The sequence below is a fragment of the Ornithorhynchus anatinus genome, chromosome 3 (genome assembly GCF_004115215.2).
Source record: "Ornithorhynchus anatinus isolate Pmale09 chromosome 3, mOrnAna1.pri.v4, whole genome shotgun sequence".
Classification (NCBI taxonomy): domain Eukaryota; kingdom Metazoa; phylum Chordata; class Mammalia; order Monotremata; family Ornithorhynchidae; genus Ornithorhynchus; species Ornithorhynchus anatinus.
This window is the reverse complement of record NC_041730.1, coordinates 91,194,814-91,338,992: the sequence shown is the minus strand read 5'-3', so window position 1 is coordinate 91,338,992 and position 144,179 is coordinate 91,194,814. Positions and strand designations below refer to the sequence as shown.

The following is a 144,179-nucleotide window of genomic DNA, read 5'->3' as shown; positions in this document are numbered from 1 at the left end:
TAATGCCACCGCGATCGTTGGCGCGGTGATATGTTTTTTAACGGAATTTGCTCCATTACTCATTTCCAGCATGTCCACCAGTCCCAACCTTCCACTGAGACTGTAGGCTGATGTTTCCATTACTTTCCCCACCACTCGGTACAGAACTTGCCACCGAATGAGCACTCCACTTATGAAACCATTAATTACAATTTTGTGTGACATTTGTTTAGCCCTCACTATGTGTCGAACACTGTTCTGAGCGTCTGGGGTCTTGTGTTTCGCTATAGCGTCATCTCCAACCCAGAGCGACTCCGTGGAGACACCTCTTCCAGAGCACCCCGCCTCTATCTGCGACCGTACCGGTAGTGTATCCAAAGAGTTCTCTTGGTAAAAACACAGAAGGGGTTTGCCATTGACTTCTCCTGGGCAGTAAACATGAGTCTCCGCCCTCGACTCTCTCCCGCGCCGCTGTTGCCCAGCACAGGTGAGTTGGGACTTGTAGCAATCGCCAGCCACCGTCCAAGCTAGGAATGGAACGGGCAGGCCTCTGTTTGACTCTTCCTCCTGTAGCCGAGACTGGCGGAGGACTGGAAGGTCTCCAGGTGCCATCCTGAGAGGGTCAGCACTGGGGTAGGTACATGTTAATTAGGTTGGACGTGGTCCCAGTCCCACATGGGACTCACAGTCTAAAATAGGAGGGAGAACATATATTTAATCCCCCCCATTTTACAGGTGAGGGAACTGAGGTGTGGAGATGTGAAGCGAATGGCCCAACGTCACACCGTAAGCAAGTGGGAAAGCTGGAATTGGAATCCAGGTTCTCCGACTCCCAGGCCCGTGTCCTTTCCGTGCCGCACTAATATATCATTACTGGCATTTACTAAGCACCTACCAAAGACAGAGTTAATGCACTAAGTAGTCGGGAAAGTATAACGGGAGTAGGACAAGGATAACTTTCCCCCAAGAGCCTACTCGAGTCTAAATAGGTCCGTTACACGGAAGCTCCCTGTGAACAAGGACCATGCCTATCAACTTGGAAGCGGTGTGGGTTGGAGGATAGACCGTAAGCCTCTGAGTCAGAAGGACCTGACGGGCTCCTCCGCTTCAATCGATCCATTAATCAATGCTCTTACCGTGTACAGGGCACTGCACTAAGCACTTTGGAGGGTGCAACACAGCAGGTATATAAAATAAATACAACAGACATATCCCCTGCCCGCGGTAGGGTTACAGTCTAGCGAGGGAGGAAGAAATCAATTTAAATAAATGAATTGCGGATACGCACGTAAGTGCTGTGGGGGCTGGAGGAGGGGTAGTAAATAACGGGAGTAAATCAGGCTGACACAAGAGGGTGAGGGAAAAGAGAGAATGAGGGTTTAGTCGGGAAAGGCCTCTTGGAGGAGATGTGTTTTCAGTAAGGCTTTGAAAGCGGGGAGAGTAATTGTCTGTTGGATATGAAAAGGGAAGGTATTCCAGGCCAAAGGCAGGATGTGGATGAAAGGTCAGCAGTGGAAAAGCCGAAATCTTGTCTGCTGCGTAACCTTGGGTAAGTCACTTCACTTCTCTGTGCCTCAGTTTACCTCATCTGTAAAATGGGGATGAAGACACGGAGGTCCATATGACAGTGACTATGTCAAATCTGATTAGCTTGTATCTACCCCAGTGCTTAGTATAGTGCCTAGTACATAGTAAGTGCTTAACAAATGCCGTCAAGAAAAAATAATACAACTCTGTTTTACCGTACTCTCCCAAGTGCTTAGAACAATGCATTGCACTTCTGCCCCTTGTCAGCTGTGTGACCGTGGGCAAGTCGCTTCACTTCTCTGTGCCTCAGTTCCCTCATCTGTAAAATGGGCATGAAGACCGGGAGCCTCACGTGGGACAACCCCGTTCCCCTGTATCTATCCCAGCGCTTAGAACAGCGCTCTGTACGTAGTAGGCACTTAACAAATACCGACATTATTATTATTATTTAGTGCTCAGTGAATATTTTCGATTGATAGATTACTTGTCCAACTCCAAGGACATTTTGGGGGGCTCAGGTGAGGTCAGTAATAACTCTGCATGCCAGTAGGATTTCTGAGGCCCTAAATCAATTAATCAATCGTATTTATTGTGTGCTTACTATGTTCAGAGCACTATACTAGGCGTCTGGGAGCATTTTCACTCATCGATTCATTCAACTGTATTTACTGAACACTTGGGAGCGAAGGATACAACAATTCAAGAGAATTAGCAGACAGGTTCCCTGCCCATAAAAAGCTTACAGTCTAGAGGAGGAGGCAGACATTCATGAGAATAACTGATAAATACATAATTTAAAGATATACACATGAGTGCTGTGGATTTGGAGTTGGGGCGACTATCAAGCGTTCAAAGATCGCAGATTGAAGCGCATGGACAACGGGGAAGGGAGAGAAGTCGGGGAAAGGAGGGCTTAATTGGAGAAGCCCTCTTGGAGGAGATGGGACCTTGGTAATGTTTTGAAGGCGGAGAGAGTGGTGTTCTGGCGTATATGGAAGGGGAAGGAGTTCCAGGCTAGGGGGAGGATGTAGGAAAGGCATCGGTGGCGAGATAGATGAGATAGGGCACAGTGGGTAAGCAAGCTGGGGCTGGAGGAGCACAGTGTGCAGGCTGAGCTGTAGTAGGAGATCAGTGAGGTGAGGCAGGATGGGGTGAGCTGATTGACTCCAGTGGTAAGGAGTTGGTTGGATCGTTTTATCTGTTTGATGCGGAAGTGGCTGGGCAGTCACTGGAGGTTCTTGAGGAGTGGGGAGACAAGAACTGAACGTTTTTGTTGATCGAGAACCGATTTGTGCAACAGAGTGAACTAGGGATTGGAATAAGAAGAGACGGGAAACCGGGAAGTCGGCAAAGAGACAGATTCGGGTAGTCAAGGCAGGATAGGATAAATGCTGGGATCGACACAGTGGCAGTTTGGATGGAGAGGAAAAGCCGGAACTTGGCAAGGTTGTGAAGGCGGAATTGACAGGATTTTGTGACAGACAATATGGGGGTGGAATGAAGGAGATGATTTGAGGACAGTGCAAAGGTTAAGGGCTTGTTACAGGTGTTCATTCATTCGGTCGTATTTATTGAGCGCTTACTGTGTGCAGAGCACCGATGAGAAATACAGAGGGAGATCAGGGTTTAGGTGAGAAGATAAGGGATTCCATTTCGGATGTACTTAGTAGATATTAAATGCAAGTAGCTACGAATTGAAGGCAGGAGGAAATGTGAGATGCCATGTACAGTAGCCCATCTTTGCAGTGTTTACAGAATGCGTTACTAATAAAGTCTGGAGACTAGATAATGCGCTTCTTTATCAAAAACGGAGGTGTGCGTTTCTAGCTCTCGACCCCAAATAACACAGGCTAATCCCACATGCGATTTCATGCTCAGAAAGGACAGACACGCACACCGACTGCTCCTAGACCCAGAGGAACATGAGCTTGGCCATCTTCTAAAACGGTTTCACTCTAATAATAATAATAGTAATTACGGTACTGTTAAGCCCTTACTACGTGCCAAGTACTGCTCTAAGCGCTGGGTTAGATACTAATTAATCAGATTGGACATGGCCCCTGTCCCATATGGGACACATAGTCTCAATTCCTATTTTACAGATGATGCAACTGAGGCACAGAGAAGTGAAGTGACTTGCCAAAAGACACAGACCAGTCAACTGGAACCCGGGTCCTTCTGACTTTCGGGCCCATGCTCTATCCACTAGACCAAACTGCTTCTCTTCTCCAGCCATGGCACCGGTCCCAGGCCCTTTATTTGTTGATTTTCTGTATGTTTGTCTGTTTTCTGAATTACTGAGCAAATCCATTTCCTTCCGGGAACATTTCCACAAGCCGTTAAGGGGAGGCGGGCCGAGCCGGCCGAGCTGCTTAAATCGGAGTAGACAACAGAAACACCCGACAGAAACATGCTGAGAAGCAGCATGGCCTAGTGGGTGGAGCACAGGCCCGGGAGTCCGAAGGACCTGCGATTCTAATCCGGGCTCCGCACTTGTCGGCTGTATGACCCCGTGTAAGTCTCTTCACTTCTCTGTGCCTGAATTGTTTCATCTGCAAAATGGGGATTAAGACTCTGATCCCTATGTGGGGCAAGGACTCTGTCCAATCTGCGCTTACTATGTGCAGTGCTCTGCACTAAGCGCTTGGAATGTACAAATCCGTAACAGATAGAGACGGGCTCACGGCCGAATCGGGGGAGACGGACAGACAAGAACTTCAGCACTTTGTAGAGTGCCTGGCACATAGTAAGCACTTGACAAATACCATTAAAGAAAATGCTCAGGGCAGCATGGGTGACACAGCAGTAGCTCAAGGCACGACAGCTGGGGAGACAGCGGGCACCCTCTGACAGTGGATGAGATATTTTCTACAGCTCCTCTGGTTCACGTTCTCATGGTTTTCCAAGACTAGGCCACTGCAGCCAAACTCATCGGCACTGAGCCAGACCAAAATAGAGTCCAGAGCCATTTTATTATAAATTAATACCAACCCCAAAGTGTTAAAACGTTTGACCTTGTTGCACATTTTACCACTGGACAAGTTGAGTTTTAATCTTGATTAGTAACATTTTCCTTCTTCCGCTCCCTTCCCCGGCCTGGAATTCCCATCCGACTCGACCCCTCCGCCGTACGGTCTTGGGATTAGCTTCCACCCTAGGGAAGCAGCGTGGCTCCGTGGAAAGAGCCCGGGCTTGGGAGGCGGAGGTCATGGGTTCGTATCCCGGCTCTGGCACTTGTCAGCCGTGTGACTGTGGGCCAGTCACGTCACTTCTCTGGGCCTCAGTTACCTCATCTGGAAAATGGGGATTAACCGCGAGCCTCCCGTGGGACGACCCGATGACCCTGTCTCTCCCCCAGCGCTTAGAACAGTGCTCTGCACATAGTAAGCGCTTAACGAACACCAACATTATTATATTAATATTGCCGGGGAGAGACACGAGGATTGCTGGATAAAGTGGAGATCTCCAAGCAGCGGGGACTAGAGTGGGTGATCTAGACAGCTGTAAATCTGGGGTCCAACATCTGGATCGCTGGGGCTTTCGGGACAGCTAAGCTCTTTCAATCACTGCTGGTTAGAATGAATGGGAGAGGAAGATTTGCAGACAGCCCTTTTTCAAACTTCTATACCTACATATCTGAAATTCGGCTCCTCCAGCCACAGCCAATCTACAGATATTTTGATTTTTCTGCCTTTATAATGCCTTTGTGTTTCATTTAATCTCTTACAGGTCCGTCCCCGGGGAAGCAGCATGGGCTACCGGAAAAAAGCACAGGCCTGGGAGTCAGAGGACCTGGGTTCTAATCCTGGCTCCACCATTTATCTGCTGCTTGACAATGGGTAAGTCGCTTAACTTCTCAATGCCTCAGTCGCCTCATCTGTAAAATGGGGATTAAATTCTTCTCCCTTCGGTTTAAGACGTAGGCACCATGTGGGACAGGAACTGCGGGCAACCTGATTAGCTTGTATCTCCCGCAGTGTTTTACAGTTCAGTGTCTGGGAAATAGTAAGCGCTGAACAAGTATCATGAAAAAAACAAAAAAACCACCGGAAGTTTCTAATTCCCACTTGTGTATTGTTTCCCAGCATATTCAGATCCTTCAGATCCTTTTGCTCTGCTGTTTCCCCTTTATCCTCTTTATTTAAATGTGTATTTCCCTTCCTAAGATTACAAAGTCCTAGAAATCAGGGCTCACATTCTCTATTGAATTGTACTTTCCCAAGTGTTTAGTCAAGTGCTGAGCCCACAGCGAGTACTCAAGAAATACCATTGCTCGATTGAATAAAGTTAGTACGGTGCTCAGAATACAGAAAGCACTTAATGAATATTATTATTATTATTCCTACTGATATTATTAATTTTCTATTATCATTTATTAATATGTTCCTCACAAGTTCAGATCCAATGAGAGGAGTATTAAATTGCTTTGACATCTTAGTTTAGTCAGAAAAAGCTACTTCTGAGAAAAATAAAATGTCAGTCACACTTAGATGGGTTTACTCTATGAAACAAGAGAAATCATCCAGAAAACACGTTTGCCATACGTTTGAAAAGGCAAAGGTTGATTTTCAGAGAATTTTTGTTCCATTGGATAGTTAATTTCAAATATCAACTTCCAAAGAGAAATCCACTGCGATAGGAATTCCCCGACACGTTTCCGTATCTCCGTCACAGAGATGCACGTGATTCAAAGTGTCTCAAATATTTCAAATAATTTTGGATGCCGAACGTTTCCGAAAACAAAACAATCTGAAATGTTTTCTTCCACCCTGTGAAAGTATGAATGACCCCTCGCCCATAACTCTCTCCTCGTGAGAACAGACAAGCGTGTTCAAGAATGTGTTTTCCTTTGGTACATTCCCCTAAGAATAGGGAAGAAATGATTTTTCCACATTGCCAAAGATAATTAAAAACCAACTTTCAAAGAAGCACTTGTGTTAGCCTAGTGAGGAACAGTGCGGCCTAATGAAAGAGCATAGGCCTGGGCTCTAATCCTATCTATAATAATAATAATAATAATAATGTTGGTATTTGTTAAGCGCTTACTACGTGCAGAGCACTGTTCTAAGCGCTGGGGGAGATACAGGGTCATCGGGTCGTCCCACGTGAGGCTCACGGTTAACCCCCATTTTCCAGATGAGGTCACTGAGGCGCAGAGAAGTGAAGTGACTCGCCCACAGTCACACAGCTGACAAGTGGCAGAGCGGGGTTTGGAACCGATGACCTCTGCCTCCCAAGCCCGGGCCTCTTTCCACTGAGCCACGCTGCTTCTCCAATCTATCTCGGCCACCCGTCCGCTGGACGCATCATTTATGTTCTCTAGGCCTCAGTTTTCTCATCTGTAAAATGGGGATTAGATCCTACTTCCTCCTACTTAGACTGGGAGCCCAGTGTGGGACAGGGACTGTGCCCAACCCGATTATCTTGTATCTACCTCGGTGCTTGGCGCATAATGAGTGCTTAGCAAGTACTACTAACATGATTATTATTATTTCCTCAGAACTTACTGTTTGTGAAGCACTACACTCTCCTCTCAGGGTCACACCTGGAGAGTTTCCGGGTCCTCTACCCGTCTCAACTACAGGAGGGAGAGTCACGCAGGGGCCTACCCATTCCATTCCTAGCTGGGGCAGTGGCTAGCGAGTGAAAGGCCACCTGCGACCAGTCAAAACTCACCCGTGCTGGGCAGCAGTGACGCGGGAGAGAGTCGAGGCAGGAGACTCAGGTTGCTGCATGGAGAAAGGCAATGGAAAACCGCTTCTGTATTGCTACCAAGAAAACTCTCTGGATACACCACCAGAACAGCGTGGCTCAGCGGAAAGAGCACGGGCTTCGGAGTCAGAGGCCTTGGGTTCGAATCCCGGCCCGGCCACTAGTCAGCTGTGTGACTTTGGGCAAGTCACTTCGCTTCTCTGGGCCTCAGTGACCTCATCTGGAAAATGGGGATGAAGCCTGTGAGCCCCACGTGGGACAACCCGATCCCCCTGTATCTCCCCCAGCGCCTAGAACAGTGCTCGGCACATAGTGAGCGCTGAACGAATACCAACATCATTATTATTATCAGAACGAGTGCCGATGGAGGTTGGGCATTCCGGGAGAGATGTGTCCTTGGTGTCGTTATGGGTCGGACGTAGCGTGAGACAAGACAAGACGCACTGTATTAGCTGCTTAGATGAGCACAGTACAGTCGGTAGACGTGATCCTTGTCCTCGAGGAGCTTCCGATCTAAAGAACGGTATCCAATGGGACGAGATGCAAGTTTGGGCACGAGAGGTGGAGTGGTCTCGTGGAAACGCCTGAACCTCCGAATCTTTCCCAGCTATGTTTTGACCTCCTGCGGAGCCTCAAGCAAGACACTTCTCCTGGCTCGGCTTCCTCACCTGTGCAATGGGTTCTGCCTCTCCCCTCTTCACAAGAATGTTGGGAAGATGAAAATGAGAAAAGAGACACATAAACCCCCGCCGCCCGTCTGCTGTGTGATCTCGGGCAAGTCACTTCCCGTCGCTGTATCTCGGTCACCTCAACCGTAAACTGGGGAGGAAGCCTGGGAGCCCCATGTGGAACATGGACTCTGTCCAACCTAATATCAACCCCTGTGCTTAGTACAGTGTCTGGCACCTAGTAAAGAAAGTTCTCAAATACCATAAAAAAGTACTTTAGGAAAATCAAAGCTCTGTTCAAATTCAAGGTACGTAAATGAGAAGGAAACGGAAATTTTACTCGGTGATGTCTCCGGTTTGGGGCTTGGAGGGAAGGCTCTTTCGTAGGAAAACATCCACAGATGGAGGCTTACCTGAGGACATAGCATCAGAGCTCGGAACCCCCTCTGCTCAGCTCAGATGGAAATTCTTTTTTTCCACAGCCCTTGCCGCTAGCCTGGCTGTAACTGGTTTTGTTCCAGATTTGGATATTGAATTCTGTGCCCGCAGCCCTGGCTGGTGTGGGCGTGGCTGCACCTCCTGGTAGGGGGACGAGGGCGGGGAGGAAGATTCTTTGACATCATGGCCAAAGTGGAGGAGGAAACAGCGGCCCAAGGACGAGAGCTTCGGTGCCCTGTGTACGTTTCAGTGGGAATCCTGGCTAGTGTTGGTTCACTGTTTCCGTTCTCTTTGTTTTTGTACGGTATTGTTAAGTGCTTACTGTGTGCCGGGCACTGTACTAAGCACTGCAGTAGACACAACCTCTCTCTACCTCTCTCTGCCTCTTTCTTTTTCTCTATCTGTGCGTCTCTGCCACTGTTCCTCTCTCTGGTTTCCTCAAGCCTCTCTCTCTGCCTTTCCCTTCCTCCGTCGCTCTCTTCCTTTCTCACCATCCTCCACCCCACCCTCAATCACCGTATCTCTTTCGGTCCCTCTGTGTCACCGACTCACTTTCTCTAATGTGTCTTAATGTCTTTCTTTAGGCTGTGCTTTCTCTGGCACTATCACAGCCTTACTGTTTCTGGGTGTCTCTCTCTCTTTCTCTGCTCCTTTCTCTTCTTTGTTTTTGTCTTTTTCTTCTCTTTCCTCCTACTTGTAATTTATTTAAGTTTCTATTTCCCCTGGTAGGCTGTAAGACCCTTAAAGACGGGAATCGTGTCTATTAGCACAGTAGTGCTTAATACAGTGCCCTGTACGGGGTAAGTGGTCTATAAATACCTTTGCTCGATTAACGGATTTGGACGTCCCACCTAACTTCAACCCACTTGGGATTTTATTCCCACACCGTGACCAGCGTCGTCAGATTCGCCCCAGTTAAACAGATTGGAGTCAAATGTCATTTGATTTATTCGAAAGTAGTTATCGAGCAGCTGTTGTAGGTTGCATATTGTACTGGGCACCTACCATGTCCAGACCACCGAACTTACTCTTAACACGTGTAGAACGTTGTATTCGGTTCCTGCTGTGTGCAGTGCTCAGTACTGGGTGTCTACTGTGTGGAGCAGGCACTTGAGAACGTAAAACAGTTTTAGAAGACATTGCACCTGGCCTCGAAATTGTTACAAACAAATCGGGTATATGGAACTCGACAGACATTTCAGCAGAGGTGTACTGTCATTACGTGTCTTTCCCCCATAAAACTGTCCATTTTGCCCCGACGGTAAGATCCTATCCATGCACGTTGGGATGACTGAAAATCTGGAACTGGATAGCTATTCTATCCCATATTCGGTCTCCCCAACTAGACTGTGAGCTCACTGTGGTCAGGACACGTGTCTTGTGTTGTTCTCTCCCAAGGACTTAGTTCAGTGATCTGCACACAGCAAGCACTGGATAAATACTATTAATGATTGCTTGCAAATGAAGACAAATCCTTGTTGGTTTATTGAATTTGCCCCACAGCAGGTCTGACTCTGGACTCTGGACTTTGGACTCTGCTTTCTTAAGGCCTGATTTCGTAATAATAATAATAATAATAATAATAGAGCAATGGGCCTGAGAGTCAGAAGGACCAGAGTTCTAATCCTGACTCTGCCGCTTGTCTGCTGTGTGACCTTGGGCAAGTCCCTTCATTTCTCCGTGCCTCAGTTACCTCATCTGTAAAATGGGAATCAAGGCCTTGAGCCCCTTGTGGGACAGGGATTGTGTCCAACCCAATTACTTTGTATCTACTCCAGTGCTCAGAACAGTGTTTGACACAAAGCAAACACTTAATATCACCTCTGGAATAATAACAACAATAATAGTATTTGTTAGGTGCTTACTATGTGCCAGGTACTGTTCTAAGCGGTGGGGTAGATACAAACTAATCAGGTTGGACACAGTCCCTATCCCACACGGGGATCACAGTCTCAATCCCTATTTTACAGATGAGGTAACTGAGGCCCAGAGAAGTGAAGTGAGTTGCCCACACTTACACAGCAGACAAGTGGTCTAGCTGGGATTAGAACCCATGACCTCCTGACTCCCAGCCTCATGCTTTATCCACTACGCCAAGCCGCTTCCCTGTGATCCGTACGAAGCTTCTGCTCTAGGGCAACATCGTCTCTCCTGGTTTCTGCTTGCAGGTTTTTCTCACCAATCTACTGCTGTCATATTTTTCGAGCCTGGGCTCCTCGGTGTCTTCATATTATCTTTTAATTTCCTCTCTCGGTTTGCATGCGCTCCCTTTAGCTCAGAATATAACCACCGCTCAAGCAGCTGTTTGAAAATCTGTCCTGCTGAGGAACCACTTTGGGTCTTTTTGTGTGTAAGGAAACACCATCTAACTGTGGCTTCACTGATAGTGTCCTCTCCTGGTTCTTTCTCTCTCTCTGGCTGCTCCTTCTTGGTTTCTTTCCTTCTCGGTCCCTCCTGTGTCTCCACCCTTTACCCACTGGGATCTGTCTGGGCTCCGTTCTGGGTCTCCCTTCTATTCTCCATCTACACCCACTGCTTGGAGAACGAATTTGCTCCCACAGCTTCAGAGACCAACTATAAGCTGATGGCTCCCAAATCTATATCGCCAGCCCCCACCCGTCTCCTCTGCAATTTCACATTTCCTCCCGCCTTCAGGACCTCCTCTCTACCTGGATTCCGCCAACATCTCAAACTTAACGTATCCTAAACAGAACTGCTCGTCTTTCTAATCCAATCTTCTTTCCATCACTGTTTCCATCAATGCCCCATCATCCCTGTCCCAAAAGCTTGACTCCTCTCTTGCTTTTAACCTATACATTCGGATAGTGACCAGATCCTGTTGGATCTATCTTCGCCCCATCTCTAGAATCCGCACTTTTTGTACATCCAAACTGCTCTCTGGATGGTCCAAGCACCTGTCCTATCCTGTTCTCCAGTATTTCCACAGCCCTCTCTCTGACCTCCCCGCCTCTATTCCCTGCCCAGTCTGGTGCATGATTTACTCTGCTGCCTGGATCATTTTTCTAAAATATACTTCTGCACATGTCTCTCCACTTCTCACAAGATTTCACTGATTGCCCATCCATATCTGCGTCGAGAAACGACCCCTCACCATTCATTCCATCGATCAGTCGTATCTTTTGAGCATCTCTGCCTGCAGAGCACTGAACTAAGAGTTTGGGAGCGTACAATACAACAGAGTTGATAGACCTATTCCCTGCCCTAGACTGAATTCCCATTCTAAAGGGGAGGCAGATGTTAATATTAATCGGATTCAAAGCACTCGGTGAACTCTCTCCCGCGACAACCCAGCCGACACACTTCCTCCTTCTACCACCATCCACCTTACCGTGCCTTGATCCCGCACCTTTCACCATCACCACCCACCCTCTCCTCACACCCTCCCTCCTACCTGGTCCTTCCCCCTTCACATCGGACAGATCACCACTCTTGCCACTGGCAAAGCCCTACTAACGTTATACCTCCTCCAGGAAGCCTTCCCTGACTCATCCCTCATCTTGCTACTCGCTTTTCCTTCCTTACCACATCATCTGGGCACCTCTGCACTTTGATACTTACCCTACTCCCATATCACGTAAGCACATATCCTTATATTTTGTCACTCCCCCTAGATGTCATTTATTTTAACGTCCGTCTCCCCAGCTAGACTGTAAACCCCTGGTAAACGGCCGGGATCACCGTTTCACATTATAGATTTAGGAATTTCACATGAGCGATGTGAGAACGCCGTGTTTACCGAGGTGATACATTTAATGCTTTCACCTTCTCTTCTTTTCCAAATATCCGGAAAATCTTTGGGAGCCTAGCTGGAATGAAAGATGCACATGGAGAGGAGGTTATAATCACATTAAAAACCGATGCTGCTGGTTAAACGATAATGTTGTTTTCTCCTCTCCTTAACGATTATGGAAAAGCCAGAGCAGCTTCTGGCATTGCTAAATGGAGAGTAATGAACAGCTTTTGAGACACTGGCCTTAATTGCCTTCCTGGCATTTCTGCCTCATACTACAGACGTTGTCATAATCCTAAAAGAGTTCTTCTATCATGGTTTTTTTTTTAACCATAGGACCTAGTTCGTCATATGACAGCTGGATCTGACTACAAGAACACGATCTATATGAGAGAAGGCTTCAGAGTTCACACAGAGTGAGGTGAGGGTAATGAGAAAGCCTGACCTATCCCGGAGTCAGAGGACCTAGGTTCAAATCCCGGTTCCCCCGTTTGCCTGCTGCGTGGCTTGGGGCAAATCACTTGACTTCTCTGGGTCTCAGGTGCCTCATCTTTAAAATAAGGATTCAATAACTCTTTTCCTTCCTACTTAGATTGTGAGCCTCATGGACCGTGTCTGACGTATCACTGTATATCTTCCCCAGTTCTTAGAACACCACTTGACACCAAGTAGACACTTAACGAATAATACAATTATTATTGTAATAATTGCTTGTAGCCACCCCAGCGCTTAGTAGTCTTAGAACACCACTTGACACCTAGTAGACACTTAAAAAATAATACAATTATTATTGTGATAATTGCTTGTAGCCACCCCAGCGCTTAGTAGTCTTAGAACACCACTTGACACCTAGTAGACACAACAGATAACACAATTATTATTGTAATGATTGCTTGTAGCCACCCCAGCGCTTAGTAGTCTTAGAACACCGCTTGACACCTAGTAGACACTTAACGAATAATACAATTTTTATTGTGATAATTGCTTGTTGCCACCCCAGCGCTTAGTAGTCTTAGAACACCACTTGACACCTAGTAGACACTTAGCGAATAATACAATCATTATTGTAATAATTGTTGGAAGCCACCCCAGTGCTTAGTAGAGTGTCTGGAACATATAGGTGCTTAACAAAACATGTAATTATTATTACTATCAACACTGGGAGTCAGGGATTCCAGCCACTGGAATTATGGGGCTTATGGGGCTAGGGTGAGAACCAAAAAGATACATTGCTTCAAGTCACATAGCTTAAGGAATTGGGGGAAAGGAAATTTTCTGGTTGGGAGACTGTCTGGCCCCTGGTCATAACAGGATCCAATGATGGAGCTGGAAAATTGTAACAAGGAGAATCGTTCCAGCAGTGTTTTTTATTGAGTGTTTACTATTTTCGGAGCACTGGAATAAGCGCTTGGGAGTGTACAATTCAACAGAATTGGCAGACATTTTCCCTGCCCATAACACACTTACAGTCAATCCAACCATGGCAATTACTGAGTGCTTACTCATTCATTCATTCAATAGTATTCATTGAGCGCTTACTATGTGCAGAGCACTGTACTAAGCACTTGGAATGTACAAATCGGCAACAGATAGAGAGACGGTCCCTGCCCTCTGACGGGCTCACGGTCTAATCGGGGGAGACGGGCAGACGAGAACGATGGCGATAAATAGAGTCGAGGGGAAGAACTCTGTGCACCGAGCACCATTTCCGCTTCCATCCCTAAAAAGACACAATTTTTGTATTCAATACTCTTCTAAGAGCTTGCCTGAGTTCCTATAGCTAGATCAGTGAAGCAATAGAATTCGTAGACCACGTCAACCATATTGCATTGATTTCAGCGGGCCACGCTGAGATATACTCGCTGCCGAATCTTAAACTTCAACAACCAAGGATCGGTTCTCCATCGTATTCCTCCCTCTCCATATAGCCCTGAAATGCAGGGTCGGGACCACATTATTTGGATTTGAAAGTTAAACTGGAAGCTTGTTGTGGGCAGGGAACGTATCTGCTAATTCTGTTGTACTGTGTTCTCCCAAGAACTTCATAGAGTGTTCTACACATAGTAAGTGTTCAGTAAATAGCATTGATTGACTGAGAGGAGTCCACTCTAAATGGGCAATCGAGTTTTGCCCATTGGAGAAATCTTGAAGCTTTGAAGAGTTCCTCACAATCTAACCTTTACTTATTTCATGTTGGTATTGGTTAAGCGCTTACTTACTGTGTGCCAAGCACCGTTCTAAGCGCTGGGGAAGATACAAGGCAATCAGGTTGTCCCACGCAGGGCTCACAGTCTTTATCCCCATTTTACAGATGAGGGAACTGTGGCACAGAGAAGTGAAGTGCCTCGCCCAAGGTCACACAGCTGATAGGTGGCGGAGCCGGGATTAGAACCCATGACCTCTGACTCCCGAGCCCGGGCTCTTGCCACTGAGCCACGCTGCTTCTTCAAACCACTTTCGTCTGTATCACCCGTACTTGCTCTCAAGAGGCACTCAACACAGTTCTTGGCGCAAAGAGGTTTAAGGAGTATGGACAGAAGGTGTCCATTCATTCATTCAATCGTATTATTGAGCACTTACCGTGTGCAGAGCACTGTACTAAGCACTTGGAATGTACAATTTGGCAACAGATAGAGACCATCCCGGCCCAACAACACTCTCACAGTGGAGAAGCAGCATGACTTAAAGGAAAGAACATGGGCTTGGGAGTCAGGGGTTGGGGGTTCTAATCCCAGCTCTGCCACTCATTCATTCAATAGTATTTACTGAGCGTTTAATAATAATAATAATAATAATGTTGGTATTTGTTAAGCGCTTACTATGTGCAGAGCACTATTCTAAGCGCTGGGGGAGATACAGGGGAATCAGGTTGTCCCTCGTGAGGCTCACAGTCTTCATCCCCATTTGACAGATGAGGGAACTGAGGCACAGAGAAGTGAAGTACTATGTGCAGAGCACTGAACTAAGTGCTTGGAATGTACAATTCAGCAACAGATAGAGACAATCCCTGCCCAATGAGGGGCTCACCTGCTGTGTGACCCTGGGCAAGTCGCTTCACTTCTCTGTGCCTCAGTTACCTCATCTGTAAAATGGGCATTAAACCCGTAAACCCCACGTGGGACAGTCTGATTACCGTGTATCTACCCCAGTGCTTAGAACAGTCCGTGGCGCATAGTAAGCGCTCAACAAATGCTTTAATTATTGTTATTACCGTGCTTGGCACACTGTAGGCTCTATACAAGGGAAGCCTTTAGTAAACACTATTGATTGATCAATTATTAGACACTCAATAAATGTTGTTGAGGATGATGATTTTGTTTTCAATAGCATTTGTTAAATATTTACTACGTTCCAGACATTGTACTATGCGCTGGGATAGATAAAAGAATATCAGGTTGGACACAGTCCCTGTCCCATATGGGACTCACAGTCTTAATTCCCACTTTACGGATCAGGTAATAATAAGGATGGTGTTGGTTAAGCGCTTACTATGTGCCAAGCACTGTTCCGAACACCAAATCGGGGCACAGAGAAGTTAAGCGTCTTGCCCAAGGTCACAGAGCAGAAGTCAAGTGGTGGATTTAAGACTGGAGCACAGATCGATGCTCTTTCCACTAGGACTCGCTGCTTCAATGCTGGTAACGACTGTCTGCTGATTGTTACAGTGGTGATGATGATGAGCTATTGGGTGGGGTGAAGAAAGAAATAAATACGTTGCGGAAGGGGACAAAACAGGCAGTGTCCTAGAGCAAACAAAGAATTGAGAGAAATAAAAATTTTGTCATAACTTTCAGTTTCCATCTGGTCTTTCCTTTGGGGGGGATGAGATGACTTTTATCTCCAGAGCCGTTATCTAAGGGATAAAATGCGCAAGAGAGCCACAAACCCTCCAAATCCCCTAGTTGAACCACTGGCGTAACCTCGAAAAAGTGCCACAGCCCAGATGCTAGACGCGTTCAAAGACATTCTTGGATAATTATATCTAAGATAAGATAACTATCACTGCTTATTTAAAATTGATTTGAGCTGGAGGAGAAATCAGATTTGTGCAAAGAAAATCTCCTCGACGGTCTGGGTAGGGCTGGGCTATCTTGTCATCCGAGCAGAATTCCCACGCAATTTGTTCAGAAATCCCTCTAGCTCTCACTGAAGCTTGTATTGCCCTCAGATCCTAAGCAGAAGGGAAGAAACATTTTGATTCCCAAGACGCATTTGATCGAAAATTTGGGGCATTCTTCCGTAGGAGACGCTAGGCCGAAACAGCAGGGGGGTTTTAATGCTATTTGTTAAGCGCTTACTTTGTGCCAGGCCCTGTTCTAAGAGCTGAGGTAGATGCAACTCGATCAGGTCAGACACGGTTCCTGTCCCTCATGGGACTCATAGTCTCAATCCCCATTTTACAGATGAGGTAACTGAGGCACAGAGTAGTGAAGTGACTCGCCCCAGGTCGCGCAGCAGACAAGTGACAGAGCCGGGATTAGAACCCATGTCCATGGAGCAGCAGCGTGGCTCAGTGGAAAGAGCACGGGCTTTGGAGTCAGGGCTCATGAGTTCGAATCCCGGCTCGGCCACTTGTCGGCTGTGGGACTGTGGGCGAGTCACTTCACTTCTCTGTGCCTCAGTTCCCTCATCTGTAAAATGGGGATGAAGACTGTGAGCCCCACGTGGGACGACCTGATTCCCCCGTGTCTACCCCAGCGCTTAGAACAGTGCTCGGCACATAGTGAGCGCTTAACAAATACCAACATTATTATTATTATTATGTCCATCTGACTCCCCGGCCCGGGCTCTTTCGCCTACACCATGCTCCTTCTCAAAATTATTGAACGGCATGACGGAAGCTAAGGACCCTGCGTATCAAACCTCTCAGCATTTGTGTCCATCCATTTTGATTTTTAAATTGTAAACTCGTTTAAACCCTTTTAAACCACATTTTCGGCTATTTATTTTTAAACCTCATTGTACGATGAAAACAAACAAAATATATTTCTCTTAGTATCTTCCTCCCTCCGTAGATTGGAAAATCAGCACGGCCTGGTGGCTAGAGCTTGGGCCTGGTAGTCAGCAGGACCTGGTTTCTAATTCCAGACCTGGCACCTGTCTGCCGTGTGACCTTGGGCAAGTCGCTTAGCTTTTCTGAACCTCAGTTACCTTATCCGTAAAATGGGGATAAAATACCTATTCTCCCTCCTAACTTAAGCCGTGAGCCGCACGTGGGATCCGGACTGCGTCCCACCTGATTAGCTTGTATCCACCCCAGCGCTTAGTACACGGCGGGGCACGTCTCGTCCAGTCTCACCCTCTCGAGTCGTCTCCGCCCCATAGCCACCCCGCAGATGCATCTCTCCCGGTTTGCCCTAACTCCGTCGGCCATCGCTCTGGTAGCGGATCCGTGGGGTTTTCTTGGTAAAAGCCAAGCCGGGCACGGACCGGGGAGGCCAATGCTCGACTCTCCCTCCCGTAGCCGAGACTGGTGGACGACTGGAAACTCTCCGGGTGTGACCCTGAGAGGAAACCCGGCACGCAGTTAGTGTTTAACAAGTATCGCGTTAAAAAAAAAAAAAAAAAACCACCCCAAGTTCCTTGTGAGTAGGAATCGGATCCAACAACTCTATTATGCTTTCCTAGGTCTGCACAAGGTTGGATAAATAGCACCGATGGACTAATTTACTTATTCTCTCTTTCTAGGTCTAGTTCGAGGGCTCCCCTGCCAGACCGCGAACCCCTAGCGTTCGAGGTGAAAGAGCCAGAGCCCGGGCTTTGGAAGTCAGAGGTCATGGGATCGAATCCCCGCTCCGCCACTCGTCGGCTGTGTGACTGTGGGCGAGTCACTTCACTTCTCTGGGCCTCAGTCACCTCATCGGTAAAATGGGGATGAAGACTGGGAGCCCCACGTGGGACAACCTGATTCCCCCGTGTTCCCCCCCCCCAGCGCTTAGAACAGTGCTCGGCACATAGTAAGCGCTTAACGGATACCAACGTTATTAACATTATTAGTGTATCCGGCCCTGCCTATTGTCTGCAGGGTGACCTTGGATAAATCACTTCCCTTGTCTGTAAAATAAGGATCGAGACTGTCAGCCCCACGTGCCAGGCACTTTCATTCATTCAATAGCGTTTATTGAGCGCTTCCTACTACGTGCAGAGCACTGTACTGAGCGCCTGGAATGTACAATTCGGCAACAGACAGAGATATAAAAGAGAGACTGTTGGAAAGTCTTGAAACATTGTCCAACCTGATCCCCTTGAATCTAACCCCGGCGCTTAGAACAGTGCTTGGCACAGAGTACCAGTGCTTAGAACAGTACTTGGCACAGAGTAAACACTTAACAATTATAATTATTATTATAATCATCACTTAACAAATGCTATAATTTTTGTGCAGAAAATGCCGGGGAGAAGAAACTAGGTGGATTCAGCCACACACTGAATGTGGGACTCACTTTTTCGCACTTAGGAAAGAGCCCGGGCTTTGGAGTCAGAGGTCGTGGGTTCGGATCCTGGCTCTGCCACTTGGCTGGGTGACTGTGGGCAAGTCACTTCGCTTCTCTGGGCCTCAGTTCCCTCGTCTGTCAAATGGGGATTAAGACCGTGAGCCCCACGTGGGACAACCTGATTCCCCTGTGTCTACCCCAGCGCTTAGAGCGGTGCTCTGCACATAGTAAGCGCTTAATAAATACCAACATTATTATTATTAATCTTGCGCTTTTACCGTCTGCAAAAGTCTGGCAAACCAGCTCCCTGGGTTGCTGGAGGAAGGACTGTTGAGGCCATAGTCTAAAAGTCTCATTTCCTAGCATTGGCCCTCTAGATGTTAGCTCACTGCAGGTAGGCAACACATCCACCCAGGCTCTTTCACCGTACTCTCCCCAGCGCTTCGTGCACAGGAAGCCCTCGGAAACGGGGGATGCCGCAGTGGGGCTTAATGAGATGTGCCCTGAGCGTGGACATGTCGTCCCGATATTTGCTTTCTGAAAAAGCACCTGCCGTGAGGTGAAGGAACAGCCCTCCCGCCGGACCAGAACATCTCCACTCTTCCATTCCGAGTCACCAACGCCGCTCTGACGGTCGGGACTATCATTTAACAACCCAGTGTTTTGTCTCAGAGAAAATTGCATATCCCAAATAACCCACGGCTGTTCGGACGGCCAAACTGATTGAGGAGACAACGATGATAATAATAAATGGTGGTATCTGTTAAGCGTTTACTATGTGCAAAGCACTGTTCTAAGCGCTGGGGGGTACAAGGCGATCAGGTCGTCCCACGTGGGGCTCGCCGTTTTAATCCCCGTTTGACAGATGAGGTCGCTGAGGCCCAGAGAAGTGAAGCGACTTGCCCACAGCCGCACAGCTGACGGGTGGCAGAGCCGGGATTCGAACCCATGACCGCCGACTCCCCGGCCCGTGCTCTTTCCACTGGGCTACGCTGCTTCTCGACATCTGTCTGCTCAAGCCGGCGTGGTGAGTCGGCTCACTACTACTATTTGCAAAAGCTGACTGTTCACTAAGCTTCGAAACTAGGCAAAAATTAAGTAAAACAGAAAGCCTTATATTTCTTTGCTGAGAGAGTGTTGACCGAACGAAATGAACGCCAGGTTTATTGTGAGTAGACACTTAAAGAAATAATTGCCTTTGTTCTTTTTTGAAAACGCTTCTTGCATTTTTCGGAATGGGGATTAATGATCGATTTTCTTAGAAGCCTGAAATCAGTTCTACTAACGATTTTTGTTTTTATGGTATTTGTGAGGCACTTATTACGTGCCAGGCACTCTTCTAAGCACTGGGGTAGGTTCGAGTTAATCGGGTTGGACAGAGTCCAGATCCCGTATGGGGCTCGTAGTCTTAATCCTCATTTTGCAGATGAGGTCACCGAGGCACAGAGAGGTGAAGTGACTTACCCAAGGTCAACAGTAGACAAGTGGTGGAGCCAGGACAGGAACCCAGCTCATTTTGACTCCCGGGCCCACGTTCTAATAATAATAATAATGTTGGTATCTGTTAAGCGCTTACTGTGTGCCGAGCACGGTTCTAAGCGCTGGGGCAGATACAGGGTAATCGGGTTGTCCCACGTGAGGCTCACAGATAACCCCCATTTTCCAGATGAGGTAACTGAGGCCCAGAGAAGTGAAGCGACTCGCCCACAGTCACGCAGCTGACAAAGTGGCAGAGCCGGGCGTCGAACCCGTGACCTCTGATTCCGAAGCCCACGCTCTTTTCACTGAGCCACACGTTCTATCCACATAGGCCACGCTGCTTCCCTACGTCCACAACTGTGGGCTTTTATATATTTTGAATTTTTTCAAAGTGCTTAACTAATCGCCGTATGCGTATTTCTAAGTCTGCATCTGTGCTCTTCCAGGTTATTAGCACCCACAGAGAACAATGAGAATATTTCACAGGATTTGATAGTCAAAGTTAGAGAATTAATTTCACTATCCCAGCTCTGCCACTTGTCCGTTGTGTGACTTTGGGCTTTACCTGTGCTTCAGTTACTTCATCTGGAAAATGGGTATTGAGACAACGAGCCCCACGTGGGTCAGGGCCTCTGTGTCCAACCAGACTTGCTTGTATTCACGCCAGCGCTTAGTAAAGTCCCGGGCACATAGGAAGCGCGTAACAAATACCGTAATTGTCATTATGATTCCCCGTGCTTCAGTAGTGGAGCTGTCATTTGCAGCTATTGCAGAGAAGCAGGGTGGCTGAGTGGAAAAGAGCAGGGCTTGGGAGTCAGAGGTCATGGGTTCTAATCCTGGTCCTCTGCCACTTGTCGGCTGTGTGACTTTGAGCAGGACACTTAACTTCTCTGTGCCACGGTGACCTCATCTGTAAAATGGCTAGAGAAACAGCCATCCCGACATGAGGACGGATCCCTCTGGGTTCTCACACCCGACCGCCACGAAGCTCGGGGGTTTCCCGGTCCGGCAGTCACCCAGAATAACTGCCTCACGAAGACCCTGCCTGTGGCCTTTAGAATAAGGTTCTGCGGGACGTGCGGCGCGCCCGGTCACGTATTCATGCATTCGATCGTATTTATTGAGGGCTTACTGTGTTCGGAGCACTGTACTAGGCGCCTGGAAAGTACACCGGAAGAATAAACAGTGACAATCGCCGCCCGCGACGAACTCGCAGTCCGGAGGGGTGCTCCGGCTCGGCCTCCACAACCCCGGGGTCAGGGGCTTCCTTCGTAGCTCCGTTGCGGCCCCTCTCGGGGAACAGCACATAGGCGACCGTAGCCGCGTCCCTGAAGGCAGCTGCAAACCCGACTGGTGACCCCTCTCTCCATCCTCCGGCTGCCTGGCCGTGGCATCCGGGACGTGCTTTTTTTTTTTTTTTTTTAATGGAATTTAAGTGCTCGCGATTCATACAGTCCTCCGATCGTATCCGTTAAGCGCTTATTGCGCAGCGCGGCTCGGTGGAAAGAGCCAGGGCTTGGGAGTCCGAGGTCATGGGTTCGAATGCCGGCTCGGCCACTTGTCAGCTGCGTGACTGTGGGGCGAGTCGCTTCACTTCCCCGTGCCTCAGTTACCTCATCTGTAAAATGGGGATTACGACTGGGAGCCTCACATAGGAAAACCTGATGACCCCGTATCTCCCCCAGCGCTTGGAACAGTGCTCCGCACCTCGTAAGCGCTTGACAACTACCAACATCATTATGATTGTGTGCGGAACGCCGTACTAACCGCTTGGGAAAGTACAACAATAAGCGATGACATTCCCTGCCCAAAACAAGCTCACGGTCTAGGGTGGGAGTGCCAGGAACTCTACTAAGCTGTCGGGGGAGATACGAGACTGTTTTTATGAGATGTTCTTCCCCTCGATCCTATCTATCGCCAATGTCCACGTCCGTCCGTCTCCCCCCGATTAGACCGTGAGCCCGTCAGACGGCAGGGACTGTCTCCGTTACCGGTTGGTCCATTCCAAGCGCTTAGTACAGTGCTCTGCACACAGTGAGCGCTCAATAAATACTATTGAAGGAATGAATCAGGTTGGACCCAATCTCTGTCCCACATGGGGCTCGCACTCTTAATCCCCATTTGACAGTTGAGGGAACTGAGGCGCAGAGAAGTGAAGTGACTTGCCGAGATCACACAGCATGCGTTCCTTCATTCATTCATTCAGTCGTACTTATTGGGCGCTAACTGTATGCAAAGCACTGTACTAAGCGCTTGGGAGAGTACAATAGGACGACGAACAGACATCTTCCCCGCCCACGCTTCTCCAAGTGATGGGCATTCACGTGGTGAAGCCCAGTACCGCTGGCAAGGCGGATGAGCCCTTCCACAGGGAAGCTGTGCTTCTCTGGGTGCAGGGCCACTAGCTACCGAAGAGGCCAATCTGAGAGTCGGGGGACCTGGGTTCTAATCCCGACTCTGTCACTTGCTTAATAAGCGTGGAATTTGCTAGGTGCTCATTACGTGCCGGACACCGTTCCAAGCAACGGGGTAGAGACGAGGTAATCGGATTGGACACAGACTCGGTCCCACGTGGTCCTCACAGTCTGCATCCCCATTTTACAGAGGAGGGAACCGGGGCACAGAGAGGTGAAATGATTTGCCCACCGTCTTAAGGCGGACAAGTGGCAGGGCCGGGATTAGAACCCACAGCCTTCTGACGTCCAGGCCCTTACTCTATCCGTTGCTGCTTCTCTGTTTGTTGGGTGGGCTTGGAAAAGTCACTTAACTTATTCTTCCTTCAGTTTCTTCATCTATAAAAGGGGACTAAAATGCCAGTTCTCCCCTCCTTCAGACCCTCTGGGGACTGTAAGCCTCCTGTGGGGTAAAAACCGTGCCTGAGCTGACCGACTCGCATTTACCCCAGTGTACATTGCAGAGCTTGGCGCGTGATAAGGATTCATCGATCACGACAATCATTATTATGAAGGATGAGGACTAAGCAAGTCTAGACTCCTTGTTCCCCGGCTCGCACGATATGCCTAGTGATTTTTGAAGGTACGAGCTTTAAAACTACGGAGAGAGCCCGGGCTTGGGAGTCAGAGGTCATGGGTTCGAATCCCGGCTCCGCCACCTGTCAGCTGTGTGACCTTGGGCCAGTCACTTCACTTCTCTGGGCCTCAGTTACCTCATCTGTAAAATGGGGATGAAGACTGGGAGCCCTAAGCGGGACCACCCGATTACCTTGTATCTATCCCAGCGCTTAGAACAGTGCTCGGCACATAGTAAGCGCTTAACAAATACCAACGTTATTATCGTTATTAAAACTAGCCAATGGAAAAAAAAAAATTTAAGGGAATTAGTTACCCCCAGAATGTTGACGCGCGGGCAGAAAGTTTCAGCAGGATAAAGAAGGATTTGGATTAATTCTTGGGCATAAAGGTTACAAGAGGGAGATTTAAGAAGGTGGGGGGAGAGTCAGAGGCGTTCAGGGGCCCATCCCTAACATTCACCTGCCCGAAAAGGAGGTGACCATCGCACCGGGAGGTGACCATCACACTGTTTCATCGGGTGCCGCGACTGAGTGGGTCATTTGTCTGCCGTGACTTTCTTTCTGACAGGCAGCAGTAAACGACGTGACCTCGGAGCAGCTTGAAACCCTCTGGACCGTAACCCCGCTATGGGCAGGGGAAGCAGCGTGGCTCGGTGGAAAGAGCCTGGGCTTCGGAGTCAGGGGTCATGGGTTCGAATCCCGGCTCCCTTCCCCGGCCTGGAATTCCCATCCGACTCGAATCCTCCACTGTACGGTCTTGGTGTTAGCTTCCACCCTAGGGAGGCAGCGTGGCTCGGTGGAAAGAGCCCGGGCTTCGGAGTCAGAGGTCATGGGTTCGAATCCCGGCCCTGCCACTCGTCAGCTGTGTGACTGTGGGCGAGTCACTTCACTTCTCTGGGCCTCAGTTCCCTCATCTGGAAAATGGGGATTAACTGTGAGCCTCACGTGGGACAACCTGATCGCCCCGTATCCCCCCCAGCGCTTAGAACAGTGCTCTGCACATAATGAGCGCTTAACAAATACCAACAGTATTATTAGTGTCCATCATTCATTCATTCAATCGTATTTACTGAGCGCTTACTGTGTGTAAAGCACTGAAGTAAGTGCTTGGGAGAGTACAGTTGTAACAACCATCTCAACTCGGTTTTGTTCTCTCCCAAGCGCTTAGTACACTTCTCTGCACACAGTAAGCGCTCAGTAAATACCAGTGACGACGGCAGCGACCTCTCAATTGAGCAGAGTTAATCCGCTGTGACTTTTTTGTGTGTGGGGTACCCTTCTCTGGCCGTTAAAGTTGCTACTCATCCGGTTGTCCATGGTCCAGGAAAGGCATAGAAGCGAGGGAAGGAGGTCTGCCAATCAATCAGTGGTATTTATTGAGCACCTGCCGTGCGCAGACACTGTACTAAAAGCTTGGAAGAGCACACAATAATAGAACTGGTAGACAAGATCCCTTTATAATCGAGTTACAGTCGAGTGACCCCTAATTCAGCCGTAATCTCTGATCTGTTTCAGAATGGTAAGACCGGGGGAGAAACTTCCTCTACAGAATTTTAAAAGCTCTTCTTTTATCAGCGTGGCTGACTTGCATACGTAATAAAGCCGGAAGATGCCTCTGTCCCTTATCTTTCGTTGTGGATCATTTTGACAAGCAGCATGGCTTTTTTTTTTTTTTTTAATATAGTGCTTCTTAAGCACCTACTATGTGCCAGGCACTGTTCTAAGGTCATGAGGTTAGACACAGACCACGTCCCACGGTGACTTTAACAATCTTAATCCCCATTTTACGGCTGAGGTAAATAGGATAGAGAGAAGTGAAATGCCTTGTCCAGGGTCACACAGCAGACATGGGGCGGAGCTGGAATTAGAACCCAGATCCTTCTGACTCCCAGGCCCTCCTTCTAACCATTAGGCTATACTGCTTCTTCTTCTTGAAAATAACGAGAATAATAATAAAATAATGATGGTATTTAAGTGCTCACTACGTGCCAAGTACTGTACTAAGACTCAGGCGAACCGGGCCCTTGGCCCAGCTCTTGCCACTGGCTCTCTGTGAGACTCTGGGGCAAATCAATCAATCGGTGGTAATTATCGAACGCTTACCCCGTGCAGAGCGCTGTACTACGCCCTTGGGAGAGTGCAATGCAAGAGAATTAGCAGACACGTTCTCTGCGCATAACGAGCTTGAAATCTTCCCGTGCCTAAGTCTCCTCGTCTATAAACTGGGCCTAAAATATCTGCTGTTCCTATGTTTAGTGGGACAGGACTGGATCTGACCTACTTTCTCTCTGCCTCAGTGCCTGGCACGGTGTTTGACGCAGAGTGAACACGGCTTACTAGAAAGAGGACAGGTCTGGGATTAAGAGGACCTGGGTTCTAACTCCGGCTCTGCCGAAAGCTTGCTGTGTGGTTTTCGGGTGTATCACAGTGTCTCTGTGCCTCAGTTTCCTCCTCTGAAAAATGGAGATTAAATACCCGGTCACCCTCCTACTTAGACCGTGAATCCCATGTGGGACACGGACTGTATCCAACCCGATTACTTATATCTACCCCAGTGCTTAAAACGGAGCTTGGCACATAACGAGATCTTAATAAATTCCATTACTGTCATTTGTTATTATCGTCATTATCACTGTTACCAGTCAATCAATAATCAATCATATTTATTGAGTGCTTACCATGTGCAGACAGCTGTACTAAGCACTTGGGAGCGTTCAAGATAACGGAGTGGGTAGACACATTCCTTGCCCACAATGACCGTAAAGTATAGAGGGGGAGATGATAGACATTAATAATAATAATAATGATGATGGTATTTGTTAAGCGCTGACTATGTTCCAAGCACATTCTAAGCACTGGGGTAGATACAAGATAATCAGATTGTCCCAGTCTGACACAGTCGCCACTTTACAGCTGAGGTAACCGAGGCAGAGGGAAGTTAAGTGGCTCGCCCAAGGTCACACAGCTGACAAGTGGCGGAGCCGAGATTAGAACCCATGTCCTCTGACTCCCAAGCTGGTGCTCTTTCCACTAAGCCACACTCTTCTCTAATAAATAAAGTACAGATATTTACACAAGCACATGTGCACATAACTAATACATTTAATTATCATTAGAAGGCTTGTTGGTGGGTTTGTGAGGAGAGAACCGCTCTGGAAAGCTGGACCCCTGGATTCTAGTCCCAGTTCTGTTTCCAGCTGGCTCACATGGGTCTTTTGCAATATGCTGCACCCCTGCCTGCCTCTTGGTGAGTAATAACAATAATGATAATAACAATGGAAGTTCTTTATTGTATTAAGTGCTTACTTTGTGCAAGGCACTATACTAAGCGCTGGAGTAGATATAACAATGTTGGTATTAAGCAAATGAGGTTGGTCACATCGCTGTCCCAGGCGGGGCCCACGGTCTCAATCTCCATTTTACAGATTAGGTAAGTGAGGCACCGATAAATGAAGTGACTTGCCCAAGGTCACAGAGCAGGCAAGTGGTGGAGCCAGGATTAGAACTCTAACTAATAAGCTCTCATTCATTCATTCAATAGTATTTATTGGGCGCTTACTATAGAGAAGCAGCGTGGCTCAGTGGAAAGAGCCCGGGCTTGGGAGTCACAGGTCATGGGTTCGAATCCCGGCTCTGCCCCTTGTCTGCCGTGTGACTGTGGGCAAGTCACTTCACTTCTCTGTGCCTCAGTTACCTCATCGGTAAAATGGGAATTAACTGTGAGCCTCATGTGGGACAACCTGATTACCCTGTATCTACCTCAGCGCCAGGAACAGTGCTCTGCACATAGTAAGCGCCTAACAAATACCAATATCATTACTATTCTTATGTGCAGAGCACTGTAGTAAACACTTGGAATGTATAATTCGGCTACAGATAGAGACAATCCCTGCCCAACGACGGGCTCACAGTCTAAACGGGGGAGACGGACGGCAGAGCAAAACAGAACAAAACAAAACCACATCATCAAGATAAATGGAATCAAGGAGATATACACCTCATTAACAAAATCAATTGGGTGATAAATAGTATATACCAATGAGCACAGTGCTGAGGGGAGGGGAAGGGGGAAGAGCAGAGGGTGGGAGAGGGGGCTCTGTCTGGGAAGGCCTCCTGGAGGAGGTGAGCTCTCAGTAGGACTTTGAAGAGGGGAAGAGAGTTAGTTTGGCGGCCGTGAGGAGGGAGGGCGTTCCGGGTCAGTAGTAGGATGTGGGCCTGGGGTCGGCGGCGGGATAGGCGTGAACGGGGGATCGTGAGTAGGTGAGCGGCGGAGGAGCGGAGCGTGCGGGGTGGGCGGTGGAAAGAGAGAAGGGAGGTGAGGTAGGAGGGGGAAAGGTGACGGAGAGCTTTGAAGCCAAGAGTGAGGAGTTTCTGTTTAATGCGAAGGTTGATAGGCAACCACTGGAGGTTTTTGAGGAGGGGCGTGACATGCCCCGAGTGTTTCTGCAGGAAGATCATCCAGACAGCAGAATGAAGGATAGACTGGAGTGGGGAGAGACAGGAGGAAGGGAAATCAGAGAGGAGGCAGACACAGTAATCCAGTCGGGATATTTTGAGAGCTTGTACCAGCAAGGTAGCAGTTTGGATGGAGAGGAGAGGGCGGATCTTAACGATATCGTGAAGGGGAGAGCGGCCGGTGTGGGTGAGGGATTGGATGTGTAGGGTCAGTGTGTGATTTAATGAATGAATACATTAGTGGAGGAGTGAACTCTATCGCACTGCACTGTACCCTAGTGAAAACCTGCCTAGCAAGGAATGAACAGGGTGAACGGCACTGAAAGAAACAAAAGCCATCTCACCGACTCCTCTGCACACACTCTGGATCTTGAAGTCTCAGGACTGGGGTTCATCCGCTAAACAGAGGACTCCATCCATCATTACTGCCCCTATGTTTGATCTGCGTTGAAGTCCTTTACCTGCCTGGTCTTATTTCAGAATGCATTGACTGACAGTTGGTAAGATGCTGTATCAGTTTTCAGGGAAGGGCAACATCCCGAGTTCCTCCGAGAATAGTCAGGGAGAGAACGGGAAGCTGAATGGATAATTGACCTAATCTAATAGTGCTGTTTATGTGGTTCTTCAATCATATCTGGTTGTCCTTCACGTTCAGAGATAAGGCTAAGGTCTGATCCATGCTCAGTGTGGCTGAAGCGATTGATGTGAAAATGATAGGTGGGTGTGCGTACATAAGAGTAGATCTTACTTGCTCCAGGCCCGGCCTTTCGGTAATCTCATCTCCCCAAAATCTTTGCCCGAGGAGACCATTTCTCTTCCGAAGATTGCCCGCCATGCTCCACTGCCTGCTGTAGGGTCTTTGACAATCGCCGCTAATTTGTGCTATTTGAGATGGTGTTTCTTGGAACGTATGAAGAGATTATTTAGGTTGTCTTTGGTTATGATGGGTCTGAAGTCCTATGTGGAACTTTTACAGGCCCTGAGAATATGTGATCATCACCCACCCCAGCAAAATCAAAGAGGGATTTCCCCATCGCTGGTACAAGAGGAAGAAACTGTCCCACTCCCCTTCGAGATACAAAGGTCTCTAACAGGACGACTCAGATCCCATCGAATAATTACTGCTTTATAAAACTGAATATCCTTCACTGGCCTTTCAGATCTTTTTGGCTTCTGCCCCGGCTCCACCCTCTAATTTTCATTAACACCGCTATCTCTAAATTTTCTCCTAAATAATTCCAATATTTAGAAGACCCAGCGGGCTTTCATTTCATTCTGTTTCCAAACCCAAAGACAGGGATGCAGTGTTGTGTTCTTCTAAGACTGGAATGTAATTCAAAATGGTGCTTCTCAGGCTTCTCAATTAGTATGTGCTGATTTCGGTTTCTAATTCCCTGACTTTCCTTCTAATTGTCGACGTCATTAAGGATAAAAATTTTCTATTCCCAAAGCTGAACTACCATTTAAACTCCAAAGCACTCCCTGAGGAAGGCAAGCTTGTTACACGGCTTCTTTGGAATCGGTAGATGACAGCTGAGACCGTGATGGGTGGAAAACACATACGGTTGAATAAAAATCGTATTTTTCGGATTGGGTTTTTTTTTTTTTTCCTTTTGAAGAGTTGGAAGTTCTCTTTGACTTTTGCCTGGCAACCTCCGGTTTAGAAAGTGAAGTGAAATGTCTAATCACCCTGAGATAGTTAATTCAATTATTTATTCTGTGCAGAGCTCTGCACGAAGTACTTGAGACAGTACACTACAGACAGTAGAGGTTAAATTAAATTCTACAGTGAGGTGAAATTGAGAGCTATAATGAATAGTGATAAATCCTTCTCCGACTAAGCCCTTAATTTCCCCATCTACCCTCCCGTCTGCATTCATTAGGAACTTGGCTCTGTACCTCTTAAGCAGTTGGATACTTATGTAAATATCCTTATCTTACCATTTCTATTTTACTATCTGTCTCCTCTTAGGGTCCTTTTGGTCAGGGAATGTGTCCACCAACTCTCCTGTGTTGTACCCTTCCAAGAATTCATTCATTCAGTCGTATTTATCGAGCACTTACTGCGTGCAGAGCACTGTATTAAGCACTTGGAAAGTCCATTTCAGCAACAAATAGAGACAATCCCTGCCCACAACCGACTCACAGTTTAGAAGGGGGGAGACAGGCATCAGAAGAAGTACATAGGCATCAATTGCATCAATACAAATGAGTAGAATTATAGCTACATATCATTAGTATAAATACAAAGAATTATAAATACGTACATATATACACAAGTGCTGTCTGAGGGGAAGGGGTAGAGCGAAGGGAGCGAGTCGGGGCGAGGAGGAGCAGAGTAAAAGGGGTATCACTGACTGACATTGATTGATTAATAAATCTCATTACTTTTACGCAAAGAAAGCAATCTCCACGGTCATCACTCTTAGTTAGACTCGCAAGGAGATGGGGAAGAATTGGGGGAGAGGGAGTAATAGCAAAACAAATAGTCTAGAGGTTCATTTAGCGATTAGTCTTAGAATATCTGAAGCTGTGAAATTATAAAAAACAACAACAAACAATTGCCTCATTAAAGTCAATCAAGACCATCGTGGTCTTTTTCAAGCTGGGAGCAGAATTGCTCAGAGGAAAGAACACAGGCCTGAGAGTCAAAGGACCTAGTTTGTAATCCCAGCTCTGCCACTCAGCTGCTGTGTTGAGAAAGTCGCTTAACTTCTCTGTGCCTCAGTTTTCTTGTCTTTAAAATGGGGCTTACATCCTGCTCCCTCTGACTTACATTGAGCTCCATGTAGGGCAGAAACTCTGACCAACCTGATAAAAACCTAGGGCAGTGCCTGGCAGATAGTAAGCGCTTCATATATTTACAAAAAAGCAAAGTACTCAGAAATGAGGAATCCGGTTTGCTATTTTTGCTTCAATATTAGCTTTATGCAACAAGTTAGAACATTTAAATTGAACTGTGGCATTTTGAGCTTGATCACCAGTCCTCAGGAAGGGAAGCACTCTTGGATCTCTGACCGCCTATTTACAGTTTATAAAAGCCCATTCCATTGTACCTAGGCTGTAAGCTCACTGAGGGCAGGGAACATGTCTACCAACTGTTTAATTGTATTCTCCCACCACTGAACTAAGTACAGTACAAAGTAAGTGGTCAATAAATACCATCGATTCATTAATCACAGCAGTTGCTTTTTAATCAAGAATAGTGAATCGAGCTGATGTTATACAGTTGGAGAAATGAATCAAATAATGAAATAGTCAAATGAAATAACTCACAGGTTCCATGGCTCAAAATGAATCCTGTGTTTCTCATCAAACCAGGAGCCCCGTCTTTCCCAAAATCTCTGTGGTGCTTCGTACATGTAGGTTTTCAATCAGTTTTCGCCCCAAAGAAAATCAGCAAGGGAGCAGCCAGAATGCTGCCGAGAGAGAATCTGTATACACTTCGCCACGCAGCCACAGATGCTTTGTAAAACAATTAGCAAAGGCAACATGATAACTTTGAATTCGGATGGACCCAGACCTCTTTATTGTGAGAGTATGCCTGGATAAGGGAGAAAACCATGATGGGTAGAAAAAGAATAGCACACATTTCCATTCGTAAGAAGAGGACAGAATGAAGGAAAGGGTGGTGTAGGGAGGGAGTTACGGTAGAACCTGACTGTAAATATTTGGTCTCTGTTGGATGGGGAACTGTAACTTAAGGACTAAAAGAGTAGGTTATCCTGGTTTCCCTCTTCTATCTAGGAAATATGCTCCTTTAGGCTATATTTCCTAGGATTCCCAAGGACATTGGAACCCTCTGGGACAAGATGGAAGAATGGGAAGAGTTCAGTAAGTGAAGCGGAGATTTTAAAAGCAAGAGAAGAGACTTCCTCTCTCCCTCTTCCTTTCCCTTTCTCTCCCTCCCTTTTCCTCTCCCTATCCCTTTCCTCCCTACCCTTCTTCCCTCTTTTTCTTTCTGCACCGCATGCTTTCTGTTCCTTCTAGGCAACTAGCTGCAAGTGCAAGCCCCGACACAGAGGCTCAGGCACAAGAAAGCTAGAGTGAATAGGGAAGTTTGGGCAATTACTGGACTTCCAATGAAACTAAAATTTGCGTCAGGGCTGGCTCAAGGCATCTGGGGGTCCTAGCATAAGGAAGGGCCGTGGAAGACAGGTGAATGATGAAAACTAGATGTTGAAAAGAAGTGCATCAAGTTGAACAGTGCCCGGAGCAGCAATCTAGTTTGCCTATAGAGAAGAGTGGATACTGGTTTGTGGAATTGTTGAAACCTGGGCACATTATGAAATGGAAGAATTCAGATTTAGCATCCCTCTCCCTCTGTAATAAATCCAAATTCTTGTGTCTGATCATTTCTTCTGTTGGTCCGTGACTCTCTGAAACAACCATAAAACTTCCACAGTTTACTGATGCATGTGTCCAGAAAAGGATAATGAAAGCAGTGCGGCTTAATGGATAGAACAAGGGCCCGAGAGTCAAAAGGACTCTAGTCCTACTAGTCCTGGCCCTGTCACTTGTCTGCTGTGTGACCTTTGTCAATCCACTTCACTTCTCTGTGCCTCAGTTGCCTCATCTGTAAAATGGGGATTAAGAGCGTGAGTCCCATGTGAGACGGGGACTATGTCCAACTTAATTAGCCTTTATTTAGCCCCGCACGTAGAACGGTGGCAGGCACATAATAAGTGCTTAACAAACTGTCGTTCTCTTACGCTGTCCTGTCACGTCCGACCCTCAGCGACGCCACGGACACTTCTCTCCCAAAACGTCCCACCTCCAACTGCGATCTCTCTGGTAGTGGATCCACAGAGTTTTCCTGCCCAGCCCAGGGGAGTTTTGTAGCAGATCGCCTTCCACTCGTTAGCCACTACCCAAGCTAGGAATGGAATGGATATTGGTCTCTGCTTGACCCTCCCTCCTGTAGACGAGACTGGTAGGCTACTGGAAACTCTTCAGGTGCGACTCTGCGCGTGGCTCAGTGGAAAGAGCCCGGGCTTGGAGTCAGAGGTCGTCGGTTCTAATCTTGGCTCCGCCGCTTGTCAGCTGTGTGACTCTGGGCAAGTCACTTGACTTCTCTGTGCCTCAGTTACCTCATCCGTAAAATGGGGATTAAGACTGTGAGCCCCATGTGGGACAACCCGATCACCTGGTATCCTGCCACAGCACTAAGGACAGTGCTTTGCACATAGTAAGTGCTTAACAAATGCCATAATGATTATTATTAATATTAAATACCATAAGAAAAAATATTTGCCCGATCAGCGTTTGGCTCGGCTGGGCCCAAGATCGAACTGAGCAGAACCAGTCCTCAGAAGCACCCTGCAATTCCCTAGCGCCTAACATCCTCTCAATAAAACACGTCTGTGGATTTAGCAGACTGGAAGGTCAGGACGGAGGCACGTGTTTCTCACAAACAGTACTGGATCGATGCAGAGGAGGGAGAAGAGTGCGGAAGGGAAATAATATCCCAGTTCTCCTAGCCCAGGGGAAACAACGTTCCAGTTATCCTATTCCAGGGCTATATAGAGACTGGAGAAATAGCAATCCAGTTACTTCAACCCAGTGCTATAGATGAGCTGAGGAAACCATGTCCCATCATAGTCATCAACATCAACAGTAATTACTGAGCACTTACTATGCACGAAACACTGAATTAAGTGCGTGGGAGAGTACGATACAACGTAATTGGTAGACACATTCCCTGCCCATAACAAGCTTCCATTCTAGAGGACTAGTGTCCCAATTATCCCAACCCAGGGTTCTATCAAGGCCAGGGACATTGAATTCTACTGATGCCAGCACTGGGTTACGTATGATCCAGGAGACCAGTATCCATTCACTGTGGGCAGGTAATTTGTCTATTATATTGCTATATCGTACTCTCCCAAAAATTAGTACAATTCTCAGCACACAGTAAGCACTAAATAAATATGATTCACACTAGCTTAGGATGCAATATCTCAGTGATTCTCATCCAGGGTCATATAAAAGCCGGGGACACAGTAGCGTGGGACACACTAGCATGGCCTAATGAGTAGAGCACGGGCCCGGGAGTCAGAAGGTCATCGGTTCTAATCCCGGTTTTGCCACTCGTCTGCAGTGCGACCTCGGGCAAGCCACTTCACTTCTCTGGGCCTCAGTTCCCTCATCTGTAAAATGGGGATTAAGACTGTGAACCCCATGTGGGACAACCTGATTACCTTGTATCTACCCCAGCGCCCAGAACAATGCCTGGCACATACTAAGTGCTTCACAAACCCCGTTATTATTATTATCGTTATTATCCCGGCTACCTCAAACCCGGGTTATATATGGAGTCTGAGGCAGATTCACTGTTCTCTGGGGCAGACTGTGAATTGAAATGAAATGTCACTAGGCTTTCAAAAAGGGGACTTAGGACGGAAGCGTTCGTGAGCTATAAACCTAGATTGCGTAAGTAACCTCCCTACAGCATCGTTTCTGAAAAAGCGGTGTTAAAAGAATGCATGACTTAAGGGGTGGCATGTTAAGAGCGGATTCTGGCTCTAAAGGTAGGAATAGCCTCTGTGCGTATGATGTCAAAGTTTCCAAGTCCGCGTTCACAGGCACCACTTTAGAGCGCCTAAATTCTGCTAAAGGCCAGACCACTTAAAGCCCCTTCCAACACTGTGGGCCATCGCGGGTTCTTATTATGAACTGGAACACTGGATACAATTTCAGCTTTCTTTACGGGGAGAAACAGTAGCGACGGGGTTTCCTGAGCGTAAGGCGCCGTCCAAGCAGTTAGGTAATTGTAAATATAGTCTTTTATAGCTGAAGAAGCCCCTTCAGATGGTCCGTTTCCCCTATGAGCCCATGGGATGCCTGAAATGGCAGTGCAGAGCCACAGATAATATAAGCAGCGAGGCAGCATGGTCTAGTGGCAGAAACAGGCCTGGGAACCGGAGGACATGGGTTCTAATACTGGCCCCTCCATTTGCCTGCTGTGTGACCTCGGGAGAGTCCCTTAACTTCCTTGGGCCTCAGTTTCCTCAGCGATTGAATGAGGATTCGATATCTGTTCTCCCTCCTACTTAGACTGTGGGATCAGAGATTGTGTCTGACTCGATCAGCCCGTATCTGCACAGTGCTCGACATCTAGTACGCGCTTAAAAACACCACCATAGTTATTATTACAAGGACTTTAAGAAGGGATACATATTCTAGAAATCAGGGATAAATAAAGCAAATTCAGCATCCTTTACAACTAATGGCAGCAAGCATCCTTTACAACTAATGGCAGCAATCCCATTATACCTCATTCAAAGTGCAATCTGCGAGACTATTAAAAACTGCTTTCACCAAAGAGTCATTAAGAGTATTTAGGACGTCCTGCTCGGATTTCTTTTATTCCACATGCGTCTTTTGAAAGCATGGCTCATGTATTTACTCACACTCATGGAATGCATGAAAAGAAACATTTCTGAATAAGCAAACTTCAAAAGAAAGGAAACATCCCAAAATGTTTTCTCTTCACACGCCAAAGAACAAATACAAGTCAAAAACAATCAACTGGAACACTTATAAAACTGGGCATTATTCAAGGATCTTTTCCTTTTACACTTTATCTCCTTAAACACGTGAAATTAGAAAATGCAGCCATAGCTCTTAAGGACTTCCCAGGTCTTTAGGAATTCCAGAATTCTTACTTTAGGCCCCGAAGCCTTTGCTTAAAAGCCAAGGGGAAAGGGAATGAATTGATCCTTTGCTTTATCACCCAAAACTAAATTAGTGCATTTAAGTCTGCAATTTGCTGATCAATCAATAAATCAATCATAACCACTGAGCGGCTGCTCTCAGCAGGGCACTCTATTAAGTGTTTGGGAGAATGCAATAGAGTTTGTAGACCTGCTCCTCCCCCTCTCCCTTCGCATCCCCTCAGCACTGTACTCGTCCGCTCAATTGTATATATTTTCATTACCTTATTTATTTTGTTAATGAGATGTACATTGCCTTGATTCTATTTATCTGCTATTGTTTTAATGAGATGCTCATCCCCTCGATTCTATTTATCGCCATTGTTTTTGTCTGTCCGTCTCCCCCGATCAGACCGTAAGCCCGTCAAAGGGCAGGGACCGTCTCTATCTGCTACCGACTTGTCCATTCCAAGCACTTAGTACAGTGCTCTGCACATAGTAAGCGCTCAATAAATACTATTGAATGAATGAATGACTGAAAGAATGAATATAGAACGTAGACGGGGTAAAGAGACACTAAAATAAAGTACAGCACTCATTCTTGAGGTCACTTTGTGACAAACACTCTACTGAGTGCCGGGAAAAGATGCAAGCGCATTGGATCACCTACAGACACTGGTTCACAGGGCACACCCCTAGTCTGAAGGGAAGGACAAAAAAAGACAAACTGGGAGGGAGTGGTTTAGTGGCTAGAGCATGGACCTGGTAATCAGAAGGACCTGGGTTCTAATCTCAGCTCTGCCATTTGTCTGCTGCGTGACCTTGGGCAAGTTAATTCACTTTTCTGGGCTTCAGTTCCCTCATCCGTATAATAGGGATTAAGAGTGTGAGCCCCATGTGGGACAGGGGCTGTGTCCAACTTGATTAACTTGTATCTACCCTAGTGCTTAGAACAGTGTTTGCCACATAGTAAGCAAGTATCGTAATTATTGTTATTATTATTATTACCAGTCAATCAACCGATATCATTTCTTGAGTGCTTAGTCCAGTATATGGTAATGGAATTAAATAAACAAGATCCCAGCCTTTAAGGAGCTTACAGTCTAGAGGTAAATAAAGAAAATCTTGTCAGGGTAAATAAAGAAAATAAACAAAAATTCAAAGGAACAATACCTAGCAAAGCAGTACCTGGCAGGGCCATCGTTGGTGGGAATGGTCAAAAACTTCTCAATGTCCTGTAACAGTTGTTAGAAGTCATTTCACTTCCTTGTTCCCAGAAAGAGGATTGCCCCACCAGCTATAGAGGGCAAGGAGGGAGGAGGTAAGTACCTTTTTTTATGGAAGTGGTTAAGCGCTTACTATGTGCCCAGCACTGTTCTAAGCACTGTAGTAGATGTAAGCTAATGTGGTTGGACACAGTCCATGTCCCACATGGGGCTCACAGTCTGAATCCCCATTTTAGAGATGAGGTAACTGAGGCACTGAGAATTGAAGTGACTTTCCCGAGGTCACTCAGCAGACAAGGTAGGGAGACGGGATTAGAACCCAGGTCCTTCTGACTACCATGTCCGGGGTCTACCCACTAGACCGAGCTGCTTCGGGCCCAGAAACCAGCCCAGGGATGTTGCAGGCTGGAGACTGTCTAGACTCAGCGGCTGAAGCCCCAATTAAATAAAACCTTTCGTGGCTCAGTGGAAAGAGCCCAGGCTTGGGAGTCAGAGGTCATGGGTTCGAATCTCAGCTCTGCCACTTCTCAGCTGTGTGACTGTGGGCAAGTCACTTGACTTCTCTGTGCCTCAGTTTCCTCATCTGTAAAATGGGGATTAACTGTGAGCCTCAGGTGGGACAACCTGATCGCCCCGTATCTCCCCCAGCGCTTAGGACAGTGCTCTGCACATAGTAAGCGCTTAACAAATACCAACATTATTATCAAGGCTCAAACCTTACAACAGAAAAAGCCATATCTTATGAATCCCTTCTTCCCTCTATGACTGCCATCTTTGACCACTTATCGATCAATCAATCCTATTCATTGAGCGCTCACTGGGTGCAGAGCACTGTACTAAGTGCTTGGGAAAGTTCAATAGCAGACCCATCCCCTGCCCTCGCGAGTTTATTTCTCACAGGGGGAGACAGACGTTAATATCAATAAATAAATCACAGATACGGGTATAAATTCTGTGGGGCTGGGCAGGGGGGTGAATAAATAGAGCAAGTCAGGGTGACACAGAAGGGAGTGGAGGAAAAGGAAGAGAGGGCTTAGTCAGGGAAGGCCTCTTGGAGGAGAGGTGCTTTCAATAAGGCTTTGAAGTAGGGGAGAGTCATTGTTTGTCAGGGAAGAAGAGGGAGGATTTCCAGGCCAGAGACAGGATGTGGGCGAGAGGCCGGCAGTGAGATTCATTAGACTGAGGCACAGTGGGTAGATTGGCATTAGAGGAGTGAAGTGTGTGGGCTGAGTTGCAGTAGGAGAGTAGAGAGGTGAGGTAGGAGGGGGCAAAGTGATTGAGGGCTTTAAAGATGATGGTAAGGGGTTTCCTTTTGATGTCCGGGTAGATGGGCAACCCACTGGAGGTTCTCGAGGAGGGGCGTGACATGTCCTGAACATTTCTGTGGAAAAATGATCCAGGCAGCAGAGGGAAGTATGGACTGTAGTGGGGAAAGACAGAAGGCAGGCAGGTCAGACGCAGAAAGCTAGGCGGGTTAGGTTAAGTGCTTGGATTAACGTAGTAGGAGTTTGGATCAATAACAATCATGGCATTTGTTAAGTGCTTACCGCGTTCCAGGCACTCTACTAAGTGCTGGGTGGATACGAGCAAATCGGGTTGGATACAGTCCCTGTCCCGAGTGGCGCTCGCAGTCTAAGTCCCCGTTTTACGGATGAGGTAACTGAGGCCCAAAGAAGTAAAGTGACTTGCCCCAGGTCACACAGCAGATAAATGGTGGAACCGGGATTAGAATACATAACCTTCTGATGCCCAGGACCGTGGTCTACCTGCTGCGCCATGCTGCTTCTGATGAAATGGAAAGGGTGGATTCTGGCAATGTTGTGAAGGCTGAACCCACAGGATTTGATGATGGATTGAATCTGTGGGTTGAATGAGAGAGAGGAGGTCAGGATAATGCCAACGTTACGGGCTTATAATAATAATAATAATGTTGGTATTTGTTAAGCGCTTACTATGTGCCGAGCACTGTTCTAAGCGCTGGGGTAGACACAGGGGAATCAGGATGGCCCACGTGGGGCTCACAGTCTTAATCCCCATTTTACAGACGAGGGAACTGAGGCCCAGAGAAGTTAAGGGACTTGCCCACAGTCACACAGCTGACAGGTGGCAGAGCTGGAATTCGAACTCATGACCTCTGACTCCAAAGCCCGGGCTCTTTCCACTGAGCCACGCTGCTTCTCTAATAAGACTTATAAGACAGAAAGGATGGTGCTGCCGTCTTCAGTGATGGGAAAGTCAGGGAAAGGACAGGGTTTGGGTGGGAAGATGAGAAGTTGTCTTTTTGAGGTTACGTTTCAGGTGATGGCAGGACATCCGAGGAGAGATGTCTTGAAGGCCGGAAGCAAATCCGAGACCGCAGAGAGGGAGAAAGATCAGGGCTGGAGATGGAGATTTAGAAATCATTCTCCTAGAGGAGGTAGTTGCAAATGGCTCTGTCCTAAAAAAGAAACCTTCCCTCGATCCCACAGCTCCCCCCAGTTATCACCCTATCTGCCCCCCACCATTTTCCCGCAAACTCCTTGTGCGAGTTTTCTACATCCTCTGCCTCAGTTTCCTCTCTGTACTGGAATTCTTCTATCCCACCACCAGCCCCCTGTTCACATCCTCCCTTTGCTATAGGCCCCCTCTCACTTTAGCTCCACCAATCCACCACTTTCCCCATCAAGACCACCCTAAAATCCCATCTTTTCCAAAGACCTTCCCTGACTAAAGCCTCAGTTACTCATCCATTCTCGACTCGCCACTGATTATTCGATCACTCACATTCACCGAGCGCTTACTGTGTGCAGAGCACTGTACTCAGCACTTGGAAGACTACAGTACATCCCAGTTGATAGGCATGTTCCTTGCCCACGACAAGCTTACGGTCTAGAGGTGGAGACGGATCTTAATATAAAAAAATAAATTGCAGATATACACAGGTGCTGTGGGGCTGAGGGAGGGGGTGAGAAAAGGGTTCAAATCCAAGTAGAAGGGTGACACAGAAGGGAGTGGGAGAAGGTGAAATTAGAGGTTCATCAGGAAAGGTCTCATGACTACACTTGGCTGTGTCCCTCTTAAACACACTGATACTCACCCTAGCCACACAGCACTTGCGTAAATAATCATATATTCTACTATTCTCGCCTCAGGCTCACACCTGGACGGTTTCCAGTCCTCTACCAGTCTCAGCTATGGGAGGGAGATTCAAACAGAGGCTTATCAATTCCCTTCCTAGCTTGGCCAATAGCTAGCAAGTGGAGGGCCATCTGCCACAAGTCAAAACTCACCCCTGCCGGGCAGCAGCAGCAGGGGAGAGAATCGAGGGCGAAGACTCAGGTTCACTGAGCGGAAGGAGGCAATGATAAACCACCTCCGTATTTTTACCAAGAAAACTCTGTGGATCCACTACCAGAACGATTGCAGATGCAAGTGGGGCGTTCTGGGAGAGACAGATGAGTCCATGACGTCGCTGTGGGTCAGAGACGACGTGACGGCGTAAGACAAGACTCTATACTATTTCTCAGTGTAAGTAGAGAGTATAAATCTACTATTAACTAGAGTATTCATTCATTCATTCAATAGTATTTATTGAGCGCTTACTATGTGCAGAGCACTGTACTAAGCGCTTGGAATGTACAAATGGGTAACAGATAGAGACAGTCCCTGCCCTTTGACGGGCTCACGGTCTAATCGGGGGAGACGGACAGACGAGAACAAGGGCAATAAATAAAATCAAGAACATCCTTGTATTCTAATATTACCCTAATCTGTAATTTATTTTAATGTATGTCTCCCCCTATAGACTCTAAACTCCCTGTGAGCCGGGATTACATCTACCAACTCTTTGATACCTGTATTTTCCCAAGTCCTTAATACAAGTGCTCTTCTCACAATAAATCCTTAGTAAATACCACCGGTCGACTGATAGATTTGTACTTTAGGGAGCACTGTCCTCCTGGTGAAGTGAGTCTTCACTTAACACTATTTACTATTTGATCTCTGGGTGCTTCAAAAAGAGGAACAGCGATCAAATTAGTGACAATTAAGGACAGAATGATCAATCACTCAGTGGTATTTATTTTGTGTCCTTCACAGTCTGCAGTGCCAGGAGCAATTCTATCATGCTGCCTCCTTGCATGTTTACTAAAGCCAAGCCAATGGTGTTTAAATGCAAGGAGAGAAAACAATAACAAAAAACAAACAAGTCAACAAAAGGAGTCTGGATACTAGTAAGCCAGGGCAAAGAAGAAGAGGAAATTAGGCAAAGTTAAAACCCACATGGGCAAAGAGATTCACAGATGCTGAACTTGACGACGGGATTTTCTCAGAATGGGGAGTGGGGAGTTTGACCAACAATCATTTCTATTTTTGCTATTTTTAAATGGTATTTATTAAACACTTACTAAGTTTCAGGCACCGTTCTAAGTACTGGGGTAAATGCAAGATCCTCCGGTAGGACACTGTGTCTACCCCACATAGGGCTCACAGGATTAATTCCCATTTTACAAGTGAGGTAACTGAGGCACAAAAAAGTTAAGTTACTTGTCTAAGTCACTTAGCTGACAAATGGCAGAGGTGGGAATAAATCTAGGTCCTCTGACTTCCAGGCCCATGATCTTTCTACTAGGACATGCTGCTTTCCGCCCTGTGTCCGGCTGAGGTTGTCTCTTGATGCACAGTTCCACTGTCCACCTGCTGGGTCTAGGGCCATTTTAGTTTCTACTTGAGAGAGAGGAAATGAACGGGAGAATCTTCCTTCATATGGTAAGATTTTAGAAGGGTATTAAGGTTGGGTAGAGCAGTAGCCTGAGACTCCCTGAAAGAAGGGAGGATGTATCAAAGTAGTCAAAGGTGGGCAAGGCACAGTGAGAAGGTTAGTGTTGAAGGAGTGAAGAATATATATTGCCCTGAAGTGGTTGACAAGAATGGATAAGAACGAGGGCTCAGATGATAATAATGATTATGGTATTTAAGCGCTTACTCAGTGCCAAGCAGTGTTCTAAGTGCCGGGGTAGATACAAGGTTAATCAGGTTGTCCTACGTGGGACTCACAGTCTTAATCCCCATTTTACAGGTAGGATAACAGGCACAGAGAAGTGAAATGGCTTGCCCAAGGTCACACAGCAGACAACTGACAGAACAGCGATTGGAACCCATGTCCTCTGACTCCCAAGCCCCAGGTTTTTCCACTAAGCCACGCTGCTTCTCTAAAATGGAGATGGAGAAATGAGATGGAGAGCTTGGAAGGTGATGGTTTTTTGATGGAGGAAAAAGGAGAGCATCATGAAATGGAGATTTTTTTGTTTCCATTTTCTCCATTTCAAGATGGGGACGTGTTTTCAAAGCGAGTACTGGAGCTTCCGTTTATTTACCAGGGAAGTGAGGAGACTAGTTGTTGGGGAAACCGTAATAACAAAGATGAAATAGAAACAGCAGCATGATGGGCCTGAGGCCCCACGCCACTTAAATGTGAATCAAATGTGTCAAGCATTTTTCAAAACCTTTGCCAGTGGCCCAGGCTCCCTTGCCCACTGCCCCCTTTCCTGTTTGCATAACCACTTTCCACATCTGGACCTCTAATTTAATGTAGAAAATAGGGGAAGGAAAAATCTTGGGAATAGCGTAGAGCATTTAATCTAGAGAAGAAAGGACCGAGGCAGTGAGAGTTCAGAAATAGACAGGGTTCTACTTTACATCAGAATTACCATGCTTCTAGGGCGGAAAATACAAGGTACACTTTCTCAGAACTTCGGTGGCGTCCAGAGACTGCTAAATTAACTCAGCCTCTCTGATTGAAATGTCAACACCATCTGGGGAGAGCATATTTAACCTGATCTCCAGATTTCATACTTCCCAGCCGCTAACAAGAACACTCACTAGCAAAGATCGCATTCACGCGGTTCTCATCATACTGGATAATCCACGGACCTGGGATTCTAAAACCAGCTCCGCCACTTGTCTGCTGTGTGACCTTGGGCAAGTCACTTCACTTCTCGGGGCCTCAGTTACCTCCTCTGTAAAATGGCGATGGAGACCGCGAGACTCATGTGTGGACAGGGACCGTGTCCAACCTGATAAAGTTGTATCTACCCCTGGCACATAGTAAGTGCTCGGCAAATACCCCAGTTATCATTATCATTATTGAGTTTCACTGGGGTTGGTCACTCCGAAACGGAACGGCTTCTGGTCCATTTCATTTCCCTTGCTGTGGCTCCTGGATGGAGTAGCAGTAATTTGGAACGGCCCTGAAGCCAGTTGGCACCAAATCCAACCCTCTTCTATCATCTCTGGCCAGGATATTGTGAAAACTCAAGAGAAGTGGGTGGCCTCCACATGCTATCAGCATCTGGAATTATTTCCGCCTTCAAATTCATCAGATTAGTAATTTCCACCTCCCCTGGTCTTGTCATTCCAACATTTGGGCTTAACACGCATATGCATGCGCAAATTTTAGATGCTCCTCTTATCTATCCTTTTTCCATTAATTACGACATTTATTAGGAGAAGCAGTGTGGCCTGGTGGATAGAGCATGGACCTGGGAGTCAGGAGGACCTGGGTTCTAAGCCCAACTCTACCGCTCGGCTGCTGGGTGACCTTGGGGAAGTCACTGCACTTTGCCTCAGTTACCTCACCTATAAAATGGGGATTAAGAGTGTGAGCCCCATGTGGGACAGGGACTATGTTTAACCTGATCAGCTTGTATCTATCCCAGGACTTAGAACGGTACCTGGTGCATTTTAAGCATTTAACAAATACCATAATAGTAATAAATAATATAATAATAATAAAAATAGCACTTACTATCTTTTCTCTCTACATTGTAAACTCAGGGGGGCCATGGAGCATGCCTATAAAATCTGCTGTATTCTCCCACGCACTTAATGCAGTTGCTCTGGACTGTAAACTCACTCTGGGCCGGGAATGTGTCTGTTATACTGTTGCGTTGTACTCTCCCAAGTGCTTGGTACAGTGTCCTGCACAAGTAAGTTCTCAATAAATACTACTGATTGCTCTGAACACGGTAAGTTTTCAATAAATACCACTGATTGATTTTTCCCTCCTGCTCCCACTCTATGTATACAATTCATATCTTTTTGCCCCCCTGTTAGATTGCAAACTCTTCGAAGGCAGGCACCATACCTTTTTCTTTTACTGTCTCCTCAAATCCCACTTCCGGCCTGTTGCTGGAAAACCTAAATGATGTCTGTTGGGGCTGTGCCACTGTCTCCTGTGTGATTTTGAGCAGGTCACTTCACTTCTCTGGGCCTCAGTTACCTCATCTGTAAAATGGAGATTAGGACTGTGAGCCCCAGGTGGGACGGGGACCGTGTTCAAGCTGATGATGTACCTCAGGGCTCAGAACAGTGCCCGTCACATAATAAGCGCTTAACAAATACCATAAAAAAACCAACCCAATACATAAGGCGCATTTTGGACTAGACCGGCTCATAAGGAAATCCCAAACTGGATGGTTAACGTGGGCATTAAAGACCACTGAGGCTACCTGGGCAGCTCTCTTGGCCAGTGCTCACCGGTTGAAGACATGACAGCCCAGTAGCCGCACTCTGGTGCAATCACTCGGGCAGTAATTAGATTTTGGAGCTAAAATTCTACATGCGCTTGGCAATGTGGTGCATCCCTGGCTCATCTTGGCTCATACTATCAAGTCGTCTCCAACCCACAGGGACTCCATGGACACATCTCTCCCAGAATGCCCCACCTCCATCTGCAATCCTTTCGATAGTGTATCCATATAGTTTTCTCGGTAAAGAATGCGGAAATGGTTTGCCCTTGCCTTCTTCCGTGCAATGTCTCCATCCTAGACTCTCCTCCAGGCCGCTGCTGCACAGCACAGTGAGTTTTGACTAGTAGCAGATGGCCTTCCACCCGCTAGCCACTGGCCAAGTGAGGAATGGAATGAGTAGGCCTCTGCTCGACTCTCCCTCCTGTAACTGAGACTGGTAGAGTACTGGAAACCCTCCAGGTGCCATCCTGAGAGGACACCCCCGACTACCTACTTACTTATTTACTCCTTGACCCAGAAGGAACACGACTAGAAAGATGACGACGGTATTCATTGACCATCAGAAGTGGTCAAACACTGTTCTAAGCACTGGGGTAGGCACAGATTAATCAGGTGGGACAAAGTCCATGTCTCAAGCGGGGTTCACAGTCTTAATCCCCATTTTACAGATGAGGGAACCCAAGGCACAGGGAAGTCAAGTGACTTACTCTAGGTCATACAGCAAACAAGTACCAGAGCGAGGACTAGAACCCGCATCCTTCTGACTCCAAAACCAGTGCTCTATCAACTAGGCCATGCTGCTTCTCACGTGGAAGTCAGTCAGTTGTATTTATTGAGAGCTTACAGTGTGCAGAGCACTGTACTAAGAACTTGGGAGAGCACCATGTAACTCATTCTTTGCCTACAATGAGTTTACAGTCTAGAGCGGAGGGACAGTCTAGAGGGACTCAAAGGGATGAGAGAGTGCAATCAAAACTGCATTAACCACTATCACTTTAATCGGCATCATTACTGGTATTTATTAAGCATTTTCTGTGTGCAGAGCATTGTACTAAGCACCTGGGAGAGTACAATACAACAGAATTGGTGGACACATTCCCTGCCCATATCGACCTTACTGTCTAGAAGGACTTAAGAAGAAAGTAGAGAAAATTGTTAAAAGGCAGGACATTTCACTCTGAAGACCAGTCATTTTATAATCAAATCTGACCTACAGTTTTGGTATTTTGGAAACAGTGGTGTGACCACTATAGTTTGGGGTTAGGTTTTACGGTTGTCTTGACATTCTTTCACTGTTATTTTGTTGTCACTAGAGTGGAGAAGTCCAAGAAGAAAGTGCAAGGATGGTGTGTACCTTCAGGTACTTAGTTGCAGACCTAGAAGCTATATTTAGGGGAATGAAAATTTTCACCATTATATCCCAACAAGACTTCCGACCCTTTTCTAAGGCTCTTTGTTAGAACACAAAAGAAAACCGGGGAACTTTGTAGCACTTCAGTACATTTACCCAAATCTCACTCCTTACATTTACCAAAATCTCACTCCTTTAGTGGAGATAAATCGTGCTCTATCCACTAGGCCACGCTGCTTCTCATGTGGAAATCAAGTCAGTCAGTCAATTGTACTTATTGAGTGCTTACGGGTTTCTTTTTTACAGAGAATCTGGCATCAAAATCGGCTTAGGTTTAGGTTTAGGAAGTTTGCTTAATGCTTCAAACTGTTGCCCGGGGATTGGGGATTTGGTAACAATAAAAACGAAATAAGAATTCAAATACCTTGAGTCATGGGCAGGTCTCATGAATGTTAAGACTTTTGAGAAATTAGGGAAATCCAATTTATATTGTTTCGATTCTTGGTGTGTGTTGGGGGGGGGGAGGGGTAGGTGGCACTGACAGCCCAATAAGCCTCCTTTATTAGTTTCACTGTAACTTTACATGTTACAGTCATCTGTTTGTTCAATCCTCAGCAGCGTGGCTCAGTGGAAAGAGCACGGACTTGGGAGTCAGAGTTGTGGGTTCTAACCCCGCCTCCGCGGCTTGTCAACGTTGCGGCTTTGAGCGAGACACTTAACTTCTCTGTGCCTCAGTTGCCTCATGTGTAAAATGGGGATTAAGACTGTGAGCCCCATGTGGGACAACCTAATCACCTTGTATATAACCCAACGCTTAGAACAGTGCTTGGCACATAGCGTGCGCTTAACAAATACCGGCATTATTACTATTAGTTCTAGAATGGAGAGAGCCAAGTATTTACGCATTAGCTCGTTCTTCCTGAATTGATAAGGAACCAGGAAATTGAGCAGAAGCCAAATTCCTAAATTCCTCAACATATGCCCTTGGGTGGCTTCCAGTGGGACACCTCTAAGAATTTTGTTTTTCTATAGAAACAAAAATTGTATGAGGTAAGAATGACCCTAAACATGGATTCCTTCCGTTTCCCTTCCTTAGAAATACAAAATGACCAGCAGTTAAAGCAGGGAATGGACATACTCAACTCACAGTAAGAATATGAAACATAATGATGGGTCTGGGGAATATTATAATGTATTTATTGTGAAACACTTCATGTAAGAGTAATGATTGTATTGCTGTTGAGTAATAGTGCACTAAGCGATCACACAAGTAATATACTGCAACGTGTTGAAACCATATTCGGGGCCACGGATGATGAAAAGATGATTATAAAGAGTGATGTATTCTTGGAAAGTGTCCTCATTTGATAGTTTGTAGAAACTGGAAAAAAGAGAAAATGTTTATTTGGTTGAAATCATTTGTAAAATGCCTATCCCTCTGAACTACACTGGGAAAAAATAGGGACTCTTTAGTTCTTTTCAGTGTTTGTATAAATACATCAGGAACTGGGCAGAACAAAAAATTTGAAACAGTTGCTACTCTGGGGCCTGAAAATCCAATTAGGGTTTTGCAATCTAATTCAAGTCCTTACAGATACTCGTTTGAAAAGTTAATGAGTCAGGAGCCACTCAAACCCAACTTTTCATTCCCCGAACCTGGGGTGGTCAACGACTTTTTTTTTTTTTAATGGTATTCGTTAAGTGCTTACTATGTGGCAGAGAGTGTACTAAGAGCTGGAGTGGATACAACCTAATCAGATTGGACACAGTCCCTGTCCCACACGGGCTCACAGTCAATCTCCGTTTGACAGATGAGGTAACTGTAGCACAAAAGTTAAATGACATGCCCAAAGTCACACAGCAGACAAATGGCAAAGCTGGAATTAGAACCCAGATCCTTTCGACTCCCAGGCCCAGGCTCTAACCAGTAGGCCGTGCTGAACGTTCTTCGCGCAGTTTCTAGGTCTGGGTATCAATCAGTGGTATTTATTGACAGCTAACTGTATGAATTGCACTGAACTAGGGAGTTGGGAAAGTAGATATTTGGCTTGGGAGCTAAAAACAGGAACAAAATGGCATTCATTCATTCATTCAATAGCATTTATTGAGCGCTTACTATGTAATAATAATAAGAATGTTGGTATTTGTTAAGCGCTTACTATGTGCAGAGCACCGTTCTAAGCGCTGGGGTTGACACAGGGGAATCAGGTTGTCCCACGTGGGGCTCACAGTCTTAATCCCCATTTTACAGATGAGGTCACTGAGGCACGGAGAAGTGAAGTGACTCGCCCACAGTCACGCAGCTGACAAGTGGCAGAGCTGGGATTCGAACCCATGACCTCTGACTCCAAAGCCCGTGCTCTTTCCACTGAGCCACGCTATGTACAGAGCACTGTACCAAGTGCTTGGAATGTACAAATCAGTAACCGATAGAGACAGTCCTGCCCTTTGACGGACTTTCAGTCTAATCGGGGGAGACGGGCAGACGAGAACGATAGCAATAAATAGAATCAAGAAAGCAGTAAATAGAATCAAGTAGCAATAAATAGAATCAGGACCGGGGCCTCCCGCGTGGCAGACAAGAATTCTACCACTGAACCATTCTCACAGTTTGCTTTTGGTAAGTTAATTTTATAACCGATTTAACTTACTGAAATCAGTCAATAAATAGTATTTATTATGTATGTATTAGACTGTAAGCCCGTCAGAGGGCAGGGACTGTCTCTATCTGTTACCGATTTGTACAGTCCTGGCGCCTAATACAGTGCTCTGCACACAGTAAGCGCTCAATAAATACTATTGAATGAATGAACGTACTGTGTGCAGAACACCGAACTAAGCACTCAGGAGTGTAGAGTGGGATTGGTAGACACGGTGCCTACCCTCAAAGAGCTTACAGTCTGGTGCGTGAGCAAAACATTTATTACAGATAGGAAAATATACCTCTCCAGGCCCATCCTCTTTCCTTCTCTGCAATTTCCCACTTCCTCTTTGGCTCTGGGATGTCACTTCTTGCAAACCCTGACAATACCTCAACCTTAAACAAGCCCAAAACAGAAGTCCTCATTTTCCCACCCCATTCTTATCCTTCCCCAGACTTTTACATCACAGGAGACACCACCAGCATCCTCTAGACCCTAAGCGCACTGTGGACAGGGAATGTGTCCGTTTACTGTTATGCTGTATTCTCCCAAGCCTTTCGAGCAACGCTTTGCAAACAAAAAGGGCCTAACGCATGCAACTGAATGAATGGATCACCTCTGTTACACATGAGAAACAGCATAGCGTAGTGGAAAAAGCACGGGCTTGGGAGTCAGAGAACCTGGGTTCTAAAACCCAACTCCTCCATTTGCCTGTTGTGTGACCTTGGACAAGTCATTTAGCCTCCCTGTGCCTCAGCTCCCTCAGCAGCATGCCGTGGTGGCTAAATCACCAGCAGCGGAGTCAGAGGTTCATGGGTTCTAATCCCGGCTCTGCTGCTCTTCTGCTGTGTGACCTTGGGCAAATCACTTCACTTCTCGTGGCCTCAGTTACCTCATCTGTAAAACGGAGATTGAGACTGTGAGCCCCATGCGGGACAGGGACTGTGCCCGACCAATTTGCTCGTATCCACCCCAGCATTTAGTAGAGTGCCTAGACCATAATAAGTGCTTAACAGATACCATAATTAGTCCAGTGCTTAGAACATTGCTTGGCACATAGTAAACGCTTAACAAATGCTGTAATGATTATTATCTATAAAATGGGGATTCAACACCTCTTCTCCCTTCTAGGTTGTGACCTCCAGATGGGTCAGGGCCTGTGTGTCCTCAGTGCTTATCTTGTAGGGTTCAATAAGGGCTTGGCAAACAGAAAGTGCTTAAAAAACGCCACTGTCAATATTACTATTATTCAACCCTTATATTCAACCTGTCACCAAATACTGTCAGTTCTACCTTCACAACCTCTGAGAATCCTCTCCTTCCAAACTACCACCATGCTGGTCCAAACACTTCCATCTTTACTGCATCACTGGCCTCCCTCCTGTATCTCCTTTCTCCAGGCCACATCTCACCCAGCTGCCCGGATTATTTTTCCGCAGTCCACGATTCCTCACTCCTCAAAAGCCATTCACCTCCTCGTCAAAAAGAAGCTCCTTTCCATTATGCATAAGTAGTGGAAATAGTATTTATTAAGACTTACTCTATGCAGAGCACGGTATTAAGCCCTCAAAGAGAATACACAGGTGGGAATTCGATGTGGTCCTTGTCCTTCATGGGGCTCGATTTTTTTTTTTTAAATGGTATTTGTTAAGTGCTTACTTCACCAGATACTGTACTGGAGATTGAAGCTAATCAGATTGGACCCAGTCCGTGTCCCACCCAGAGTTCCCAGTCTTAATCCCCAGTTGAAGGTACTGAGACAGAGATAAATTAAGTGATTTGCCCAAGGTCACACAGTAGACAAGAGGCAGAGCTGGGATTAGAACTCAGATCCTTTGATTCCCATGCTCATGGTCCTTCCATTAGTCTACGTTGCCTAATTTAGGCACTCAGTCAGCAATACCGGCCTTCACACTTCACTCCTCTAACACCGATCTCTTTATTGTACCTTCATCTCGTGGCTCAGCGGAAAGAGCACGGACTTTGGAGTCGGAGGGCATGGGTTCGAATTCCGGCTCTGCCACTTGTCAGCTGTGTGACCGTGGGCAAGTCACTTCACTTCTCTGGGCCTCAGTGACCTCATCTGTAAAATGGGGATTAAGACTGTGAGCCCCACGTGGGACAACCTGATTCCCCTGTGTCTACCCCAGCGCTTAGAACAGTGCTCTGCACATAGTAAGCGCTTAACAAATACCAACATTATTATTATTATTATTATTATAATCTCCTCTCCTCTCACCCCCTACCCTTCGCCAAGGTGGATCCAATTTTCACTAGGAAACAGAAAAGAAGTCAAGGAACTTGAATCTTAATCCTTCAAGCACTTGATATTCACCCACCTTCATCTGCACAGAACTTATACACATATCTTTAAATTATCTATTATAGATTATTTATTTATATTAGTGTCCGTCTACTGTAGACAGCAAGCTCATTGTGGGCAGGGAACATGTCTGCCAACTCTGTTGCTTCTACTCTCCCAAAGGCTTGGTACAGTGCTCTACATATAGTAAGCACTCAATAAATATCACTGATTGATTGATTGATTGATTGATTGAAGGAAGTTGTCTATGGCATCTTCCCTGACCTAGTGTTTATACATTCTAAATCAAGGAATCCTACGCACTTACACACAAACACACAATGGTCCTTGAAGTTTGAAGATAATACTACTGACCGTGATTACTCGTCACTTGAGAAGCTTAGTGGATAGAGAAAGGGCCCGTGACTCAGACGGTCTTGGGTTCTAATCCTGTCCACCACTGGAGGGCTGTGTGGCCTTGGGCCTTCATTTCTCTGTGCCTCAGTGACCTCATCTGCAAAATGGGGATTAGGGCTGTGAGCCCCATGAGGGACAGGGACTGTGACCATCCCAATTTACTTGTAAGCACCCCAGCGCTTAGTACAGTGCCTAGAACACTTAGTTAGTGCTTAACAATTACCATAAATGGGTGAGAGGACAGTGGCGTCCGCTGCTAGTGAGGGCTTAGTGACACTCTGTTCTACCACCAGAGCCTTCTCCGGCTCTCCCTACCAGCTGGTTCCCTTCCTATGCCACTGTACTCAAGGAAACCAAAACAGAGAGTGTGGAAGGCTCAGCGTAACCCATTACCACGACTGCACAATGCAATTAAAGCCTATATTCTGCCGGTAGTAGGAGATACCTTTCTCTTTTAAATCATGCATTACCGATTGACCTAGTGGAGGGAGAACAGAACGGAGAATCGGGAGAGCCGGGCACTTACAAACGAATCAGGTTGGATGAAGTCCTTGTCCCCTGTGGGACTCACAGTCTTAATCCCCTTTTTACAGATGAGGTAAACGAGGCACAGGGAAGTTAAGGGACTTACCCAAGGACACCGGGACGATATATGGCAGAGTGGTGATTTGAACCCAGGTCCTCTGACTCCCAGGCCCATGCTCCTTCCACTAGGCCATGCTGCTTCTCTATTACTGATGGTGTCTCACTGCCACCAGTAACAACTTCAAGCAGGACAACTTGACTATTACTGACAGTGATGTTTTCTCACCGTGCACAGGTGAGGCTAATAAAATCATCAACTCTCCCGCTCACAGGGTGAGAATGTAGATTCCCCTTCCTGCTGTTATAGCTGTTTTCCTCCTCTTGGTGTCTCAGATTTCCCCCAATCAATTCTGGTGGTTATACACCAGGCAAACTAACGTTTCGTGATTTCTGCCTCCCGCTGTTCCCTATTTTAGCCCCTTATTAGAGGTCGTGCTTCGTTGTGCCGGGATGGTGTTTCTTGTGCACTAGGGAAGCAGCGTGGCTCAGTGGAAAGAGCCTGGGCTTCGGAGTCAGAGGTCATGGGTTCGACTCCCGGCTCCGCCACTTGTCAGCTGTGTGACTGTGGGCGAGTCACTTCACTTCTCTGGGCTTCAGTTACCTCATCTGTAAAATGGGGATTAACTGTGAGCCTCACGTGGGATGACCTGATTACCCTGTATCTCCCCCAGCGCTTAGAACAGTGCTCTGCACATAGTAAGCGCTTAACAAATACCAATATTACTACTATTATTATTGTGCCCATCATTTGGCACAAGAATACCCCGTGCATATGAAACGTTACAGTGGTGTTCTTTGCCCTACCTGTACCATTAATGAGCAAAAAGAGAATTCAAAACTGCTCCACGCTGATCCAAGAACTCATCGTATCCCGCCTCGACTACTGCATCAGCTTCTCTGTGGACTTCCTGCCTTTCTCTCCCCACTCCAATCCTTACTTTGCTCTGCTGCCTGGATCATTTTAATGAAAGACTGTCTGAGCCTTATCTACCCATTCTTCAAAAATCTCCAGTGGTGGCCAATCCATCTCTGCAACCAACAGAAACTCCTCATTGTCTGTTTTAAGGCTCTCAATAAGCTCTCCCCTCCTATCCTCCTCTCTCAGGGTCGCATCTGGAGAGTTTCCAGTAGTCTTTCAGTCTCGAATATGGGAGGGAGAGTCAAGCAGAGGCCTATCCATTCCATTCCTAGCTTGGCCGGTGGCTAGCGAGTGGAAGACAATCTGCTACGAGGCAAAACTCCCCTGTGCTGGGCAGCAGCGGAAGGGGAGAGAGTCGTGGGTGGAGACTCAAGTTTTCTGTGCGGAAAGAGGCAATGGTAAACCGCTTCCATAATTTTACCGAGAAAACTCTCTGGATCCACTACCAGAATGATTGCAGATGGAGGTGGGGCTTTCTGGGAGAGATGTATCCGTGACGTTGCTATGGGTCAGAGACAACTCGACAGCATAAGACTCCTACCCTACCTCCCAGATTTCCTACTGACCCCTAATCCAAATACTCCACTCCTCTAATGCCGCCCTACTCACTGTATCTCAAAACTCACCTATCCCACCTCCAAACCCTTGCCCACATCCTTTCTGTGGCCTGGACCTCTCTGCCCGTTCATAGCCAACAGTCCACCGCCCTTCCCACTTACAAAATCCTCCTAAAATCACAGGTCCATGAGGCATTCCTTCAATCAGCCTTCATTTCCCCTAAGGAGAAGCAGCGAGGCTTAGTGGAAAGAACGCAGGCTTGGAGTCAGAGGTCGTGAGTTCTAATCCCAGCTCTGTCACTTAGCTGTGTGACTTTGGGCAAGTCACTTCTCTGTGCCTCAGTTACCTCATCTGTAAAATGAGGATTAAGACCGTGAGCCCCACGTGGGACAACATGATTACCTTCTATCTATCCCAGTGATAAGAACAGTGCTTGGCATATAGTAAGCGCTTCACAAATACCATAATCATTATTATTATCACTATCCACATATTTTTGTAAAATGCTTCTATTTATCTATTTCCCTATCCGTAATTGATTTTGATGTCTACAGTACCATAGTCTATAAACTCCTTGTGGTCAGAGGTGGCACATGCTCTAGGCACCTATGGTGGGCAGAGCCTTGTTCTTAAACTATGTGTAGAACACTCTACTGGGCAGCTGGAGCATGTGGAATATTTTGCTAACACACTGTGTGCAGAACACTATGCAGAGAATCAGCATGGTTTGGTGGATAGAGCACAGGACTGGAAGTCAGAAGGCCCTGGGTCCTAATTCCAGCTCTGCCACATGTCTGACGTGTGACCTCGGGCAGGTTGTTCAACTTATCTGAGACTCAGTTACCTCATCTTTAAAATGGGGATTAAGAGTGTGAGCCCCATGTTGGACAGGGTCTATGATTCCCCCAACCTGATTCCCCAGTGCTTAAAACAGTGCTTGGCACATAGCAAGCACTGAAGAAGTACCATAATAATCACTATTATACTGGGTAACTGGGATATAGTAGACCCCCCCACACACACACCAAGATTCGGCAGCGTTTTAAAACTTGAAAATACCGTGACAAACCGTGGAGGACGTTTTTCCCTAGATTTACCTGTTATAAATGAGATTACATTCCAGACCCTCTCAAAAAAAGATATGAAGAAAACTTCAGTGTAAAGTTGAACACTGCTAAATTACGGTTTAATCAATAGCAAAGTAATTTAAAGCAGAGCAGTGCAACGTTAACTAAATAAAGAGTTGCGGTATGATTACGAGTTCCGGCGGGAGGCCGCCAGGTAGAAGCCTAGTTTGCTTTTGGTGACCGTGTGAGTTCTCCCCAGCTGCTTGGAAACACACGATCAGCTCACTCCCCATCCATCCTTGCTCCTCTTCCACTACAACCCAGCCTCTCTTTTATCACCAAGTCCTTGAGCATTGTTTTCATCTCAATGGCCATCGAGTCCTCCCTCTTGTCTGGAATTTCCTCTCTTTTCATATCCAACAGACCACCGTTCTCCCCATCTTCAAAACTTTACTGAAATCAAATCTCCTCCAGGATGTCTTCCCTATATAATCCCTCATCACCCAACCCTACTTTCCCTCCCTACCTCATCTTACTTGAGGCCTCACCCTCTTATCATAAATATTTACCCCCTCCCCCAAAAGAATCTATGTACATATTTTTAAACTCAGTTGCATCCTGTTACCTGTCATTTATGTTAGTGTCTGCATCTCCCATTAGACTGTAAACTCCTTGAAGACGGGAAACTTATCTACCGACTCTATCGCACTGTACTTTCCCAAGCACTTACAAGACAGAGAACAAGATCGATCTGTTGATGATCTGTGGGATGAATAAAGGGAGCGAGTCAGAGTGACGAAGAAGGGAGTGGGAGAAGAGGGAAGGAATGAGAGAGGAGGGTTTAGTATGGGAAGGCCTCTTGGAGGAGATGTTAAATTCTGAAAGATATGTATTTTTAAAAGTACTGAGTGTTTTAGTGTCTGAAATGATAAGGGCTAACTACACACATACACACACCAAGTTCTCTATTTCTCTATTTGAATGCCGGTGGGGAGAGTAATTGTCTATCAGGTATGAGGAGCGAGGGAGTTTTGTCTTTTTGTGGTATGTGGAATGTGCAAAGCACTGTTCTAAGCGCTGGGGGATACAAGGTGATCAGGTTGTCCCACGTGGGGCTCACAGTTTTTTTTAATCCCCATTTGACAGATGAGGTAACTGAGGCACAGAGAGGTTAAGTGACTTGCCCAAGGTCACACGGCTGACTAGCGGCGGAGCCGGGATTAGAACCCATGACCTCTGATTCCCAAGCCCACGCTCTTTCCACTAAGCCACGCTGCTTCTTTCCAGACCAGAGGCAGGATGTGGGGGATTGGACGGCAGGCATGTAGACGACAGTGAGGTACAGTGAGAAGGATAGCACTAGAGGAGCGAAGCGTGCAGGCTGGGTTGGAGGGTCACAACTGTAACTCCTCCTCACATACGGAAGCACATTCCCTCCCACCGTAGCCCGGCCTGACTGAATCTAGTTCTCTGCATTTTCCCAAATGTAATGTCACTACAAGGGGAACAGGGATTGATTCACTCATTCAAATGTATCTATTGAGCACTTACTCTGTGCAAATCACTAGACTGAGTGCTCGGGCGAGTGCAATAGAACAACAAACAGACACATTTCCGGCTCCCAGTGAGCTCATATGCGGCCAAAGAGAGCACCCCTTGGAGGAGGGTGGATAAATGGTTCACGGGAACCAGGGGGTTACGACTTGACAGGATCTCTCCCTCAGCCATCAGAGATTGAGGCGGATTCTAAGAAATGATGCTCACTTTTGCCAAAGTCTAATGCTCTGCCCCAGAGCACAAAGAGCCCCCACTAGGAAAATTGCCACGGAATTCTTGGGTGAATGGTAACTGGAATGTTCCGGCCAGTGGATATTCTGGAGATGCCACCCTAGCGTCTTTATTGCTCAATGTAATCGAATACTGGGAGGTAGTTAAAAATAGAGAGGCTTGGCTCAACCTCTGGAAACAAAGGCCCTTGTGATGAGCTGAAGGAATTGCTATTGTTATTTTTCACAGATTTCTGCGGCGGGTATGTCTATTTTGTATAGTATCATTATCATGAAATTAGGTTTAAAGAAATGTCTTGGACACCTCTTAATGAGGGGAAATGTGAAGAAAATTGATATCGTTAAAAGAGTGCTTCGGGATCATCTCATAGCTGGCCCAGCTTCAGGAATCAGCTAGTCGCACGCTTCCAAGCGTTTTACCGTTCGCTCCCTAGATTTGCCACCCGTCTCTAGGCTCTCTTGGCAGCTGGACAGGAAGAGGTCTGCGTGGACTAGGCCGCTTAGCCATTGGAAGCCCCAACATCTCAGGGGGAAGGACAGAGAGACTTTCAAGGAATCCCCCCTCCCCACCACGACCGCTACCCTTCCCTTCTCCCACTTATTACCCTGCAGGCAGGACCTGCCCTCACCAGAATGGAAGCAGCATGGCCCAGTGGATAGAGCACAGGCCTGGGAGTCAGAAGGAACTGTGCTCTAAACCCGGGTCTGCCACGTGTCTGCTGTGTGACCTTGAGCAAATCGCCTAATTTCTCTGTGCCTCAGTGACATCCTCCGGAAAATGGGGATTGAGCCTTTGAGCCCCGTGTAGGACAGGGATTGTTTCCAACCTAATTAGATTGTATCTACCCCTCGCTCAGGACAGTGCCTGGCACATAGTAAATGTTTAACAAATGCCATGAAAAATTACAGTGGGGAAGGCGGAAATCAGCCTCACAGGTCAGTGTTTCTGGTTAGGAAGCTAGGGAAACTTGAATGCGAAAAGGCTGTCCTCCTTTTGTAAGATATTTTGTACCCTTCTCTGTTCTGTTTCCCGGATCTTGTTAATTAAGCCCTTTTGGTGCCTCTTGGATTGGAAGGCCTCTGGGAAAAGGTCTGCATCTTATTTATGGAAGAAAGCATGTCCTAGTAAGAGCCTCTGGGTTCCAACTCCAGCTCTGCCACTGGCCTGTTGTATATATGAGACCTGCACGAGTCGCTTAACAGCTTTGGGATTCAGTTTCCTCATCTATAAAATGGGACTAATAACACCCACCTCTTTCACTACCTCACAGGGGTGTTGCAAGAATAAATAGTGATGAGTTGGGTCGGGGGAAAAGGGATGGAGTACTTCGGAAAAAATAAAAAAGCTCTACAAATTCAAGGTACCATGATGACGGTTATGTGATTTCTCCAGTGCCTCATACACAGCTCTGCACAAATCGGGTCCATAAAATGACTTGAAGGTGATGGGGAAGTTAGGCTTGCTTTTCCTAGAGAGGGAATTTGAGGGGACCCGGAGAATAAAATTCTAAGAGATACGTATCTTTAAAAGTACTGAGTGTTTTAGTGCCTGAAATGATAAGGGCTAACTACACACAAACCAAATTCTCTATTTATTTTCCCCATTCAAGGTGATGGAGGATAAAATAGTTCCTACTGTCTTCAAGTGTTTATTCCAGGGGGTTTCTGATCAATTTAGGGATGCTATTGCTCAGGAGTACCAAAGAAGTCAATTCCCAACATCATGGTCTTAGAGAGAAGGAGAACATGTGTTTTATTCCCATTTTACAGATGAAGCAACTAAGGCAAGACAGCAGCCTACGCTTCATCCAAGATTACACCACAGGCAGATGGTAGAGCTGGAATTCGATTCCAGGTCTCTGAATCCCCACTTCCATCTGTTTTTGAAACAATGCATAGAGTGGAACCTATTTAAATAATAATAATTAAAATTGAGGCATTTGTTTAGCAATTAATATGTGCCAAGCACTGAACTAAATGCTAGGAAGATGCACATATAGTGTATCACACATGCAGTGGGTACAAATACAGATTGAATGCAGTTCCACAAGGGTCTAATGGGGAAGTAGAAGAGTTATCATCCGTTTTTACAGATGGAGAACTGAGGCACAGAGCAGTTAAATGACTCGCTCAAGGTGGCACAGGAGGAAAGTGGTGGACCGGGAACTAGAACCCAAATCCCCCGACTCCCAAGCCCATGTCTCTTCACTAGACCCTGCTGCTTCTCAAGATAGCAATTCTCTGCAAGTGCAGGTAAGATATTGTCTCTCCGTCTAGATTGTGAGCTCATTGTGGGCAGGGAATGTGTGTTGTTGTATTGCACTCTCCTGATGGCATAGTACAGTGTTTTGCACACAGTAAGCACTCGATAAGTACAATTGAATGAATGAAAATAAGATAGTCAATGAAGAGGGATGTCCTATGTGTTTTAAGAATAGCTAGTTGCGGAGAATTCAAATCCATTCATTCATCAATATTTATTTAAATTATGCACAAAGTGCTCTGCTGGCTGCCCACTCTAGAAAGAACTCTGCAACTGTAACCTGCTGGGCATCGAGCACTGTACTGAGCACTCCACTGTGCTGAACTATCATCCGCAGATCCAAAAGACAGTGCTCTCTCTCTCCTTCTCTCTTTCCATAGCAAAGATATTATCTTGATGATACGCATTACCCTTTATTGCATTTTGTTTTACGATATTGTCCTCTGGTGGCACTGTCTTGCACCTCTAAGTACTCGCCTAGTTAGAGAGAAAAGGAAACTACCCTCTTTGTTAGAAACTGATTGAGGACTCTCCCAGCATAAGGTTATCCGGGGACTTCTGGTTCAGGGGGAATGTGTCTGTTATACTGCTATACTGTCTTCTCCCAAGCACTTAACACAGTTCTTCACACATAGTAAGCCTCATTTAATGCGACTGAATCTTCCAGGGGCCTCAACTACACCAGGGTTGATGGCTGTGTTGGGAGTGACCAAGGAGGTAGAAGACTGATCCTTCCAGCAAAGATGAATATGGCTTCTCATTACCCTGAATGTGAATGATTTATTGTTTTTTTACTGAATTGACTCCATTACATTTTCCCCTCTGAAACTGTCATCAAATAAGCCACCCACTCTCCACTCTCCACTGTCACGCACAGTGAGATTTAGAAAGCTCTGAGGGCCAGGGACGTTGAGCCACTGAAGGGCTCAATCTATCGATAGACTCATAGCATTTACTGTGTGCCCAACGAATGCCGTGATTGATGATGATTTTCGGTATTCGTTAAATGCTTACTATATGCCAGACTCTCTTCTGGGTAGAGACAAGGCAAACGGGTTGAACACAGTCCATGTTCCACAAGGGGCTGACAGTCTTAATCCCCATTTTACAGATAAGAGGACTGAGACATGAAGAAGTGAAGTGACTCGCCCAAGGTGCCACAGCAGAAATGTGGCAGAGCCGGGATAAGAATCCAGGTCCTTCCGACTCCCAGGCCTGTGCTCTATCCAATAGGTCATGTTGTTTCTTAGGAGTGTAATAACAATAATGGGATTTGTTAAGTGCTTACTATGTGCCAAGCCCTGTTCTAATATACAAGGTAATTAGGTTGTCCCAAGTGGGGCTCAGAGTCTCAATCCCCATTTTACAGATGCGGTAACTGAGGCACAGAGCAGTGAAGTGGCTTGCTTAAGGTGACAAAGTGGATGAGTGGCAGAGCTGGGATTAGAACCCGCGTCCTCTGACTCCCAAGCCCGGGCTCTTTCCACTAACACATATTCCCTGTCCCGTAGGAGTTTAGCTATATAATGGATTCAGTATCTTTGAACCTTTTCCCAGGGCTCAGTACATTGTTGGCAAAACATTAGCACTTAATCAACGGCTATCGTAACCGAAACAGTAATGATTAAAACCTTGCAGGGGTGAAATTTCTATTTTGACCTGAGTCTAGCTACCCAACTGCCCTCTTAATGAAAGTCAATTCCACTGAAAGCTGTCAGGACCTCGGCTATTTCACGGTTCCCCCGAAATCATCAAGAGTTTTTATTTCGTGCTTTAGTAATTAGGGTTTTTTTTTTTTTTAAGTATAGGGAAGACATGGGCATGTTTGAAAGCATTGGGGAAGAAGCCATTGGAGAGTGAATGATTGAAGATGACCGTTAGGGAGGGAAGAAGAAAGGGGGTGAGAGTTTAAATGAGGTGTGAAGCCATGGGGGCAGACGCACAGATGGAGGGGGTGACTTTTGAGACGAAGCAGGAGATCTCTAGAGCTACTCCTGGAAAGCACAAGAGAGTTGGAGAAGGACCTGACAGGGGAAGGGACTGAGGAGTGGCAGGGGCCGTTTTAGGAAGCTCAACCTGATGGTGTCAATTTTCTTAATAAAGTAGGTGGCCACGTTGCTGGGGGCAAGGGACGGTTGGGGGAAGCAGGGGGCCTGAGGAGGGAGTCAAATATCTGGAACAGCGGGTGAGGGCGATGGGCATGAGGGTCAATAATGGTGGAGAAATATTTTTGCTGGGCAGAGGAGAGGGCAGAGTTAAAGCATGAAAGGATAAAGTTGAAGTGGACAAAGTCAGCCTGACATTTAGATTTCCGCCAGGGGCTCTCTGTGGCTCCTTCACGGGCTCCTCTGCCTCCCACCCCTAACTACGCGGTTACCTTAAGGTTCAGTTCTGGTTCCCCTTCTATTCTCCAGCTACACTCACTCCCTTGGGGAACTCATTTACTCCCATGGCTTTAATTATCACCTCTCCTCTCTCCAGTCACACATCTCCTCTTGCCTTCAAGGTATCTCTACTTGGATGTCCTCCTGTCACCTCACAGTTAACGTCCAAAACCGAGCTCCTCGTCTTCCCACCCAAACCCTGTCCTCCCTGTGACTTCTGATAGCACCACTATCCTTCCTGTCTCACAAGCCCATAATCTCGGCATCATCCTCGACTCCTCTCTCTCTCATTCAACCCACATATTCGATCCATCACTAAATCCTGTCAGTCCCACCTTCACAACATCGCTAAAATCCACCCTTTCCTCTTCATCCAAACTGCTACCATGTTAATACGATCACTCTTTCTATCCTGCCTGGATTATTTTATCACTCTGCTGCCCGGATCATTTTTCTACAGAATCGTTCAGGATATGTCACCCCACTCCTCCAAAAGCTCCAGTCTAGAAGATTTGAAAACAAAGCTAATACAAATTAACTCCTTGTTGTCTGATTTAAGGCAATCAACTCTCCCCGTTTCACCTAATCTCACTCCCGTTCCACTATAAACCATGTCAGAACATTTGACTCCACAACTGTCAAGGTAATTACTGTACCTCAATCTTTCCTCTTGCCACTGACCTGTTAATCACAGCCATCCTTCTGTCTGAAACTCTCCCTCCGTGTCCGACTGACCACGACTCCTCATTTTCGAATCTACTAAAATCGTATCTTTTCTAAGAAGTCATCCCTGGTTAACCTACCATCTCTCCACCCTATCATCTCTCCCTTCTGCATCTCTTATGCCCTTGGATCTGCATCCCTTACCAATTTAATACTCACCCCATCCCCAACTTCACAGCACTTAGGTACATATCCCTTTGCTCGGCTGCTTCCCGAGTAATTAATTTTAATGTGTGTTTCCCCCACCAGATTGTAAGCTCCTTGGGGTCAAAGGTTGTGTATACCAACTCTATCCCTCCCCACTCAAGTGCTTAGTTCAGTTCTGTGCACACAGCGCCCACTCAATAAATACGATTGACCAATTGATGGAGGTAGGCAAATTTGATATAAATGCTAGAATAGCATATCATCCACAGTCATAATCATCATCAGTATTTATTGTTTTGTCCACTGTATGCAGAGCATTGAACTGTAGACCTACATTGGGCTGGACACTGTACTTAAAACCTGGTGTGTGCAGAGGGCTGCATCAGGTGGTTTCTAACAAATAAAAAGATCTGGTCGATGTCCTCACGGAGCCTACAATATTGTGTTGGTATGTCTTCCAAGCATACATATTTTAAAAAATCTCTTTTATAGTATTTGTTTAGAGCTGGTATAAGTACAAGATAATCAGAATGGATACAGTCCTTGTCCCACGTGGGACTCAGAATCTTTATCCCCCTTTTATAGATGAGGTAACAGAGAAGCAAAGTGACTTGCCCAAGGTCACAAAGGAGACAAGTCGTAGAGCCGGGATTAGATTGTTGTCGGATTTAAGGCGATCAACTCTCCCCGTTTCACCTAATCTCACTCCCGTTCCACTATAAACCATGTCAGAACATTTTACTCCACAAATGTCAAGGTAATTACTGTACCTCAATCTTTCCTCTTGCCACTGAACGGTTAATCACAGCCATCCTCCCGCCTGAAACTCTCTCCCCCTCCATATCTGACTACGACTTCTCTGACTTCCAGACCCTTGCTCTTTCCACTAAGCCCTGCTGCTTCATTTCATATGAAAGAGGCATACACCCTTAGAAAATTTAGTTCTTTTTTGTATGGCACTAGTTAAATGCTTACTATATGTCAGGCACCGCACCAAGCAATGGGGTAGACACAAGTTAATGGGGTTGGACACAATTAAGCCAACTGGGCCTCGAACTAGATTGAAGTAAACTGTGCAGAAGTTTTCTTATCCAAATCTTAAAAGGACTTGTTGAGAATTTAGGCATAAAAATAATACTTTGACTTTCTAAACAAGCTCCTGTATCAGATCTTAAGAAGCTAATAAATCACTATTGGTCAGAAGAGGGAGGATTTCTTTCGGGGTTTAAAAAGATTGCCCTCCTGCCACGCGGATCTATAAATCCAACATCGGGAACAGCCTTGGAAGCTCTCTTATTGCCGGAAGATGCGAATAATACTTCTTGATGGTTTGATAGTTGGAGGGTCACTGCAGGCAGCTAGGAAGAACGTAATGGGCTATTTTTTATCATTTGACCCAACGGCAGGGAAAACTTGCTGCCCTGTGAATATTTCCAGCCAGCTTCTCAGTGTTATGGAGTTGAAACAATAAAACATCCCCCTGTTTGGTAAAAGTTTGACATTTGGCGATGGGGATGGAAAGTTGGGAAATGCCCTTTAAGGTTCATCCAAGACCCCCTTAAAACCAGTAGACACCTTTCCCACAAAAGCATTAAGAAGGGCTTTTCTACAGAAATGCTCTGGGCATGTCACTCCCTCCCCTCCCCCCTCAAAAATCTCCAGTGGTTGCCTATCAGCTTCTGTATGAAGCAAGGGGATGGACAGCTCGGAAGCCAAGAGTAAGGAAAAACTCCTTACTCTTGGCTTCCGAGCTGTCCATCCCCGTGCCTCCTCCTACCTCACCTCCCTTCTCTCCTTCTCCAGCCAGACCACACACTCCGCTCCCCTGCTGCTGTTAACCTCCTCAATGGGCCTCGTTCTCGCCTTTCCCACCGTCGACCCCTGGCCCACGTCCTACTTCTGGCCCGGAATGCCCTCCCTCCTCACATCCACCAAATTATCTCTCTTCCCCCCTTCAAGGCCCTACTGAGAGCTCAGCTCTTCCAGGAGACCTTCCCAGACTGAGCCCCCCTTTCCTCTGCTTCTCCTCCTCTCCCCATCGCCCCGACTCCCTCCCTCTGCTCTACCCACTTCCCCGCCCCTCAGCACTTGTGTACATTTGTACATATTTATTATTTTATTAATGATGTGTATATATCTATAATTTTATTTATCTATTTTGATGCTATGGATGCCTACTTGTCTTGTTTTGTTGTCTGTATGCCCCTAAACTGTGAGCCCTTTGTTGGGTAGGGATCGTCTCTATCCGTTGCCGAATTGTACTTTCCAAACACTTAATACGGTGCTCTGCACACAGTAAGCAGTCAGTAAATATAAACGTTCAATAAATATGATTGAATGAATGAATGAAAGGGCATGAGATACAGTTGCATGAAAAATGTAACCCAAGAGAGAACGTTGGATGTTTTTCTTCCTATTTGTCATGAACTGTTTCAACAGTTCATTCAGCTGATACGATCTTTATAGAAGTGGTGGGAGATGGTCTCAAAAACGTTTCACAGGAAAAAAAAAAGTTATTTCCCATAGTCTCCACTCAACAAATCATCACCAAGACAAAATGCCAGGCACGGCCAGGCAGATACCTATTAGAAGAATGCCTACTTTTCTCTTGAAGAGAAATTTTAAATTTAAAGGAGTTTTATAAACAATTCTATTTTTAGCTGTGGGAAGAACCAGAATAAGTTCCCGGTTACTGTTTTCTCTAACCGTTAGCAAACATAAAATGACTGATTTCTATCAATCATCGGCAAATTAGCCTGGACTGAGAATTTAGGAGCCAGCTTGGGAGAAATTCCATCAGTTGATCTCTAAACCTTGCAGAAAGGAGGGTTATAATGGAAACATTCACGGGGCCCTATGTAATGAGAAGCAGTGTGGCCTAATGGAAAGACCACGGGCTTGGGAGTCAGAGGACGTGGGTTCTAATCCTGGCTTTGCCCCTTCCCTGCTGTGTGACCTTGGGCAAATCACTTCACTTCTCTGTGACTCAGTTACCTCATCTGTAAAATTCGGATTGAGAGGGTGAGCCCCGTGTGGGACAGGGACTGTGTTCAACCTGATTACCTTGTAATAATGATAATAATAATGGCATTTGTTAAGCGCTTACTATGTGCCAAGCACTGTTCTAAGCACTGGGGGAGATACAAGGTAATCAACGTTGTCCCACGTGGGGCTCACAGTCTTAATCCCCACTTTACAGATGAGGTAACTGAAGCACGGAGAAGTTATGTGCCTTGTCCGAAGTCACACAGCAGACAAGTGGCAGAGCCGGGATTAGAACCCATGACTTCTGACTCCCAAGCCCAGGCTCTTTCCATTAAGCCATGTTGCTTCTCTGAGCATTTAGAACAGTGCTTGGCACAAAGCAAGCAATTAACAAATACCACAATTATCATTATTATTATTGTTATTATGAATAAACCATGAAGCTAGTGAAGAGGTAATTAGCTCTGTGACTCTGCATATAGTAACCCCAAAAGTAGTATTCTCTAGCAGGTGTTTCCTAAAGTGTCTGTTAGCACATCTCAGTCGTACATCTGTTCACATATCTCATTACGATGCGTGTTAAATCCATTTTTTCTCCCTTACAGATTTTAAACATACCGTGGGCTGGGCATAGATTAACTTGATTAATGTCTTTAGCATACTGCCCTTTGGGGCTGAATTACATCATAATCCCCACCAGCCTTTAAGGTTTACATTAATATAGATTAATGTTCCCAGGAAGCAGCATGGTCTAATGGCAAGAGCCTGGGCCTGAGAGACCCAAGACCTGGGTTTCCATCCTGGCTTTGCCCCTTACCTGCTGTGTGGCCTTGGGCAAATCACTTTACTGTGCCTTATTTTCATAATCTGTGAAACAGAGATTTAACCTGATTCTTTGGGAAGCAGCATGGCCTCACGGATAGAGCGAGGGCCTGAAAGTCAGAAGATCATGGGTTCTAATCCCGGCTCTGTCACTTGTCTGCTGCGTGATCTTGGGCAAGTCACTTAACTTCTCTGAGCCTCAGTTCCCTCATCTGTAAAACGGGGATCAAAACTGTGCGCCTTATAGGGACTGTGTCTAATCCAACTATCTCGAATCTACCCTAGAGCTTAGAACAGTGCCTGGTATACAGTAGGAGCTTAATACCATAATTATTATCATTATTATTATCATCCCTCAGACTGAGAGCCCCTGTGGGACGAGAACTGTTTCTGATCTAAGTATTTTGCATCTACTCCAGCACGTAAGAGCATTCTAGATCCTACTACTACTACTGACATTTGTTAAGCGCTTACTATGCTCCAGGCATTGTTCTAGGCACTAGGGTAGACACAAGCTGGTCAGGTTGGACTCAGTTCCTCACAGTCTTAATTCCCATTTTACAGATGAGCGAACTGAGGTCCAGAGAGGTTAAACGACTTGCCCAAGATCACACGGCACCCAAGTGGCGGATCTGGGATTAGAACCCAGGTCCTTCTGACTCCCAGGGCTACGCTCTTTCCTCTAGGCCTACTATGATTATTGCCACCACCATTATTATTATTATCATTAATACTATTATTATTCCGGCTCCTGGAATTGTTAATGGTAAGCTCATAATGGGCAGAGGATGTGTTGGCTAACTCCGTTGTATTGTACTCTCCCAAGTGCTTAGGACAGTGCTCTGCACATAGCAAGCACTCAATAAATATCATTGATTGATTGATTGCCTCCCATCGTCCTCCTCGTCCCTCCTTCCCCTTTTCCTTTCATCCCCTCTTTTCCAATTCCTTGCTTCCATCTCCTCTTCTCAGTTCCCCTCTCTCCACAAAGGCCCCCTCACACTGGGTCTGCCCTATAACCCCTCACAGTGGTAGGTAGAGAGCTGTGGTTTCTAGATGGAGAAGTTCCACCCCAATTTCTGATTATCCAGTGAAACTGAGTGGGTCTGAACTCTGTCCCCCAGGATGCAGAGGGTCTTCCGAAGACCGGCCCCTCCTCCAAGAACAGATGGGCTCGGGATTCTTAATGGATCACCGTCACGAGTGGGGAGAGGGAAAGTGGAAATAGCGAAACCTGCTTCATCCTTGGCCAGAAGAAAATCCCAATTTCATCACAGGGCATGTAAGTTGATGAAGATTCCCAAAGCTAACTGTGATTTTCTGGGGGGGTTTCTAATTCAAAATCATAGATTTGAGACTCAAATGAGTTAAAAGAAGGTATCACATGAGAGTCACATGTTGTGAGATCGGGGACAGGAAAGAGATTCCCTCAGGATCAAACTTTAAAGTTCACTTTGAAGGAAACCTCCTTTCAAATGTTAAGACTTTTGTTATTTCTTTAAATGGTTCGTTCTGAGAGAGTCACCTTGTAAGGTCCTGGCACAGTGACCAAGAGTGAAATGGCTGTAAATTCTGGAGTCATCTTTCATGTCCTGAAACCTATCTTCACTTCAGTGTAGCTGAATTAAAGACGTTCTTTTGTTTGAGTTCCTTCAAGCATAAGCTATGAATCCATAAAATAGGTTATAATGCATTTGACACTTTATTGCTTAAAACTTTCTTTAAACATTTTCCTGGACCGTTGAAGTACTAGACACACTTAACAGACACCTGTAAAGAATTTGCGTCCATATATGTGTATATTGGTCATAAAGGGGAAAAGATTAGTCAGCTCGTTTCTGGGAAGGCTGGTAATTCCAGATTTATGGAAGCAAAGGGATTTGGGAAACTTCAGTTATCACAACTCCATGGCACTCATGTATTTGTCTTATGTACCCTATTATTCTCTCTTTACTCTAATTTATTTAATTGTCTGTCTTCCCCGCTAGACTAAAAGCTACACGAGGGCAGGAATTCTTTCTTCTACTTTTTTTGATCTCTCCCAAACACTTAGTACAGTACACCGTACACAGTAGTGGCTCAATAAACATTTACAGATATCCATAAATAACGATCAGATAAGGGGCACCATTGTTTCTTTAAATTGCCTTGTCTATAAGCAAATCTTGGTGAAATTTGTAAGGGAATCAACCCAAAAAAAGGAACGACTTCATACAAAACTCAGGTAGGTAAAGAACAATAACCATGAAGTCTGCAGAGATAGCTGCCCCCTTAGTCAATAGCAAAATTCATAAATATCAAAGAAATGTTTATTCAGTGGGGAGACGAGGCAGTGTGATCTAGTGGAAAGAGTACGGAATGACTTTTCCACTGGACTGCTGTGTGATCGTATGAGTCACTTGGCTTCTTTGGGCCTTGTTTCCTCATCTGTGAAATGGGGATAATAATCATCGCTGCTCCTTTCCTCACCGAGATGTTGTGTGGCAGGGAATGTGTCCATTTGTTGTTGTAGTGTACTCTCCCAATTGCTTAATACAGTGCTTTGCACAAGGTAAGTACTCGATAAATACAATTGAATGAATGAATTAATTAATGTGGGTATAAAATAGGATCATTAATCGGAAAGCAGTAGGAAAAAAAAAGAGTTATGGAAATGCAAGATGTTGTTATGAAAACTTTGCAGAAAAAAAATAGGTAATAGTGTACTCTCCCAAGCCCAAAACACAGTGCTCTGCACATAGTAAGCACTCAATAATACCGACTGATTGACTGTCCCATGCACACTACTCTCACTGGAAAGAGCACGGGCTTTGGAGTGAGAGGTCATGGGTTCGAACCCCGGCTCTGCCACTCGCCAGCTGTGTGACTTTGGGCAAGTCACTTCACTTCTCGGTGCCTCAGTTCCCTCATCTGTAAAATGGGGATTAAGACTGTGAGCCCCACGTGGGACAACCCGATTCCCCCGTGTCTACCCCAGCGCTTAGAACAGTGCTCGGCACATAGTAAGCGCTTAACAAATACCAACATTATTATTATTATTTCTCCTCCCTTCCATTTCTCCCAATATCTTTACCTCTTCTTTCCTGCTTCTTGAAATTTTACAACACTTTTATTTTCCAAAACTCTCTGGCAACAATTAGGTCATTTTATCCTCTCAACAGCCCTACAAACTAGAGAGGAAAGTATTAGAATCACCATCATTCTGGATGAAGAAACTATGTGTTGGAGAGGTTAGATGACCTAGCCAAGATCACACAGCGGGTCAGTGGCTGAGCCAGCACTGGAACCCAGGTTTCCTGAATCCCAGAGCCATTCTCTGGACCCCAGTTCTTCCTCTTTCAGAGGCTCATGCTCCCTGACTAATTCCATCCCAGCAAATCAGGACCCACAATAATGCAATTTACACCTTACCGTTTCACTGATTAGACTGGCAATCCAACTGGCCGGCAGTGGATGCTCGGAAACGCTACTCGAAATGGCCAACCGAAACATATACAGACAGAGGGATGTAGTGCCTGTGAACCGCTGATGACAAAACCTCTCAGTGTGATTCAAGGGGAAAAACTCTTCTTGTAAAAATGGCTATCGCAGGCAGAAGTAGACTAAGAGTCGTGGCCAAGGTAGGTGCCAAGGAAACCTGTTTACCTCGTTGAATTTAAACGGCTCCTTCTGGAAATGAGTCGATAACGCTCTCTTATTGGATGGTGTACCTCTGCACATGTGTTCAAATGTGTACGTGTGTGCATGTGTGCAGGCATCTGACTGGTACTGCAGAAGTCAAGAAAATGTAGAGAGAGGTAAAAAAAAAAAAGAAAAAGCAGACAGAGCAAATGCCCCTTGGTTCTTGGTCTGGATACATTTTTGAAAGGAAAAAAGTTAGTGATAGAGTTAAAGTTGGCTGGAATAGTTCAGAATAACAAACTTGATATATGACAGCTGGGGAGACCTAAGGGGAGGAACAGGAAATTGAACATATTTCCCCGAACTGCACTTCTCAAAATGGCCACCTCACACACTCCCCTTCCGACACACAGTCACTGAGGCTCCTCCAGACTGTGCTCATGAGCGGCGCCATCTTTCATCCCTCTTCCCTTCCCTTCCCCTCACGGCCCACCCGCTCCCCGAGCCGGGAGGGTGACAACATGGGGCCGCGGTCCAGCAGGGGCGGGCCAGCCAGTCTGGGAGCCTCTGAGCCCGGGACTGGGACCTGTGGGTGGATAGTTCTGGAACAGCTCACTGGAATGGACTGTGTCCACTCCCAACTGCCAATCTGCCTCAGGGTTTCAACCCCTTTTTGAGCTGATGCTGCCTAGTGCCGGTCTCGGGGCTGGGGAAGTGGGCAACCCCAGCGGGACAGAGACAGCGGACATCGGGGTGGTGACGGTGCAGAGGCTCAGTAGGGCAGAAGGCAGTCACGGCAGGGCTGGAAAAGTGGATAAAGTCCGGCAGGGTGCCTCCTGCTTGGTCCACTCGGGATTATCAAGTAAAACCAGCAGCAGCTGGGTTTAGGCATAACCTCCCCTTACTCATTCAATCGTATTTATTGTGTGCTTACTGTGGGCAGAGCACTGTACTAAGCACTTGGGCAAGTACAATACAATATACAGTGACAATCCCCGCCCACGACAAGCTCACAGTCTAGAGTTGGGGAGACAGACGCATACGAATAAATACAATTGCAGATAGGTACGGAAGATACTTAAATAAGTACTCTAATCCAGGCTCTGCCGCTTGTCAGCTGCGTGACTCTGGGAGAGTCACTTCATTTCTCGGTGCCTCGGTTACCTCACCTGTAAAATGGGGATTAAAACTGTGAGCCCCACATGGGACAATCTAATTACCTTGTATCTACCCCACTGCTTGGAACTGTGCATGGCACATAGTAAGTGCTTAACAAATACCATTATTATCATTATTATTATTATTTGGGGGCTCCTTATCTCATTGCTATGGATATCGACAGCTTCCTCCCATCCCCAACCTCATCTTGGATCCTACTCTGCCTCCTCCTGAATCCCCACTGATATGTCTCATTGTGGGCAGGGAATGTGCTTGTTCATTATGTTCTACTCTCTCAAGCGCTTAGTACAGTGCTCTGCACGTGGTAAGCTCTGAATAAATACAGTTATATGAGTGGATGGTAGCCCATTCTGACCCTTCCCTTCATCCCAACCAAGGCATCACTTACAACAATAATCCATAGTTTCCCCTTCAAAAATTGGGAGAGAGATCACATGGGTACATCAAGGGTTCTAATCCTGGCTCCACCACTTGTCTGCTTGGTGACCTTGGTCAAGTCACTTCACTTCTTTGGGCCTCAGTTTACCTCATCTGTAAAATGAGGATTGAGAATGTGAGCCTCATGTGGGTCAGGGACTGCGTCCAAACCTATTTGCTTGTATCCGACCCAGTGCTTAGTAGAATGCCTGGCATATACTAAGTGCTTAATAAATACCATAATCATTATTATTAATTTTGCTTCTAAAAAAAGACTCGCTTTCGTAAGTTCCTTTCGGAGTTTTTATTCTTGACTCTATTTATCGCCATCGTTCTCATCTGTCCGTCTCCCCCGATTAGACCGTGAGCCCGTCAGACGGCAGGGGCCGTCTCTATCTGTTGCCGACTTGTTCATCCCAAGCGCTTAGTACAGTGCTCTGCACATAGTAAGCGCTCAATAAATACTCTTGATTGAATGAATGAATGAATGAGTTTTTGGAAGACTTATTTTATAATTAATGAATAATTAAAATGTGACTTTTCCTTAAGTAATAGAGTACTTGGCACATAGGAAGCGCTTAACAAATACCCTCATTATTAATAACAAGAGTGAAAGATCCATAAAGAGATCTCTCACATTAAAGAGAAGCAGCATGGCCTAATGGAAAGAACAAAGGCTTGAAAATCAGAGGAGCTGGGTTCTAATCCCCGCTCCACCATTTTTCTACTATTTTACTTTGGGTGAGTCACTTAACTTCTCTGTGCCTCAGTTACCTCATCTGAAAAATGTGAACCCCATGTGGGACATGGACTGTGTGCCACCTGATTAGCTTTTATCTACTCCAGCACTTGGAATAGTGCCTGGAACATAGTAAATGGTTTTCAAAACTACATTATAATAATAATAATAATGATGGTTTTGTTAAGCGCTTTCTATGTGCCAAGCACCGTTCTAAGAGCTGAGGTAGATACAAGGTAATCAGGTTGCCCCACGTGGGGCTCACAGTCTTAGTCCCCATTTTACAGATGAGGTAACTGAGGCACAGACAAGAGAAGTGACTTGCCCAAAGTCACACAGCCGACGAGTGGCGGAAGTGGGATTAGATACCATAACCTCTGACTCCCAAGCCTGTGCTCTTTCCACTAAGCCTTGCCGCTTCCCTATATTAATAACAATAATCATTACGTTTACAAGTTGACTACGTGTTAAGCACTGTGGCAGATAAAGGTAACCAGGCTGTCCCATGTGGGGCTCACAATCTTAATCCCCGTTTTACAGATGAGGTAACTGAGGCCCAGAGAAGTTAAGTGTCTTGCCCAAGGTCACACAGCAGACAAGTGTCACACAGTCACAAGTCACACAGCAGACAAGACAGCAGACAAGAGCACACAGCAGACAAGCAGACAAGCAACAACTCCAGTGGTTGCCTATCGACCTCCGCTCCAAACAAAAACTCCTCACTCTAGGCTTCGAGGCTCTCCGTCACCTCGCCCCCTCCTACCTCTCCTCCCTTCTCTCTTTCCACCGCCCGCCCCGCACGCTCCGCTCCTCCGCCGCCCACCTCCTCGCCGTCCCTCGGTCTCGCCCGTCCCGCCGTCGACCCCCGGGTCGCGTCCTCCCGCGGTCCCGGAACGCCCTCCCTCCTCGCCTCCGCCAAACTGATTCTCTTTCCCTCTTCAAAACCCTACTTAAAACTCACCTCCTCCGAGAGGCCTTCCCAGACTGAGCTCCTCTTCCCCCTCTACTCCCTCTGCCATCCCCCCTTTACCTCTCCGCAGCTAAACCCTCATTTTCCCCTTTTCCCTCTGCTCCTCCACCTCTCCCTTCCCATCCCCACAGCACCGTACTCGTCCGCTCGACTGTATATATTTTCGTTACCCTATTTATTTTGTTAATGAACTGTACGTCGCCTCGATTCTATTTAGTCGCCATCGTTTTTACGAGATGTTCTTCCCCTCGACTCTGTTTACTGCCATCGTTCTCGTCTGTCCGTCTCCCCCGATTAGACCGTAAGCCCGTCGGACGGCAGGGACCGTCTCTATCTGTTGCCGACTTGTTCATCCCAAGCCCTTAGTACGGTGCTCTGCACATAGTAAGCGCTCAATAAATACTATTGAATGAACAAGTGGCAGAGTAGAGATTAGAAGCCTCATCCTCTGACTCTCAAGCCAGTGCTCTTGTCACTAGACCTCGCCATTTTAGACCAAAAGTGAAAATTGCACAAAAATGATCTCATTAATAAATCCTTCTTAAAATGTGAATGTTTTTTCCTCCCCCCCCCCCAAAAAAAAATTCATTGCGGTTCTCACTGGATTCATTTAGATTCATTTAGCTGCATACGGCTTCTATGAGAATGAGACAAGGAATGCTCAGAAGGCATTCCTACCTTTTAAATCCAAACTGCCGAGCTATCTAGTTACCTTAACTCTAGATGGTAAATGCAGACTTAAAAGCACTCCACATGGCTAGAGATTTCCTTTACAGTTTCGAGAGAGAATCAATACCCCAAGGGCCTTAAAGTCAATCCTTCACCTTTGTAGCTATCTGGCCTGACTAGGTAGGTAACTCTTAATACCATCAAAGAGATGCTTCCTGGAAAATATCCCCATTTTTGATGCCGGTGTAAATTCATATGTCCTGGACTTCACAGAGCGTGAGTGTTATTAGCATTTCTTAATTCTAGTTTTGACCCTAGAACACCACAATTTCCAAACCCTTCAGAGCATGGGAGAATCAAGCACATCGCCTAACACCTTGAGCAACTCCAAACCCAGTAACCGTTTATTCCCAGACGCATATCTGCCCTCTGAGACAGCGGAGAAAATGGCTACGGTAATAGCGGAAAATCTGTGCGTCGGTCCCTTAAAGAGCACGGGCCTGACAGTCAGAAGGTCGCTGGTTTTAATCCCGACTCTGCCGCTTCTCTGCTCTGTGACTTTAGGCAAGTCATTTCATTTCTCTGTGCCTCTGTTACCTCAGCTGTAAAATGGGAATTAACACTGTGAGCCCCACAAGAGACAGGGACTGTGTCCAACTTATCTCGTATCTACCCCAGCACATAGAAAAGTGTTTATACACATAGTAAATACTTCACGAATACTATCATTATTACCATCGTCATTCTTAAAACACTCTGGGGACATTTTGAGCCCCCAGGTGAATCTGGTGTGAAGTGTACGTAATAGACTTTAAGTAACGGAATTGTAGGCCCTTCATTCATTTAATTGTATTTATTGAGCGTTTACTGTTTGCAGTGCACTGCACTAAGCACTTGGGAGAGTACAACAGAACAATAAACGGACACATCCCCTGTCCACAAGGAGCTTACAAGTGGACTCCTGACACAATCACAAGAATCCCAACCCTTTTGTCATTTACAAAAGACCTTGGGGATCCGTGGGGTCTCGACTTCACAGTAATCGGAAATTCAATGCGTACCCTCCCGGCAACCACACAGCTGGCTCCAGCCTTCCCCTCCCTCTCAGAAACTCGCTGAGGCTCAAAGAAATGATGACAGGATGTCTTAGGGTGACTAAGAGTTCAGGTAGAAGAGTAGAGGAAAAGTGTTAAAATTTGCATTTAGATATAGACTGGGAGCCCGTTGTTGGGGAGGGACTGTCACTATCTGTTGCCGAATTGTACATTCCAAGCGCTTAATACAGTGCTCTGCACACAGTAAGCATTCGATAAATACGACTGAATGAAAAACGAGAGCTGGGATTCAGAGACTGAAAAGGCAGGAAGACAACAATAACTCTACCTCATTTGCCACGAGATCTCCAAGGTGAATAAAGCGGAAAGAGCGGGCAGACGACAGTTCTACAAGGAATTGTGAGACGCCGGAGGAAAGCACAAACGAAAGAAGATGAATCTACACATCCAGACAGTGAATTCCTCCTATCCTTGGGCGCGGGTTCATTCGATCTTTGGTGTTCATAGGCTTTTACTTGTTGCAAAGCACTGAGCAGAACATCTGCTGTGTGCCCCACACCAGGTGCTTGAATAGAAATGAGAGTTAATGGTAAACTGTAAACTCTCGGAGGACAGGGATCGCTCTTACCGACTCCACTGTACTTTTCCAAATGCTTAATACAGTGATCTGTTTTCAGTAAGCACTCGATACCACTGACTGACTAAAATAGACGATAGACCCCCTCCTCAAGGATTTTACAATCTAACGGGGGATTGATCCATCAATCAGTGGTTCTTATTGAGCACTTACTGTGTGCAGAGCGCTGTAGTCGGGGCTTGGGAAAGTAGATATCAACAGGGTTAGAAGAAATGATCCCTGCCCACAAGGAGCTTACGGTTTACTTGGGGAGACAGAAAGTAAAATAAATTATGGATAGCGGAAAAGGTAGAGTATAAGGCGGCTTGCATAACTGCTAAGGGGCCAGGGTGGGTTTCAAGATTCTTGAGGGGCACAAAATCAAGCACATAATTTATTTATTCATTCATTCAATCGTATTTCTTGAGCGCTTACTATGTGCAGAGCACTGTACTAAGCGCTTGGAATGTACAAGTCGGCAACAGATAGAGACGGTCCCTGCCGTTCGACGGGCTCACGGTCTGATCGGGGGAGACGGGTAGACGAGAACGATGGCGATAAATAGAGTCGAGGGGAAGAACATCTCATTAAAACAATAGCAAATGAATAGAAACAGGGTGATGTACATCTCATTAAATAAAATCATTCAGATGAGAGGTGGGAGAGGTGAAATGATGGCTTAGTCAGGGAAGGCCTCTTGGAGGAGATGTGATTTTAGGAGGGTTTTCAAAGTACCAAGTGCGGTAGACTGTAGGGTATAATAATTGTGGTATTTCTTTACCGCTCACTGTGAACCAGGCAACATACTAAATGCTGGGGTGGATACAGGCAAATAGGGTTGGGAACGGTCCCTGTCCAACGTGGGGCTTACAGTCTCAATCCCCATTTTACATATGAGGTAACTGAGTCACGGAGAAGTGAGGGGGCTTGAACAAGACCACACAGCGGACCGGTGGTGGAGCTGGGATAAGAATCCATGATCTTCGACTCCCAGACCGGTGCTCTAACCATGCAGGGGATGGGGTTTCTGGCCCGAAGCAGCGTGGCTCAGTGGAAAGAACACAGGCTTAAGAGTCAGAGGTCACGGGTTCTAATCCCAGCTCCGCCACTTATCAGCTGTGACTTTGGGCAAGTCACTGAACTTCTCGGTGCCTCAGTTACCTTATCTGTAAAATGGAGATTAAGACTGTGAGCCTCGTGTGGGACAACCTGATTACCTTATATCTACCCCAGCGCTTAGAACAGTGCTTGGCCTGTAGTAAGTGCTTAACAAATACCAACATTATTATTATTATTATGTGGTCAAGGGGTCAGGGGTGAGATAGTTAAGATTAAGGTAGAGTAGGTTGGTGTTAGTGGAAAGAAGTGTGCGGGCTGGGTGTTAGCGGGGGGTCAAGAGCAAATAGGAGCCAGGAAGGTATAAATTGAGCACATACCATGAAGATGACAAATATGATGCAACTATGAATGGTCTAGAGTTATATACCTATATATATGCTATATAGCGATATCATATATACTTAGTGTCTAGCGTATAGAGTTGGAGCAGCGGCATGGCCTAGAGACAAGACCACGGGCTTGGGAGTCAGAGGACATGCGTTCTAATCCTGGCTCCATTACTAGTCTGCTGTGAGACCTTGGGCATGTCACTTCACTTCTCTGTGCCCCAGTCACCTCATCTGGAAAATGGGGATTAAGACTGTGAGCCCTACATGGGACAACCTGATTACCTTGTATCTACCCCAGAGCTTAAAACAGAGCTTGGCACATAGTAAGCGCTTAAATACCATAATTATTTTTATTATCATTAGAGTGACTGTTGGGAAGACATAAGCAGAGGCAGCATAAATTAGTTGCCTCGTGGAGAAGGTAGAAGTTACTAGAGGAGACATGAGCATGAGAAGGTCATGGGTTCTAATCCCGGCTCCACCATTTGTCTACTCTGTGACTTTGCACAAGTTACTTTACTTCTCCCTGCCTCAGTTACTCCATCTGTAAAATGGTGATTGAAACTGTGAGCCCCGTGTGGGACGGGAACTGCGTCCAACCCGATTGGCTTGTATCACCCCAGTGCTTAGTACAGTGCCTGGCACATATTTAGCGCTTAACAAATACCATTATTATTGTTATTATTATTAATAATAACGAATAGGGTTTTCTCCCTCTTCCTCCTCACCATCCTACATGGGTTCTGCAACTCTCCATCCCTCAGGGTTTCATCTGGGATATTTCCAATACCACCCAAAACAAAGGGATGGGGAAATCAGAGATCGGATTGTTTACGTGCCAAGGAATAATAAATTGGACCTTTAAGTCAGTGGGTTTCACTACTCTCCCTAGCACACTTTAAACATTCAATCACAAAGCAGGCTTCTTGCTTATAGCTTACACACTGGGAAGAAGACAAGATGTCCAGATGTGATAGCACTAAAGGAGTTTTAGCTCAGAGGGGCTCCAGCAGTATTCTCTGTTCTAATGTACTCTCCCAAATGCGTAGGACAGTGCTCTGCACACGATAAGTGTTCCATGAATACCGCTGATTGATTATGTCAAAAATGCAAAATAAAACCGTTATGCCAAATCATAGCAAAAGGCTCACCAGATGTTTCCTTTCAATTAGTCAGACGATAAATATTTAGTGACCGCATCAGTTCCACCTAAAAACGGCAGATATTTTAAACATCTCTTGTTTGCTTAATTTATCTTATTAGAGTTCTGTCATATCTACAGGGCTGTTATTTCAGACAGTAGAAATTACTGTCTGGAACAGGTTGTCTTCAGTGCATCTGACAAGAATAAATATTTGGCTGGTTAGAACATATACTCACATCCGAGTTGCAAACATGTTATTGAAATCTTCTTCATCGAAACCAAGATACTGCGGATCCTCATTCCATTGGATTGGGTGGTAAGGCAAGGACTCTGAAGGGGCTTAGGAGGAATAGACCAAGTAAATTCCCTCTAAGTCAAATCAAAGGAAATTGATCCCCTAGTTGTTTGCTTTTTTGTTTTCTGTTTAGTAAGCCAGAGTACTGATGAGAGTAAAGAGGAGAGGAGAATATGCATCCACTTCCCAGCTCTACACATCATGGAATCATCTTGATCCTTTCGCCTCACTCAGGACTATTCATGGAGCTCTTGCTGTATTCCGAGCACCATACTAAGCGCTTGGGGGAGTATAATACAACAGACTTGGAGACTTAGTCGCTGTCCATTAGACGCTTACAGTCTAGAAGGAGGAACAGACATTAAAATGAATTATGACTGTACATGTAGGCGATGTGGGTCAAGGGTGGGGTGAATAGCAGGTGCTTAAAGGGTTCAGCTCCATAAGGAAAGTACTTTATACCGAGCTTTGTGGTATAAAATAGTATCACTATCATAGGTGAATGTTAATAACAAACCACGTTTAGCTCCTTAAAGAAAGCCATCTTCTAAATGACAAGTATCAAATCAGACCATCTCCTGCTCCGTGACTAGTCCCTTTTTAGAGACAGGGTGAACGTATGTCCTGAATCAGTGGGGAAAGTCATCATATTTTGGCTTTCCAACCACCCTATCGATTCTATTTACTTTTAATGGTACTTGTTAAGCACTTACTACGTGCCAGGCACTGTACTAGTTGATGATTAATATCAGAAAAATTGCACTAGGAAGCTGCTGGACTCTGAGTAGGAAGCTGGTTGTTTTTATCATCCGAAGAAGATCACACTGCTATGGAGAAAATATACATCTAAGTTCCCTTTCTGAACTAAGGGTCAATTCCAAAGGCAATAGAAATAGAGTGTGTCATCGCGAGATCACCGATCTCGCCAGCGGTTTCAGCGTCCAGGGTGTTTGACATGATATCATCATCACTATGACCACAACGGAACAGAATGAGCCCAGAAGAATTGCGTGATTTTTTTTGGAGGGGGGGAGGGGGGCAGTGTTCAGCTTCCCAAGAGGGAATTAGAAGCAGGTTAATATAAACTCGTTATGGGCAGGTAATGTCTCCAAATTCTGTTGCCTTGTACTTTCCCAAACACTTAACTCAATTGTATATATTTGCGTTACCCTATTTATTTTGTTAATGAATTGTACATCGCCTTGATTCTATTTAGTTGCCATTGTTTTTATGAGATGTTCTTCCCCTTGACGCTGTTTAGTGCCATTGTTCTTGTCCGTCCGTCTCCCCCGATTAGACTGTAAGCCCGTCAAACGGCAGGGACTGTCTCTATCTGTTGCCGACTTGTTCATCCCAAGCGCTTAGTACAGTGCTCTGCACATAGTAAGCGCTCAATAAATACTATTGAATGAATGAACTTAATACAGTGCCCTGTACATAGTACGCACTCAATAAATGTGATTGATTACCTGCTAATGTTGGTAACCCTCCTTGTATTGGAAACCGTACCCTCAAATGCAGCTTGGAGTATGGGTTGATTGAGTCAAACACAGGAAGTCAAAATACTTGGAAGTGTTTTATGATTACATTCCTTCAGTAATCATATTTTGAAATGCATTTGTGCTTTTCTCTCTGTCATTCTCTCTTGCGATTGTTCTAGCATTCTAAGCCTTGCTCGTATGGTCATCGTCTTCAAGATAGTCCTTGAAGCTTCTCAATATTGGAGAAGGAAATAAGAAGTTGGGTCCATCCTGAGCAGACTGGCCTAGTGCACTCTCCCAAGTGCTTAGTACAGTGCTTTTTCACATAGTAAGCACTCAATAAATACCACTGATTGATTGCTTTGAGAGACTCCACCATCATTCTGAAGATTTGAGGGACCCACTTCAGAAAACACAGATGCCTGGACACTTTTCCAAATCTTTCCTTCTAGCCTGAAATCACTAAGTACTTTAACAGAATCATGGAGTAAGCACGGATTTAATCAATATTTTTGGACTCCTAGGTCTGGGAGTCAGAGGACCCGGGTTCCACTTGCCTGCTCTGTGGCCTTGGGAAAGTCACTTAGCCTCTACCTCGGTTTCCTCTTCTATAAAATGGGGACTCAATCCCTGTTCTCCCTCCCACTTAGACTATGAGCCCCACGTGGGACAGAGACTGAGATCAACCAGATTATCTTGTAGCTAACCCTGCACTTAGTACTGTGCTTGGCGCTTGGTAAGTGCTTGCTACTATTATTATTATAATTATCATTATGAGAACCATTATAAAGCACTGACTAATATCATCAAAGTGAAACATGAAAATAATTCTAATGAGAGAAATCTGAGACATGAATACTGCAAATTGGGACAGGGATTCCAAAAACATTGATTAAATCCACGCTTACTCCATGATTCTGTTACAGTACTTAGTGATTTCAAGCTAGAAGGAAAGATTTGGAAAAATGTCCAGGCATTTGGGTTTTCTGAACTGGGTTCTTTAAATCCTCAGACTGATGGAGGAGTCTCTCAGAGCAGTCAGTCAATGGTATTTATTGAGTGTTTACTATGTGAAAGAGGACTTTTCTAAGTGCTTGGGAGAGTATGATAAAACAGAATTAGCAATATAAACGATAATACTACTAACATTTGTGGTATGTGTTAAGCACTTCTTATGTACCAAGCACTGTAATAAGCACTGGGGTACCTACATGATAATCTGGTTATACATGGGGCTCATATTCCAAGTTAGAGCATAAATATTGAATTCCCATCCTCACTGCCAAATAGGGAACTGAGGCACAGAAAATTTAAGTGACATGCCTAAGGTCGCACAGCAGGCAGTTGGAAGAGCTGGGATTAGAGGCCACATCTTCTGACTTTTAGGCTCATGTTCTCTCTATGGGGTCACACCACTTTTCTCAAAGTATAAACATTAGGAGACAAGCCAATGATTACGAAAATTTTCAGAATCAAAAAAGGCTAATGACAGACGATTTACCTGAAGAAGAAGGAGGTTCCGTACGAGCCGGACAACAGCAAACCCCACACATGACCAAAGGTAAACTTCAGAGACTCATTTGAAATCAACACCGACCTCACGCCCGAGTCCTGCCTCTAGCCTGTAACACCCTCCCTCTTCATATCTGACAACCGCTCTCCACATCTTCAAAGGCTTTTTGAAGGCACATCTCCGCCAAGAGTCCTTCTCCTTCTAAAACTCTCATTTCCTCTTCTCCCGCTCCCTTCTCATCACCTTTGCACTTGGATTAGCTCCTTTTATTGACCCCTCCCTCAGCCCCACAGCACTTATGTACATATCCAAAATGTATTCATTGACATTAATATCTGTCTGCCCCTCTGTAAGCTCTTTGTGGGCAGGGAACTTGCCTACCAACTCTGTCAAATTGTACTCTCCCAAGTGCTTAGTACAGCGCTCTGCCCACAGCAAGCACTCAATAAATACGACTGATTAATTGATTGAATTCTGCAACCCAGCCAGCACATCGTCCAAAGATAGACCAAGGGGGTAGAAAAGTGAATCAAGAGGTCCGGGGGCTCCTCAGAAAATTTCCAAGACGGAGTGTCACGCCACTGTATCGTGAATATTCAAACCTAACGGAAGGTCTGCCCTCCAGTTAGCGAAAGTCCAACCTTCTCTGTGGTTGAGAAACCAGACTTCCCACAGTTCCCCCTACAGCAGCAGAGCTCAGTGCTTAACATTAAGCTTCAAGACAGGCTCTCAAATGCTGTGGTACTAGAATTCAGTCAGGTGCCCAGCATCCTAGCTAGCCTGGTCACTTCTCCCTTCTCCCCCCATGCCCAGGTGAAGAGAGTGGTCACAACAGGAGTCCCAAATAACTTCTCTAGGGTGAGCCGAAAAAGGGAAGCTACGAACAGGATAGTGGAAGAAACGGTAAGCTCCTTAAGGACAGGGTTTGAATCCACCAGCTGTATTGTACACTCTTAAAGTCTTTGTTATGTGCACCGCACTAAGTGGTCCAAAAAGACTATTACTGACTGAAGAAATGTTTTAAAGATCCAATGAAAATGAAACCCAAATGATGTGGCATAGCAGAAGGCAGCTTGTTGGGGATAGGGATATTTTATTGTACTTTCCCAAGCAGTGCTCTGCAGACAGTAAGTGCTCAATAAAGATGATTGATTGACAGCTGAAGACAGGTCAACCTGGTGAGCAGCAATCAGGAATGAGATGAGTTCCTGGAAGGGGAGGATCATGTCTCCCTATGCTTCAATTTCCTCATCTGTAAAATGGATAATAAATCATACTCTGTCTAACTTTATTTGCTTATATCCACCCCAGTGCTTAGTACAGTGTCTGGCACACAGTAAGCGTTTAGCAAATACTATAATTATTATTATTACCAACTCTGTTGTATTGTCCTCTCCCTAGCGCTAATACAGTGCTCTGCACACAGTAAGCACTTAATAAATACCACTAATTGATCAACTGAGTGAATTGGAGGAGGAAAATCATGATAAGAAGAGGCAGGGTCACAAACAGAGATTGGCTTTTTGGAGACATCCATTAATAGTAATAATAATAATAACAACAATAGTATTAAGTGCTGTGTGCCAGGCACTGAACTAAGAGTTGAGATGGATACAAGCAAATTGGGTTGGACACAGTCCCTTTCCCAAGTGGGGCTCACAGTTTCAATCCCCGTTTTACAGATAAAGGTAACTGAGGCTCGGATGAGGTAACCGAGGCACAGAGAAGTGAAGTGACTAGCCCAAAGTCACACACTAATTGCTTAAGGTCACATTAATACAGCAAGGAAATATATGTAAAGAAGGAAAAATGGAGATGCCATCACCCATGGGTCTTTCAGTTTACACAGCTCTCAAGGAAAGGAGCTCATTGTCAGTTTCATCTAGTTCTAAAATGGAGGACAACTGGATATACAAATCCCATCTCAAGCCATGCTATGTATATAACAAAAAAAGTTCAAATTCCCAAGACATAAAAGCGTCTTGGGAATTTGAAGACTTTTTGAGAAGCGATGTGGCCTAGGAGAAAGGGCACAAGCCTGTAAGAAGACCTGGGTTCTAATCCCAGCTCTGCTAAATGCTTGCTCTGTGACCTTGGGCAAGTCACTTAACTTCTCCATTCCTCACTTCTGTTTTCCCTCCTACTTAGTCTGTGAGTCCCATGTGGAACAGGGACCGTCTCCAACCTAATTATCTTTTGTACCTATCCCAGCACTTAGAACAGTGTTGGTCAAATAGTGACCGCTTAACACCATTTAGAAAAAAAAATTCTGAGATGATTCTTGGATAATTTTATAATCTCAGTTTCATACCTTGCAACATAGCTAATTGAAATACTTGTTGCAACTCTGCGGTTTTTGAGCCTCATACGAAAACCGATCCTTTGTCATTTCCAGCTTGTTTACGTTTGTTAGAAGGCAAAGAAACAACAGATTTCTAGATCCAAAGAGCAAACAGTCAGAAATTTCTCAGGAACACCTCAGAAGCACCAGAGCCACCCCAGCTGTCTAAAGAATTAGGCCAATCAAGAACAGGAAGATTAAATTTCCCTTTCAGAGATGGGTTCTGAGAAAGCTAGGGTGTGGTAAGAGTTATGAAATGTTTACAATTTGTTTTCACATGTCCGACCTAGGGTTAGATCTTGGCATCTAGGGAACATTATTCCTTTTCCCGAAATGCCTATTTTCCAAGGAAAATTTGGTTACGGAAAAGTCCATTTCTCCAGTGAAACCAGAGCTGTGTTTCTGCACAACAATGAGCATTCTTTCTGAAATGTGTTTCTCTGGCCTCTAGGAAATCCGGGAAATAACACCAAAATGATGGGAAAACCTGCATGTGCAGAGGAAACAAACAGCATCCCATCTTGTCCCAGTCGCCATGACCCTGTTCAGAGTGCTTCCCCTGGGCACACATTTGGATATTTTCAGAAGCCCCAGTTCTCCGTAAGAAACCACGGAGCCCTAGACACCTCAGGGGAGGCGTCTAGCAGATCGGCACTGCGGGAACTGTCCTCGATGCTGCTTTTCTTCAACTAAAATAATATTTTCATGCATCCTTACCAATGACCTGAAAACAGTCAATCACCTTGACCCCTCCTATCTCACTTCACCGTTCTTCTATGACAACCCAGCCCGCACACCTCACGCCTCTATTGCCAACCTACTCGCCGTACCTCGATCTCAGCTATCTCTCCGCCGACCTCTCGCCCATATCCCGCCACTGTCCTGGAACGCCCTCCCTCTTCAAATCATAATAATGATGGTAATTTTTAAGCACTTACTATGTACCAGGCACTGTACTAAGCCCTGGGGTAGATAAAAGTAAATAGGGTTGGACACAGTCCCTGTCCCAGATGGGGTTCGCAGTCTCAATTCTCATTTCACAGATGAGGTCCCTGAGGCACAGTGAAGTGACTTCCCCAAGGTCACACAGCTGACGAGAGGCCGAGTCGGAATTAGAACCCGTGACCTTCTGACTCCTAGGCCTATGGTCTAAGCCATGCTGCTTCAAATCCAAAAAACAATTGCTCTCCCCACCTTCAAAGCCTTATTGAAGGCACCTTTTCTTCAAGGATTCTTCCCTAAGCCCTCTTTTCTTCCTCTCCCACCCTCTTCCGCCTCGCACTAATCTGCTCCTTTTATTCACTTTCCCTCTCCGTCCCACAGCACTTATGTACGTAGTTTATTTATATTAATGTCTCTCCCCCTCTAGACTGTAAGATTGTCACGGGCAGGGAATGTGTCTACCAACTCGGTTATATTTTTATATCGCACCCTCCCCAACAACTTTGTACAGTGCTCTGCAAACTGTAAGCACTCAACATATATGATTGATTGATTGATGTAATTAAGGGAGGTTATTTGGGCCAGGGGACAGGGTAGAGGGGAAAACAAATCGGAAAAATGGGAATGGGGAGTGGTTACTTTGAGGAATACAGGAGCAGATAGTAAGCTCTTCCACTAGGATTGTTAACTCCTCCTCGAGAATGTGTGAGCTCCTTCAGGACAAGGATCATATTTACTAATTTTGTTGTATTCTACTCTCCCAAGCACTTACTACAGTGCTCTGCCCACAGTAAGCACTCAACAAATACTACTGATTGATTAACTAATATGGAACGATAATGGAAACTGAAGCAGGTGGTGACAAGCAAGGAGGGCAAGGGTGTAAAGTGCCAGTTTCCCCTAGAAATTTACCTTGAAACTGAAAGTTCCTCAAGGGCAGATCCTTATCGTATGCTCTCGATCACCTGACAGACATCTACCTGCTCTCCTCCGGGGTTATATTCCCATGGGAGTCATACACACCATTTCATGTCTATCCACCCAAGCCTTCCAAATCCCTGAGCTTGGAAAGGGACAAAGGTAAACTTGACATAGAAGAAAAACAGTGTGAGTACAGAGAACCCAAACAGCACAGAAGAATAAGAGGAAGAATTGGATGATCTGAAATGAACTTGTCCTTTGTCTGGATTGAAGTCAGCTGATTCTCCCCACCAGCTGATAGGCCACACTTTCTTGAGAGATGGGTTGTTTTCTTTAAAACACATCGATTGCCAAGAATGGCATTGTTCAGTGTGTCTTCATTGTTTCAGCTTGACAGGTTATATTAGTTCAGTGCACACTTGCACAAGGGAGCTATTTGCTTTCTCCATGCCTTTGATCACCTTCCCACCTCTGTTTTGTGCAAATGACATTTTATCTCAATTGTCACCGATGTGCTTGGATTTGAACTCTTTAACTCACCCCATCCACAGCACTTACATACATATCCATAATTAATTTATGTGAATGTCAGTCTCCCCCTCTAGATTGTGAGCTCCTTGTGGGCAGGAAAGGTGTCTGCCAATTTTATCATCTTGTACTCTCCCAAGCGCTTAGTATAGTACTCTACACAGAGTAAGCACCCAATATTCATTCATTCATTTAATCATATTTATTGAGTGCTTACTCTGTGCAGAGCACTGTACTAAGTGCGTGGAATGTTCAATCCGGCAACAGATAGAGGCAATCCCTGCCCGACAATGGGCTCACAGTCTAAACAGAGAAGATGGACAACAAAACAAAACAAAGTAGTCTGGAGTCAATATTATCAAGATAAGTAGAATCATAGCTATATATACACGTCATTAACAAAATATATAGGGTAATAAATATTACATACGAATATGCACAAGTGCTGTGGGGAGGAGAAGGGGGAAGAGCAGAGGGAGGGAGTAGGGGGAAGGGGGAGGGGAGGAGTAGAGGCAAAGGGAGGGCTCAGTCTGGGAAGGCCTCCTGGAGGAGGTGAGCTCTCAGTAGGGCTTTGAAGAGGGGCTAGTTTGGCGGATATGAGAAGGGAGGGCATTCCAGGTCAGGTAGGATGTGGGCCGGGGTCGACGGCGGGACAGGTGCGAACGAGGGACCGTGAGAAGGTGAGTGGCAGAGGAGAGGAGAGTACGGGGTGGGCTGTAAAAGCAGAGAAGGGAAGTGAGATAGGAGGGGGCAAGGGGATGGAGAGCTTTGAAGCCAAGTATGAGGAGTTTTTATTTCATGTGAAGATTGATAGGCAACCACCGGAAGCTTTTGAGGAGAGGAGTGACATGCCCAGGGCATTTCTGTAGAAAGATAATCCGGGCAGCGAAATGAAGTATAGACTGGAGCGTGGAGAGACAGGAGGAAGGGAGATCCGAGAGGAGACTGACGCAATAATCCAGTTGGAATATTATGAGAGCTCGTACCAGCAAGATAGCAGCGTGGATGGAGAGGAAAGGGCGGATCTTGGCGATACTGTGAAGGGGACACCGGAAGGTATTGGTGACGGTTTGGATGTGTTGGGTGAATGAGAGAGCAGAGTCAAGGATGACACTGAGGTTGCGGGCCTGTGAGACGGGAAGGATGGTAGTGCCCTGCATAGTGACAGGGAAGTTAGGGAGAGGACAGGGTTTGGGAGGGAAGATAAGAAGCTGAGTCTTGGACATTTTGAGTTTTAGGCGGCAGGCAGACATCCAGGTGGAGATGTCCTGAAGGCAGAAGGAGATACGAGGGAGGGGGAGAGAACAGGGGAGGAGATGTAGATTTGGGTGTCATTTGTGTAGAGACGATAGGTGAAGCCGTGGGAACGAATGAGTTCACCAAGGGAGTAAGTATAGATGGAGAACAGAATGGGCCAAGAACTGACCCTTAAGGAACCCCTACAGTTAGTGGTAAGGGGGGGGGGGGGATGGAGCAGCCCGTGAAGGAGACCGAGAATGAACGGCCAGAAAGATAAGAGGAGAACCAGGAGAGGATGGGGTCCGTGAAGCCAAGGCGAGATAAGGTGTGGAGGAGAAGGGGATGATCGAAAGTATCAGAGGTAGCCGAGAGGTAGAGCAGAATTAAGATAAAGTAGGAGCCAATGGATTTGGCAAGAAGGAGGTCATCGGTGACCTTTGAGAAGGCAGTTTCGGTGGAGTGGAGGGGACGGAAGTCAGACCGGAGGAGGTCCAGGAGAGAGTTGGAGTTGAGGAATTCAAGGAAGCGAGTGTAGACGATTCATTCTAGGAGTTTGGAAAGGAAGGGCAGGAGGGAGATAGGACCACTGATTGATCGATTGTCCTCTGTGTACCACTGTCAGGGCAATTCACCCATGAGTGCACGGGTGGCTACAAGTTCCAACTCCACAGTGCATACACACGTGCATACACACGCCCACTCTGTCTTTTGTTGTGCTGTTGTGTTTATTGTTCAGAGCCCCCAGCACTTGTCACTTTTGCTCTCTTATCCCATGATCTCTAGGGAACTTCTGCAAAGAGAGAATGGCTTCTCTGTCGATTGCAGTTCACCGCGCCAGTCGGCCTGCCAGTTTTCAGCTGGGATGCGAGAATGTCTGAGGATTTCCTTCACCCCTTTCTTAAAGAGAATGCCATCAGTCGAGACTCTGTCGACTGCTCTTGTGAGGATTTAACTCAGCCATAAAACCTCAGCTCAAGCCACAACTTGGCACCTAGTTTTATTGTGTGTGAGAACGTTTGTTCTGGGTATTGACTGCCTGTTGTCAGGACATCAAGTTTCTCCGAGGGTACATTACGACTGTAAAGACTTTGAGGTGGATTTGTGGGCGGTGAAATGAGCCAAGAATTCGCCTGATGGTTTTCTGTGGAAGTGGCAGAATAGATAGATGGCTTGGCCATATCTGGGCACATCTCCAGCAAGGGATGGATAGCAACACCTATAATAATAATAATAGTATTTGTTAAGTGCTTATTATGTGCCAAGCCACGTTCTAAGCACTGGGGTAGATACAAGGTAATCAGGTTGTTCCACGTGGGGCTCACGGTCTAAATACCCATTTTACAGATGAGGGAATTGAGGCACCGAGAAGTTAATTGACTTGCCCAAAGTCACACAGCTGAGAAGTGGCAGAGCCAAGATTAGAACCCACAACCTCTGACTCCCAAGTCCACGCTCCTTCCACTTAGCCCCACTGCTTCTCACCTACGGGGGGTCAGATGGCAGAGAGGGAGAATGGTAGGCGGCAGCTGGGATGAGATTTAACTGGGCTGTTGATTATTACTGACTTTTCTTAATGGGGAAAAAAGGCTAAGTGTACCTTAAATATATAATAATTAGAGATATGTGTTAAGTGCTCATTATGTGCCAGGCACAGGCCTAAGTGCTGGGGTGGATACAAGCCAATCCGGTTGGACCCAGTCCCTGTCCCACATAGGGCTCACGGTCTCCATTTTACAGAGGAGGGAACCGAGGTACAGAGAACTTCAGTGACTTGCCCAAGGTCACCCAGCAGAGAAGCGGTAGAGCCGAGATTACAACCCAGGTCCTGCTGACTCCCGGGCCCGTGCTCTATCCCCTGGGTCGTACCGCTCTTCTGATACACGCGTAAAGTCCATCGCCTCACAGTGGTTACGTTGTAGTGAAGGATGAAGCCCTTCACTAGAACGTAACCACTGTGAGGCGATGGACTTTTATTTTGCTGCAAAATCTCAAGCACCTAGTACCTTGCAAACCACAGATGCTCAGTGCGGTCTTCTGCACGCATTAAACATCTACTACACTGCTCTACACCCAATCGAGTGAATGAATGTCTCAGAGAGATATTGGGTCACAGTTTAGCTTCGAAACTGGATTTCATTAGTTTATTGCATAAAAGCTCCCAGATTGTTAATCGGGTTAGCCCGGAACATTTTCATTTTCTTTCACTCTTCCATACTCTCGCACCGCTCCAGATTCATTGTCTTTCCCGTTTCCTGATTTCCCACTGACCACTCCCTGTCAGGTCTTCAGTGAATGACATCACCGAAGTTGAGCAAAGGCTGAATAGTCAGTAGACGTGGTACCACTAAATCCCCAAACCCACCTACCTGAGAATTAATTTAAGGCTGCCTGGATGACATGTTCATTCATTCAATAAAATGAATAACTATCGTGTGTAGGATATTATGCTGTGGGCCTCCTGGGAGCAGGGCACTGAATTCAAAGTCTTCTGGGTGTCAAGTGCTACTGACCGCTTGGACTGTAAAAGTAAAGGATAAAATCCCTGACTTGAAGGAGCTTTTCCGTCTCATGGGGTTGAATACCCACCCATGAGTAAACAGGTGAGCTACAGCAGGAGCGAAAAACTAGTCTCTAGATTCCCCAGATTAATAACGATCGCGTTTGTTAAGCACTTACTCTGTGCTGAGCAGTGTTCTAAGTGCCGGGAGCAGCGTGGCTCAGTGGAAAGAGCACCGGCTTTGGAGTCGGTGGTCACGGGTTCGGATCCCGGCTCCGCCACTTGTCAGCTGTGTGACTGTGGGTGAGTCACTTCACTTCTCTGTGCCTCAGTTCCCTCATCTGGAAAATGGGGATTAAGACTGTGAGCCCCACTTGGGACAACCTGATTCCCCTGTGCCTACCCCAGCGCTTAGAACAGTGCTCTGCGCATAGTAAGCATTTAACAAATACCAGCATTATTATTATTATTACCAGGTCATCAGGTTGTCCCACATGGGGCTCACAGTCTTCATTCCCATTTTACAGATGAGATAACTGAGGCACAGAGAAGTTAAATGACTTGGCCAAAGTCACACGGCGGACAACTAGAGGAGCGGGGATTAGAACCCACGACCTCTGATTGCCAAACCCATGCTCTTTCCACTAAGCCATGCTGCTGCTTCTTCATGAAGAAGGAAAATCGTTTTTCACGTAACTGAAGGTAATTTAAGAGTACCACCCAGCCCCTCTTTTAGAAGACTAACGCTTTAGTTAACCAATTCAATCTTAGAGGAGGAGTGTAACCTGATCGATAGAGCACAGGCTTGGGAGTCAATAGGACCTGGGTTCTAATCCTGACTCCACCACTCATCCATTGTGTGACCTTGGGCAACTTAACTTCAACTTCACTTAAACTCTCTGTGTTTCAGTTATCACATCTGTAAAATTGGGATTAAGACTGTGAGCACCATGTGGGACATGGATGGTATCCAGTGTGATCACCTGGTAGCTACCTCAGTGCTTAGTACAGTGCTTGGCACAGTAAGCACTGAACAAATACCCATTTAAAAATAAACAAACACAACTCTTCCTGTCAATATTCCAAAATTTGATTCTCTCCCAGACCCTTCCTCATCCCCATTCCTGTGCCTCAGAAGATAAGAGCAGTGTGCACTTTTTTTTATGGTCTTTGTAATAAGGGCCAGGGTAGATACAAGCTAATTAGAGAAGCAGTGAGGCTCAGTGGAAAGAGCACGGGCTTGGAGTCAGAGGTCGTGGGTTCGAATCCCGGCTCTGCCACTTGGCAGCTGTGTGACTGTGGGCAAGTCACTTCACTTCTCTGTGCCTCAGTTACCTCATCTGTAAAATGTGTGAAAGGACTGTGAGCCTCATGTTGGACCAACTGATGACCCAGTGTCTACCTCGGCGCTTAGAACAGTGCTCTGCACATAGTAAGCGCTTAACAAATACCAACATTATTATTAAGTTTGACACAGTCCCTGTCCCACATGGGGCTCACCATCTTAATCCTCACTTGACTGATGAGGTAACTGAGGTCTCGCATGGGGCTCATAATCAGGCTCACAGTTTAAGTAGGAGGGAGAACACGTATCGAAACCCCACTTTACATAAGAGGAAACCGAGGCAGAAAGAATCGAAGAGACTTTCCTTAGGTCACACTGCTGGTAAGTGACAGAGCAGGGATTGGAACCCAGGTCCTTCCCACTTCCAGGCCCATGCTCTATCCACGAAGTTTATGATAGGTGGCACAAAATCTCTCACTGCATGTAAGCTGGCACATTCATTCAATAGTATTTACTGAGCGCTTACTACGTGCAGAGCCCTGGACTAAGAGCTTGGAATGTACAAATCGGTAACAGGTAGAGACAGTCCCTGCCCTTGGACGGGCTTACAGTCTAAATGTGATCCTTGGACCTGACGGTGATGCCCAGGAACACCAAACAACTAGCTTGCAGCTGGAGAAGTAAGGATGACCAGAGACAAGGCAAGAACAGACAGCAGGCCACAGAGACACCTGCCGTGTGATCCCCTGCAGCACAGCAGAAGGCTCTCCCCCTGCCCCTCCCTTGCCCCAAACACAACCTTAGGTCGGAGGTGGGAGTCAGGAGACGATGAAACGCTGAGGGAAGGGGAATACCCAGCAGAGCCTCATTCATTCATTCGTTCGTTCGTTCGTTCGTTCATTCGTTCATTCGATCGTATTTATTGAGTGCTTAGTGCGTGCAGAGCACTGTATTAAGTGCTTGGAAGAGTACAGTGTAACAATAAACAGCCTTGTTCATTCTCCGGGGGAGAATGAAATTGAAATAATCTATTTTCAACCCATGCTCGTATAGCACGCCGTAGGCCCTCAGTAAGCGTCACCGTGTGACGGAGTGTGCTTAGTACAGTGCTCTGCACACGGTAAGCACTCATTAAATACAATTGAACGAATGATAATTAAGCCCTCTCTCATCCCAAGTGTCATCTCGCTTACTCAGTGCCATAGGAGGCTGACCTATGGAAGGATCAAAGGGGATAAGTTGTCTCCTTACTTGGCTCGCACGCTTGCAACTTTCAAGGATAAGGGGATTTAGAAAGCAAGTGGCCTAGAAACACTGTCTTAAATAACTTCCTTTCCAGTCCGGTTCAGTCCGGAAGTCTCCCTAGAGGGGAACAGGAGGGTTTCAGCGGACAGGACAACTGACATGGAGGCTGATTTCCACCCCTACTGTGTAGTTTCTTGAAGAAGGAAACGTCAAAACACGCAGATCCCGGAACCGTTCCTAGCATGATAACGACAGACCGATTCTGGGGCCCGCCACTGTGACAAAGAGCAGTTCGGGGCCGGCAGATCCACCGGGGTGAAGGAAAAGCCGGCGGGAGCCCCCTTCTCGCCAAAGGGTACCTCTAACCCAAATGACACATTTAGCCTCTTAGTCCCCAGCCTGCCGAGGCGCCGGCCCCGAATTCCATATAAATGTTTTGTGGTCAGTATGAGATTGTGACTGAATGTGAAGTTATTAAAGCTGAGTTTTTTTAACATGAAAAAACAAATACACGGCAAAACCCGTTCAGCCAAAAGCCACATCCGCAGCGCAGATCTGAATCACAAATCCTGGTTGTATGGGGTGGGAAAAGTGCTTAAAAGGAATTTTTCTGGGGTTTTTTTTTTCCTTCCCTCCGAATCTGTTTAGGACAAATGGAATGTCAGATTGCCAACTTACCCCGAGCGAGATGGCACCTTGCGGACCGGAAGGAATAACGTCTTCTCTCGCCCCGTCTTCAGCTTGGCCTGGAACCCGGGATGGCCGTGTGTCCATCTGACGAACTGATTGGATTTCACGCGTTTCCAGTGAGGCAGCCAGTCATAGACTATTTACTGGATACTGCCTATCTTCAGAACACTGCATCGAGTACCAACTCTGTGCAGGATAAAGTACTGTTCACTTGGGAGCAGACCATAAATATGGAAGTGGTTCTAGTCTTCCAGGAGCGTGCAATCTATTAGGGAAACGAGACAGATAAAGGTCGTGGATAAGAAATGGGAATAAGAGGAATGAGAGACACTGAAAAGCGAATCCATAAATACACGCGCTAGATACGGTAAATAAATCAATAAATACCTCCGTGGCTAAAGATGACTATGGTTAAGAGAAGCAGCGTGGCCTAATAGAACGTGGGCCTGGGCTGGTTGTGGACACGAAATGTGGTTGTTTCCTCTCTCCCAAGTGCTCAGTACAGTGTTCTGCACACAAGCGCTCAATAAATACTACCGCATGAATGACGTGGGTCCTAATCCCAGTTCTGCCTCCTACCAGCTGTGTGACCTATGGAAAGTCACTGAACTTTTTCACGCCTTAGTTCCCTCATATGTAAAATGGGGATTCGATCCTTGTTCTCCTTCCTACTTACACTGTGGGCCTCGGGTGGGACCTGATTATCTTGAATTTACCCCAGTGCTTAGTACGATGCTTGGCATAGAATATATGCTGAACAAGTACCATTATTCTTATTATTGATAAGACCTGATGAGGGAGGTGGGGATTAATCAGGGAGTGCCTCTTTGAAGAAATTATTATTTAGGAGACTCTGAATGAATCAATCCATGGTATTTGTTGAGCACTTGAGTGCTCCTGATTGAACTAAGAGATTGGGAAAAGACAACAGAACAGAGATGGTAGATACGTTCCCTGCCTACAAGGAGTTTACAGGCTAAAAGGGGAGAGAAACACTAGTATAAATAAATAAATGACAGATGTGTACATAAGTGCTGTGGGGCTGAGGGTGAGAAGAGACATGTGGTCAGGAAATGCTTATTAAATACCACAGCTTGACTGATTGATTCATAGGTGCAGGTGTTTCCCGAGGCTCTGTGATTGATGGCTTTCGCCAGAATTCACGGGGGTATCTTCAGAACGGCTCTCTGGATAGTGTTAGTGACTGGTTGGTCTTATTTCTGGTGAAATAGTCCACCAGGTGTTACCCCGGAGTTAACATTTCCTGGATATACATGATCAGTTGGCCTGCAGAATGTGAGCCAGTCATTTCTATTTTATTGAGTGCTTGCTGCGTGCAGAGGACTGTACTGAGAGCTTGGGAGAGTACGATATAGCACTAGAACAGACACATCCCTTTCTTGCCGTCTAAAAGGACTACTGGGTGAACCACATAGCACTTGCCCTCCTGATGGCTCACGGGTTCAAAGCCCGCCTCCAGTCTACGGTTTGAGCCATGCAGCTCAGCAGAGCCCAGTTTGTTTTACGGTATTTAAGCGCTTACTATAACTCAACCACTGTTCTAAGTGCAGGGCGGCAAGAGCCCGGGCTTGGGAGTCCGAGGTCGTGGGTTCTAATCCCAGCTCCATCACTTGTCTGCTGTGTGATCTTGGGCAAGTCACTTATCCTCTCTGTGCCTCAGTTACCTCATCTGTAAAATGGGGATTGAAACTGTGAGCTCCAAGGGGGACAAGCTGATGACCTTGTATCTACCCCAGCGCTTAGAACAGTGCTCGGAACATAGTAATCGCTTAACAAATATTGTCATTATTACAAGTTTATCAGGTTGGATGCAGTTCCTATCCCCCATGGAGCTCACAGTCTTAGGGGAGGGTAGGACTTAAAACCCATTTTACAGTTGAGGAAACTGAGGTCCAAAGAGGTGAAGTGAATTATCCAAGGTCATATAGCAAGTAATTAACAGAGTCAGGATTAGAATCCAGGTCCTCTGACTCCCAGGCCTGTGTTCTTCCCACTAAGTCATTCTGCTGTAAGCCCAAGGGAGAGTGCTGGTTGGACTTAGTCCTGTTACAGTCCTACCCATTTGCAAGAGGATTTTAAGTCTAGAAGAGTCTACAACTCATCAGCTTGGAAACGTTAATCTGTTTACACACTAGATACCTTTTCGATTGCGACTGCTATTACGATGCCATTTATTGAGCGCTTACCATGTGTTGAGCATAGTAAATCACTGGGCCAGAAACAAGTAAATCAGGTGGCCCAAGAGCCTAGCACAGTAAACACCAAAGACTAATCGACTGTTGCTCGGAAGTGTCGTCTCCAGGTCGACGCTGATGTTCTCCATTTCTTTTCTCACTGAAATCATTTCTCAATCCCAGAAAGTCCTCTCTAGCCTTACCCAGAGCCGCTTGGAGATATCTTGAGAAGCAGCATAGGCTTCTATGCTTTGGGCGAACAAGTGTAATCTGGATTCCATACGTCCCTAGAGCCTCTTTGCATTCCGGCTCCCTTCGTGGCCGCTGTGGTGACTCAGAAAAGATTATTTTCAAAAACTGGTATTTGTTAAACTGTGTGCCAAGCACCTCTCTCAGGATGGTAATTGGAGAGTTTCCAGTAGTCTACCAGTCTCGGCTACGGGAGGGAAAGTCGAGCAGAGGCCTACCCATTCCATTCCTAGCTTGGGCAGTGGTTAGTGAGTGGAAGGCCGTCCGCTACAAGTCGAAACTCAGCTGTGCTGGGAAGCAGCAGCACGGGAGAGAGTCAGCGGTGGAGACTCGGGTTTTACGGTGCAGAAGAAGGTGATGGTGAACCACTTCTGTATTTTTACCGAGAAAACTCTATGGATACGCCACCAGAATGATTGCGGATGGAGAACGAGGTGTTCTGGGAGAGATGTGTCCATGGAGTCGCTGTGGGTTGGAGAGGACTCGACAGCAATAAGACGGAATGCACCGAGCACTGTATTAAGCACTGGGGTAGATACAATGTAATACAGCTGGACACAGCTCATATCTCACACGGGGCTCAAAATCTTAATACCCATTCTACATATAATACCCATCCTACTGAGAGCTCACCTCCTCCAAGAGGCCTTCCCAGACTGAGCTTCCCCTTTTCCCTCTGCTGCCTCTCTGCCCCCTCTTCACCTCCCCTCACCTAAGGCCCCTTTCCCCCCCTTTCCCTCTGCTCCTACCCCCCTCCCTTCCCCTGCCCTCACTGTGCTCATCTGCTCATTTGTATATATTATTATTACCCCCTATTTATTTTGTTAATGAGATGTACGTCTCCTCGATTCTATTGATTGCTATTGTTTTTGTCTTTCTCCCCCGATTAGACCGTAAGCCCATTAATGGGCAGGGATTGTCTCTACCTGTTGCCAAATTGTATATTCCAAGTGCTTAGTACGGTGCTTTGCACATAGTATGCGCTCAATAAGTACCGCTGAATGCATGAAAGACGAGGTGACTGAGGTACAGAGAAGTTAAGTGACCTTCCCATGGTCACACAACAGACAAGTGACAGAGTCGGAATTAGAACTCAGGTCCTTCTGACTTCCAGGCCTGTGCTCTATCCACTAGGCCACGCCCCTTCCCCATTTCTTCCAGGCTTTCCATTTATTGTTGATCGATCCCAACTAAGGTAGATTTCACCGGTGGGTATTTTTACCTGACAAGTGCATCTGGAATGGAGGATTTGGGGATTTAGCATTCCCCAAAACTTCTAAAGAGGGAGATTTCCTGAAGGCTGTGTGTCCCAGGATGTTAAATGAGGTTTTGCTTATCAGAACATCCAGGAAGGAAGCTGAGGTCTTTGTTTGTGTGCTGGTGATCTGGAGTAACGATGAACTCTGTTACTCTCTGGAGCAGATCCAAAGGGAGACGATGTCTGCTACGTAGAAGCAGCGGCAACTAGTTTTCAGTCTTTCTGGGTCAAGGGCTCGGGCTATCCAGCAACACAATCGATCAGTTGTATTCACTGATCGCTCACTGTGTGCAGGGCACTGTACTGAGCACTTGGGGAAGTACAGCGCAGCGGTACAACAGACACATTCCCCGCCCACAACAAGTTTACGGACGAGGGACAACGCACTGAGTTTCCTTTTGTGTTCGATTACACCGATCCAAGTATGAAAATGGACTGGAAAAGTGAAATGGCTTAGCTCTGCTATACTTTACTGGTGACCAAGGGAAAGTATACAGCGTTTAAACTCTGCAACAACCCCCCACTTGTACAAATGCTCCCGGTAGAGATCTCCAGCTCTTCCTTGATTATTATTATATCCAAGCAGCTGGCTCAGTGGAAAGAGCACAGGCTCGGGAGTCAGAGGTCACAGGTTCTAATCCCGGCTCCGCCGCTGGTCGGCTGGGTGAGCTTGGGCGAGTCACTTAACTTCTCGGTGCCTCAGTTCCCTCATCTGTAAAATGGGGATTAAAACTGTGAGCACCACGTGGGACATCCTGATTCCCCTGTGTTTACCCCAGCGCTTAGAACGGTGCTCTGCACATAGTAAGCGCTTAACAAATACCAACATCATTATTGTTATGTACTTAAGGTGACGATTGGGTGATCACACGTGGGACAACCTGATCACCTTGTAACCCCCCCGGTGCTTAGAACAGTACTTTGCACATAGTAAGCGCTTAACAAATAACACAATTATTATCGTTATTATTGTAGGCAATTCATCTAAAAAACATCAACGAGAGAAATCAATCAGTGGTATTTTCTCGGCACTTCTGTGAAGAGCACTCTACTCTCACTTGGGAGAGTACATTAGGGCAAAGTCCTATTCCCATTCACATTTCCCATTCACTACCAGCTGACAGTCTAAGGGGAGACTATCGTAGAAAGAGAGAACATGGACACGTCCAAGGTCAAAACAAGGACACCCTATGGTATTAAGCACTTACTCTGTGTCAAGCATTGTTTTAAGTACTGGGATAGATACAGGTTTATCAGGTTGGACGAGTCCCATGGGATTCAGAGATTAAGTTGCAGGGAGGAGGAATTAATCCCCATTTAACAGATGAGGCAGTTGAGGCGCAGAGTAGTTAAGGTGCCCAAGGTCACACGGCAGGCAATTGACCTGTCGGGGATTAGAACCCAGGTCCTCTGAACCCCAGGCCTGTGCTCTTTCCACTAGGCCACGGTGCTTCGCAGACGATTTCAATCTATTTCTTACATGATATCACCCTCTGTCAGCGAGACCCCAAAGACATACAAATTTCTGTGATTAGAGGGTGGTCAGACCCTCACTGCTCGATCCATATGTTTTTCCTCTCCTCAAAACCCTTCCCAGGTTAACTGTGTCTCTCCACATCAGTCACAAACTCCTCATACTCAGCTACAAGTCTTTCTACTGATGCACCCCGTCTCCATTTTCTATATCTGCTTTCTTCCACTACTCTCCAGCTCTTCTCAACGTAACTTCCAACTGTAATAAGAATAATGATGTCGGTATCTGTTAAGCGCTTACTATGTGCCGAGCACCGTTCTAAGCGCTGGGGTAGACACAGGGGAATCAGGTTGTCCCACGTGGGGCTCACAGTCTTCATCCCCATTTTACAGATGAGGGAACTGAGGCACCGAGAAGTGAAGTGACTTTCCCAAAGTCACACAGCTGACACGTGGCCGAGCCGGGATTCGAACCCATGACCTCCGACTCCAAAGCCCGTGCTCTTTCCGCTGAGCCACGCTGTTTCAACTGTACCTCACTCTCACCTTCATCCTATCACCCTCGCTCTTCTCCTGCTTCGGAACTCCACCCCTTCCCCAAAGATGACAGATCACAGTGTTCCCCATAGTCAACACCTTCCTAACCCTAATTTATAAATCCTAATTCCTAAAATTCCACCTTGTCCAACAAACCTTCTAAATTAATCCCCAGGACCTCATCGCTTAAATGCAGCGGACATCTCCACACCTATGCCCTTATTTCTACCATCCTGAGCACTGTGTATAAATATTATTCGAACGTATAATTCAACTGATTCCTGTAATTACTCACATTGAAAATATTTTTATGTCTGTCTCTCCCAGCAGAGTCCTTATGGATAGGTATCATGTCATTTCCCTTTTTTTTTTACTTTCACTTTTACTTTCCAAGGACCTAATGCTGTGTGCTGCTCTCAAAAGGGGTTCAATAAATACTGTTTTGACTATTACTAATAAAACATAACTATGGTAGTTGCTAAAGGCTTACTATATGCCAAGCACTGTTCTCAGTGCTAGGGTAGATACAAGCTAATCAGGTTGACCCTGGAGTTCCTCAAGGGTCAGTTCTTGGCCCTCTTCTGTTCTCCATTTACACTCACTCCCTCGGTGAACTCATCCGCTCTCCCGGCTTTGACTACCATCTCTACGCAGATGACACGCAGATCTACATCTCCGCCCCTGTCCTCTCCCCCTCCCTTCGGGCTCGCATCTCCTCCCGCCTCCGGGACGTCTCCACCTGGATGTCGGCCCGCCACCTAAAACTCAACGTGAGCGAGACTGAGCTCCTCATCTTCCCTCCCAAGCCCGGTCCGCTCCCAGACTTCTCCGTCACCGTGGATGGCACGACCATCCTTCCCGTCCCGCAGGCCCGCAATCTCGGTGTCATCCTTGACTCATCCCTCTCGTTCACCCCACGCATCCTATCCGTTACCGAGACCTGCCGGTTTCACCTCTACGATATCGCCAAGATCCGCCCTTTCCTCTCCACCCAAACGGCTACCTTACTATTACGGGCTCTCGTTCTATCCCGGCTAGACTACCGTGTCAGCCTTCTCTCTGACCTCCCTTCCTCCTCTCTCGCCCCGCTCCGGTCTATTCTTCACTCCGCTGCCCGGCTCATCTTCCCGCAGAAACGATCTGGGCATGTCACTCCCCTTCTTAAACGACTCCGGTGGTTGCCTATCGACCTCCGCTCCAAACAAAAACTCCTCACTCTAGGCTTCGAGGCTCTCCGTCACCTCGCCCCTTCCTACCTCTCCTCCCTTCTCTCTTTCTACCGCCCACCCCGCACGCTCCGCTCCTCTGCCGCCCACCTCCTCGCCGTCCCTCGGTCTCGCCCATCCCGCCGTCGACCCCCGGGTCGCGTCCTCCCGCGGTCCCGGAACGCCCTCCCTCCTCGCCTCCGCCAAACTGATTCTCTTTCCCTCTTCAAAACCTTACTTAAAAATCACCTCCTCCAAGAGGCCTTCCCAGACTGAGCTCCTCTTCCCCCTCTACTCCCTCTGCCATCCCCCCTTTACCTCTCCGCAGCTAAAGCCTCATTTTCCCCTTTTCCCTCTGCTCCTCCACCTCTCCCTTCCCATCCCCACAGCACCGTACCCGTCCGCTCGACTGTATATATTTTCGTTACCCTATTTATTTTGTTAATGAATTGTACATCGCCTCGATTCTATTTAGTTGCCATTGTTTTTACGAGACGTTCTTCCCCTTGACGCTGTTTAGTGCCATCGTTCTCGTCTGTCCGTCTCCCCCGATTAGACTGTAAGCCCGTCAAACGGCAGGGACTGTCTCTATCTGTTGCCGACTTGTTCATCCCAAGCGCTTAGTACAGTGCTCTGCACATAGTAAGCGCTCAATAAATACTATTGAATGAATGAATGAATGACCCCCTTGGGGCTCACAGTCTTAATCCCCATTTACAGATGAGGTAACAGGCACAGAGAAGTTAAGTGACTTGTTCAAAGTCACACAACTGATAAATGGCAGAGCCGGAATTAGAACCCACGACCTCTGACTCCCAAGCCCATGCTCTTCCCACTAAGCCATGCTGCTTCTCCAAAGTTTTATGGCATTTAAGCCCTTACTATGTTCCAGATACTGTATTAAGTGCTGGGGTGGAGACAAACTAATCAGGTCCATCAAATCAGTCCATCAATTGTATTTTTTGAGCACTTACGTGTGCAGTACACTGTAGTAAGCACTTGGGAGTTGGTAGATATGATCCCTGCCCACAGTGAGCTTACAGTCTAGAGGGACAAGTTTACAGTCTAAAGGGACTGTACTATTATTACTATTACTTCTAATTCTATGATTACGTTGGATGCCAAAATAAAAGAGTTCCAAGGAGACGCCGACGGCCGTAAAGCTGAGAATTTTCACCCATCACTAAAGACGTTCTATGGCACCAAACGCAACTCTACAGCTTACAGCGCTGTTGAAGACGGACGCGGAACCGCTAGATTCCGTCGTCCCGGTCGGTTGTCAGCACATATTAGATGGCCCGTTAGAATGAACAGTCAGCGGTGACTGCTAAATCTCTTCCATGAGTGTTGGCTATCATCCAGACCCTGTCATCGAGTTTGGGAGTTTGGATACTTTTTCTCTGGCTGCATTAGCTACTTTTGTTCTCACTGAACCTTATCTGCCACTTTTCTGCGCATTCCACTCCTCAGCTTCAAGATGTTTTCTTGCAGTTTAATCCCTTTCGCAGGTCATTTCGCCATCTAGGAGAGCTTGTGTGACTGGCAAATGTGGAGATTTCACCACACACTCCCTCCTTCAGATCATGTTAATGTACCAAAGAAAAAACTGGTCCTTTTTATTTCCTTTCTCCATCCCCGGTTGCAACCCCCGCACCACTCCCTTCTTTTCTTGCTTCAGTCCTGAACTCGGCCAACCCAAATCTCTGAAACAGCTTGCTATTCCATCTCAGAATCCTGGATTCTATTCCTGATTAAACTACCATGCAACCCATCATTCCCTCTGGCCTGGAATTCCTTCTCCATTCATATACAAAAGACTCCCACTCTCTCTCCATCTGGAGCCCTCCAAAAAAAATCATCGCATGTGCTTCAAAATGTCTTTCCTAACTACTCACTGCTCCACCCCATTTGCCCTCCCCTCTGTTGCCTATGCACTCGGTTAATAATAGATACCTTCATTATTATTATTATTATTGTTATTGATTGCACACTTTTCTAAGCACTGGGGTAGATATAAGTTTATCAGGTTGTCTCACGTGGGGCTCTCGGTCTTAATCCCCATTTTGCAGATGAGGTAACAGGCACAGAGAAGTTAAGTGACTTGCCCAAAGTCACACAGCTGACAAGTGGCAGAGTCAGAATTAGAAACGAGGACCCACGATCTGTGACTCCCAAGCTCATGTTCTTTCCACTGAGCCACGCTGCTTCTCATGAGATGGCAGAATGGGGTGATTAATAGAATTTTCCTTATTATCAACAGTGGTAGTTATTGAGTGCTTACTCAATAGAGAAGCAGCGTGGCTCAGTGGAAAGAGCTCGGGCTTGGGAGTCAGAGGTCATAGGTTCGAATCCCAGCTCTGCCACTTGTCAGCTGTGTGACTGTGGGCAAGTCACTTCACTTCTCTGTGCCTCAGTTCCCTCATCTGGAAAATGGGGATTAAAACCGCGAGCCTCATGTGGGACAACCTGACTACCCTGAATCTACCCCAGCACTTACAACAGTGCTCTACACATAGTAAGCGCTTAACAAATACCAACAATATTATTATTATTACTACGTGCAGAGCACTGTATTAAGTGCTGGGGGGAGTGCAATACTACGGTTTTGGCAGACATGTTCCTTGCCCACAACAAGCTTACAGTCTAGAGGGTGAAACAGACATTAATAAAAATAATTCATAATATATAATTTCAAGATACGTACGTAAGCGCTTTTGGGTTGAGGGTGAGGGAATATCAAATGTCCAGAGGTCACAGATCCATGTACCTAGACGATGCAGAAGGGAGAGGGAGTCAGGGAAAAGAGGGCTTAATGGGGTTAATGCTTCGTGTTGAGTTTGGCAAGAATAGGACTCTAGGCTACAGGAGAAGCAGCGTAGCTAAGCGGATAGAGCATGGACCTGGTTTCTAATCTCAGTTCCACCACATGTCTGCTGTGTGACCTTGGATAAGTCACTTAACTTTTCCACACTCACACTCTTATTCCCCCGTTTATAGATGAGGTAACTGAGGCACAGAGAAGTGATTTGCCAACAGTCACATTTCAGGCAATTGCAAGAGGGGGGCTTAGAACCCAAGTCCACTGATGTCCAGGTCTGGGGATAAGTGTGTGAGCCACATGTGGTACAGGGACTGTTTCCAACCTGATTAACTTGTATCTACTCCAGTGCTTAGAAAAGAGTTCGGCTCATGCTAAGAGTTTAACAAATACCATGATCATTATTATGGGAGAACGGATTTTAAGTCTAAAGAGTCTAACATAGACCTAAATGGTTCCTCAATAGACATTCTTAGCATTTCACCAGTGATAACTCTTCTGACGGGGAGACTGGTCTTGTCATGTCTTATGTTGTCGACCCACAGCGACGCCATGGACACTTCTCTCCCGGAACGCCCCACCTCCATCTGCGGTCACTCTGGTAGTGGATCCATTGAATTTTCTTGGTCAAAATACAGAAGTGGTTTACCACTGCCTCCATCTGCACAGTAAACCTGAGTCTCTACCCTTGACTGTCTCCCATGCCCCTGCTGCCCAGCACGGGTGAGTTTTGACTTGTAGCAGTTGGCCTTCCACTCAGTAGCCGCTGTCCAAGCTAGGAATGGGATGGATAGGCCTCTGCCTGACTCTCCCTCCCGTAGCCGAGTCTGGTAGACTCCTAGAAACTCTGCGGGTGCCATTCTGAGAGGGGAAGGCCGGTCTACTAAAGAGTGATTCCTCAACAGAAGACACACCTCCTTAGATAGTCTCAACCTCTGATGTCCTGAGCCCTTCCGAATTTACACGGCAGGGATTACCAGAACACTTAATTGGACAAACAGGATGAAGCATAGATGTCATTAATCTTTTTGAGCAGTAACTATGCTGGTGATTATATTTATAATGCTGCAGGCAACAAAGCTGTAGTGTGAAAAATTGTAAGCGCCTAAATTGGAGATATTATGAGAGGGATTTCCAATACATAAAGTGGAATCAACAAGACATCTAATATTTATGGAGCAGTTTTCACTCCTTTAAATCTGTCACAGTTCAACCCCCCAATCAATTTATTGATTGATTTATTAAGTGCCTGGAGTGGGCAGGGCACTGTACTAAGCAATTGGGAGCGCACAAATAAAGCAAAAGGCAAGGCCCTTGCCCTTAGGGGGAGACAGGCAGGAGACTAACAGGCAAAATAAATGATCAGATTTCAGATTGGTTAGTCTATTAAATGTCCTTTGTGCCAGAATATCTAGCAGGAGGTATGGCCCGTTCCTCTGGCTACTTAGTGGTATTTCCTGAGCACTTACTATATACACAGCATCGTGTTAAGCATTTGGGAGAGTACAGTTGCAACAGAATCGGTATATACATTCCCTACCCACAAGCTCACAGTCTAGGAGTTTATAGCCGGGGTAGTGATATTTTGATCTCGAAACTCTCAAGGTAGATCAGATGACTTGGATTCAGCTCCCGTGGCCTACCATTTCACACCCTACCAAAATCTTGAATACAAATATGGAACAATGATAAATGATGGTGATTATTCACGAGGATTCTCAATAAACCCTATGGATCGATTAAAAATTGTTTCCATTGTTATGTTACTGGACAAAGGAAGATTCTACCGGTATCTTAAAAGGCGACAGAAACAAAAATAAGCAGGAACAGATACCACATAATGAAATCAGACACAATCTCTATCCCACACGTGGTTCATTTTCTAGTACAGTGCCCTACACATAGTAGGCGCTCAGTAAATACGACTGAATGAATTGAATGAATAAAACAAAAAGAAGAACAGTTTATATATGAGGAAACATAGGCACAGAGAAGAAAAGTGATTTGCCCAAGATTACACAGCAGGCAAGAAGTGGAACCAGGATTAGACCTCAGCTCTCCTCGCAAGCCTGTGTGTTTCCACTGGACAGTGTGCGCCACTTTTCTCTCCAACACCTAATTCAATAAAACTCCGTACGACAAAAACAAATAGAGAGGTGACATAAACTTGCTAATAATGAGCCTTGAAAGGGAGTCCATGAGAAAATGGCCGTTTGCAGACGACCTGTTGGAAAACTCTTGGAGAAGCAGCATTGCCTATGGATAGAGTACAGGTCTGGGAGTCAGGAGGATTTGGTTTCTAATCCTGACTTTACCACTTCCTATGTGAGCTGGCGCAAATTACTTCTCTGTGCCTCAGTTACTTCATCTGCGAAACGGGGGGCTTAAGACTGTGAGCCCCATGTGGAACATGGACTGTATCCAACCTGATTACATCTTCCCCAGCACTTAGAACAGCGCCCGGTACATATTCATGGCCCCGATTCTGTTTAGCTGCCAGCGTTTTTACGGGATATTCTTCCCCTCGACTCTATTTATCGCCATCGTTCTCGTCCGCCCGTCTCCCCCGATTAGACCGTGAGCCCGTCAGACGGCAGGGACCGTCTCTATCTGTTGCCCGCTTGTTCATTCCAAGTACGGTGCTCTGCACATAGTAAGCGCTCAATAAATACTATGGAATGAATGAATGAATACATAGTGAGCGCTTAATACATACCATATAAAAAACCCAACAACCCTCAGGTAGTCATTTTAACTTGAAGACGGCTCACATTCAGGCTGAGGAAATCCAACAGAGGGAGCTGGTTCCCCAGGCTACTTTTTCTGAGATCTCCTGGGATCCTTTTCCTAAAACAGAGGTCAACCCTCTCAGCTTCCATGCAGAGACAGCAAGAGACGTATCCTTGAGTGCCTGACCCCAGGCCAGCTAGCATGGTTCGCAATTGAGCAACCGGTTGGTTAATTGCTCAGGAATGTGATTAACACCTGGTTCGCCTCAGTCCAATAATGGGGATAATTGGGCTCAGATAAACATAGCTCTTGGCTTGAAATTCTTGCATGCCCAAGCAGAGATGGGTGGATTCTATTGTGTTTTAAGCTTCAGAAAAACTCCAGACAATTTGGGGGTTAAGAAACTCAAATAACTGCACTTCACTAAAATGTTGCCTCCTCAGAAAACCCTCAAGTCCCAAAATGAATTGGGCTCTTTTAATGTTCGTTTTTATTCATTAAATATTCAGATAACCTGGGTCTCATTGTCCTCTCTCTAGTCACTGACTGCTTGTTCATGCTTTCCCTTCTGCCTGGAATTTCCTCTCCCTTCAAATCCTTTCTGAAATCACATCTCCTCCAGGAAGCCTCCCTTGATTAATCTCTAATCTCACTCTCACAAATACCACTTAAATCAATCAATCATATTTACAGGGTACTTACTGTGTGAAGAATGCCATACTAATAATAATGTCGGTATCTGTTAGGCGCTTTACTATGTGCCGCGCACTGTTCTAAGCGCTGGGGTGGATACGGGGTCATCGGGTCGTCCCACGTGAGGCTCACAGTCTTAATCTCCATCTTACAGATGACGTAACTGAGGCACAGAGAAGTTAAGTGACTCGCCCAAGGTCCCACAGCCGCTCTCTCCCGATTAAGAGAAGCAGCGTGGCTCAGTGGAAAGAGCACGGGCTTGGAAGTCAGAGGTCATGAGTTCGAATCCCAGCTCCGCCACTTATCAGCTGTGTGACTGTGGGCGAGTCACTTCACTTCTCTGTGCCTCAGTTCCCTCATCTGGAAAATGGGGATGAAGACCGTGAGCCCCACGGGGGACGACCTGATTCCCCTATGTCTACCCCGGCGCTTAGAACAGTGCTCGGCACACAGTGAGCGCTTAACAAATGCCGACATTATTATTATTCGGTGTAAGCCCGTAAGATTGTAAAAAACAACGTAAGATTAGACTGTGCGCCCGTCAAAGGGCAGGGACTGTCTCCATCTGTTGCCGACTTGTACATTCCAAGCGCTTCGTACAGTGCTCCGCACATAGTAAGCGCTCAATAAATACTATTGAATGAATCAACAAGTGGCGGAGCCGGAATCCGAACCCATGACCTCTGACTCCCAAGCCCGGGCTCTTTCCACTGAGCCACGCTGCTCCTCTAAGCACTTTGGGAGAGTACAAAAAAAAAGAGATTTGACAAACACATCCTCTGCCCACAAGGAGCTTCCAAAGTAGAGACCTTCTGACCACCAAAGAATTTCAGCACTCACTAGGGCTGCAGCATTTAGGTTCATATCTCCTATAGTTTATTAATCCCATCAGGGAGCACAAAGTCCTGCTGCTCAGGGCAGAGGCTGGGGTGAGGGGCAGTGGAAGCCAAGGCGGAGGCTCACTCAGAGGGGAAGGGAAGCGTGGGGAAGACCGGGAAGCAGCAGCACACTAGGGTAGTTCGGACGGTAGGGTGGGAGGGGAAATCATTCACGGGGCAAAATCATCGGCTCCAAACACCCCGCCACAGGCCGTCCCGGAGCCGGCTGGTGGGGAGGGTGAGTAGGAGAGAAACCCTCCCCTCTCATTTCCGGTCGTGAAAGTCTCCCCAGGGTGAGCGAGGCACCTCACGAGGCTCCTGGTGGGCCCTTCCTCCCCCGAAAAGTCTCCTTGTCTCCCACGTTCACCTCCAGGCTGCTCAGAAGGATCTTGCAGGAAGGAGGATCGGGGTTAGACCTAAAGAAGATCCTTGCGGCCCATGGAGATTGGGAGACACTCCCAGTGGAGCCAGAGGAGATGAAGGGTGTCCTCACCCTTCTCCAGAAGATCTTCAGATTCAGTAAGAGGTTGAAGCAGCGTGGCTCAGTGGAAAGAGCCCGGGCTTGGGAGTCGGGGGTCATGGGTTCGAATCCCGGCTCGGCCACTTGTCGGCTGTGTGACTGGGGGCAAGTCACTTCACCGCTCTGGGCCTCAGTTACCTCATCTGGAAAATGGGGACTAAGACCGGGAGCCCCACGTGGGACAACCTGATTCCCCTGTGTCTACCCCAGCGCTTAGAACAGTGCTCGGCACATAGTGAGCGCTTAACAGATACCGACATTATTACTCAGTAGCCAAATAGTATAATACCTGGAAAAATTAGGCAGGGCTTTGGAATAAATAGAAACCCATTGCAAGCCTATAAACACCATGCATATTTAATAATAATGTGGGTATTTTTTATCTATACTCCCCAAGTGCTTAGTACGGTGCTCTGAACGGAGTCCTCAATCAATACCACTGATTGATTGATTGATTGATACCCAAACACACTCACACACGCACAGATAGATATCCTTTGTATTAGAAGAACAGGAATGTGCGTATGTCTGAAATGTCCAAAATGGGACCAAAAGTCCTAGTCCCAACAGGCAGGCGAAAAGCTTGTACCTTCTTGTTCTACTTAAGGTTTACGGTGCCTGAGATTTTTTTTTTCTTTTGCCTCCTTTTCTCTCTTTCCAAATGAATAACAATAATAATGATGATGATGATGGCATTTGTTAAGTGCTATGTGCCAAGCTCTGTTCTAGGGACTGGGGGTAGGGGGGATAACAAGGTAATCAAGTTGTTCCATGTGAGGCTCAGTCTCAATCCCCATTTTACAGATGAGGTAACTGAGGCCCAGAGAAGTTATATGACCTTCCCGACGTCACACAGCTGGCGAGTGGCAGCGCTGGGATTCGAACCCATGACCTCTGACTCCCAAGCTCATGCTCTTTCCCCTGAGCTGTGCTGCTTCAATAATGTTATTTGTTAAGCCCTTACTACGTGCCAAGTACTGTTCTGAGCACTCGAGTGGCTACCGACAAACTGGATTAGGCACAGTGTCCCTGTCTCTCATGGGGCTCACAGTCTCAATCCTCATTTTACAGATGAGGGACCTGAGGCCCAGAGAAGCAGCGCGGCTCAGTGGAAAGAACCCGGGCTTGGGGGGGGGTCAGAGGCCATGGGTTCGAATCCAGCCTCCGCCACTTGTCAGCTGGGTGACGGTGGGCAAGTCACTTCACTTCTCTGGGCCTCAGTTCCCTCATCTGTAAAATGGGGATTAACCGTGAGCTTCAGGTGGGACAACCTGAGGACCCCGTATCTCCCCCAGCACTTAGAACAGTGCTCTGCACACAGTAAGCGCTCAACGGATACCGACATTATTATTATTATCAAAGAGACTTCCCCAAGGCCACAGAGCAGACAAATGGCAGAGCCTGGATTAGAACCCATGACCTCCTGACTTCCAGGCCCGTGCTCTATCCACTATGCCACGCCATGAAGTTTTGCTCAAACAAGCTGCTCCCGGTTTTCATCCTGGATATAGAAATATCTGAGGATTTGTTTTACTGTGTCCAGAAATCACTTCCTCCTCCCTCCTCGCTTTCCATTTCCCCCAATTCAGCTCTCGATACAGCGGGTGGCCAGGTGTCCTGCTTTTGCTCATTCTCCTCACAAGTGCCCCTCGCTGGAGTTGTATGAGGACGTGCATAGCTCCAGTGCTAGGAGTCCGGCATGTTCCAGGATTTCATCGCTCCCCATCTTGCCTGGCAACTTGGTAACCGAACACGGTTCGGAGGCGACCCTGGCGGTGAAGCTTAAGGAGCCGGATCTGGTACGAAGGTGGAGCCCAGGTCTCCCAGATAGAGACAAAATTGGGCATCACCTCAGCTCTGTAGACCCATTTTCCCTTCACCACCATCGTGCCTCAGGCCTAGTACTCCCTCCCCCATTGTATCCGACAAGACCGTCACTCTCCCTTCCTTCAAAACCCTCCTTCAAAAAAAATCACATCTCCTCCAAGAGGGTTTTCCCGACTAAGATCTCATTTCTCTTATTCCCTCTCTCACACCTCACCCTAGCAGTTGGATTTGTGCCCTTAATTCACCCCACCCTCAGCCCCTCATCTATGTAACTAACCAGGATTTATTTTAATGTCTGTCTCACCCCCTGGACTGTAAGTTTATCACGGCCAGAGAACATGTCTATCAACTCTATCACGTCTGTCATCTTAGAGAAGCAGCGTGGCTCAGCGGAAAGAGCCCGGGCTTGGGAGTCAGAGGTCGTGGGTTCTAATCCCGGCTCCGCCACTTGCCAGCTGTGTGACTTTGGGAAAGTCACTCAACTTCTCGGTGCCTCAGTCACCTCATCTGGAAAATAATAATGTTCGTATCTGTTAAGCGCCGACTATGTGCAGAGCACTGTTCTATGCGCTGGGGTAGACGCAGGGGAATCAGGCTGTCCCACGTGGGGCTCACAGTCTTCATCCCCATTTTACAGATGAGGGAACTGAGGCACAGAGAAGTGAAGTGACTTGCCCACAGTCACACAGCTGACAAGTGGCAGAGCCGGGATTCCAACCCATGACCTCTGACTCCAAAGCCCGTGCTCTTTCCACTGAGCCGCGCATGAAGACTGTGAGCCTCATGTGGGGCAATCTGATTACCCTGTATCTACCCCAGCGCTTAGAACAGTGCTCTGCACATAGTAAGTGCTCAACAAATGCCCCAAAAAACCCCAACTCTGTCGTATTGTACTGTCCCAAGCACTTAGTACGGTGCTCTGAACACAGTAAGCCCTCTACAAATATAACTGATTGACCGATTGACCTGGGGTTTGGTCTGGGCGCTGAATTTACACCAAGAAGGTCAAGAGATTCTGGTGAATTAATTCACCTTTTTTGTTTCAGATTAGTTCAAATTAGCAGGGATATGCCAATGTTGAAAATTCAGTCAATCAATAAGCATTTATTGAACCGTTTCTGTGTGCAGAATACTATATATAGAATCTGGGAGAGTTCATTAGGGTCAAAAGATACTGCTTTCTAAGTGCTTAAAATCAAATAGGGGAGACAAGCAGATAAGAATTTGCAAATAATGGGGGCTGGAGAAAGAATAAGAATACAACAGGTGATGGCACAAGTATGACCGAATGGAATAGCAGAATAAGTAATTTAATGGACAAATGAATAAACATATATTTGACTCTGTGGAATCAGTATGACCTAGTGGAAAGAGGCCAGGCCCGTGGGTTAGATGACCTGGGTTCTAATCTCCCTCTAGACTGTAAACTCGTTGTGGGAAGGGAATGTGTCTCCGCCCCCTTGTTATATTGTGCTCTCCACAGCACTTGGTGCAGTACTTTGCACACAGAAAAGGCTCAAAAAATACACTTGACTGAATAAATATGATTGAATGAATAATCTCGGCTCTTTCACTTGCCTGCTGTGTGATATTAGGCAAAGCATTTAGCTTTTCTGAGCCTCCATTTCCTCATCTGTGGAGATTCGATACCTGCACTCCCTCCTAGTTAGACCGTGAACTCCATGTGGGCTAGTGACTGTGTCCAACCTGAATATTTTTTACCTTCCCCAGTGCTTAGAACAGTGCTTGGCACCTACTACTGAATGAATAACGAGCACTCGACAAATACCACTGTTGCTATCATTACTGGTATTGCTAGATAGTAAGTGCTTTACAAGTACCATCCTCCTTTTTATATACGGAGGTGCAGCGGATCAGGGATAAAGAAGTAAGTTCTAATAGTGGCTTTTGGATTCATAATTTGAAGTGTTGGGAATTAATCCAGGAAGACTTTTCAGAAGATGTTGGTCTTCAGGAGAACTTTGAAAACTGGGAGAACTGGGATCTTGGAGGCTCAAAGGGGGAGCCATTTTCCAGAAAGTTGAACAGCCTGAGCCAGGGTTTGGAGGCAAGGGAGTAGAGCAAGGTGCAGCCGGAAGTTGAGCTGAGAAACATCATGGCCTATTGGATAGGCATTCATTCATTCAATAGTATTTATTGAGCGCTTACTATGTGCAGAGCACTGTACTAAGCGCTTGCAATGGACAAATGGGTAACAGATAGAGACAGTCCCTGCCCTCTGACGGGCTCACGGTCTAATCGGGGGGGACGGACAGACGAGAACGATGGCAACAAATAGAGTCGAGGGGAAGAACATCTCATTAAAACAATAGCAGATAAATAGAATCGAGGCGATGTACATCTCATTAACAAAATAAATAGGGTGATGAAGATATGTACGGTTGAGCGGACGAGTACGGTGCTGAGGGGATGGGACTGGCCTGGGAGTCGGACGGACCTGGGTTCTAATCCCAGCTCGGACATTTGTCCACTGTGTGACCTTGGCAAGTCACTTTACTTCTCTGGGCCTCGGTTAGCTCATCTGTAAAATGGGGGTTAAGACTGTAAGCCCTATGTGGGACATGGACTGTGTCCAACTTAATTAGCTTATATCTACCCAGGGCTTAGTACAGTGCCTGGCACATAGTAAGTGCCTAACAGATACCCCTGCCAAAAATAGAAGGAGTAGAGAGTCAACACAGGAAGTAGAAAATCTGGTGGAGAGCTTCAAAGCCCACAGTAAAATATTTCTGCTAGAGGAAGTGAGCAATAGGTAGCCATCGGATGTTTTGAGGAGGGGAAAGTGTGCCAAGTCGAGGGAAGCAGCATGACCTAGTGGATAAAGCACAAGCCTGGGAATCAGGAGGACCTGCATTCTAATCCCGCCTCCGCCACTGGTCTGCTGCGTGACCTTGGGCAAGTCGCTTCTCTGGGCCTCAGTTACCTCATCTGTAAAATGGGGAATAAGGCTGTGAGCTCCAAGTGGGTCAGGGACTGTTTCCAGCCTGAGAAGATTGAATCTACCCCAGAGCTTAGTAGAGTGCTTTGCACATAGTAAGCACTTAACAAATACCATTAAGAAAAAAAGAGTTATGTTTTAAGATGCTCTGGAAAGGCGGAAGAAAACCAGATGGGTTAGGTTGAGGTCTCAGAAGTGGGACTGGGATGCTAAGCTAGCAACTGCAGAGCTCTTACCGTGTGTCCCCAAAACACATGACCTTAAGAGAGGCGTTATCACCTCCTGACTCGGCTCCCAGTGCAGAGCGGCGATTTACTGTGCCTCATGGGGGCCTTGTAGAGGAAGAACACAATTTGGTCTTAGCCCTGAGGATTTTAGGAACTAGTGGGGGAGTTAGAGTAAACACACATTACCAATATACAAACATAAAATTCGAAGGAACACGAGCTTGAGAATCTGAGCTATGTAATTTACAAACAAGCGATGGAGGGAAAATGAAGAAGTGAGGAGGCATGGAAGAAGACCGAAACCGAAATGATCAGTTTCTCGTTTTCCTCTCCTTATATCTTCCGTTATCGGCATCGTTATTAGAACACTGAACTGGGGGAAGTTGGCGGGGAGCATTGTACTGAGTGCCAACTGTGTGCATGGCACTGTGCTAGAACTTGGGAGAGTAGAGTAAAAGTAGAAAAGAGTGTATACAGAGTTGCCACGGGGCAATCAGTGTAAGAATGGTATTCATTGAGCACTTACGATGCGTAGACCACTGCACTGAGGGCTTTAGAAGGTACAGTACAACAGAGCTAGTAGATACGTTCCCTGCCCATAATGAAATAATAATAATAATCATAATAATGATGGCATTGGTTAATGCTTACTATATGCCAGGCACTGTACTAAGCACTGGGGTGAATAAAAAACTAATCGGGTTGGACCCAGTCCCTGTCCCACTTGGGGCTCACGGTCCCAATCCCCATTTTACAGATGAGGGAACTGAGGCCCAGAGAAGTGAAGTGACTTGCCCAAGGCCTCACAGTGGATGGCAGAGCCAGGATCAGAACCCCTTATCAATCTCAGACATACACAGCAGTTGCTAGGACCTTTTTTGTGGGGTATTTATAAAGCGCTTTCTGCGGTAGATACGAACTAATCAGGTCGGACACGGTCCATGGCCTGTACGGGGCTCACGGTCTTCATTCCTATTTCACAGATGAGTTCATTCAGGCACAGAGAAGTTAAGTGACTTGCCCAAAGTCACACAGCAGACAAATGAGGGGAGCTGGGATTAGAACCCAGGTGCTTTTAACTCCCAGGACCATGTTCTACCATTCGTTCATTCATTCAATCGATCATATGTATTGAGCGCTTACTGTGTGCAGAGCACTGTACTAAGTGCTTGGAAAGTACTCTCCACTAGGCCATGCTGCTTCTCTGTTATCGTAGCTGCTCCTCTCACCCGAAATGTAGCCGTAGGAGGGAGGTCTAATTAGGTGACCTTTAAGAGGAGAAACGAACAGCAAGTTCACCAAGGAAAACTAAACGAAGACTCCTTAAGGAGGGAATTTTTAATTGTCAGCCTGGAATTTGACCAGAAAATTTCCTGGAATTGCTAATGTTTATAAACTAGGACTAAAGGATTCATGAGATGGGAGTCTTGCTTGTAAATGCCATCTGAGCTCGAGGACTGCCAGTGAGGCTCATGCCCCGACTCTACCGTAATTCCCCGGGGCAGGAAATCATTCATCCGGTGAAGTCGAGTCCACGCCAGTGACACCGAACCAGCTGCACCAGCATGGCCTATTGAATGGACCTGGGAGACAGGACCCGGGTTTAATCCGTGGTTCTGCAACTTGTCCGGTGTGTGACCTTGGGCTAGTCACTTCCCTTCTCTGCGCGCCTCAGTTACACCATCTGTAAACTAGAGATAATGACTGTGAACCCCCTGTGGGCCATGGACTATGTCCAACCTGACTAGTTGATATTGACAACCCCAGCATTAAGCACGGGTTCTAATCCCAGCTGCGCCACTTATCTGCTATGTGACCTCGGACAAGTCACTTCACTTCTCTGACCCTCAGTTACCTTACCTGTAAAACAGGGATTAAGACCGTGAGCCCCACGTGGGCCGTGGACTGTGTCCGCCACGATTTGCTTGTATTTATCCCAGTGCTCAGTACAGTGCTTGGCACGTAAGAAATGCTCAACAAATAGCGTAGTTATCATTAGTTCTGGATGCTCAGTCCAATGCCTCGGGGGTCCATCTAGTTAGGCGCCCAACCATCTGAGCAAACGTTCTGCCAGGTATTGTATTTGGCTGGGCCCAGCTGGGTGATGGAGGTGAAGGGGAGGTGCCAACCCAAAACTAAAGGATGATTATTATTATGACGATGGTATTCGTTAAGTTCTTACCATGTGCCGGACACCGTACTAAGCACTGGGGTGGATACGGTGTCGGGTTGGACACTGTCCCTGTCCCACGTGGAGCTCACAGTCTCCATCCTCGTGTTACCGAGGCCCAGAGAAGTGAAGCGACTGGCCCTAGGTCACAGAGCAGACATGCAGTGGAGCCGGTGTTAGATTTTGGGAGCTGGGCATGATAATTATGGTACCTGTTAAGCACTTACTATGTGACAGGCACCGTACTAAGCATAGGATGTTCAGAGCAAGGAGAGGAGAACCCAGAATGAGGGATGAAGAGGAGGCACCTGATAATCATCATAACTATGATGTTATCGAAGCACTGTTCTGGATTCTAGAGTAGATAGAAGCTAGTCGGTCGGACACAGTCCGTGGCCCCCACGGGGCTCACAGTCTGAACACCACGGTGGGCAGACATCGAATCCCCATTTTACAGATGAGGGAACTGAGACCCTGAGAAGTTACACGGTTTGCCCGAGATCCCACAGCAGGCAAGTGACAGCTTGGAACCCGGGTCCTGAAACTCTTGGGCCTGTCTTCTTTCCACTAGGTCACACTGCTTCCACACAGATCCATCCATTCATTCATTCGGCGGTATTTACTGAGCGCTTACTATGCGCAGAGCACCGTACTAAGCGCTTGGAACGAACGGGCCGGCAACAGATAGAGACGGTCCCCGCCGTCTGACGGGCTTACGGTCTGATCCGGGGAGACGGACGGACGGGAACGATGGCGATGAAGAGAGTCGAGGCCACAGTACAGATGAGAAAACTGAGGCTCAGGGAAGTGCCTCGCCCAAAAGTCACATGGCAGGCAAATAGCCGTGCTGGTGTCAGAATCCTGGTCTTCTGGCTCCCCGGTCCCTGCTCTTTCCAGTATTTCACGCTGTCCACCGCTCACACCAGCAATCCACTCGAGATACTGTCAGAGTCAACCTCTGAGTACTGTTTTGGGTATCGATTGAGTGCAGTGTAACGTACTGGACACCTCCTGCCTACGGATGGCTGTACTGGATACCTACTGCCCGCAGAGCACTGTCCTGAGTCACCTAGGAACAGAGCTCCGGTCCAGGCATTTGGAAACCCACAACGAACGTAATAGAAATGGTTCCCTCCCCTCTGCGGGTTTTCAGTCCAGAGGGGGCGATAAGCAAGTACCCGTACGATGAGGAAAAAAGGGAACGTCATAGATCCGTCCGGCAACAATCGGAGAAAGCAACCCCGTGGCTTTCCAAGGCTACCGGGACCTAGAGCCGAGACTTAGCACAGATGCAGCTTGGCCTAGTGGGTAGGGCACGGGCCTAGGAGTCAGAAGGGCCTGGGTTCCGATCCCTGCTCTGCCACCTGGCTGCTGTGTGACCTCGGGCAATCATTTCACGTCTCTGTTACCTCGGTTACCTCCTCTGTAAAATTGGGATGAGGACTGCGAGTGCCATGTGGGTCACGGACCGTGTCCAACCTAACATAATATCCACCACAGCACTTAGTACGGTGTCTAGTACATAGTAGGTGCTTATCAAATACCAGTAAAAAACCCCATAATGACATCTGCAGACTCCAAGATCCACTGAGGCTGCGAGTGCTGATACGAGAAAATTTAAGACATTCTAAGCCTGATTCACTCCAGCCTAAGTTTAGCGTGAATTGCCCTGACCTGGCTCAAACCAGACAATCCATCTTGCTTTGGATTTATTAAAGTATAAGTCTATTTCTCATACACCATTACAACCACTGGGTCTATGAAATATTTCAGCGATTATTTTGGCCTTGATGGTTTGTGATAGCGAGGAAACGATCTGCTAGGAGAAAGAAGAGAACGGAAAAGAGTCAAATGATAAATAGGAAGATTGGGCGAATCGATTCCCCTGAAATATAAATCTTTCTCCACAGCATAAATTGATCTAAAGTGGATGTCTGTTTTTCACTGTGGAAAGGGTTTGTCGGAGCCAATTAGTACGTAACCGTGGTTCCGAGATGACTGATAATGATGAAGATAATAATAATGCTAATACTACAACTGTTATAGGAAATAGTGGCTCAGTGGAAAGAGCCTGGGCTTGGGAGTCAGAGGTCATGGGTTCGAATCCCGGCTCTGCCACTTGGCAGCTGCGCGACTGTGGGCAAGTCACTTCACTTCTCTGTGCCTCAGTTACCTCATCTTTAAAATGGGGATTAACCGTGAGCCTCACGTGGGACAACCCAATGACCCTGTATCTACCCCAGCGCTTGGAACAGTGCTCCGCACATGGTAAGAGCTTAACAAATACCGACATGATTAAATTATTATTATTAGTGGAGTGTAATTAAACCAGATCCTTACCTGATTTTGTGTTTGACCCGATCTTCAACCACACCCTCAATTTATATAGTAATTATAGTATAGATGGTATCTGTTCAGCGCTTACTATGAGCCAAGTGCTGTTCTAAGCGCTGGGGGAGATACAAGGTAATCAGGTTGTCCCACTTGGGGCTCACAATCTTAATCCCCATTTTACAGATGAGGTAACTGAGGTACAGAGAAGTTAGCGCCTTGTCCAAGATCACACGGCAGACAGGTGGCAGAGTCGGGGATGAGGATCCACATCCTCTGACTCCCAAGCCCGTGCTCTTTCCGCTAAGCCACGCTGCTTCTCTATATCACCCTCTTGCTAAGAACCCATGGTAACAGAGCTGAAGCCCCCTAAACTTTCATTCATTCAACTCATTCAGTCGTACTTATTAAGCGCTTACTGTGTGCAGAGCACTGTACTCAGTGCTTCCACCTCCCCTCTTCACCCCCCTCAACCCCTCCAGCGAAATACATCCTTCTTCCTCGTCTCCCTTCCTCGAGCCCCTACGGTCCGTACCTACAAGAAGATAATAATAATAATGTGGGTACTTGTTAAGCGTTATGCGCCGAGCACTGTCCTGAGCGCTGGGGTAGACCCAGGGGGATCAGGTCGTCCCACGTGGGGCTCACAGTCTTCATCCCCATTTTACAGATGAGGTAACCGAGGCACCGAGAAGTGAAGTGACTCGCCCAAAGTCACACAGCGGACAAGTGGCCGAGCCGGGATTCGAACCCATGATCTCGGACTCCAAAGCCCGGGCTCTTGCCACTGAGCCGCGCTGCTTCTAATGCATCTCACCTTCTGAAAGTGCTATTTAATATACACCCCCCTCCTCCACACAAGCTTTAAAATGAATATTAAGACTGTGGGCCCTATGTGGGTCAGGGGCTGTGAGAAGCAGCGTGTCTCAGTGGGAAGAGCCTGGGCTTCGGAGTCAGAGGTCATGGGTTCGACTCTCGGCTCTGCCACTTGTCAGCTGTGTGACTGTGGGCAGGTCACGTCACTTCTCTGGGCCTCAGTTACCTCATCTGTAAAATGGGAATTAACTGCGACCCTCACGTGGGACAACCTGATGACCCTGTATCTACCCCAGCGCTTAGAATAGTACTCTGCACATAGTAAGCGCTTAACAAATACTAACATTATCATTATTAGCCTGATTATCTTATATCTATCATTGCGCTTAGTGCAGTGTCCGGCAGATAGCAAGTGGTGTTTATATATCAAATATATATCAATATATTATTATTATTATTCATTCATTCAATAGTATTTATTGAGCGCTTACTATGTGCAGAGCACTCTACTAAGCGATTGGAATGTACAATTCGCTAACAGATTTATAGTAATGTCTATCTCCCCCTTCTAGACTGTAAACCCGTTATGGGCAGGGAACCCGTCTGCTAATTCTGTTGTATTGTACTCTCGCAAGCACTTAGTACAGTGCTCTGCACATAGTGAGCACTCAATCAATATGACTGATTGGTTGGTTTAACAAATACACGAAAAAAAAGAAACAAAAGGACAAGTGCGTCTAAATCACAATTTCACCCCGGTCAGCACAAAGTCATCCCTTGACTATTTTCAGTTTCTTGTTGACATCTAATGCTATTATTAGTTAATACTGGTATTTTAAAAAACAGATTTACAGTCCTTAAATCCTTAATTCATGCATTAATCTAAGAGATGATATTTAGCAAGAAAAGAACAAACATTAATTTGGAAGATTTTCATCAGAGTAAAAAAAAAGTCAACAACATAATTTCTCTTGGAGAATGCACTCGGTTGAGTTGCTGGAGATCGAGAAGGATAACGTTCCCTCTTCCTTGAGAACTCTCAGAAGGCATTTCATATTACATATTTCCAGGCTGCTATTCCTCCTGTGAAACCGTCGGGGAACAAGAAACTGAGGCACTAAAGGATAGTAAGCACTCAATAAATACTACTGAATGAATGAATTACTACATCACATTTAGAAATTACATTTTCTCGGTCTCTTAAAAGGTGAATCCTAAACCGAACTGGTCCAAAAGACCACTTTGCATATTTTGGACTCTCAATCGGGAGGACTAATGCTCTGGAGGAGATTAATGCTAAGAAAAGGGAAAACAAGAAAGAGGCAGACATGCAGCTAGATGGAGAGAGACCATAATAATAATGCAGAGACGGTTAGAAAGGCTGTAGATTATGGCAGAGGACAGGACGTTCTGGAGAAAGTATATCCGTGGAGCCGCTATGAATCGGAAACGACTCAACGGCATTTAATAATAATAATTAGATGGTAACTCCTGCTAAAAGAGAATTGTTTTCTCATTCCTTGTGCACGCTCTCAAGCAATCTAGCCATTAATCTGTGGCATTTACTTATCCCTTACTGTGTGCAGAGCACTGTGCTAATCGCTTGGGAGAATACAGTACAATAGAGAAGATATGATTCCTGACCACAAGGAGGGCAGCTCACCACACTTATGTATATATTTTTAAATTATATATGTTACATTCTTCATTTACATTACTGTCTGTTTCCCCCTCTGGACTGTAAGCTCACTTTGGGCAGGGAACGTGTCTACCGACTCTGTCGTATCGTGCTCAGTACAATACTCTGTACATAGTAAGCATCAATAAATGCCATTAATTGAGTAATTGATTGAGGGATTTTACAGACCAGAGAGGTGAAAGCACCTCAAATACCTACGAGAGTGGTCTAGCACACAATCTGTACTCAGTACGATGCTTTGTAAACACTCAGTACAGTGTTTTGCACACAGTAAGTGCTCAATAAATACGACTGAGTGAATATAGACCCCTAATAGTCTTGCCACAGTAGACATCCGGCGAATATGGCAGAGGCCAATTCAAATGCTCCGTACGGACACTATACAGAAGCAGCATGGCCTGGTGGATAGAGCACGGGCCTGGAAGTAGAAGGTCATGGGTTCTAATCCCCACTCTGCCACTTGTCTGCTGTGTGACCTCGGGAAAGTCACTTTTCTTCTACGTGCTTCAGTTACCTCATCTGTAAAATGGAGATTAAGACTGTGAGCCCTACGCGGAATAGAGACTGTATCCAACCCAATTTGCTTGTATCCCACCCAGCGTGGATACAGAGCCTGGCACGTAATACGTGCTTAACAAATACCACCATTATTATTATTATCGAGACTCAGTGAGTCTAATTGGTTGAATGATATTCATTCATTCATCCAGTCATATATATTGAGTGTTTACTATGTGCAAAGCACTGTACTGAGCACTTGGGAGAGTACAATATAACAATAAACGGACACATTTCCTATTCCCAACAAGCTAACACAGGCCCCTCTGGTCATCTCAGCTCTGCCGACACTTTGAGCTGGCATCACATCTACAAATTCTGTTTTGAGTTTTTAAAGTCAACTTACATTCAAACCTTCAATCTAATTTGGCTCAGGGATCAAATGTGCTCTACATGAATGAAGTATTTATGTAGCACTCGATAGTCCTAGAAGCCTGTTGCCTTAGTAGGTGTAATTTTAGTAAAACTAGCCTCGCTCCTCCAGAATTCATGATTTCACTTCACGTTTTAGTTTGAAGGGAATTGGGAGAATACGCCCACCGGCATGTAACTGCCTGATTATACTAAGATGGGATATGGGAAGAAAAGGTTGTGGATAAGAAGGTGGCATCAGGCTAGAGGCGAGAACTCTAACGCGACTTTTCCGCAACGCCGATTGTCAAGAATGCAGTCTCCGTGTTGTAGAACGAGCGTACGCTCGGAGCAAAATTGCCGGTAGGAGCTGAGATGTTTCAGAGGTACAGGAATGGTTTATTCAGGTCTGTCTGCATGTGACAGAGCAGATGTGTGCATATCATGGGGAGAGAGGGTTGGGAAGAGAAAGGTTCAAGTGGACACGGACTTTGGAGGTCATTCAAAGATAGTTTTTCTGTATTCAGAGTCTCTGATCATTTCTATAGGTCTGCAGACTAAATCCGCTCCGTTTCGTACTGACTGAGCCTCTAGCTGGAAGTAACCTAATTCTGGTTCCACATCAGCATGGGAGAAATCACATCCTCTCAAAGTAACTGAAATGCCAAGCTCCGAGTGGACTTTCTGCCAAATTTCCAGGGAAGTCAACCTACCAGGGGAAGCAGAGTGGCCTAGTGGAAAGAGCACAGGCCTGGGAGTCAAAGGACATGGATTCTAATCCCAGGTCTGCCACTTGTCTGCTGTGTGACCTTGGGTAAGTCACCTAACTTCTCTATGCCCCAGTTTCCTCAACTGTAAAGTGGGGAATAAGACTGTGAACCCTATTTGGGACAGGGACTGCATCCAACTGATTATCTTATATCTACCCCAGTGCTTAGTACAGTGCCTGGCACATAATAAGTCCTTAACAAATACCACAATTATTATTGTTATTATTATCATCACTCCTACCTAGGCCAGCCCTCCCCAGTTTCCAAAGTTTTCCTGATCCCCCTTTCTTCACCCCAAAGCCACCCTCCATCCCCTATTTGATATCAATCAATCAGTGGTAGTTATTGAGTGCTTACTATGTTCAGATCACTGTATTCGGCTCTCGGGAGCGTATGATATAAACAGAATTAGCAGACACGTTCCCGGCCCGTGATGAGCTTGCAGTCTAAAGGGGGATATCTATCGTTTAAAAGTGTATTGATCTTTTCTACCTATCCAGTGCCGATAGATTCCATCAAGGACCCTGTTCCCGGGTCCAGCTTCCATCGCTCCGGCCGAACTCGTGGTCGACAACCTAGGTCTTTCGGAGCTGCAGAGTTGTGGGGAGATGGATGAGGGGAGGGGAGGAGAGGGAAGGAAAGAGGAGGGTGTGTGCTAGAGCCGTGATTGCTCTATGTATGTGTGTGTAAGTTCTCCCTGTAGACCTCATCTGTCAGACCAAAATTTCCCCTGTATCGCCATGAAAAGACCTCCACTTCATGGTCTCTCTCCTGTTCTCCTAAATTGTATTTTTCAAGAGATGTAAAAACGGTCATCAGCAAACAGAAAGAGGTGGCCTAAATACCCCTAGGCTTGGACTTCCCAAATCCCTGTCCAGAATCTCTCCCCAGGGATCAGATTGGCTCTTCATATGGGCTAACCTTTTGGATCTTGTTTGGGTACCTTATTTTCTGACTCCCCAAGTCTGACTGCAGGGACAGGATGTTGGGGAGGGAAGAAGCCTGTAATGATGGTATTTGTTAAGTGCTTACTACATGTTACACACTTTACTAAGAGCTGGGGTGGATACAGGCAAATGGAGTTGGACACAGTCTTCATCCCATAAGGGGCTCACAGACTCAATCTCCATTTTACAGATGAGGTAAGTGAGGCACAGAGAAGTGAAGCGATTTGCCCAAGGTCACACAGCGGACAAGTGACGGAGCTGGGATTAGCACCCAAGAACTTTGGATTCCCAAGTCCCTGCTTTATCCACCATGCCATGCTGCAGAAGAGGAGGAGGAGGAGGAGGAGGAGGACCCATCTATCTCTGCACCAGACAGAATCACCTCACCACTGGCTTTGAAGCAATCATTGTCCCCTCTTACCTCATCTCCTCATTCTCCTACTGCAACCCAGCCCTCATACTTCACCCCTCTAATGGCCACCTACTTATTGTACCTTGATCTTGTCTATCTCGCTGCCCCCCCCCGCCACCCACATCCTGATTCTGGACGGCAATGCCCTCCCTCCTCAAATCTGAAAGATAATTAATCTCCCCCATTTCAAAGTCTTATCTAAGGCACATCTCCAAGAGTCCTGCCTTCCCCAACTAAGCCCTCCTTTCCTCTTCTCCCACACCCTTCTGCATCGCCCTTTATTGTTCCCCCCCTCCCAGTCCCGTAGCACTTATGTATACATTTGTAATCATTTATATTAATGTCTGTCTCCCCCTCTAGATAGTAAACTCACTGTGAGAAGGGAATGTGTTTATTGTTATACTGTACTCTCCCAAGTGATTAGTACAGTGCTCTGCACACAGTAAGTGCTCAATAAATACCACTGCTCGATTGATTGAAAAAGCTAAATGTATGCCAAGTATCTTCAAGTTAGTGGCCTATTCCGTGTGCACCATGCAGAAGCCTTAGGTGAACTTCAATCGATCAGTCGTATTGATTGAGCGCTTATTGTGTGCGGGGCACTGTACTGACTGTGTGGAAGAGTACAGTATAACTGAGTTGGTAGATCCGTTGGCTGTCCACAACGAACTGTCATGCTGAATAATAATTATTATTATTATTATTATTACTCCATACTGTAAAATCGTTTAGGGGCAACAGAATGTCAGTGCCATTTGGATCGTGGGAAGGGAAGCGGTTATGCCAAAAGGTCAAAAGAGCAAGAAGGAAAGGAAAGAAGGATAAAAGGTGAGTTTCAGAGCAGCACTCTGCACGCACTGCGCACCTGGTGAAGTGTTCCTTTGACTCTAGGCATCTTGTTCAGCACTCTGCGGAATGAGGACCCAAAATAATGTTCTGTTTAAACTGGACAGTCAATACAGTGCTCTAGTGGTCGCTCAGTACACTGCTATGTCCAGAGTAGATGCCCAGTGGAGAGAGCACTGGGCTGAGAGAAAGACCTGGGCTCTAATCCTGGCCCCACCACTTATCCGTCATGTGACCTTGGGCAGGTTACTTCGCTTCTCTGGGCCTCAGTTACCTCATCTGTAAAAGGGGGATTAAGACTGCGAGACTCAGGGGAGATGTGGACTATGTTCAACTTGATTAAGAGGTATCTCTCCCAGTGCTTACTATGGTGCCAGGTACATAGTAACCACTTAACAAATATCCTAATTCAAAAAGAAAGAAAATAAGCAATAAAGAGGAATCCAGAGAGCAAGGCAAAGAATAATTCAAGTTTTTCATCCCCCTCCATCATCTCCCAGTCCTGTCAGGGTCTGGATGGCTTCAATAATAACAATAATAATAACTGTGGCATCTGGTAAGCTCTTACTATGTGCCAAGCACTGTACCAAGTGCTGGGGTGGATACAAGCACTTAGCGTTGGACACAGTTCCTGTCCCTCATGGAGCTCACAGTCTTTATCTCCATTTTACAGATGAGGTAACTGAGGCACAGGGAAGATAAGTGATTTGCCCAAGGTTACACAGCAGACAAGTGGAGGAGCTGGGCTTGGCAGCCATTACCTTCTGACTCCGTGGCTCAGTGGAAAGAGCCCGGGCTTGGGAGTCGGAGGTCGTGGGTTCTAATCCCGGCTCTGCCGCTTGCCAGCTGTGTGACTTTGGGCAAGTCGCTTAACTTCTCTGTGCCTCAGTGACCGCATCTGTAAACTGGGGATTAAAACTGTGAGCCCCACGTGGGACAACCTGATCACCTTGTGTCCCCCAGCGCTTAGAACAGGGCTTTGCACTTAGTAAGCGCTTAACAAATACATGGAACTCCCAGGCCCAAGCTCTAGCCACTGTGTCATGCTGCTTTCGTTGGTAGGGTGCAGGCAGGCCAGAAGAAGTGTGGAGAGGGAAGGACATTGTCCTCATCACCCTCAGACACTACCTTTCAATCATATAGACTCCCTAGCCAATCATCACACTGAAAGTAGAAAGAATAATAGCAATAATAATAATAATGGTATTTGTTAAGCACTTACTATGTGCTAGGCAGCGTTCTAAGCGCTGGAGTAGATACAAGATGATTGGGTTGGAAACAGTCCCTGTCCCACGTGGAACTTGCAGTCTTAATCCTCATTTTATAGATGAGGGAACTGAGGCACAGAGAAGTGACTTGACCACGTTCTCACAGCAGAAAAGTGACAGAACCGGGATTAGAACCTATGACCTTTCGACTCCCGGGCCCGTGCTCTATCCACTAGGCCATGCAGTGACCCAAGCCTCAATCCGTAAACCTCTCCGAGAACAGACTGGGTGAATCAGTCCGAGTGGAGGCCGAAGGGCTGGACGCCACCACTTCTTTTTCTAGAGTACAAGCGAAGCTCCAGATGGAAGGCCTCTGCAGCTTTTCCAACCACAAGCAAGTTTCTTCTCCGGTAGAACCACCTGGCATCTTTCATTCCAAATTCAAAACCCAGGCCCGGGATTAGTAATGGGGCTAACTGCGGGATAAGCACCGCGCTAAACCCTGGGATAAATACGGGATCATCAAATCGGACATAAAACCTGTCCCACACGGGGCTCATCATTTAAGACTGATTCCACTATTCTTGCTTCACTTAATTTGAACCTGATTCCCCTTCCCTTCTTAGGTTGTTCATTAACGCGGGGTGCCGCTGTATCTTCCACATCTGGGGATCGTTACAGAAACAGGAATCAGAGAACTTCATATTTAGGGCTATTACAGTCATTCACTGCGGTCATTAGGAACAGGGGCATGTGTACTGGTGCAAACGACTCTGAAAAAAGGCCCGTAGGAGGCTTATCGCGGCTTTGCAGACATGGGGAAATGGGAGCCTCCTAGGTCCCAGAGTCTTTACTATCAAATAATAAATCATTACTCAGAATAATCGTATAAATCCCCCCACGCACACTTTGGCACAAAAATAGCCAGGATTTTTCACTGCTTGTTCTTTCTTTTATTCATGAAATTCTGATGGAGACGATAGCCCTGAAATAGCCTAACCAGGTGATCAATAAAAACTTTCCTCTGGTGACTTGTCGGCGAGGCTGTTCTCGATCGTGGAACTTGAAACACAAAGGCGAAGACCTTTCTTCTCTAGTCGGAGACAGGACAGGAGGCCAATAGTGGGTTCCTGACAGATAACCACGCTTCCCGTCTTCAAGGCCCGGCTAAAATCACACCTCCTCTAAGAAGTCTTCCCTCGATATCCATTCATTCTGCGCCCTATTTACCCTCGTTTCTGCATCATCTATCCCTTTGGATCTGTATCCTCAAGCACTGTGTTCTTTACCCGCCTCCAGCAGCAGTAACTTATGTCCGTATCTTTATATTCTGCTGTTTCCCCGAGCTGTAATTTATTTTATTTTCTGCCTCCCCCCTAGACTGGAAGCTTCTTGTGGACAGGGAGCTTGTCTACCTACTCCGTTGTATTGCACTGTCCTAAACTCTTAGTACAATGTTTGCACAGAGTAAGTGCTCAGGAAATACCAGTGATTGATTGGTTAGTATGGCTTGACCGAATGACCCTCAAGATTGCCCCGTGGAGCTAACTCATCTTCTCCATTTACCCTTCTTCCTTCCCTCTAACTTTTTCTCCTTCTCTCCCTGTCTCCATTTGTGGCAGCATGGCCTAGTGGTAAGAGCAACGATCTGGGTATCACAGGAACTTGCTTCTAGCCACAGCTCTACCCCCAGTTTGAAGTGTGACCTTGAGTAAGTCATTTAACCTCTCTGGGTCTCATCTGTCAAATGGAGCTATGGATTCCAGGCTCTCCTTAGCGCTCAGGGATAGTCTGTGGCTAGAAGGTGCAAATCCTTTGGAAAAACGAGGCACTCGACATATCCAGAGTGTAAAATAATAGTTGTGTAGGTCACGGATGGCTCTGGCAGCGTCAGTCGATACAACAACACAACTAAGGAAGGGTTTTTGTGTTTCCAATGTGGCTAGGACTGTGGATCCTGGGTAGGCTTTTTCAGTCACACATACGCACACACTTATAGAGGAGCCTCACTGACGGTGGTATTTTCGAATGTGAAGGATGGCTATTCGTACGTCAGTCACAAATATATTTCCGTCAGAGATTCCGACCACTGCAGTGGTTTGAACCCTAACAAAAGTAGCTCAAATAAAATGGGAAAGTCATGTACTGGGAAAAATGGTTCAAGGACTAAAGACTCACTAAGGGTCTAATTGAAGTTCACCGGTTATCTCCAGCATTTGGGTTTTTTTTCTCTAGGATCTCATTAGATGTAGAACGAGGATACAGTTGGAAAATGCTGCCATTTCAGTCATCGTTTCAAACTCTGGGTCTCCCATTCTGCTGTAACAGCAGATCCAGTGCACAGGAATCAGTGTGGCCTAGTGGATAAAGCACGGGCCTGGGACCCAGAGGACCTGGGTTCCAATCCCAGTTCTGCCACTTGTCTGCTGTGGGACCTTGGGCAAGTCACTTCACTTCTTTGTGCCTCAGTTCCTTCAACTGTAAAATGGGGGTTCAAATACCTGTTCTTCTTTCTACTTGACAATGAGCCTCATGTGGAACAGGGACTGTGTATTTATCTACCCCAGTGTTAAGACTAGTGCTTGACGCATAGGAAGAGCTTAACATGTACTATTTAAAAATGTAGCCATGTCATTTTTTCCCCCTAAGAAAGAGATCACAGTGTTGCTCCTAAATGGACTTTTAATTGGATTTAAGGGAAGAAACCTAGGGATCGTGTTCGTTGAGGGCAGGGAATGTGTCCGTTTTACTGTTGTATTGTAGTCTCCCAAGCGCTTAGTACAGTGCTTGGCGCACAGTAAGCGGACAATAAATATGATTGAATGAATGTGTTCAACTTTTATTTTATATTCCCAAGCATCTCATACAGAAACCTGACCCCAAATCACTCTGCGTCCAGTAGGCACTCAGTAAAGATGATTGAATGGATGAATCCAATTTAAGCCTATGTCTCAAAGGACATATTTGATAAGGTATAATAGGGGAAGTGGTTATCAGAGTATTTAAATCTGGCTTCGGTATCCCCTAAATGAGGATAAAGTTTGTACCACCTGGGTGAAGTTGACTCAAATAGTTTTACAAGAGAACATTATGATCCCTGGGAAAAAGGAGAAACATGTGTTACTCTAGTTCTCTCTGTTATTTGCGTGTGAACCCCGTAGCACACAATGGTAAGAATCAAAAAACTGCAAATAGAGGCAGAGAGTGCTGGGCAGTGTCAATTTATAGAAAAGGCTTTCCTTGGGATTAAAGAATATTCTCGCCAGTCTGCTGTTGGCTCTGGGTAACCCTCTGCCAAGTGGAGGACACCAGTCCCAGTGGCCGGGTGTGAGCAGGGTAAACAATGCCGTGTTGAATAATTCATGGCATTAAGGTTCATCTTAATAATGCTAATAAATTTGGCATTTGTCAGGTGCTGACTTTTTTAATGGTATTTGTTAAAGTGCTTACTCTGTGGCAGGGTAGATACGGGGTAGATACACCTGGGGCTCACGGTCTTAATCCCCATTTTGCAGATGAGGTAACAAAGGGGCCCAGAGAAGTCAAATGACTCGCCCAAGGTCACCCAGCAGAAAAGTGGCAGAGCTGGGATGAGAGCCCAGGTCCTTCGATTGCCACTCTGTGCACTTTCCATTACGCCACGCTGCTTCAAGATCATGGCAAGAGAGGTGAGGGGTGGTAAGAGCTGGGGTAGATGATACCAATCGTTATCATCATCATCATAATGATAATCATAACGGTATTTGCTAAAGGCTTACTATGTGTCAAGCACTGTACTGAGAGCTGGAGTGATTACAAGGTTATCAGGTGGCTCACAGTCTGAGAAGGAGGGAGAACATGTATCGAATCCCATTTTTCAACTGAGGGACCAGAGGCACAGGGAAGTGAAGTGACTTGTCCAAAGTCACACAGCAGATGAGCGACAGATCCGGGATTAGATCCCAGGACCTTTGATTCCCAGTCTTCCCAGTCTTTCCATTAGGCATGCTGCTTCAAGATCATGGCAAGAGAGGAGAGGGTCAGGGACCCCAGAAGCTTCAGGAAGGAGATAAAGGACTAATTAAAATCACTGCAGGGGTCAGAGAGGGTGGGAGTCAGTGAGGGAAGATGAATATGGTTGCTGAGCAGAAGGGAGGGCAGGTGAAGCAGGCAAGGATGAATTTAAAGTCAGCTCGATGTCTGGATTTCCTCCAGCAACGCTTAGCAGCCCAAGCATGGGAGAGGAGGAAAGCCGAGGAAGAGGAGAATGCACTGTGGAGGTGATTCAGGGCTGGAGCGCTGAGGGTGCGAGAGCGCCAGGAGGAGTATTGTTTAGGACATGGATTTGATCAGCACCGCGGTTTAGTGGCTAGAGCACGGGCCTGAGAGTCAGAAGGCCATGGTTTCTAATCTGGGCTCTGCCACGTGTCTGCTGTGTGACCTTGAGCAAGTCACTTCACTTCTCTGGGCCTCAGGCCCCATCTGAAACTGGGGATTAAGGCTGTGAGGCCTATGTTGCACAGGGACTGTGTCACACCTGACTACCTCGGATCTACCCTAGCACTCAGTGCTTGGTACATAGTAAGCACTGAAGTGTCATCATCATCATTATTAGTATTATTATCCAGGGAGGTAGATGTTAGTCTGGAACCCAAGAAAGGCATGGGCATTTGGGAGAAGTGGAGGAAATCTAAGGATGAGAAGTCCACATGGGGAAAAAGGAGACTTTGATGGGGTGTTGGGGGGGGGGGGGATGTAAGTCAGGTGAACAGATAAGGAGGTTGTGACCGGAGTGGTATTTTACAGTTTCTGAGACTGGAAACGGCACAGTGTCTTGTATCGGATTTATACTGTACTCTTCCGAGCGCTTGGCACAGTGCTCGGCACACAGTAAGCCCTCAGTAAACACCACTGATTGACTGGCTGATCCAGTGTGGGTGAGGTGGAGGAAGCAGTTGAGGTGAACAGTGCGGAAAGGCATTTAGAAGAGTACACCAGAAGCCAAAGTCTGCTTCTCACCCTCAAGAAGCTTACTATCTGATGGAGGGACACGAGTGGACACAAATTATTTACAAATATAGGGTGAACAAGGGTATTAGAAAGAGTAACATGACAACTTCCAAGTGAAAGAACTGAATAAACAATTGAACATACAGCTGAGTATATGAGGGTGGGTGTAACTAGAGAAGCAGCATGGCATAGTGGATAGAGCTCAGCCCTGGGAGTTGGACGGTTGTGGGTTCTAATCCTGGCTCCATCATTTGTCTCCTGTGGGACCTTGAACAAACCACCTCACTTCTCTGTGCTTCGGTTTCCTCATCTGTAAAGTGGGGATTGAGACTGTGAGCCCCTTGTGGGACAGGGACCGTGTCCAAACTGATTTGCTTGTAACCACCTCAGCGTTGAGTATAGTGCCGGGCACACATTAAGCACTTTACAAATATCAGAAGTATTATGATTACAAATACAGCTAGTGGGGTCTGTTGGGTTGGCATGACTTAGGCCGATGGAAATACCTGGAGGTTTTTCAATGGGGGAGTGGATCATCGAGTAGCATCAGCAGGGAGATTGATCGCCTAAAGCCAAACTTCTGAATTCCAGATGCTGACAGCCACCAGCCATTGACTTTGCAAAAATTCAACCCAAGGAAGAACTCTTATCATCTCTCCTTAATTAGTACAGGGATTTGGAGGAGGGAGGGCAGGCGTGAAAGGTAAGGTTGGGGTTAGAGTTGATCATTTTCATAGAAGATTGAATGAAAGACACCTGAAAATTAGAGGATCATGTGACAGTCAGACTTCGGGTGATGTGTCTTCCAGCAATTCTGACCTGTCATAGTTTGAAGGCTAAAGCGGCTTCTGGTAGGGAGTCATGAAAGGACCCAGGAAATGCCTTCAAAAAACAAAATGTTGAAGAAAGTCAGTGCTGCCAGGAAACAGAAGGAGCGGCTCTGACTTCTGATTGCACAAAGGGTCGCTGACATTACCCAAGAAGAGTGTTGGTCCCACTGGCTTTCAAATCATCTGTTTGATATTGGGCATGTAACAGTGAGCTCACAGGTTTGGAATGGAAGCTCTCATCTGGCTCCTATTAAATTAATTGGCCCTTTGGTTCGATTGGCACTTGCTACTAATTTTGGGGGCTTCTCGGTAAATGAATATGAATCTCGAAAAGGGCTACGAAGGTTACGATGGATAATCCAGACAGGGACAGATCTTTTGTCAACACATTTTAAAGACTTATATGATGCCAGAAGCTGTTCATTTTCCATCCTGCTTTGGAAGAAATGTGGGTTCGTTTGGAGAGTTATTGCTCCATTTCCAATATTGACGTTTGAGTCCTAAGCGGGATGACCTCATCTCTCTTGACTTCCACAAAAATTCTTTTTCTAGGCATATTTCACTTTAAAAATTAAAGAAGTGGAGAAGCAGCAAGATCTAGAGGATAGAGCCCAGGCCTGGGAGGCGGAAGGACCCGGGTTCTAAATTCCGGCTTTTCCACTTTGCTGTGTGAACTAGAGTAACTCTGGGCCTCAATTACCTCATCTGTGAAATGGTGATTAAGACTGTGAGGACGATGTGGGACAGGGACTGTGTCCAACCTCATTTGCTTGCATCTACCCCATAGTTTAGTGCAGTGCCTGACACATGGTAAATGTTTTATAAATACCATAAAAAAAAATTAAAAGTCAGAGCACCAGGCGGATCCCATCCCAATGTACTTATAAGGCTAAGAGAGGCACAGCCAGTGGATTGATACTTTGAAATCATATTAACAGAGCAGGCAGAGATTGTTTTCTTGGATGAGTTGAGCTCTTACCAACATAATCCTGCTCCGGAATGAGCCAAACAAAATCATTTGTCCTTTATGTTACAGGATTCTCTTAGTGTGGCTGATGTGAAGACTTTGGCATATAAAGCATTGTACGGATACACCCCAAAAAGCCAGAAAGGATATATCTGTCAGAAATTTGATCAGGATTCAGAGGGAATATAATTAATGATGGTCTTTTTAAAGCATTTTCTACATGCCAAGCATAGTGCTAAAGCATTGAGGTAAATGCAAGATAATTAATTCTGATTCTAAAGATAGGAGACTGCTTTATTCAGATATTATTCTCCTTAGAGGAGATACGCTCCCTTAATTGAATACTGAATTCACCCTTCTCCACCCTGAAGAGCAGAATCCAGATATGGAACCCCATGCACAATGATGTGTAGTCGGTTGTCTTAAGGCAAGATTTTATATATAGTGAAAATTAGGACTCGTTACCATAATTGCGAAGGATGTAATTGATAGACCTCATGAAACTTGTGATCTAACTTGCCCTGCAGTGGGCACAGGCCACAACATAATGATACCTAGGAGGATGTTTTATCCGAGACTTCCCAAACATTTCCATCCGACTGAAGCTCTACTAACCAGGAGAAAAGCCACCCAGCCCCACTCTACCCATCAGTCTCTTCTCTGCTCCACCATGGCAGGGAGAGCCGGCCTGTGCGTGGGGCCTTCTCAGCCTTGGGGATGCACCATCTTCCTCCCTGCCTTCCAAGCCTGCATCCTTGGCCCTGTCCTCGACTCCTCCTCCTTTGTCAACCCTTACGTTTGCTGAACGATTCTGTCGGTTCATTCCTTACAATTCCAGGATCCGCCCATCCCTCTCCATCCAACTGACCACTAGGCTGGTAAAAGCTCTTCTACCCCAGCCTGACTACCGCATCAGCCTCCTCACTGGTCTCCCTGTCTCCTGCCTCTTCTCCAGTTTGAACTTCCCCCTGCAGCCCCATCATTCTCTTGAAAATTCAGTCTGGAGACACCTCCTCACTAGACTGTAACCTTGTTGTGGGCAAGGAATGTGTCTGTTTATTGTTACATTGTACTTCCCCAAGTGCTTGGTTTAGTGGTTTGCACACAGTAAGCGCTCAACAAGTACCACTGATTGGTTGATACTGAAGAACCTCCAATGATTGCTCGTTCCTCGCCGTATCACGTAGAAACTCCTATCGGCTTAAAACTCTCAATGAGGCTCTCTCCCTACTTAACCACTCTCTTTTCCCACTGCACCCCTGCTCACATCCTTCCTTCCTCTCAAGCTAGTCTTCAGTACACAACATTATTCTCATCTCTCCGGCAACCAGCTTATTGCTCACATCCTTCACCTGCCTAGAATTACTTTCTCCTTCACATCCAACACATGACAGCATTCCCCATTTTCAAAATTCTTCCGTTCCCATCTCCTTCAGGAGACCCTCTCTGAGTAACCTCTAAACTCCCCAATTTTACGAGTAACTCAAGATCTTCTTGACAACATAAACATGAAAAAGTACCAGTCCCTGTACCACAGATATACATAATCCTAAATACTTGATTACTTTCCCCTATCCCAAATGTATCTGAGTCTGTCTCCCCTTCTAATTGGTAAAATCTCTGATGGTAGGAATCATACTAATTCATATTATACGCTCAATGCTTTAATACATTATTCTGAATACAATGTTCAATAAAAGCTACTATTATTTCAAACCTGATCAGTGTCTGCCAGACTGTAAACTCTCCTCTTGATTTTCAACTACCAACTAAATTGTAACTTGCCCATTAGATTGTCAGATCTTTGAGATCGGGGATCATGTCTACCAACTTTGTTGATTTGTACTCTCCCAGGTGCTTAGTAGAGTGCTCTGCATGAAGTAAACTCTCTATTCCTAGTACTATCATATTTTTTAAGCACTCACTGCGTGTCCAGGACTATTCTACGCACTGGGGTAAATATAAATTTACCCCAGAGAAGCAGCTTGGCTCAGTGGAAAGAGCACGGGCTTTGGAGTCAGGGCTCATGAGTTCGAATCCCAGCTCTGCCACTTGTCGGCTGTGTGACTGTGGGCAAGTCACTTAACTTCTCTGTGCCTCAGTTCCCTCATCTGTAAAATGGGGATTAAGACTGTGAGCCCCACGTGGGACAACCTGATTCCCCTATGTCTACCCCAGCGCTTAGAACAGTGCTCGGCACATAGTAAGCGCTTAACAAATACCAACATTATTATAAATTAATCAGGTCAGATACTGTCCCTGTGTCACATGGGGTTGGCAGTCTAAGTAGGAGGTATTTAATCCCTATTTTACAGATGAGGAAACGGGGGTACAGAAAAGTTAAATGACTCGCCTGAGGTGACAGAGCAGGAAAATGGTAGAGCTAGGATTAGGACCCAGGTCCTCTGACTCCCAGGACTCCTACTACTTTCTACTAGATCATGCTGATCCATGGATTACTAGTAGCAGTGATATTTATTAAGCACTTACAGTATGCAAAACACTGTACTAGGTGCTGGGAAAGAGCATAGAGGTAGGAATTAGATGTGGATCCTATCCCTCATGGGGCTCAAAATCTCTGAATATAGGTGGGGAGAGGTCTGGAGACACAAACCTTCCCCTCGACTCTATTCATCGCCATCGTTCTCGTCTGTCCGTCTCCCCCGATTAGACCGTAAGCCCGTCCAAGGGCAGGGACCGTCTCTATCTGTGGCCGACTTGTTCATTCCAAGCGCTTAGTACAGTGCTCTGCTCATAGTAAGCGCTCAATGAATACTATTGAATGAACAAACATCCAGAGCAATGGAACAATAAAATGTTAAAACGGCATAAGGGACAAGGACAAATATACAAAATTCAGTAGAGAGCTGTGGCTAAAGGAGCAGAATTTCAGGCTCCCTTGTTATTCAGAGTCCACAGCGGTGGCTCCCACAGCCACTAGCCTCCCCCAAGGTTATATGAGGTCTCACGCTGCGGGTTCTGTTCTCTTTCCCGCAGCATGTTGGAAGCAGGCTGTTCAAGTTCCTTTGTCACATTCACTCAGCAAAACAGACCACTGGGGAGTTCAAAGAGGTAAAAGATACACAATCTCTGCCCTCAAAGGTCTTACCATCTACTGCAGCCTACAGAGAAATTCTGGAAAGAAACTCGGTATCAAGTTCATTCGCCTCGACGGCGTTTGACTTGGGACCCGTTTTGGGGAGATAAAGACTGGGAGCCCCATGTGGGTCAGGGACTGAGTCCAACCTGATTACCTTGTATAATAATAATAATGTTGGTATTGGTTAAGTGCTGACTATGTGCCAAGCACTGTTCTAAGCGCTGGGGGAGATACAGAGTAGTCAGGTTGTCCCACGTGAGGCTCACAGTCCCCATTTTACAGTTGGGGGAACTGAGGCACAGAGAAGTTAAGTGACCCGCCCGAAGTCACGCAGTTGACAAGTGGCGGAGCCGGGATTAGAACTCATGACCTCTGACTCCTAAGCCCGTCCTCTTTCCACTGAGCCACGCTGCTTCTCTCGTATCTACCCCAGCTCTCAGAACGGTGCTTGGCACATAGAAAGCCTCAACAAATATCATGAAAAAAGGTAGCCATACAGCTCTTCTTTCTTCAACTAGGGTTCGTCTGCGTACGGGCTCACCACAGGTGGCAGTTTCCAGTTTATTCACTCATTCATTCAGTCAATCATATTCATTCCTTCATTCATTCAATAGTATTTATTGAGCGCTTACTACGTGCAGAGCACTGTACTAAGCGCTTGGAATGGACAAATCGGCCACAGATAGAGACAGTCCCTGCCCTTTGATGGGCTTACGGTCTAATCGGGGGAGGCAGTCTTTTATTAAGCGCTTACTGTGTGCAGAGCAATAATCAACAGTGACAGTCTCTGCCCACAGTGAGTTCACGGTCTGTGGGCGGAGACAGACATCAATACAAATAAATAAAATTACAGATATATAAATAAGCGGTGTGGGGCTGGAAGGAGCGGAGGAGCGAAAGAAGCCAGTCAAGGCGACGCAGAAGGGACTGGGAGATAAGGAAAAGTGGGGTTTATTCTGGGAAGGGCTCCTGGAGGGGATGTGCCTTCAGTGAGGCTTTGAAGGGGAGGAGTACGGTCAGTACATGTCACCCTCCGCCTCAAAAATCTCCAGTGGTTGCCCATCCACCTCCATATCAAACAAAAACTCCTCACCATTGACTTTAGAGCACTCCCTCACTGTTCCCCTTCCTCCCTCACCTTGCTTCTCTCCTTCTGCGACCCAGCCCTCACCCTTTGCTCCTCAGTTGCTAACTTTCTCACTGTGTCCCGATCTTGCCTGTCTCGCCATGACCCCCGGCAAGCTCCCTGCCTCTGACCTGGAACTCCCTCCCTCCTCAAATCTGCCAGACAATTACTTTCCCCCTCTTCAAAGTATTATTGAAGGCACACCTCTTCCAAGAGGCCTTCCCTAACTAAGCCCCCTCTTTCCTCATCTCCCACTCCCTTCTGCGTTGCCCTGATTTGCCCCCTTTGCTCTTCCCCTCCACCCCACCTCCAGCCCCTCAACATTCATGTATATATCTGTAATTTTATTTATTTGTATTTATGTCTGTCTCCCCCCCGCACCACTAGACTGAGCTCACTGTGGACAGGGAATGTCACTGTTTATTGTTATACTATTATAATAATAACAATAATAATCGTGGTATTTGTTAAGCGCTTACTGTGGGCCTCACACTGTTCTAAGCACTGGGGCAGTTTCAAGGTAATCAGGTTGTCCCACGAGGGATCACAGTCTTAATCCCCATTTTACAGATGAGGTGACCGAGGCACAGGGAAGTGACGTGGCTTGCCCAAGGTCACACAGCAGACAAGTGGCAGAGCCGGGATTAGGACCCACGGTCCTCTGACTCCCAAGCCCCCGCTCTTGCCACTACTTGCCCGAGCACTCAGTACAGTTTTGTTTTGTTCTCTTTTGCTCTGCCGTCTTTCTCCCCCATTTAGACTGTGAGCCTGTTTTGGGGCAGGGATTGTCTCTGTTCCCGAATTGTACATTCCAAGCGCTTAGTACAGTGGTCTGCGCATAGTAAGCGCTCAATAGATATGAATGAATGAATGAATACAGTGCTCTGCACACAATAAGTGCTTAATAAATAGGATTGGATGGATGGATGGACGGATGGATGGACGGACGGACGGACGGACGAATTTGAAGAGGGAGGGCGTTCTGGGCCAGAGGCAGGATGTGGGCCGGGGGTCAGGGGAGAGACAGGTGACACTGAGGCACAGTGAGAAGTTTAGCACTAGAGGAGTGAAGTACTTGGGCTGGGTTGTAGAAGGAGAGAAGTGAGGTGAGGTAGAAGGGTTCACGGCGATGGAGAGCATTAAAGCCAACGGTGAGGAGTTTTTGTTTGATTTATAGGCGGACGGACAACCACTGGAGATTTTTGAGGAGGGGCGGGTGACGTGTCCTTTCTACGTTTTGTAGAAAGATGATCCGGACAGCGGAGTTAAATATGGCCTGGAGTGGAGAGAGACAGGAGGTCGGGAGGTCTGCGGGGCGGCCTATTTAGTAATCTAGGCTGGTTAGGATGTGTGTGATTGTCGAGAAGCAGGGAGGCTCAGTGGAAAGAGCCTGGGCTTGGGAGTCAGAGGTCATGAGTTCGAATCCCAGCTCTGCCACTTGTCAGCCGTGTGACTGTGGGCAAGTCACTTCACTTCTCTGTGCCTCAGTTACCCCCTCTGTAAAATGGGGATTAACTGTGAGCCTCACGTGGGACGATGTGAGCCTCACGTGGGACGACCCGATTACCCTGTATCTCCCCCAGCGCTTAGAACAGTGCTCGGCACATAGTAAGAGCTTAACAAATACCAACATTATTATTATTATTAATAACACAGTAGCAGTTTGGATGGAGAGGAAAGGGTGGATTTAGGCGATGTTGTGAAGGTGGGACAGACAGGACTTGGTGCCAGGGGGCCGGGATTCATTTCCTGGCCAACACTGTGACCAGCTACTGGTGAGCTGGGCCCGGCTTTCAGTAGCCGCTGAGGGAATGATAATAATGTTGGTATTTGTAAAGCGCTTACTCTGCGCAGAGCACTGTTCTAAGCGCTGGGGGAGACCCAGGGTCATCAGGTTGTCCCACGTGAGGCTCACAGGCTTAATCCCCATTTTCCAGCTGAGGGAACTGAGGCCCAGAGAAGTGAAGTGACTTGCCCACAGTCCCACAGCGGACAAGCGGCGGAGCCGGGATTCGAACCCATGACGTCGGACTCCAAAGCCCATGCTCTTTCCACTGAGCCACGCTGCTTGAAGGTGGCCCACCCCAGGTCTTAGAGGGACTAGCTGTAGGAGCCCCATTGACCCAGACAACCTAACACTTTAGTCTTCTGTCACCTCTTTCATCACAGCTCTTAAAGCTCTTAAAGAGCCTTAATTGTTTTTTCCAGCTCCCACCTTCCCCCCAGGCAAGTTTCTTCACTATCTCCAAAGCAGCAATCCTGCAATTTGACCGGGAGAATCCGCTGACCTTAGCTAAAGTGTCAACCTTTTCAGGTCATGCAGAGGCTTAGGGCGTGCATGAGGGTAGGGCTGTTTCGTGTTTAAAAAGAAATACAATCAGCCTCTAATTCCCTTTTATTTTAACTGGGGCAAATGGGTTTATTTCACTACCCGGATTTTAATACAAGTATAGCACTATCAGCGTAGCGAGTCCGAAAGTCATGGGTTCTGATCCGCGTCCCACCGCTTGCCTGCTGTGTAACCTTGGGCAAGTCACTTAACCTCTCTGTGCCTCAGTTACCGTATGGGTAAAAAATGAGGATCAAGACTGTGAGCCCAGTGTGGGACAGGGACTGGGTTCCACCTGATCAACTTGTATCTACCCCAGCACTTGGAACAGTGCTTGGCACGTAGTAAGTGCCGGACGAGTATCATAATTATTATTATTATTTCCAGTGACAATACGTGAGTGATAGGGATCCTATCCCCTCTTCCAAGAGGCCTTCCCTGATCAGTCTCTCTTTCCCAGATTCCTTCTCCCTTCCATGTCATCTATGCACTCGGATCTGTACGCTTTTTTAGGCACTTGGTATTCATCCCATCCTCAGCCCCACGGCACTTTCGCCTCTGTCTCATGGCTTAGTGGCAAGAGGCCGGGCTTGGGAATCAGAGATCATGGGTTCTAATCTCAGCTCCGCCACTTGTCGGCTGTGTGACTTGGGGCAAGTCACTTAACTTCTCTGGGCCTCAGTGACCTCGTCTGTAAAATGGGGATTAAGACCGTGAGCCCCACGTGGGACGACCCGATTCCCCTGTGTCTACCCCAGCGCTTAGAACGGTGCTCGGCACATGGTAAGCGCTTAACAAATACCAACATTATTATCGTTATTATTAACGTCTCTGGGCCTCAGTTACCTCATCTGTAAAGCGGGGATTAAGACCGTGAGCCCCACCCCAATAACCTTGTATCTCCCCCAGTGGTAAGAACAGTGCTTGGCACATAGTAAGCGCTTAACAAATACCATCGCTATTATTATTATTGTTACATCTGTAATATATATATTTACATTAATACTTATTTCTTCTCCTAGACTGTAAGCTCGGTGTGGGCAGGGAACTCATCTACCAACTCGGTTATAATGTACTCTCCCAAGTGTTTAGTACAGTGTTCTGAACTTAGTGCAGAGCATTGCTCTGTACACAGTAAGTCCTCGGTAGCAGCACGGCTCAGCGGAAAGAGCATGGGCTTGGGAGTCAGAGGTCATGGGTTCGAATCTTGGCTCTGACATTTATTAGCTCTGTGACTTTGGGCCAGTCACATCACTTCTCTGTGCCTCAGTTACCTCATCTGTAAAATGGCGATGAAGACTGTGAGCCCCACGTGGGACAACCTGATTACCCTGTATCTACCCAGCGCTCAGAACAATGCTTGGCACATAGTAAGCGCTTAACAAATACCAAAATTATTATTATTAATAGTAAATACCATTAATTTATTGATCTCTTTCTTCACAGCTCTTAAAGGGCTTTAGGAGCCTTAATTGTTTTTTCCACTTCCCACCTCCCCACCCTCAACCCCAAGCAAGTTTCTTCACTATTTCCAAAATAGCACCCTGTAACTAAACAGGAATGACTACCTGACCTTAGCTAGAGCATTAAACTTTTCAGGTTACGTCCCTGCCATACATGAGGGTCGAGATGCTTCGTGTTTAAAAAGAAATACAATCAGGCTCTAATTACCTTTTCATTTTAATCAGGGCAAATTGGTTTGATTTGGGCTCTATTTTAATATTCCACATAGAACATCTGCAATAGAAGCGAATCTTGAGTGGCACTGCATAACGCGTAAGCGATTAAACTCTCATTCCCAAACTTCTTCTGCCTTCCAAGTCACTGATGTACTCGGATCTGTACCCTTTGGGAACCTGGAATTCATTCAATAGTATTTATTGAGCGCTTACTATGTGCAGAGCACTGTACTAAGCGCTTGGAATGTACAAATCGGTAACAGATAGAAACGGTCCCTGCCTTCTGACGGACTTACAGGAATTCATCTCACCCTCAGTCCCACATATCTGTACATATCTGTAATTTATTCGTTTACATTAATGTCTATCTTTCCCTCTAGATTGTAAGTTCCTTGTGGACAGGGGAGGATGAATCTCCTCTGTTTTATAACATTCTCCCAAGTACTTAGTTCAGTGCTCTGAGCAAAATAAGTGCTCAATAAATAGCACTGGTAGATTGATTCCTTTTATCACGGTTCTTAAAGGGTTTTAGGAGCCTTAATTGTTTTTTCCAGCTGTCACCTTTCCCCAAGGCAAGTTTCTTCACTGTTTCCAAAGCTGCAATCCTGGAATTTAACATAGTGGATCAGCTGACCTTAGCTAAAGTGTTAACCTTTTTCAGGTCACGCAGAGGTCTCTGCCATTCATGAAGATAGGGTTATTAGAAATAATCATAATCATAATAACTGTGGTGTTTGTCAAGTACTTACTATGTGTCAAGCACTGTATTTGTTGGGGAAGATAAAATATAATCGGGGCCATATGGGTGGGTCATTTTCTAAGTAGGAGGGAGCACCGGCATTAAATACCTATTTTGTAGATGAGGGAAGTGAGGCACAAAGAAATAAAGTGACTTGTCCAAGATCACCCAGCAGGTAAATGACAGGGTGAGACTCCTAGGCCTGTGCTCTTGGTTGTTTCATGTTTAAAAAGAAATGTATTCAGGCTCTAATTACCTTTTTTATTTTAAATGGGTCAGTTGATTTGATTTTACTTTTATTTTACTACTTCCAATTTAGCGCATCTGCCTAACACATGAGTCTTTAGTGACAATCCATAAGACATGGGGTTACTTTTCCTTGCCTTCCCTGATTAAACCCTCTTTCCTCAACTCCCTCTCCCTTCCACGCTGTCTATGCACTTTGATCTGTTCTCTTTGGGAACTTGATATTCACTCCACCCTCAAGCCCACAGTAGCAATAATAAAAATAATAACGGGTTTTGTAAGGCACGTATTATGTGTCAAGCACTGCACTAAGCACTGGGGTGGATACAAGCAAATCAGGGAAGACACAGTCCCTGTCCCATGTGGGGCTCACAGTTTAAATCCCCATTTTACAGATGATGCAACTGAGGCACAGAGAAGGGAAGCGACTTGTCCTAGGTCACACAGCAGACCAGTGGCAAAGCCAGGATTAGAATCTGTCACCTTCTGACTACCAGGCCCGTGCTCTATCCACTACTCCATACTGCTTCTCTTACTCATGCTGCTTCTCAGGACTTATGTATACATCTATAAATCATTTACTTATATTTCTTTTCATGTCCGTCTCCCTCTCTAGACAGTAAGTTCTTTGTGAGGAAAGAACATGTTTATCAACTCTATTATAGTGAACTCTCCCAAACGCTTTGTAAAGTGTTCTGCACCCAGCAAAGGCTCAGTAAATACCACTGATCCGTTGTTTGTTTGATGCTAAACAAAAGTCTGTCAGAACCAGCAGCTTGGTTCAGTGGAAAGAGCACAGGCTTAGGAGTGAGAGGTCGTGGGGTCTAATCCCACCTCTTCCTCTTGTCAACTTGGGTGACTTTGGGCAAGTCACTTCAATTCTCTGGGCCTCAATTACCTCATCTGTAAAATGGGGATGAAGACTGTGAGCCCCACATGGGACAACCTGATTACCTTGTATCTAGCTCAGCGTTTCGAACCGTGCTTGGCACGTAGTAAGTGCTTAACAAGTGCCTTTATCATTATTATTATTATGAGCAATGCTGAGAGTACCGTCCTCAGTTAGGATGGGTAACTCTGCTCTGCACATGATAAACACTCAAAAAGTACCCTTTTTGATTGATTCTGAAACGGAGCACTAGCCAAATATTGGTTGGAAGGCAAGGTGCTTCATCAATCAGAGATATCTACTGAGCACTCACTGTATGCTCATTAATAGTAATAATAATAGGGGAATCGTTTAAGCACTTACTATGTGCCAGGCACTGAACTAAGTGCTGGGGTGGGTCCAAGCAAATCAGGTTAGACACAGTTCCTGTCCATTCTGGGCTCGCAGTCTCAATCCCCATTTTACAGATGAGGTAACTGAGACACAGAGAAGTGAGGTGACTTGCCCACGGTCACCGAGTAGACAAGTGGTGGAGCTAGAATTAGAACCCATGACCTTCCGATTCCCAGGCCCGTGCTCTATCCGCTATGTCGTGCTGCTTCTACTTCTCCAGAATACCGTGTCTTAAAGCACTATGAAGAGTATACTGCAATAAAGTAGGTAGACCGTATCCTTCCCCTCAATAAATTTACAATCTAGTGTTAAGAAGCAGCACAGCCTAGTGGAAAGAGCACGGGCCAGGGAGTCAAAGGACTTGGAATTTAATCCAACCTCTCCCACGTGCCTGCTATGTGACGTTAGGTCCATCATTTAAATTATCTGGATTTAACAATAAACATAATGATTCATTCATTTATTCAATCGTATTCATTAAGCACATACTGTGTGCAGAGCACTGTACTAAGGGCTTGGAAAATTCCAATAAAGCAATAAACAGTGACAATCTCTGCCCACAAGGACCTCACAGTCTAGAGGTGGGGAGACAGACATCAGTGCAATATATAAGCATTGATACAAATAAATGAAATTATAGATATATACAGAAGTGCCGTGGGGCTGGGAGACGGGGGTAAAGCAAAGAGGACAAGTCAGGGCAACGCAGAAGGGAGTGGGACATGAGGAAAAGTAGGGCTTAGTCTGGGAAGGCCTCTTGGAGGAGACGGCAGTCAGTAAGGCTTTGGAAGGGGGGAGATTGTCCGGTGGGTTTAAGGAAGGAGGGTGTTCCCGGCCAGAGGTAGGACGTGGGCCAGGGTCACTCGTTCAATTCATTCAGTCATATTTATTAAGCACTTACTGTGTGCAGAACACTGTACTAAGCGCTTGGGAAAGTATAGCAGTAAAGAGTGACACACCCTGACCACAACGAGCTCCCGGTCTAGAGTGGTGGAACAGGCGCGAACGAGGCACAGTGAGACGGTTGGCGGCAGAGGATTGGAGTGTGCAAACTGGGTTGTAGAAGGAGAAAAGCGAGATGAGGTAAGAGGAGGCAAGGTGATGGAGAACTTATAAGCCAATGGTGAGGAGTTTTTGTTTGATACAGAGGTGGATAGGCGACTAATGGAGACTTTGAGGAGGGAGGTGACATGTACTAACCGTTTCTGTAGAAATATGATCTGGGCAGCAGAGTCAAGTATGGACTGGAGTGGGGAGAGACAGAAGGTTGGAAAGTGTCACCCGTCGCCGGGGTCAGGTTCTTTCGGGATCGGCGTGGCGAGAGGCGGGCGGGGGGGGGTCGGGGACGGAAAGCCTGAGTTTTGTATAAAATTTACTTCGCAGAGTGAGTTGAATTAATTAGTTATTTAGACAGGACAAATTGGCCTTCCCTTTTCAGAGAAATATGGTTTTAGCTTCCCTTTTGGGAGGAATATGGTGCTAAAGCTTCCCTAACGGGAGGAATACACTCCTACGGTACTTGCGTCTGGCCAGACACCCGGGCCCACCCGGGTGGAACTCGCTTAGGATTTACCTACACGTGGTGAGGCGGCAAGCTCCCAACATGTGCGCACCCCACTCAGGAGGAATCCACTATGCGTTAAATACACTTATGTGTTACATACACTTATGCGTTAAACCCAGTTATGCGTTACCCGTTTTTGCGTTACCCATTTGTGTGTTACTCGCACTCGATGAGGCGGCTAGCTCCCACCATATTCACGTCCAACTCGGGAGGCACCCACTTAGACATCAGATCCACTTAAACGTTACATACCCGTGGCGAAACGTCTGGCTTCCAACCCCACCAGCGCTCAGCGGGACGGGACACTCACCCAACCCACGGCTCCTCGCTCGGCGCGGGCAGAGCGGCCTTCTCACGCTCTGGACAGAGGCGACCCGCAGCCGGCTGCGGCGAGTCCCGTTCCTCTGCGCAGAAGGTTAGACCTGTGCTCTTAGGCCATTCCAGATTCCGGCCTCAGTTTATCCGATCTCTGCCCTCCTCCATCCCTAATTTGATCGGCACGGGGGCGAGGGGCACCTTCTGGATTCCCAGCCTGGGCTCTCCATCTGGCAGTTTGGGTTGTGGGACCGGTATCACACCCTCACTTCCGAATTCCGCCCGCTGGCTCAGGAGGTCACGAGATAGCATTTGACCTGGAGACGGTCGGTACCCCGGGATCAACTCGGGAAAGGAGGTCAGCAAGGAGGCTGATGCAGTAATCTAGGCAGGATACGAGTGACTGTATTAACGTGATAGCAGTTTGGATGGAGAGGAAGGGGCGGATTTTCACGATGTTGTGAAGGTGGAACCGACAGGATTTGGTGAAAGACTGAATGTGTGGGTAGAATGAGAGAAAGGAGTCAAGGATAACGCCAAAGTTACGGGCTTGTGAGGCAGGAAGGATGGTGGTGCCATCTACAGTGACGGGAAAGTCTGGGAGAGGACAGGGTTTGAGTGGAAGATAAGGAGCTCGGTTTCGGACATGTTAAGTGTGTGGTGACGGGAGGACATCCAAGTAGACATGTGCGGAAGGGAGGACGATATGTGAGCATGGGCAGAGGGAGAGCGATCAGGGGAGGAGATGTAGGTTGGGGTATCATCTACATAGAGGTGAAGCCGTGGGAGCGAATGAGTTCTCCAAGGGAGTGAGTGTAGATGGCGTTTGTTAAATGCTACGTGCCAGGTACCGTTCTAAACTCTGGGGTAGATACAAGGTAATCGTGTTGGACGTAGTCCCTGTTCCAAACGGGGCTCACGGTCGTCTGTAAAATGGGGACATAATACGCATTCTCCCTCCCATTTAGACTAGAGGACGGGGACTGTAATAATAATAATGATAATAATAATGATGGTGTTTGGTAAGCGCTTAGCATGTGCCAGACACTATACTAAGCACTGGAGTGGATACAAGTTAATCACATTCATTCATTCAATAGTATTTATTGAGCGCTTACTATGCGCAGAGCACTGTACTAAGCACTTGGAATGTAAAATTGTGCAACAGATAGAGACAGTCCCTGCCCACTAACGGGCTCACAGTCTAAAAGGGGGAATCGGACCCAGACGCTTTCCCACATGGGGCTCAGACTCTTGATCCCATTTTACAGATGAGGGAACTGAGACCCAGAGACCAGATCTTACTCCATTTATCTAGCCCCAGCACTTCATAGAGTATTCATTCAACAGTATTTATTGAGCGCTTACTATGTGCAGAGCACTGGACTAAGCGCTTGGGATGAACAAGTCGGCAACAGATAGAGACGGTCCCTGCCGTCTGACGGGCTCACGGTCTAATCGGGGGAGACGGACAGACGAGAACGATGGCGATGAATAGAGTCGAGGGGAAGAACATCTCGTAAAAACAATGGCGACTAAATAGAGTACTTTGCGTACAGTAAGTACTTAAGAAATCCCCCAATTATTAGCCAGGGAGGCAGACATTAAAATTAATTACAGGTTCCAAATGACCACTACAGCAGCCCCAGGTCTCTGGGAGATTTTGCCTCCAAAAAATGTGTCCAG

The 144,179-nt window shown here is 46.4% G+C and overlaps 1 long non-coding RNA gene and 3 other non-coding genes across 4 annotated transcripts; 2 read left to right on the top strand and 2 right to left on the bottom strand.

Moving 5' to 3' along the window:
* Positions 1-44,202: 44,202 nt before the first annotated feature.
* On the bottom strand, positions 44,203-44,340 carry LOC114810493. The gene has a single exon (XR_003758192.1). It is a non-coding gene; the product is annotated as a small nucleolar RNA SNORA7 (small nucleolar RNA).
* A 2,082-nt stretch (positions 44,341-46,422) lies between these two features.
* LOC114810198 lies at positions 46,423-104,246 on the bottom strand. Its single transcript, XR_003757924.2, has 3 exons — positions 104,102-104,246; positions 91,639-91,915; positions 46,423-46,595 (listed from the first exon to the last, which is right to left on the bottom strand). It is a non-coding gene; the product is annotated as an uncharacterized LOC114810198 (long non-coding RNA).
* LOC114810619 lies at positions 52,256-52,393 on the top strand. Its single transcript, XR_003758315.1, has one exon. It is a non-coding gene; the product is annotated as a small nucleolar RNA SNORA7 (small nucleolar RNA).
* LOC114810480 lies at positions 94,232-94,369 on the top strand. The gene has a single exon (XR_003758179.1). It is a non-coding gene; the product is annotated as a small nucleolar RNA SNORA7 (small nucleolar RNA).
* Positions 104,247-144,179: the final 39,933 nt, after the last annotated feature.